We start from the raw sequence: 131644 nt of genomic DNA on the forward strand, positions 1-131644 counted from the left end.
CCAGCCTTACCAGTGGGTATCTCATGGAACGACATCCTATTCCTCTCAATGAGGTTTCTTAGGTCCTTATTTCAGTTCTTAACTTTCTTGATGATTGTCTGGTTTACCAGTGAGCTCGCAGTATTTACATCCACCGATGCCGTCGCCCTACCACTCTTACCTTATCCTCCCTTCTTGCAAATGAACCTGCCTTTGACTTACACTCACTTTTTTATTTTTTTTCAGCACTATTCTCTGCCCCACAGTGCTGCATGACCCTTGTTGGTTTAGGGCTTAATTTGATTATAATATAATATATAATTTATATTTGTACGAATAAGTCACCATGGGGCCTATGAAGATTTATGATAAAGGTTAACCAAAAAGAAAATTGGTTAGGAAGAATTTATTTGATATTGGAACAGATCAGCACTGGAACAACCTTTAGGAATGACATAAGTTTGAGTACTGAGGTTCCACTGTATATCGTGACTGAAAACTTCTTTAATTCTTTTACTCCTTTAAAATTTTAATGACAATTGTATTTAGTGAAACATAATAATACAAACAATTTTTTTTGTTTTCTAGATCAATATGTTGTGTTGGTAATGGTAGAATATTGTATTACACTGACTCATGTTTCTGTTACAGAAGTATTTTGTGGAAGATTACTGCCAGGTTGAATCTTCCTAGACATTATATCTCCAGTACATCAACAAACATCTGTTTTGTACAACAACTGATACTGCAGAAGTATTTTCTGGAACACTTCCAGGTTGTATCTTCCTAGACATTATATCTCCAGTACATCAACAAACATCTGTTTTGTACAACAACTGATACTGCAGAAGTATTTTCTGGAACACTTCCAGGTTGTATCTTCCTAGACATTATATCTCCAGTACATCAACAAACATCTGTTTTGTTGATACTGCAGAAGTATTTTCTGGAACACTTCCAGGTTGTATCTTCCTAGACATTATATCTCCAGTACATCAACAAACATCTGTTTTGTACAACAACTGATACTGCAGAAGTATTTTCTGGAACACTTCCAGGTTGTATCTTCCTAGACATTATATCTCCAGTACATCAACAAACATCTGTTTTGTACAACAACTGATACTGCAGAAGTATTTTCTGGAACACTTCCAGGTTGTATCTTCCTAGACATTATATCTCCAGTACATCAACAAACATCTGTTTTGTACAACAACTGATACTGCAGAAGTATTTTCTGGAACACTTCCAGGTTGTACCTAAATGGACACTATACCTTCAGTATTGCAAGAATAACAACACTTGTGATTCTGATCAGTTTTTAAATGGTCTGGTAATATTAATAAAAAAACATTTTTCATAAATAGAATTCTATCTAAAAATTGCATTGTAGTTCAAAGAAAAATACAAGTTAGTAATGCTGAAGTTAAGAATTTTCAGAAAATATGTGTTTAAACATAATTAAGAAATAATAATAATAATGTTTTTCAGTATATCTGAAAGTTCTAATATATACGTCAATCTTTTTACAAACAAAAAAATCATTGCAATCCTTTAAGTTCAAAAAAAATCTTAATTAGAGCTCATAAGTGGAAATAGTTTTGTAACCTGATAATATATTTATGAGGAAAACTGTTTCTTCAGTGGCTAAAATAGTTTAAAAGAGTAAATCTTGAAATATGCATTAGAGTATGTAAGAAAGATTAATGATACCACTGTTGTATAACTAAAATATTATAAAATGAAATTTCTTCTCTTGAAAAATATGGAAAAACATAAAGGAAATAAACCATATCAGTGTCCAGAGTGTCTGAAATGTTTTACTGAAAAAGGCAGTCTTGTGAAACATATGCGAGTACATACAGGAGATAAACCATTTCACTGTTCCGAGTGTCTGAAATGTTTTACTGAAAAAGGCAATCTTGTGAAACATATGCGAGTACACACAGGAGATAAACCATTTCATTGTTCAGAGTGTCTGAAATGTTTTACTCAAAAAGGCAGTCTTGTGAAACATATGCGAGTACATACAGGAGATAAACCATTTCAGTGTTCAGAGTGTCTGAAATGTTTTACTCAAAAAGGCAGTCTTGTGAAACATATGCGAGTACATACAGGAGATAAACCATTTCATTGTTCAGAGTGTCTGAAATGTTTTACTCAAAAAGGCAGTCTTGTGACACATATGCGAGTACATACGGGAGATAAACCATTTCACTGTTCCGAGTGTCTGAAATGTTTTACTGAAAAAGGCAGTCTTGTGACACATATGCGAGTACATACAGGTGATAAACCATTTCATTGTTCAGAGTGTCTGAAATGTTTTACTCAAAAAGGCAGTCTTGTGACACATATGCGAGTACATACAGGTGATAAACCATTTCAGTGTACAGAGTGTCTGAAATGTTTTACTGAAAAAGGCAGTCTTGTGAAACATATGCGAGTACACACAGGAGATAAACCATTTCAGTGTTCAGAGTGTCATCAATGTTTTACTGAAAAAGGCAATCTTGTGAAACATATGCGAGTACACACAAGAGATAAGCCATTTCAGTGTTCAGAGTGTCTGAAGTGTTTTACTGAAAAAGGCACTCTTGTGAAACATATGCAAATTAAAACCATTTCTCAGAGTGTCTGAAATGTTTTACTCAAAAAGGCAGTCTTGTGACACATATGCAAATACACACAGGAGAAAAACCATTTCAGATGTTCAGTGTTCAGAGTGTCTGAAATGTTTTACTCGAAAAGACAATCTTGTGACACATATGCAAATACACACAGGAAAAAAGCCATTTCAGTGTTCAGAGTGTCTGAAATGTTTTACTCAAAAAGGCAGTGACACATATGTGACACACATGCAAGTACACACAGGAGATAAACCATTTCAGTGTTCAGAGTGTCTGAAATGTTTTACTCGAAAAGGCAGTCTTGTGACACATGCGAGTACACACAGGAGATAAACCATTTCAGTGTTCAGAGTGTCTGAAATGTTTTAATCAAAAAGGCAGTCTTGTGAAACATATGTGAGTACATACAGGAGATAAAACATGTTAGTATTCAATGTGTCAGGATTATTTTAGTCATATACACATTCTAATATATACATTTTTTATTATTAACACAATGGCTGTTTCCCACCATGGTATGGTGGCCTGTAAAAGAAAAACCTTCATCATCATTCACTCCATCACTGTCTTGCCAGAGGTGTGCCAACACTAGAGTTGTAAAACTGCAACATTAACACCCTTCCTTCAGAGTGCATGTACTGTGCTTCCCATCTCCAGGATTCAAGTCTGGCCTTCTGGTTTCCCTGAATCCATTCATAAACCATACCACAGGCAGGGATAGAACCTATGATCAGAGAGTCATAAAATGCCAGACCAACGCACTAGCCACTGGGCCAGCTGGCTACAATAAGATTCGTCCAACTAGGCATTTTATACATCATAGGAAGGTTAGCATAGGCACCACTGTGACGACAAATGAAAGTTTTTGCAGACGAATCTCCCACCAACGTGGCTGTGACTAACTCTAGCTCAAAGCCATCATCATGACTCACAGTGGTGCCTATGCTAATCTTCCTATGGTGTTTAAATATACCTAGTTAGATGAATCTTATTATAGCCAGTTGGCCCAGTGGCTCGTGCATCGGTCTGGAGTTTTATGACTCTCTGATTGCGGGTTCTCTCCCTGCCCGTGGTATGGTTTGTTTGCAATCCTGCCATTACGATTTCATGAGTCATGATGACAGGTTTGCAGGGACTTGAGCTAGAGTTCATTGCAGCCATGCTGGTGGGAGATTTGTCTGTAAAAACTTATATTTGTCGTCACAGTGGTTTCTGTGTTAACCTTCGTATGTCGTATAAACATACCTAGACGATTGAATCTTATTGTAGCTAGCTAGCCCGGTGGCTAGCATGTTGGTCTGGAGTTTTAAGGCCCTCTGATTACAGGTTCTAACCTCATCCCACCCCCTCCCTTTTGCCCTTCCTCTTTTTGGCCTTTGGGATTTCTCCCACAGGCGCGCTAGTTCCTACGTAGGGGAAAGGACACCGGGGTCCATCCCATTCCGTTGAGGTTCTTGGCAGTGGCGTAGTTTGCCATGGAATCTGGATTGCCTGGGGATGTCCCGATCCCTCTCCGGTATCCCGGAGTAGCTTTGGGTGTCTTTCGGGCGACGGGTGTATCTCTGGAAGCCACCTTTCGGATTCCGGGGGTGGTGGCCGAAGGAGGTATGCATTGTGGCGGATATCCGGCCGCCCTCTCTTTTGTCCACCGAGGTAGCTCGGCAGATGTGAGGTTGCTATCCCGGATTGCTGGTTTACTGGCATGAAGGGTAGGGTATGGCACGGGTTCCATGCTGCATCTGCGCTACTAGTGGTGTTGAGGTCCTCTTGGGCGCGGAGGGAGATTTCCAGCCCTTTCATTCCTCCTGGGAACTATTCCTCCCGCTCCCCCCTTTTTTTATTCTTTTTTTATTTTTATTTTCTTTTCTTCTTTCTTTTTTTTTCTTAAAAACAAAAAGCAAAGGAGTAACCTAACCATGGCAGCCTTAGTCCATGAACCCACTACCCCCGGGCCCCTTCTTGATACCGCACCCCATTCTGACCCTGCCTTGTGTTTAGACCACTCTTCGGACATTCCTGATGCCCCTGTACCTCTTGCTGGTGCTGTTTCCTCACCCTCTTCAGGTTCCGGGGCTTCGACTGACTCCTTCAATTTGTCTGAACTCCGCTCTCCTTTGACTATGCTTCCGGCTTCTCCCTCTACGGTATGGCAATTTTCGAATCGCCCGCCCATTTCACGCCGGACCAACTCCGGTCCTACTCCTAAACGCCAACATCAATCTCCTCATGATGCTCCTTCGTTACCTTCCCATTCTACTCGGAAAAGACCGACACATCAAGCACTCCCTCTCCACGCTCAGTTTCGGACCACACAATGGACTAAATTCTTTACTTTAAGACCGACTTCTTCTTCTGCCTACCTTTCTGACCATAGTATTGGCAAAGCGCTCCTGCGTCATGTTGGCAGAGATATTTCATTTCATGCTCTCAAGAGTGGTACGCGCATCATCACTGTCCAGAATGCTACCCAAGCTCATGATCTTTCTCTCCTTTCGAATATCGATACTACTCCTATCACTATTGAAAAACATCTTTCTCTCAATTCTTGTAGTGGTACTGTCATTCTGCCCCATACCATAGTCCAACAGAATTTCCAGTCATGTGGCAATGACATTTTTGAACAGCTGGAACTCCAGGATCTCCCAATCCTCAAAGTAGACACTTACGTCCTTCCTGCCCGGGGGCGGAGACGTTACCCTTGCAATGTGGCTCGTTTAACTTTTGACAGCCGAGAACTCCCGTCCTCTGTATATGTCGCGGGACATCGGTTACAAGTTCGAAAGGTGATACCTACACCACAACAATGTAGAAATTGCTGGCGTTTTGGTCACCCAGCGAAATATTGCAGATCTATGGCCGAATGCCCAGTCTGTGGTGCCAACGACCATTCTAATACATCATGTAGTCAACCTCCATCTTGCCTTAATTGTAATGAAGCTCACCCTTCGTACTCCCGCCGTTGCCAGGTCTATTTAAATGAACGTGAAATCCGTTGCCTCAAAGAGGCAGAAGGTCTCCCTTATGCTATGGCAGTTACTCATCTCCACCTCCAAGGGAGACTACCCCGTGTTTCTTATTCTCGTGTTTCCAAACATCCCCCCACTTCTGGGGTCCCAACTTCTGCAGCCTCCTCTGTTGTTACCCCTCCCATAGCCACTACGGCATCTAATCCTTTTGCTGTCCTTGGCTCTGACGTCCCGACTACAACTCAGTCTGTTCTCACATCTTCGCGTCCTTCCTCACAAGCCCCAGTATCGACAAGACCTCGTACGACACCTAATACCAATCGCCCCTCTACTCAGAAGTCCAAAAAATCCACATTGCTCAAATCTTCTTTGTCCCTTCCTTCCCTTCTTCCACCTCCACACTTTACCTTTCCAGTCTCTGTACCTAGTTCTTCCCCTCTCTCTGGCTCTATTACAAGTGTGGAGATTCACCCTCCTCCTCGTACTATGCCTTCCACCCCTGTCCCCTCCCAAGTTTCTCCCTCTTCTACCACCTCCCAGGTTTCTGCCTCTTCTGTCCCCCCCCACACTTCATCTCCAGTCCCTTACACTCTTCCCTCCCCCTCTACTTTGGTACAGTCCATTACTGTCCCAATCTTTACTCACCCTCCTCCTTCTATCTCCAATATGGTCTCCCATACATCTTTGAATTCAGAAACACTTGAAGCCATTTCAGAATATATTGCAGAGACTAAACCTTCAATGGACACTGATTCACTTCCTGTTCCTTCTCTTCCCTCTCCTCCATCTTCACAACCCCATTCTTCGCAACGCTCCGTTCCTTCGCTACTTGAACGTCTTCCAATGCCACCACACGTTGACTTTTCTAACCCCTCTAGTCCGTAGGTGCCTTTACCTACAGATTCCTGATATTTTCTTCATCGCCAATCATGGCCTATTTACAGTGGAATATCCGCGGCCTCAGGGGTAATCGGGGTGAGCTTCAGATGTTGCTTTCCAGGTTTTCCCCTGTTGGTGCTTGCTTACAAGAACCAAAATTACACTCGGCTGTTTTCCAACCTATCTCAGGCTATAATTTATTGTATTCTTCGGATCCTTTCTCAGATGGGACCTTTAATGAAAGTGCCCTTCTTCTACGCAATGATATTCCGTACTGTCAACTATTTGTCCATACCTCGCTGCATTACACTGCAGCCCGTATCCACTTGAATAAGTGGTTTACAATATGTTCTTTATATCTCTCTCCTTCTCGAGCATTTTCTATCCCAGACTTTGCCTTTCTTGTTTCATCCTTACCACCACCACTTCTGTTACTTGGTGATTTTAATGCCCACCATTTCCTCTGGGGGGGGGTCTCATTGTGACTCACGTGGCATTCAGTTGGAGGCTTTTCTCGCCTCTCACCCCCTCCATGTTTTAAATACAGGTACTCCCACTCATTTTGATCCTCGTACTCATACTCTCTCTTGCATCGATCTATCAGTCTGCTCTTCCTCCACTGCACTAGACTTCACCTGGTCTGTTCTACCAGACTTACATGACAGCGATCATTTTCCGATCATTCTTACTTCTCCTTCCTATTCACCACCTTTCCGTAGCCCTCGCTGGCAATTTGATCGGGCAAATTGGGATATTTACTCACACCTCACTGCTTTTAGTGAGGTTCCTTCTTCATCCTCCATTGATGAGCTCCTACACATCTTCTCGACGTCAGTTTATACCGCAGCTTCTCATTCTATACCCCAAACCTCAGGCAGGCATTCTCAGAAGTGCGTGCCTTGGTGGTCTCCTGCTTGTGCTCGTGCAGTACGTTTGAAACGTGCTGCATGGGGCAGGTACCGGTACAATAGAACCGCTGAGAGACTTCTCGATTTTAAGCAGAAGCGTGCGATCGCTCGCCGTGTCATCCGTGAAGCTAAACGCACTTGTTGGCGAGACTATGTTTCCACCATCACCTCTGCTTCTTCTATGAGTGCAGTCTGGAAAAAAGTGAGGAAATTGAGTGGTAAATATTCTCCTGACCCAGCTCCTGTTCTACGGGTCGCTGGTGTTGATGTAGCAAACCCTCTCGACGTTGCTATTGAACTTGGCACACATCTGGTCCGTATTTCCCGAGGGCTCCATCTATGTCCCTCGTTTATTTCCTCAAAGTCTGCCAGAGAGTTAGTACCCTTGGACTTTTCTTCTCTCAGAGAAGAACAGTATAATGTGCCTTTTACACTTCAAGAACTGGAGGCAATGCTCTCAGCTTGCCGATCATCGGCAGCTGGGCCTGACGACATTCATATTCGTATGTTACAACATTTACATTGGTCAGCCCTTGTAGTCCTCTTACACCTCTTCAATCTTATTTGGGCACAAGGAGTTCTTCCCCAGCTGTGGAAATCTGCCATTGTTTTCCCTTTCCGCAAACCGGGTACTACAGGACATGATGGAACGTCTCGTAAATCGACGTTTAATGTGGTATTTAGAGACACACAACAGTCTCTCCGCTAGTCAATATGGCTTTCGTAAGGGTCGTTCTACCAAAGACCCCTTACTACGCTTGGATACGTATGTTCGTAATGCCTTTGCGAATAATCACTCAGTTATTGCCATATTTTTTGACCTTGAGAAGGCATATGACACAACTTGGAGGTATAATATTTTGGCCCAGGCCCATTCCTTAGGCCTCCGAGGCAATCTACCATCCTTCCTAAAGAACTTTTTAACTGACAGACATTTCCGTGTTCGAGTCTATAATGTTCTTTCCCCGGACTTCGTCCAAGCTGAAGGTGTCCCTCAGGGATGTGTTCTAAGCACAACACTTTTCTCCTTGCTATAAATGATTTGGCCTCTGTTCTTCCACCCAATATTTGGTCATCACTCTATGTTGATGACTTCGCTATTGCTTGTGCAGGCGCTGACTGTCATCTTATTGCAGTTTCTCTCCAGCATGCGGTCGACCGTGTTTCCACTTGGGCCACCACGCATGGGTTTAAATTTTCAAGTACCAAAACTCACCAAATTACTTTCACTAGACGCTCTGTTATCTCCGATCATCCTTTGTATCTCTATGGCTCCCGTATCCCCGAACGTGATACAGTCAGGTTTCTAGGCCTCTTTGACCGTCGGTTATACTGGAAACCTCACATAACCTCTCTGAAGGCAACTTGTCACAGCCGGCTAAACCTTCTTAAAACCCTTGCTCATCTTTCCTGGGGAGCTGATCGTCGAACTCTGCTTCGCCTACATTCAGCCCTCGTTTTATCGAAACTCGATTATGGTGACCAGATTTATTCCGCGGCCTCTCCTGCTACTCTCTCTAGCCTTAACTCTATCCATCACCAAGGATTACGTTTGCGCCTTGGTGCTTTTCGCTCTTCCCCTGTTGAGAGCCTCTATGCAGAAGCGAATGTTCCATCCTTGTCTGATCGCCGTGATGCCCATTGCCTTCGCTACTAAGTACGCTCTCACGATCTACACAATCCTTCCATTTATAGAATGGTCACCGATATTAGTAGACATCCTTTATTCGTTCGCCACCCCTTTTTGCTCCATCCCTTTTCTCTTCGCCTACATTCACTCTTGTCTTCCCTTCAGTTACCACCTTTATATGTTCATGTAGCATCTCACTTTTCCCTACCCCCCTGGGAAGTTTCAGCTGTTTGGGTCTGTTCTTTCTTACTCCCTTGCTCGAAAGCTCAACTGCCTACGGTGGCTTCCCGCTCTCTTTTTCTTGATCACTTCCACTCCAATTCTCATGCCACCGCTGTGTACACAGATGGCTCTAAGTCTTCAGACGGCGTCGGATTCGCAGCAGTGTTTCCGGACAGCGTCGTGCGGGGACATTTACTATCTTCAGCTAGCATTTTTACTGCTGAACTGTATGCCATTCTTGCAGCACTTATTCGTATTGCATCTATGCCTGTGTCATCATTTGTAGTAGTCTCAGACTCCCTTAGTGCTCTACAGGCTATACGAAAATTTGATACATCTCATCCCCTAGTTCTCCGTATCCAACTTTGGCTATGCCGTATCTCTACCAAACATAAAGATATTGTTTATTGTTGGGTCCCTGGTCATGTCGACGTACAGGGCAATGAACAGGCAGACACTGCTGCGTGGTCAGCAGTACATGACCTACCAATTTCCTATCGAGGTGTTCCATTTCTGGACTATTTTGCTGCAATAGCTACCCACCTTCGCACCCGTTGGCAACAACGTTGGTCAACTCTGCTCGGTAACAAACTTCATTCTATTAAACCGAGCATAGGTTACTGGCCGTCTTCTTGTCATCAGTGCCGAGGATGGGAGACCACTCTCTCCCACCTTCGCATTGGTCACACTCGTCTTACTCATAGGTATCTCATGGAGAGGCACCCTGTTCCTCTCTGTGAGCAGTGTCAAGTTCCAGTATCGATTAGCCACTTTCTGTTAGACTGCCCTCTCTATCAATGAGCACACAGAATTTACCTCCAACGTCGTCTTCGTTCTACTACTCTCTCTTTACCTTCCCTTCTTGCTGATGGACCCTCCTTTAATCCTGACTCTCTCATTGACTTCATGACAACGACTGATTTACTCCACAAACTCTGATGATACTTTTGCACGCCCCTCAGCCCTTTCTAGTTCAGTCTCTTGCTGCCCTTTACCCTTTCACCATCCACTGCCCCGCTGTTATCCATAACCTATTACTCATCCATCTCCCTTTTGCCACCTGATGCCCTCACTTCCTTCCTGCCCTGCAGCGCTGTATAGTCCTTGTGGCTTAGCGCTTCTTTTTTTATTATAATAATAATAATAATCTAACCCCATCCATGGTATGGTCTGTTTGCAATCATGTCATTACAATTTCGTGAGTCCATTCATAAATATTACCTTGCTTACTCTCCACCAGCACATCACGTCCTACGAGAGAACCATTTATCTCCATTCACTCCTGTCTACCACACTCATGCATGCTTGCTGGAAGTCTAAGCCCCTTGCACACAAAATCTCCTTTACTCCTTCCCTCCAACTTTTCCTAGGCTGACCCCTACCCTGCCTTCCTTGTGGAGGTTCAATGATAACATAAGATAAACAATTTTATTATAAAAAATAGTGAATATTAAACACTTACACATGAAATCAATTCAACTTGAAGCAAAGAAATGAAAAATGAAATATATAAAAAATCAGTGACTCAAAGCTAATATGTACACAATATGTAGTTAAGAATGGTGCCATGTCAAAGATCTGGGCACATAGCTCTGAATTGTGGTTTGGAATGCTGAGCCATTGTTGATGACTTTGGTGGCAGGGGTCATAGGTGGCTGTGACTGTTGACACACTTGAGTAGACAGTGACCCCAACATAAGTAGAGATTCTGAGGAACAGAAGTACTGGGGTCCTCTGACCACCACAACACTTGTGAAGCAGTTGAAGTTATAACTGGAAGAAATCTGCTAGAATTGTGTGTAGCTGGTTGGGTGTTGGTTATGAGTGGAAGGAGCACCAGTGTAGGTAGAGATGTCTAACTGTCAGATCTTTTCAAGTTCTATGCTGCCTCTCTTATCTCGCCTCTGTTGAATGACCCAAGCCAACAATAAATGTTAAAATTAACAAATGCAAAGTTACACACCAATAGAGAAATCACTCACATGATAGATGTACAGCCTTTAAAAGAAATGGTGGGGATTAAATGATGTTACACTACATAAGCCTAAATCAGAACAGGAAGAATTTGCAGCATAAAAAGCTAAACAAGCATGAAGATCTTATTAAAACTAACTTAACCCATACAAATAATAATTTAAATATGAGTGGAACGAATACTTAGAGATATCATGGAAGCCACAAGTCTAGTGACTGACAACCGGTGAGAGAAACACTCGTCACCTACCACCGAGTGAAAAAGGTGGGTAGTGGGAATAATGTACCCCCATAACAACAAGCATACTGACCAACAAACTACCACCACCATTCATTCACACTACTCCCCTTACTATCCCATAAACTTTTCCCTCACTCTAACCCATACAAAGACTTACAGAATATAAGAGGAAAAGCTAGGAAAAATGTTTATAAAGAAAAATCATGTAATTTACCAATATTCTACTGACTGTCACAGCTTAACCAGTTAGAGAAATAATTGGATGAACCATTGATATACACTATATGAAACTTGAAAGCTTGGAGAGCCAATGTCCACCTCAAGAGGCGACTGTTGGTTACTTTCAAAGTCTCAGCGTATATAAAAGGTTTATGATCTGTTTCCAAAATGAATTCTTTAGCTAGTAGATAAAACATAAGTTTTGAGATACCCCACACAAGGGCCAGCATTACTTTTCAATGGTAGAGCATCTCTTTTCTGCAGGAAGAAGTTTCCAGCTCAGGAAGCATACAGGGAAGGGAGTACCTTCATGATGCATTAATAACACTGCTCCTACATTGGTATTGGAGGCATCAGTTCTCAAAGAAAATGGTTTACTGATAACTGGAATCTTAAGTATGGGAACTTTGGAAAAAAAAATGTTCTTTATTGAGTTAAAATTTTCCTGAGCTTCGTCAGGAAGCTCCAGATTTTACATGGTAGTCAGATAATATTCCTGTAAGGTCTGTAATATTGGGAATGAATTTTGCACAAAAATTCAAGGAGCTAAGAAAACTATGCATTAGTTTCTTGGCTCTGGGGAACTTAAAGTCTAACAAAGTTTTGATCTTACTAGAGTGAATGAAACATAGATATCTAATTTGATTAAAACCAAAGAGGCATGTCTTCAGCTTGGCAGTGAGGCCATGAGAGTATAACCTAAGTTAGACTAATGCTAATGTCTGGATATGCTTATCCCATGTGGATGTCATTATGTAGTTGTCAGAATTAACTGAAACATTAGGCAAATTACCCAAAACCTTTCTCATCAGTCTCATGAGGTAGCACAGGTTGTCACCAGACAAAAGAACATACAGCTCTATACTGCATCAGTTCTTCATGAATAGGAAAAGCAGTGAATGTGTTAAAGGAGGGATCCATTATGACTTGGTGATACGTTTGAGCAATATCAACTTCCATAAAGAAAGGTGCATTATAAAATTTATGAAGATCACTATAATGGGGCATAGGCTCAGCATCCCACCGAGTTATAGCATCAACTCCAGTGGTGTCATAAGGGAGGGTGGGGGGGGCCACCCTGGGTGACACCATTTACGGGGTGACACCATAGAGCTTCTAAAGAAGGTGACACTAATGGCCAAAACAGTGCTGCACCAACATAAGAGAAGAATCCTTCGTTTCTATATAGCCTGTTATATATTAATAAAGTAGAAATAAGCCTTTATAGGGAAAATAATTGATTTTGATGATGTGATAGATGATTTTGCAGGACTGAAGACAAGGAAATGTAAGATCAGATTCACTGAGATGTTACCTGTACTCAAGGTCAAATGTAAGATCAGATTCACTGAGATGTTACCTGTACTCAAGGTCAAATGTAAGATCAGATTCACTGAGATGTTACCTGTACTCAAGGTCAAATGTAAGATCAGATTCACTGAGATGTTACCAGTACTCAAGGTCAAATGTAAGATCAGATTCACTGAGATGTTACCTGTACTCAAGGTCAAATGTAAGATCAGATTCACTGAGATGTTACCAGTACTCAAGGCCAAATGTAAGATCAGATTCAATGAGATGTTACCTGTACTCAAGGTCAAATGTAAGATCAGATTCACTGAGATGTTACCAGTACTCAAGGTCAAATGTAAGATCAGATTCACTGAGATGTTACCTGTACTCAAGGTCAAATGTAAGATCAGATTCACTGAGATGTTACCAGTACTCAAGGTCAAATGTAAGATCAGATTCACTGAGATGTTACCTGTACTCAAGGTCAAATGTAAGATCAGATTCACTGAGATGTTACCAGTACTCAAGGCCAAATGTAAGATCAGATTCAATGAGATGTTACCTGTACTCAAGGTCAAATGTAAAACCAGATTCACTGAGATGTTACATGTACTCAAGGCCAAATGTAAGAACAGATTCACTGAGACTTTACCTGTACTCAAGGTCAAATGTAAGATCAGATTCACTGAGATGTTACCTGTACTCAAGGCCAAATGTAAGATCAGATTCACTGAGATGTTACCTGTACTCAAGGTCAAATGTAAGATCAGATTCACTGAGATGTTACCTGTACTCAAGGTCAAATGTAAGATCAGATTCACTGAGACTTTACCTGTACTCAAGGTCAAATGTAAGATCAGATTCACTGAGATGTTACCTGTACTCAAGGTCAAATGTAAGATCAGATTCACTGAGACTTTACCTGTACTCAAGGTCAAATGTAAGATCAGATTCACTGAGATGTTACCTGTACTCAAGGTCAAATGTAAGATCAGATTCACTGAGACTTTACCTGTACTCAAGGTCAAATGTAAGATCAGATTCACTGAGATGTTACCTGTACTCAAGGTCAAATGTAAGATCAGATTCACTGAGACTACCTGTACTCAAGGTCTACTCGGAACTAGTGTTTCTCTGATATTGCAATGTTTTTCTCTATTTTTCAATATTTTTTTTTGTTTTGGCATTGTTGAAGATGAATAAATGTGGGATGTGTTGGCTGTACTCAATGTGGTATTTAAGTGTATGTTTCCTCAATATTACTACCAATATTTATTTTATCATTAATAAAGTTGAGAAGTATTCTGTTCGGTTTATGGTCCTTAATGTTCTCATTGATAAATATTAGTCACTGATAATGCAGAAGTATGTAACTGGAGTTTACTCGCCCATCCCCCCAACCTTGGATTTCATGGAGTGACCACAAAAAATCATTTTTAAGCCAGACTACTGGTAAGCAATATACCAATACTGAAGTTTCAGTTATATTTAACTTTAATAATTTGTGTATCTCTCGGTCAACTGCATCATTAACGTGAACTGGAACTTGATATAGTTTCTGTTTTATTGGGTTGTCCATGATTAAGTCAATGCTATAAACTACCATGCCCCTCAAGGAAGGTTCCTTGATATTGGTGAGGGGCTCTTGATTAGGGAATTGGATCTGTGCTCCAGTTCCCCGAATTAAGCCTGAATGCCTTCCACATCCCCCCCCCAGGCGCTGTATAATCCTCCGGGTTTAGCGCTTCCCCTTGATTATAATAATAATAATATAAACTACCATGGAGGTGACACCTGGAATATCGGTAAAGATATCAGAAAATTTGCCGACACATTTCAGTAGCTCACTTTTCTTATGATCATGTAAAGACTCATTGATATTTATGTCCATAGTAACAGAAGGACATTGTCCTCATCGCCTCCGAGCAGTGTGGACGAGCTGCGCAGACGCTCCTGTTTGAGTTTGTTTTTGCGCAGTTTACCTGATTGAGCTGCCCCTAGCGTTGGTTGGTGGAAACTTTATTTTCTCCAGCATGGCACTGAATAGCAGAAGAAGAATCAACAATGTCTGCATTGAGATGACCCGTCGTGCTGTCACGGGATCCAACATGGATTTATTATTACCAGCGATCATTCGCGATACCTATGGTATAGCAAATGAGGAGATAAGTGGTGTCGCACTCAATGGGACGACAAGAATCTTCGTTAAAATGACGTCTGCACGAGTCTACAAGGCGGTGGTCGACAAGTATCAGGAGACCATCATACCGGTTAATACAGCTGTGTCGGTGAGACTCCATGATGTATCTCGACATTACACTTGGGTGAAAATAAGGAATGTGCCTTTTGAGGCGACTGATTTTGATATTACCAGTGAACTGCGTACTTATGGGACGGTTCACGTAGCCACAGCAGGGAGATGAGCAACTGGACCGTATGCAGGTGCGCTGGAAGGTACATATACTGTTAAAATGACTCTTCGACACCCTATTCCTTCATGTGTTGTGTTGAAGGAATTACGGACTCAAGTCTATGTAACGTATGCGGGGCAACAACGTACGTGTCGGCTATGTGGGTCATATGACCACATCGCGTCGCAGTGTGGGAAACGAAGTGGGTACCCAGCACAACAGCAATGGCAACAGCAGCCAGTGGGCGAGGTAGGCGATGAGCGAGAACAGTCTCTGGCTACACCGCCCCAACAACGGTTGTCATGGAGTGAGGAGGTGGACAAAGAAAAGGAGCTCGAATCACCAGTTGTAACACTACAAGGAGAATCTCAGTCATTGGACATACATAAGGTTTTTGAGGAGAGACTTCCTAATATGGGTGAAGAAGTGGCGGCGTCTTTGGTAAAGGTGTTGGATGACTTGTTAGAGGAATCGGTCCTAGATCAGGTGGAAGACCCAGGCTTAGTTCTGGGGACGGCTGTGAATGAAGGTATGGCAGGAGATGACGGTTTGTCGACGAGAGAGTCTAAAGGATTGAAGGCGCATGCAGTAGAGGTGGAGGTGCATCAGGACGGTGCTTCAGATGTCAAAATGCAGGTGGAGGGCGGGACACGAAAGAGGACTGCAGCATCATCGGATTCTGATGATGTGCTCACTCCTGCCCAACACCCTGGGAAAAAGTCTTGGGTGGAGGTACAGCAGAGAGGGAATGGTGAACCCAAGGATCAAGGGATTGCAAAGGTGATTCCCAATAAAGGGGGGAGGGACAGAGGTGCTGCAAAACGAACTGGGGTAAAGTCAATGCCGGGGACAAAAGGAAAACCCATTTGTTGAATTCAAGTGTTTTACTATAAATATTAACGGGTTGAGAGCTGAGAGGTAGGTTAAGTGATTTAATGAGTATTTGGTGCGACTTGGTGTGGATGTGGTATTCTTACAGGAACATAATTTTAGGCCTGGTTATGAGTTGGATATGAGTGGTTATAATGTGTACATGGAACATGCGACACGTTTGAAAGGTGGGGCTGCCATTTTGGTAAAGGAAACTAGCCCGTTTATAATAAGGTGTAGTGAAGGGGGGGAGGGGAGGGTAATTTAGAGTGGATGGAACCTGGGGTAGGGTTCCCATCAGTTTAGTATGTGTATATGGCCCGGCTGAGGGTGACGTGAATATTAAAACTAAATTTGTTCAGGACGTACTGGTCTATTTTTTACGTGGTTTACCAAATGTTGCAATAATAGGCGGAGATTGGAATTGCGTGATACGTCGTAAAGATGTGGAGCCTAGAGGTGTGGGGTGTTGTTTGGGTTTATTGGGGGATATATTGACTGGGGTGGGGTTAAAGGATGTGTGTGGGGGGGAGGGATGGTAGAGCATACCTTCATTAAACGAGGTTATGCGGCGGGTTGGACCGAATGTACATGCCTTGTGCGGTTACTGTGCGGAGAGTGAATGTGATAGATGTGGTTTTTTCGGATCATAGAGGAGTTGTAATAGATGTGGATATTGAGGGTGTGCCTCGGAGGGGCCCATCATTTTGGAAATTGAATGTAAAGTTATTAAAGGAAGAGGATAGTCTTTTGTCTTTTGGACATATGTGGGATCGTTTAGTGGTAGAAGCACCAGGGGATGTTGCCATGGTTAATTGGTGGGAAACGATAGCTAAAAAACGTATTAAGGAATATTATATTAATCGAGGGACGAGATATAATCAGTTACAATACGGTTTTCAAAAATATTTAGAGGGGCAGTTGCGCGAATGTTGTGCACAAATTAATGCTAATTATCCTGTTATTGAAATTGAAAGTTTGAAGGAAAATATCCAGAATTTACAAAATGAGAGGTTTGATGGGGAAAGGCTTAAGGGCCGGATTGAGGAGTTTTTGTGGGGAGATCGGCTGTCGGCGTGTGTGTTGCGGAGTCAACACACACGCCGCAAGGCAATGGAGTTAATGGGGTTGAATGTTCAGGTAGGTATGCAAGGGTATAAAGTGGACCAGGTGTTGACGACGACTGAGGCTATGAGTGGGTATATTGATGCTTGGGTTAAGTTGAAAACGCAAAGTGTGGGAATAAGCGAAATAGCATTACAGTCAATTGGAAGGTTTGTGCAGTGTGAGTTGACAGAGCATGATTGATTCGTTTTGGAAGGGGCGATAACGGAGTGTGAGACATGGGAAGCTTTATCCGGAGCGCAAATAGGTAAGGCACCAGGAATTGATGGGTTGCCCAGTGACTTTTATCTTCAGAATTGGAGCGTTTTAAAAGGGTTTTTGGTAAGATTATTTAATATCCCTAAGCGGGATCGGGTTTTAGGGGCACAGCAATGGATGGCTGTGGTCGTTCTAGTGCCTAAAGGTGAGCCATTAACAGTCAAAGACTATCGTGCTATTTCGCTATTGTGTGGTGATTATAAGATTTTTGCAAGAATTTTAGCTAACAGTGGGCTTTTTCAAGTCACATGGTATTTTATAGCGGGAAGATCTATGTATGATGGGCATGGGTTGATTAGAAGTTTTATTGAAGAAAGAGTAAAATTGGGAGGGGGGAGGGTGTTGGCTATAGATTGGGAGGCGGCATATGATAGTGTAGAAAGGGAAGCATTATGGAAGATTATGAGATGGCAGGGGTTTGGAGAGGAAATTATATCATGGGCCAAATTAATGTATCAAGATGCATCCTTGCGGGTGCAGGTAAATGGAAGGTTAGGAGAACAAATTCAGATGAGAAGGGGTCTACGTCAAGGTTGGCCCCTTTCACAAATATTTTTTGCGTGTTTACAGGATCCCTTTTATAGAGGAATTAGGGTCTTATTGGCAGCAAATGGGGTTTGTGACGAAAGGGGTGGGGGGGCTGGCATTGTTGTATATGTTGATGACACAACGATTTTAGTAAGTGGTAACAGGGATTTGCCTCGGGTGGAAAAGTTAGTAAACGTTTTTGAAAAGGCTTCTGGTATGTCAATTAATAAGGAGAAAACGAAGTATATGGATCTTGGGGATGGGTTAAGTGAGGAATGTGAAGTAGTTGAAAGGTGGAAAAAGATGGACCAATTACTGATATGTGGGATCGTTTATGTAAGTGATATCAAGTTAGCACAACAAATAAATTCAGTGCGTATTGTAGATGGTGTACTGAAGCGCCTCAGTGGTTTACGAGCTGCACACTTAACTTTGCATCAGAGAGTAATTACAACGAATGTCCTATTATATAGTAAACTTTGGCATGTAGCAGCAATATATCCGATACTTCGTAGTGAGATACAAAGGTTACAAAAGCGCGTTTTTAGATTCATTTTTTTTTATATTTTATTTATAACATACATTAACAAAAGCATACAGCATGAGAGCATCGACAGACAATATAAATTCATCAATTTCTATACACTGCAATATGCAGTAATATGTCATGCAGCTGATAGGTGAATACTGCCATATACATAATTCATTACTACAAAATATAACTATTCAAGTAATACAAAATAAAGAATCCTCTTACTCCTTCCCGACTGCTAATTTCAATATCCACAGACAATAATTACATGCCGCAAAAATGCAAGCAGTATAACCCCCCCCTATTTACCCCAGCTCACCAAAATGTAAACATTTCACCGTTGTTTATTTAACTTATAAACTAACCATACTAAATTAAACTTAAGAACATATTATATTGAAAACAATAACAACTCTACAGTAGTGAAAACGCCAGCTGCTGTCCTAATATTATTTATATATACATATGTATATATATATATATATATATATATATATATATATATATATATATATATATATATATATATATATATATATATATATATATATATATATATATACATTAGAAACTGAATTAGTTTACAATGGGAGTCAAATCCTATCTTTATTGCTGTCCCATGCAGCATTCTCAGACTTCTACTTTTATACGCTACTACGATAGCCTTCAGCAGAAGGCATTAATTAACAATATTAAATAACTACTAAGAACGCATGAACTCAGCACTCCCATGCACATCCCAATTACACACAATCGTTCTCTCTTGCACTTATCACTCACCCACGCACATGCACACCAAACTAACATCTTTAGTTTGGCAAGCCAGTTTGGTACCCCCCCCCCTTTTTTTTATCGAATGCTTTAAACAACAATCTAAACCCACTTCCCCCCCCCTCACAACTCTAGCAACTCCCCAACAGTTATGGACCTGTAACCCTCAGTGAAAGCTCCCTCCCATCTCCTCCCATAAATTTCCCGATTCCTATTCATTGTCCTACAAAAAATCCTCGCTAAAACTCGTTTCCTCGTCTCCCCATTATCCACCCCTCTCATTCCCCACGATATGTACACGAAATCCACCACGATATAAGCTACTCCCCGTGCCACATTCTCCCCCACCCCCCCGATATCAAGACTCAGCGCTTTCAACACTGACACCCAAGTTCCTCCTATCCTCCTGACCACTTTCCCCAGCCATTCCCTCACACTCCCCAAATAATCGCAAAAATATACCACGTGATAGGCTGTTTCCAACTCCCCACATAACCCACACCAACCCTCATCTACCACACGTCTGTTTCTGAGGACTGATCCAGTAGGCAGAATCCTGTGTAAAAATTTAAACATGATCTCTTGCACCCTGGGCCCTAGCTTTAGTTTACCGAACAGACTCCATATAGCGCCCCATGCATACATCGGGAACAGCCCCTCAACTGGGGCCGTCTCCTCTACCCTCAATATTCGATATAAATCCCTCACCTTTAATTTGTCTGGGTCACGTGCCCACAAAAGTGCCCTCAACAAAATCTCACACTCCCTCCATTCCCCACCCACATACATTCCCCTCAAAATATCATGTAACCTTTGCATGCATGTCCCCCTCTGTCCCCCTAATCTTTTCCACTCCCACCTGACGAAAATGCATTTCACCCTCCTTCCCAGGTCCAACAAACCTAAACCTCCCTTCCTCACCGGCAAAGTCATCACCTCCCTCTTCATCCATTCACATCCTGAGCCCCATAAGAACCTAAAAACACTTCTAAGGATACGAGTAATCTCAACCCTCAGCAATGGAAAAACTGCTGCTACATACCATACCTTACTGTACAGCAATACGTTAATAACAATCGCCCGTTGCAACAATGTCAAGTGATAAGGCCGTAACATCCCCAACCGATGTTCCACGCGTTCCACCATTCTCAACGAATTCGCCTCCCTAGCCTCCCGTATGGTCGCTCTATACGAAATGCCACATATTAATAACTGCCCTTCCTGCCTTCTCACCACATCACAGTCCCAATCAACTCTGTCTCTCCACTCCCCTAGCCCCATGATCTTTGTTTTCTCAACGTTTACCGTCATGCCTGTCGCCCCTCCAAACATGCCAACCACCCCTCCCAACTCTCTCAATCTTGTTCCCTTCTGGACTAGGAGTGTCGTGTCATCCATGTAACCTACCACATGATGCCTAATCAAGTCCTCCCTCGACCCCTCCCCACCACACACACTGGTCTCAACCAACCTATAAAATGGATCTTGCACACATGCAAATAATAACTGTGATAGCGGGCAACCCTGCCTCAAGCCCCTATCCATGTTCACCACACCTCCCACACGTCCATTGATCTGAATTCTCGCTTTTGCCCCTTTATACAACGTTTCAACCCACCCCACAATCTCATCCCCAAAACCTTGTTTGCTAAGGATCTGTCTTAAACCCTCCCTTTCCACCTGATCATAAGCACCCTGCCAATCAATCGCCACCATACCCCCTCCTTCCTGCGTCCCCTCAAAACTCTCAACAAACCCCTTTAGAATTCCGTGCCCCATGACCATCGACCGTCCTGGCAACCCTAGTTGACCTTTTGAAACTACACGTCCCACTACACATTTTAACCTATTCCCCAAAATCTTCGCGAACAATTTATAGTCCGCACACATGAGAGTAATCGCCCTGTAATCCTTAAGTGTACTCTGCCCCTTACCCTTGGGCACAAGCACTACGACCCCTGTACTTTGCTTCTCGCCCAATTCTCCCCCGTCTTTCATTCTATTGAACAGCGTTACTAAAAAACCCCTTAACAGATCCCAATGTTTTAAGTAAAATTCACTTGGTAGTCCATCAATACCTGGTGCTTTGCCTCTGCACATGTCTACAAGCGCTCTCCATATCTCCCCCTCTTCAATCTCACCACCCAAAGCTTCCCTGTCCTTTCTCCCCAGAGCTACGGGCTCTACAGCACACACCCCATCAAGATCCTCCCTATTAACTCCTTTACTTTTCCAATAATGCCCATACCACGCATCTGTGAACATACTCATCACCTCCATTGTTTTTAACACCTGCCCCTCCCTAAACCCTTTCACCTCAGTGTGCACTTCCAAATCTGCTATTGTGGTCGCTGTCCTCCTCTGCTGTTGTCTCCTCAACACACATGCCGATGGCTTGTCCCCCCAAAGCACTTCCTCCACACCCGCCTGCACCCGCACCGCCTGAAATCTCTCCTCCTGCACCTCTCTTATCCTGCTCTTCAGATCATCTATTGCCTCTGTTTGGAATACCCCTCCCACTACTCCTTGCTCATAATAGTATCCTATTCTACTTTCCAAATAATTTGTTAATCCATACTTCAGTCGATTTATACGCTTCCCCTCACCCACGTAAAACCTACGAATCCTCTCCTTGGCCACACTGTCCCACCAATGTACAACATTATCAACCCTTTTTGCCTCCTCACTTAGCTTCCTCCACAGCGAAGCAAACCCCTCCTCCACTTCCTCATCCTCAAGGAGTCGCGTGTTTAATTTCCAGTAGCTTTCAAACCGTTTCACTAACGAGTCCCATGCTACCCCCACCACCACTGCCCTGTGATCTGAATAAATTGCTTCTATAGTGTTAAAAGACTCCACTGAAACCCCTTGCGTTATATAGATCCTATCCAGTCTAGCTGCGTATTCCCTCCTTACATACATATGTTGCACTTCACCTATTCCACCCCAAAATGCATCTCGTACCCCAATATCTCTACACAGGTCTCGCAACATGTTTGAAAAATATCCCACCCCCGCTGGCATCACATCAAATCTCCGTATTATACAATTCCAATCTCCCCCAATCAATGCAACCCTGGGCAGCACCCTCAAGAAATACACCAGATCATCCTTTACAAATGCCGATTTTACCCTCGCATCGTTCTCCGCCGGAGCATACACTCCAACAAAGGACACGCGTTCACGCATCCACCACCCGTCCACTCTCATTATTCTTCCCTCACCCCCCCCTCAAACCTTTGCAAAACAAACGGGCTTGCCTCACGAATTAAAACACCTACTCCGCCTTTTAAACGTGTCGTTGGAGTTACAAAAGCCCTATATCCATCCACCTCCAGCAATTTTCCTATTTTCAAGTTATGCTCTTGTATAAAGGCAACATCTACCTTGTAACGATACAGCAGTCCTCGCAACCATACACACTTACCACTCTTACATAAACCATTAACATTAATTGTCATACACCTTAGGCCTGCTTACGTTTTCCACCTACTTTTCCCCACCACATTTTTCCACTGTCCAGTAGCCTCATACACACCGTCCTTGGCACTCACCCCATCCCCTCCACTCCTAACCCCTTGCTGGCATTTCTTTTTCTCTGTGCCTCTACATACACCTTCAATCCCCGCCTTTTTCCCTGGTCTTTGTGCTGGAGTGAGGACGTCATCCGAGTCAGACGTGACAGCTGCCCGCTTCCTCGACACTTCCTCTTCCGCCATGCTAGTCTCCTGACCTTCCTCATTGTGCACCTCCACCTCTATCACCTCATTCCCCTTCTCCCTACTTGGCCAAGCCGACATTACATTCCTTTCTTCAGACCCGCATGCTTCCCCTTGTCCCTGTACCTGGTCTCCCGTCGTCACCTCTGTCAAGGCTTCCTCCGATTTAGGGAACATCTCCTGCAAAACTGTCTCAAGCACTACGTCAATTTCTACGTCATTCGGTACGTCCTTGTCCGCCTCGTGCATCACATCCTCTGCAGACGCACTCAATTGCTGCACTGCACCCTCATGCTCCACCTCACGTTGCATTTCCTCCACTTCCTCACTCCACAACCGACAACGCCTACATCCATCCTGGCTGTTCTGATCTGTCACTGTAGGTCCTCGCCTCGTAATGTCACTCCTTGGTATTCCCTGGCCAGTCCTCCGCCGCACACATTCAGCCGCTATGTGATCATAACCATCACACAGTCTACAAGTTCTACGTTGGCCAGCGTAAGTTACGAGTATTTGTGTCCTAAATTCCTCTAAGAACACATACGAAGGTATAGGTTGCCTCAGAGTCATCTTTAGGCTAAAACTACCTTCTGGATAACCCACATAAGCCCCTGCCGTCCACTTGCCTTGTTGAGCTACGTGTACAGTTCCAAACTTCCCGAACACACTACGTAGGTCAGCTTCATTTGCCTCGAAAGGCACATTACGTAACTTTACATACGTAAATTGACTCGAAACATCGACCATCTTTACCAGGATGCCCTCGTTAACCTCGATAGCAACATCCTGATATTGAGCAAGTAGATCCTCATACACGTGTGATGACAGCAGTTTCACGAACATTCGGTAGTTTCCATTTAAGGCTACACCGTAAAGGTCGCAATCCTCAATCCCATATGTCTCTCGAATAATCAGAGGCAACAACGTCAACGCCGAATCTTGATTAATTGTACCTCTCAGTAATTCTATGCCGACAGTGTTAATTCTGCGTCGCACCCCAACCACCATTGTGACAGCCTGGCTAGCACTTGCGCCTGTCAGAGAGGAGTAGCAAACGTCCACCCTCACCGGCAGCTGGGCGAGGAATGTTTTAGATTCATTTGGGGTACTGGAAGCGAATGGTTAGGTAGAGCGGTTGTCACACTCCCGGTTGGCCGAGGAGGGCTGGGTCTTATAGCTGTTGAAAAGAGGATTATGAGTGTGTATTTGAAACGTAGTTATAAGCGGGAGGGGGGGGCGAGGGAAGGCGGACTTCATAAGATACGTCAGGATATGCAACGGTGGTGGGTGGGTAGGGAGTTCATAATAGGTGAGGCAATGTTACGGGTCATCATAAACATGAGCGATCCTTCACATATTAAATTGGGAAACCTTGATGGGGTGGAAGGTAAGGCAGTGGTAGCAGTGGTAGAAGGGGTTTATCCGATGTATGATTGGCATAATATCTGGGGGCGTTTGAACAAATTACGTTTAAAACCTAAAGTACGAGAAGTTATGTATAGATTTTTACATGGGATCTTACCGTCTGGAATGGTTTTATTCCATAAGAGAATAAGGGAGGATGGGATATGCAAGGCTTGTGGTGGATTGGAGACTGTTTTCCATATGGTGTATTTCTGCGAATGTATTGAACTAATAAGGGTTTGGTTGGGTAAGGTAATAAGGTTAGTGGGAGGGGGGGGGGTTTGCAGGTGTTGAGGGTTTTAAGCTTAGACATAGGTGGGGTGAATCAAATGGTAGAGAATGCGGTAGGGTATATAATTACGGATTATATTTATATGTCTTGGGCTATGAGAGGAGCGAACATGTGTGAAAGAATTAATGCATTAACAGCAACTTTTTATAGGACAAAGTGTAGTAATAAGGAGGTGTATGGGGGGAGATGGGAGAGGGATTTAAGTGAGGGTTATAGGAATTTCACTTTACGGGATTTACGGGAGTTGAAAGGCAGGTAAGGGGGATGAAATGGGCTGGTTTCCTAGAATGGGCGGTAGCATGATGAGTTTGATGAATGTTATATGAGGTATGTCCGGGGTGCAATTTTAACATTATTTGTTCCGAGTGTTTCAAGTACAATACAGTTATATTTAGAATTGTCGACTTATAACTATGTATGTGTATGTGTGTATGTGTGTATGTATATGCATGTGTATGTGTGTGTATGTATGTATATGTGTGTATGTGTATGTATGTATATATATGTATGTGTGTATGTATGTACATATGTATATATATATGTATATATAAATGTATATATGTATATATATGTATGTATATATGTATGTATATGTGTATGTATGTTTACTTTCTTGTATATACCATTAATGGTTTTTCTCATGAACATTTTCAATGATATTCAATACATATTTTCTATGCGTATTTATGATTTTGATACAATGTGTAAATGTCAAAATGGCTTTTTATGTTTCAGTTTAATTTACAATGTATTTTTGTAAGCACAATTGATTTAGTGCCAATAGAAGCATAGTGTGTTTTGATATATTTAAGTATTGTTTTTCTTTTTAATTTGTCTAGATGGTGGCAATACTATGTATGTAGTTTAAGATTTTTACGAACCTTGAAGTTGTAAGAATGGATGAAGTTATTCGTGGTTGAGTTGACGTAATATTATAACTGACGTTGGAAGTGATTGTGTTCAATGTGACAATATACTTTATATAATTATTTATATGTATGTACCTGAATGGTAAATTGAAGTCTGATTTTTAAAGGTGAAGAGTGCGTTTTCCTTTTTTATTGTTCTTTTTTTCTTAATGGTAATACATTCTGTATCATGTACACCAACAAATATGGTTAGGGGTATATGGTAAAATTTTCGTGTTGATTAGACATTTATAATACAGATGGAATACTAGGCTTAGGTTAGGGTAAATTTATGTTAATTGTGGAATGTTCTTTGATTCAAACTGCTCTTTATTATGCAAATTGGGTAGAATGTTTCTACGTATGGCATTATTGAAAAATGTTGAGCTAAATCTAATTGTAGGTACGATGTGTAATGTACATGTGCACACCTGGGCGAGCAGCTGCGCGGACCGTGCAGTTCTCATGGACCTGTATGGTCGGTGTAGGTTTCGCTTGGATGTGTTCTTAACATCATTGGTTAATTATCCTATATTTCTTTCCGTGCTCTGAGCAGAAGGAATTTAGTCTGTAACGAAATAATGAAAGTATACTTGTATTTTATTATTCTAGTGTAAATTAAGAGCAAGGATGATTAATTTGAGGAAGAGTTAATATAGGTTTGCATGTTTTTAAGAAAGTTAACTTATCCACATGTAGCTAGTATAGGACAGTTTTAAGCTTCGGTATCTGATTTTATATGTAGGTTATATAGTGGTCATATTTATTACATTGTTATTTTATTTGTTACTGTTTCAATATATAATGTAACGTTTTTTCAGTTATTGATCATATATTGTCATCTTTATGGTTTTTCCTTTTGTCTATTGTCTATTTGTTGGTTTTAAATAAAATATAAAAAAAAAAGTAACAGAGGGTTCATGAGTCACCACATCATGTAGTTCCTTGCCGCAAAATGCCCTTCTCACACTATACCACTCACTTATTTATCCATACCTCACCTATGCTATTTGTGCTTGGGGATCAACTGCAGCAACACACCTAAAGCCAATAATAACCCAACAAAAAGCTGCAGTAAGAATAATCACTAAATCCCATCCCTGGCAACACACCCCCCCCCACTCTTCATAGACCTAAATTTACTCCCAGTTCAGTACATCCACACTTACTATTGTGCAATCTACATCTACAGGGCCTTAAACTCTAATATTAACCTTGACCTAAAACGCTTTCTTGATAGTTGTGACAGAACCCACAGGCATAACACCAGACACAAACATCTCTACGACATTCCCCATGTCCGACTAAACCTTTACAAAAATTCAATGTATGTCAAAGGCCCTAAAATCTGGAATACCCTACCTGAGAACTCTAGAACTGCAGACACATTCATCACCTTCAAAACTACCATTAGAAAACATCTTATCTCCCTGATACACCCCATCAACTAACTAGCACCAACTAAACGTTGAACCATTACATTCACACTTGAACACCCAGGTGTTCTTGTGCCATCCCTGCACCAACTAAACGTTGAACCATTACATTCACACTTGAACACCCAGGTGTTCTTGTGCCATCCCTGCACCAACTAAACGTTGAACCATTACATTCACACTTGAACACCCAGGTGTTCTTGTGCCATCCCTGCAGCAACTAAACGTTGCACCATTACATTCACACTTGAACACCCAGGTGTTCTTGTGCCATCCCTGCACCAACTAAACGTTGCACCATTACATTCACACTTGAACACCCAGGTGTTCTTGTGCCATCCCTGCACCAACTAAACGTTGAACCATTACATTCACACTTGAACACCCAGGTGTTCTTGTGCCATCCCTGCACCAACTAAACGTTGCACCATTACATTCACACTTGAACACCCAGGTGTTCTTGTGCCATCCCTGCAGCAACTAAACGTTGCACCATTACATTCACACTTGAACACCCAGGTGTTCTTGTGCCATCCCTGCACCAACTAAACGTTGAACCATTACATTCACACTTGAACACCCAGGTGTTCTTGTGCCATCCCTGCACCAACTAAACGTTGAACCATTACATTCACACTTGAACACCCAGGTGTTCTTGTGCCATCCCTGCACCAACTAAACGTTGAACCATTACATTCACACTTGAACACCCAGGTGTTCTTGTGCCATCCCTGCAGCAACTAAACGTTGAACCATTACATTCACACTTGAACACCCAGGTGTTCTTGTGCCATCCGTGCACCAAGTAAACGTTGCACCATTACATTCACACTTGAACACCCAGGTGTTCTTGTGCCATCCCTGCACCAACTAAACGTTGAACCATTACATTCACACTTGAACACCCAGGTGTTCTTGTGCCATCCCTGCAGCAACTAAACGTTGCACCATTACATTCACACTTGAACACCCAGGTGTTCTTGTGCCATCCCAGCAGCAACTAAACGTTGCACCATTACATTCACACTTGAACACCCAGGTGTTCTTGTGCCATCCCTGCACCAACTAAACGTTGAACCATTACATTCACACTTGAACACCCAGGTGTTCTTGTGCCATCCCTGCACCAACTAAACGTTGCACCATTACATTCACACTTGAACACCCAGGTGTTCTTGTGCCATCCCTGCACCAACTAAACGTTGAACCATTACACAAAAGTTAAAAAACAAGCTAAGTGAATACAAATTTAAATATTATCTATAAAACTGTGTACACAGAAACAACACAACTTTGTTATTCGTAATTGTTTGTGGCATATATACAAACTTTTACCATCATCCATCAGATGATACATTACTAATTTGACACAGGAGTGTCTCACCACTCCAAAAAAAAAAAAAACACACAAATTACTGTACATGTAAGTTTGTTAAGAACCACGAAATCGTTCATCTGATATATTATGATCTAAGCCAGAAAGTTAAATTAACCCTGAACACCATTTTACCTGACATATCTTGATTTCCTCATAATAACGCCACACACCGGGAGCTTTCCTATCTTATAGAACATACTTTTAACACACACACTACATTCACACACATTCACCTCCATACCCAAAGCAATTCACACGTGCACACAGTTTTACTTGTTCCATTCCTACAACAGCAACCGGAATCAGACTAGTTACCACCCAACCATAATCCGTTACACTACATACCATCCACCCTTGTCATTCGCTAAAACCATTCCCATACACTCCACCACCACTGAAAACTCTTGAAAACCCGACTACCAAAGAAAACCAGTCCCCTATATGGTTATCACTGTACCAATTGCTGTAGACTGACTGTAATCTCTCTATAGTTCTCTGGAAAACAAGCTCCCCACTGACTCCCATAAATTAGTTTGTTCCTACGAGCAGTCCTGTATATACGCGCTGCAATTGCCTTAATTCGAACCCTACCCCCAGCATCTCTCATTCCCCAGGAAATATACAGAAAATCCACTACCACATACATAATCGCCCTTTTTACCTCCCGTGATACCCCTTTTACCTCTAATGTTAAAGCTCGCAGGGTCTCTACATGACCCCCGCCTAGCAGACAAAAAACCCTCGCCCACCACATCCGTACCTCCCTCAATTCTTCACAAAAATAAACCGCATGAAATGCCGTTTCCAGCTCACCACACTGACTGCAGGACGGTTCCCTCACCAAACCCATTAAACTCAAAACTGCTTTTGAAGCTAGGATCCCCATCATGAATCTGTATACCAACTCACGTACCCTAGGCATTAACCTGAGCCTCCTGAAGTCTTCCCATATCGTCCCCCAATCATACAATGGATAGACCGATACACCCTGCAGGATTTCCGTCCTCCCACTCAATGATACCAAACGCCCCACTTTAAGTCGCTCAACATCTTTAACCAATAACAAAACCCTCAGCATATCCTCACATTCAATTAACTCTTTACCTCCCCACCATCTCCGCACATCCCCCATCACCTTCCCCACTCTTACCCCTCTTTCCCCTCCAGCCCTAACGAATGACTGTTTTACATAATATATTACTTTCACCCTCAGCCCCAGTGCTAAAAGACCCACTCCCCCTCTGCGCACATTCGACATCACCACTTCCTTGCTCAGCCATGCCCTCCCAAAACCCCAAACATAATGTATAGCTCGTCTCTGTATTTCTTGTACGTCCTGTGTTCTCAAAGGATACACTTCCGCTCTACCCCAAACCTTACTGTAAACCAGCGAATTAACTATTACCGCCCTCTGCTGTAATGAGACATCTCCCGCCCGTAAACCCCTTAATCTACTCACTACTTTCTCCACTACCCTCTCTGAATTTACCTGCCTAGCCTCCTGTGCATTCGCCATGTATAAAACTCCACAAATCTTCAAATTATCCACCACTGCCCACCCAAACTCCAACCCCAAGCCCACCCCTCCCCCACCCAAGCACCCACCTCCAGTAAACACGATTTCACCCTATTTACTCTCATTCCCGACACCTCCCCAAAAATCCCCAACACCCTCCCCACCATATGCAATTCCTCCACCCCTTCTATCAGGATAGTGGTATCATCCACATACCCCACAATGCCTGAGCGCCCTTCCCTCTCCCCATTTAAAGCTCCCACCCCTTCAACGAGCCCATAGAACGGATGTTGCATGCACGCAAACAGAATTTGTGAAAGAGGGCACCCCTGCCGTAATCACCTCTCCATTTTAACCGGCCTTCCCAATCTGCCATTAACTTGGACCCGTACCATAGCCGCTAAGTATAGCATATCAACCCACCTCGCCACTCCCAGTCCAAACCCCAGATGCAACAAACAAGCCCTCAAAAATTTTCTATTCACAAAGTCATATGCATTCTCCCAATCTATACCCAAAAGTCCTCCCCCCTCGCAACCCTCCAAAAAGTCCCTTATGTGCCCATGCCCAACTCTCATACTTCGTCCCGGTATACCCATCTGTTCCCTATGTACAACCTCACCAATTACCTTCTTCATCCTATTACCTAATATCTATGCAAAAATCTTGTAGTCAGAACACATTAGTGAGATAGCTCTATACGCACTTAAAACACTCCCCACTTGCTTTTTCCGAACCAACACCACCACTCCAATACTTGCCCTCCCGCAGCATACAATTCATGACCTCCACCAGACAAGTCTTAATATGCTCCCAATGAACTCTGTAAAAATCATTTGAAATCCCATTGATTCCCGGTGCTTTTCCAGTACTCATGTTAAACACTGCCTCCTCAACTTCCCCCACACATTAAAAATCAGGAACGTGACGGTAAGCTGTCCAATATACAAAAACAGTTAGAAACAGAAATACAAATAGCTAGAGCTTCATTTAAGATGGTTATTAATAGAATATTCAAGAGGTTGCTAGTAAAATTGCAGTAAATCAACCATTCAAATCATTATGAAGCTGTGTGTAGTCTGTGGTCAGTCAAACAAACGGGCTTCCACATGGATAAATTGTCATTTTTGTGGAAATTGGTGTCACGCCCCTTGTGCAGATATCCAAGAACTAGCTACAAGCAGTATTAAAACAGAGAAGTGTTTTTGGGTACGCCCAAATGAGGAAAATCTGTGGACTAAAATCACAAGGGTATTAAAAGAGGACAACATCAAAGCTGCTTTCATAGAAAACCTGGAAGCTTTCTACAACAGATGGGAACATAAAAAGTCTGGGCTGAATGGTACTGCCCTTGATACTGGCCATGTATTCACAAACTGTAAGGCTGGAGGTGATGTCCTGGTAGTCAGTAAATGTGGGGCTGATAGTGCTGTCCTGGGAGACAGTAATGGTGAAGCGGGAGGTGCTGTCCTGGGAGACAGAAATGGTGAAGCTGGAGATACTGTCCTAGGAGACAGTAATGGTGAAGCTGGAGATACTGTCCTGGGAGACAGTAATGGTGAAGCTGGAGGTGCTGTCCTGGGAGACAGTAATGGTGAAGCTGGAGAATTTGTCCAGGTAGTCGGGAATTATACGCAGGAAGGAATACATATAAATGACCTCATAGGGGACAGGAGCCATAGTAGGGAAACAAGTGTAGTCAAAGATAAGATAAAACCAATATTGCAAACTAGAAATACCGCAGGAAATAGCAAACAAGAGGACTCCAATAGCAATACTGAGGATAAATTACCAAAAACAACTGGTGGGAGCTCCATTGTTGGTGCTAGGGATGATAGAAGTAAGACAGGGAAACATGCACCAACAGGGAATACAGTCACAGAAACCCAAGGCAAGCGGAAACCAAGCCTGTGCACATACTATGCACTTGGTATCTGCTGGCATGGGAAATCTGGAAAAACAGATGGGACATGCAACTATGACCACCCTAGAAAATGCCATGCCCATATGACAACAGGAAAATGCAAACTCCCTTCCTGTAAGCTTTTTCACCCTGAAATGTGTACCTCTTCAGTACAGGAAAGACTGTGCTATAACTTAAATTGCCAAGAATACCATCTAAAGGGGACAAAAAGATACAAAACATCCAGGCCATGGGAAAACCTGGGTAGCCACAGCCACTCAAGAGGGAGAGGTTTTTTAGTGCCAGGAAGGAAAAAAAACTGGCAGGAAATGGCAGAAATCGTACACCAAATCCAGTCATTCCTGGAGTGGAACCACAGTCGATGGCCTCCACTCCAAACCAACAGATACAGATACTAATGCCGGAAAAAAAATCCCCCCCAGTACCAACAATACCACCAGTCCGATAACATTCTTCTTTGCAAATATACAGGGTCTAAAGCCAGCAACAAACAACAAAATACCTTTCATCCGTGGACTGCTTGCAGAGGCAAAGGCAATGTTCGCGGCTTTCACTGAGACCCACATAAAGGATCACTTGGACAACGAAATATGGATCCCAGGTTACAACCTATACAGATGTGACAGAGTGAACAGGCAAAAGGGGGGGGGGTTGGCCTGTACATTGCAGAGTCACTTGTTTGCACAGAACTGCTTAATGCCTCAAATGATGTAGTGGAAGTTTTAGCAGTAAAGGTCGAGAACCAAAACCTAGTCATTGTGGTAGTCTACAAGCCTCCGGATGCAACATCCCAGAAATTCCAGGAACAGCTGTTAAAAATTGACCACTGTCTGGAAAATCTTCCAGCTCCTGCACCCAACATCTTGCTCCTGGGGGATTTCAACTTAAGGCACCTAAAATGGAGGAATATAGCAAATAATATTGTTGCAGTAATAACACCAGGAGGCAGCTCTGATGAAAACTCACACTCACACGAGCTTTTAAATCTCTGCACAAAATTCAATTTAAACCAGCAAATAATAGAGCCTACTAGACTGGAGAATACACTAGACCTCATCTTCACTAACAATGATGATCTGATAAGAAATGTCACCATATCAAAAACAATATACTCAGATCACAACATAATTGAGGTTCAGACATGTATGCGTGGAGCTCCAGACCGACAAAATGAGACTAGTCACGAGGGAGCATTCACCAAATTCAACTTCAATAACAAAAACATAAAGTGGGACCAAGTAAACCAAGTCCTAACCGATATAAGCTGGGAAGATACACTAAGCAACACAGACCCCAACTTATGCCTAGAACAGATTAACTCGGTGGCACTCGATGTATGCACAAGGCTTATTCCTCTAAGAAAAAGGAGGAGTAGATGTAAAATAGAAAGAGACAGGCGCTCCCTTTACAGGCGACGGAAAAGAATAACAGAGCGGCTAAAAGAGGTCAATATATCTGAAATGCGTAGGGAGACACTGGTCAGAGAAATAGCAAGCATCGAACTTAAGCTAAAAGAATCCTTTAGGAGTCAGGAATCGCGGGAAGAACTAAAAGCCATAAATGAAATCGAAAGAAACCCAAAGTATTTCTTCTCCTATGCCAAATCAAAATCGAGAACAACGTCCAGTATTGGGCCCCTACTTAAACAAGATGGGTCCTACACAGATGACAGCAAGGAAATGAGTGAGCTACTCAAGTCCCAATAAGACTCAGTTTTTAGCAAGCCGCTAACCAGACTGAGAGTCGAAGATCAAAATGAATTTTTTATGAGAGAGCCACAAAATTTGATTAACACAAGCCTATCCGATGTTATCCTGACGCCAAATGACTTCGAACAGGCGATAAATGACATGCCCATGCACTCTGCCCCAGGGCCAGACTCATGGAACTCTGTGTTCATCAAGAACTGCAAGAAGCCCCTATCACGAGCCTTTTCCATCCTATGGAGAGGGAGCATGGACATGGGGGTCGTCCCTCAGTTACTAAAAACAACAGACATAGCCCCACTCCACAAAGGGGGCAGTAAAGCAATAGCAAAGAACTACAGACCAATAGCACTAACATCCCATATCATAAAAATCTTTGAAAGGGTCCTAAGAAGCAAGATCACCACCCATCTAGAAACCCATCAGTTACACAACCCAGGGCAACATGGGTTTAGAACAGGTCGCTCCTGTCTGTCTCAACTATTGGATCACTACGACAAGGTCCTAAATGCACTAGAAGACAAAAAGAATGCAGATGTAATATATACAGACTTTGCAAAAGCCTTCGACAAGTGTGACCATGGCGTAATAGCGCACAAAATGCGTGCTAAAGGAATAACAGGAAAAGTCGGTCGATGGATCTATAATTTCCTCACTAACAGAACACAGAGAGTAGTCGTCAACAGAGTAAAGTCCGAGGCAGCTACGGTGAAAAGCTCTGTTCCACAAGGCACAGTACTAGCTCCCATCTTGTTCCTCATCCTCATATCCGACATAGACAAGGATGTCAGCCACAGCACCGTGTCTTCCTTTGCAGATGACACCCGAATCTGCATGACAGTGTCTTCCATTGCAGACACTGCAAGGCTCCAGGCGGACATCAACCAAATCTTTCAGTGGGCTGCGGAAAACAATATGAAGTTCAACGATGAGAAATTTCAATTACTCAGATATGGTAAACATGAGGAAATTAAATCTTCATCAGAGTACAAAACAAATTCTGGCCACAAAATAGAGCGAAACACCAACGTCAAAGACCTGGGAGTGATTATGTCGGAGGATCTCACCTTCAAGGACCATAACATTGTATCAATCGCATCTGCTAGAAAAATGACAGGATGGATAATGAGAACCTTCAAAACTAGGGAGGCCAAGCCCATGATGACACTCTTCAGATCACTTGTTCTATCTAGGCTGGAATATTGCTGCACTCTAACAGCACCTTTCAAGGCAGGTGAAATTGCCGACCTAGAAAATGTACAGAGAACTTTCACGGCGCGCATAACGGAGATAAAACACCTCAATTACTGGGAGCGCTTGAGGTTTCTAAACCTGTATTCCCTGGAATGCAGGAGGGAGAGATACATGATTATATACACCTGGAAAATCCTAGAGGGACTAGTACCGAACTTGCACACGAAAATCACTCACTACGAAAGCAAAAGACTTGGCAGACGATGCAACATCCCCCCAATGAAAAGCAGGGGTGTCACTAGCACGTTAAGAGACCATACAATAAGTGTCAAGGGCCCAAGACTGTTCAACTGCCTCCCAGCACACATAAGGGGGATTACCAACAGACCCCTGGCAGTCTTCAAGCTGGCACTGGACAAGCACCTAAAGTCAGTTCCTGATCAGCCGGGCTGTGGCTCGTACGTTGATTTGCGTGCAGCCAGCAGCAACAGCCTGGTTGATCAGGGGCTGATCCACCAGGAGGCCTGGTCACAGACCGGGCCGCGGGGGCGTTGACCCCCGAAACTCTCTCCAGGTAAACTCCAGGTAAACACTAATCGCTCCTCCCATCTCCATCCCCTCCACTTCTTTCTGCCCTAACCCACACCCCCCCTCCAACACTTCCTCAAAAGCGTCGCCCTCCCCCCCCTTTCTCCATTTCTCTCGAAACCAGAAATCAGTATAATTACTCATGCCTTCTGTAGTAGTAAGCACCTGTCCCTTATGATATCCACCCATATCCTCGCTCACCTCTAATTGCAAAATAGTTGACTCCTTCTGCCTTACCCTAAAACGTCTTAAAACACTTCTCGAAGGTTTATCCCCCCACAATACAGCCTCCAATCCTGCCCTCACACGCACGGCATCAAATCTGTCATTGTGTATCTCCGCCAGTCTACCTCTAAGTTGCTCCACGGTCCATGCTGCTTCCCCACTTCCTCCTCATAACACTCGTTCAGCTGACATTCCAAATAATTCTGTAACCCATACCTCCACCTGGCCTCTTCCCGTCCCCTATTTTTAAAGAATCCAGCAATACCCGGCTTAGCTCGCTTCTCCCACCATTCCAAGACACACGACCCCACATCCCTTGATCCCCAAAAAGAGTGCCACCAATCCCCAAAAGCCTCACTCACCCCCTCCCCCTTCACAAGTCTCGCATTTAATTTCCAATAACCAGTGTGTATCCTAACCATACCCTCCCAATCAAGATCCGCAATAACCGCCCTGTGGTTCAAAAACCCCACATCGAAGGTCCTAACTCCCAGAACTCGTATTGCCTCCGTAGCATAGAGCCTATCCAGTCGTGCAGCATAACCCCTTCGTACAAATGTATACTCAATCCTCCAACCACCCCTCCCCACTACATCTAAAACTCCCACATCCCCCAACACATTGTGTAAAAACCCCAACACACACCCCGCCCCCCTCGGTTCCACATCACTCTGTCGTATGACACAATTCCAGTCTCCTCCTATCACAGTAACTAAAGGCAATCCCCTCAAATAAAAAAGCAAAACATCCCTCACGAAAGTTACCTTAACTGCTGCATTTCCATCCGCCGGCATGTATACTCCTATAAAACAAACCCTTGCCTCACCCCACTCTCCCTCTACCCGCACCACCCTTCCACCCCCACCCTCCTCCCACCCCAACACATGCAAGGGACTGGTTTCCTTCACAGCCACAGCAACCCCCCCTTTTAACCTCACCGATCCACTCACATATAACTTATAACCCTTCAAGTGCAACTCACATCCAAACTTGTAATTATGCTCCTGTATGAAACATATATCCACATCAAATCTCCTTAAAAACCATTCCATCCACACTCTCTTAATCTCAGCTCTCAGGCCGTTAACATTTATGGTGACCACCTTGAATTATTACAATAAAGGCGGCTTTCCCCGCCGCTTTTGAAGGTTGCTCGAAAGACGTGGTTGTTGACTATAGCCACGTTTGTCACTTGGTCTATCCAGACCTCCGTTTCCCCCCTTTTCCTTCGACCCTTGCAGCACCACAGAACCGGTGCCACCAATCCCCGGTAGCTCTAGCCCGGTCTTCCAAGGTTTCTTTCCAGATCTCTGCCCTGGCGTTAAGACATCTTCCATATCAGACATCCCAGCTGCTCGCTTACGTGTGCCACCTCCACACGTTGCCTCAGCATCCATGTCCTCCTGGTGCACCTCAACTTCCACCGTGTGCTGCTTACTCTCGTTGCACAAGGTGTTCTCACACTTTTGTGCAGCTGCTACCCCCTCCCATACCCTCCCGTCCTTCTCCCCTTCCTGACTGTCTTCCACCTCCCCCAAGAAGTCTTTCAAGACCTCGTCCAACAGACCATCCTGTTGTAAGTCACTTCTGTCAACAGTCTCATCCGTAGATGGTCGCTCAGACACAGGTCCCACAGGTAACGTGGCGCACGCTCCCATCTCCGACTCTGCTCTGTCTACTTCTTCACTCCAACTTCCAGACGCCTGTCTTGCAGCTTCACCTGTCTCAGGTGCCAAGGAGAGCAGCTGTCGTTCCACAGTTGTTGGCACCTGTTCTCTCCGTCCCTGCCTTTGATGACATTGGGCCGCCATATGGTCATAAGACCCGCACAACCTACATGTCCGACGCTGTCCTGCATAATATACATAAACCTGTGTTCTGAACTCTTCCATCAGAACATACGATGGTATAGGTTGTCTCATTGTCATCTTCAATGTGAAAGACCCCTCTGGCAGCCCCATGTAAGGCCCATCCTTCCACTCTTCCAACTGTGCCGAATGGATCTTGCCATACCTACGGAATACCTCCACAACATCATATTCCAAGGCCTCAAAGGGGACATTTCTCACCTTTACCCACGTTACATAGCTTGATACGTCATGTAGGCAGACCTCCACTGCAGAATTAACGGTCATCCTCTTTTCTTGAAACGCGTCGACTGTGCTGGCGTAAAACCCAGCACTCTTGAACTTGATGAAGATCCTGTACACTCCATTCACTGCTACACCATACAACTCTTCGCTCGGTATGCCATACACATCGCGGATGATACTTGGCAGAAGCACCTGCATTGTAGAACTACTCAGGGCACCACGTACCAGCACCACACAGACAGTATTCACCCTGCGTCCATGTCTGTCCGCCATTTTGATTGCTCAAAACAGGTAAACTGCACAGAAAATCAACTGAATCGGGAGCGCCTGCGCAGCACGTCCACTCGGCCCGGAAGCGAAGAGGACAATGATTCAGTACTTGTAACCAAGCCTAAGCCTGGCCACTACAACATCAGTCAGTACTTGTAACCAAGCCTAAGCCTGGCCACTACAACATCAGTCAGTACTTGTAACCAAGCCTAAGCCTGGCCACTACAACATCAGTCAGTACTTGTAACCAAGCCTAAGCCTGGCCACTACAACATCAGTCAGTACTTGTAACCAAGCCTAAGCCTGGCCACTACAACATCAGTCAGTCTGTTCACATTGCAAGTTGCACCATAAACATACTTATCTACGTTCATGTTATCATAGTGGGTTATAGATCTACTCAGGCTTCCAAGCGCATTCCTATAACAATCATTTTCATTATTTACTTCTCTCCTAATGTTATTCCCAATGCTAGACACAGATATACGAAAGTTATATTCTACATTCTCCTTCTGGGTACTCTTCTTGGCTAACATATCAACTTTATCATGAAGGAGTAATCCAATGTGTGATGGGATCCATAGTAATTGTACATTAATTCTTTTGTCCCTGATTTGTGAGTATCTATACCTGGCTTCTCCAATGAGCATGTTGTTGGAGTCATTATATGAGTTAAGAACATTCAGTGATGACATAGAATCAGTAATGATGATAGAATCAAGCTCGGTGTCATAGGTTAGCTTCAGCGCCATTAGGATTGCAAACAATTCAGTTTGCATTGTAGACGCCCAGTTGTTAATTCTTATGCCTAGTTCAACAAGTTTATTATCGTTCTTAGCTAGGGAGGTGGCAACAAGAGCAGATGCAGCCCTGCCAGAAGACTGTTTAGATCCATCTGTGTATATTACTTATGATAACATATTACTACCAGCTAGGCCAGAAATTTCTTCTTGAGCAGTTGCTCTAACAAGAGATTTAAGGGAGGGATTACTAGCAATGAGCTTCTTGGGAGGGACTTGTAGGTATGTGATATTAAATGAACACATCTTCCATGGAGGGGTGAAATGCTCTTGTTGCCTACAGTGATACACTTCATGCAGGTTTTAAAACTTATTGCAATTGCACGTTTTCACAATCCATTTAGATCTGTGTGTATTTACTTCTAGACACTTAGTAAGATTCATTGTGACAGTCTGGCTCATTTCTTAACATTCTAATACCGAGTACAGTGTTAATCTCAACAATTCTATCACTGATACTAGAAATACCAAGCTCCTTCCTCATATTAAGAACCTTTGTTGATTTGGGGCAACCAAGAATAATTCTGAGATCTTCATTTTGCATTAACTCCAAGGGTCGGAGAGAACTTTCTGTAGCTAATATCAACATGGGAGCAGCATAATCAGTTAAGGACCTAACATAGGCTATGTACATCATTCTCACGATTCTCACATTACCACCATAGTTGGGATTGTAGCCAGCAACAGCTTTGAGAGCATTTAGCCTAGCTTTACATTTCTTGTTTAGTTGTGGTATAGTGGATTAGTTAAAGGGTACATCTACACCAAGATATCTGTAAGTTTTAACGTAGCTAATGATTTCACCCTGCAAATAGATGGGTGGGGGATGTCGTTTGCTTGTTAATATCTTTGTTTTAGAGGAAGATATTATGAGGCCTAGTCGCTTACAAATTGCTTGAACTTCATTAAGAATGGTACTCATCTTCTTATGCCCTGTTGTATGTATCATGATATCATCAGCATAGCTTATAGCTATATGTTTAGGTGAGGCAGGCAGAGCATTGAGGAGAGCATTAATCAGAATATTAAATAGCATGGGACTGAGAACTCCTCCCTGCGGTGTACCTAGGGACATTTCTTTAGACTCATTTCTAAACCCTTGGTAGAGGACAGAGGAAACTCTGTTTGACAGGTATCCTATTATCCAGCAGAGTAAGCTACCACCAATATTCATTTTGGCTAGTTCATGTAGTATAACGGTTCTGTTCGCGATATCAAATGCAGATTTTAGATCAAGAAAAGTGGTAAAACTAGTTGAGGTGTGTGCAGTGAGAAAGGTGGAAATACAGTTCTGCACACTTTTACCTTTCATGAACCCATAGAGGTAGGGGGAAAGTTGATGTCTGATTCTGTAGTACAGTCTGTTAAGCATCATTCTTTCAAAAGTTTTACAAAGACAACTAGTTAAGGAGATCGGCCTAAATGTATCAGGCTGTTGGGGCTTAGGGATAGGCACAATGAGACTATTGGTCCAGGAAGTAGGAAGAACGCCCTCAATGTAACTGAGATTATACAATCTCAGTTACATTGAGGGCATTCTTCCTACTTCTTGGACCAATAGTCTCACGTATTTTGTCCTGCCACTCTCAAGAGTGGGAATCCTGCTGACGTCAGTTAATGTTCCCAGACGGTTCATGATTGTCTACCAGACTACGTATAAGTTCCTCACACTCTCATATGATGCCAGATCGTCAATTATTATATTAGAAAGGATAATACAAGGAATAGTCCACAAAAAGCAGAAAACATTCTTAAAATATTTACGGGATGTGAGCAGTGATGTTGGTAGCGGCGGTGTCACCATACATGATATAACTGACTGTAATTCCTTATAGGAACGTCGTAAACATTGATTCTTGTACCACTGTGTTGCCAGTTTTCTTTTTTTTTGTACACCTGTTAACCCTTTTAGGGCCTAGTTCCTAGGCCTTTCGTGTATTCTTATGCTCTTGTGCTGCCATCCACAGGATGGTTATGGGGTGAACAATAAACTAGCCACTTCGGTGGCAAAATCTAAATCTAAGAACACCTCCAATTCACCGACATGCGCAGCAATAACTGAACTACAAGCCGACACCACCAAGATTCTACACACCTTCGTCCAACAACAACTTCACTCCTGGATGGAGCTCCCTCCAAGGTGATGTACTGCTGCATGGTGTATGCACACTTTGCAAATGCAACAAACCCCGGCACTTTCAACACCACCATGAACGAACTATTCCATCTGAACAACATACCTGCCTTCAGTTTCCCGGACTCCACTCCTTCAGCAGACATCCTAAGATCCTTCCCAACGTCGTGAACTTTATTGCACCTGCAGACCTGTCTCCTGTCCAAGCAACTGTTCCTGAATCTTCTGCAACCAAATCCACCGCCGATAACATTGTTTATTCTGCCTCAACCACCACCTCCCACATCTCCCAGTCGGTTGATACACCACCAATACACCTATCCACTGTGCCTGCCGACCCACCATCACCTGCCAGCGCCATTGAAGACTCACCCACCGAAACCATCTCCGAAGAAGACACTTTTATTGACTCCAATACACTCTCATGGAAAAACCTTTCCGTCTACACTTCTCCAACTATGGCTGACACCATCACCTGCACTGAGCTCTACAAAGTCCTTGGGACTGGTACTGTCAAATTTTCTTGTGAGTCACCTCTTCACTTCACACTTATCCAAGTTCTGGAATTCCTCAAGCCTCCATGTTTCACTTTTGGAAACAAGACAAAACTTTACCACCTCCCTAGCAGCAGCTTCAAAAAAATTGAAAATGGTTCTTCTGCAAACCTACCTCCTTAATTTTATCAATAACACCACCAGTGAGCTCCCCTCTTATGTTCCTACCTGTCTGCCCAGTCCTGCGACCTAGCTTGCTGCCAGCCTCTCAAGTTTCAACACCTCCAACCACCACAAGACTGTTGCAACAAAGCCTGTTACTCCTGCTTTCTTCAATCTGTCCCACGACAGATTGTTTGCAGTCCTAACGGCGCTAAACCTAGCTTATGACACTCAGCTTGACTCTATCATTATCACTGATTCTATGTCATTAGTGAATGTTCTTAACTCATATAATGACTCCAACAACATGCTCATTGGAGAAGCCAGGTATAGATATTAAAAAATCCGGGAAAAAGAAATTAATGTACAATTGCTATGGATCCCAACACACATTGGATTACTCCTTCATGATAAAGTTGACATGTTAGCCAAGAAGAGTACCCAGAAGGAGAATGCAGAATATAACTTTGGTATAACTGTGTCTAGCATTAGGAATAATATTAGGAGAGAAGTAAATAATGAAAATGATTGTTATAGGAATGCAGTTAGAAGCCTGAGTAGATCTATAACCCACTATGATAACATGAATGTAGATAAGTATGTTTATGGAGCAACTTGCAATGTGAACACTGACTGATGTTGTAGTGGCCAGGCTTAGGCTTGGTTGCAAGTACTGACTGATGTTGTAGTGGCCAGGCTTAGGCTTGGTTGCAAGTACTGACTGATGCTGTAGTGGCCAGACTTAGTCTTGGTTACAAGTACTGACTGATGTTGTAGTGGCCAGACTTAGGCTTGGTTACAAGTACTGACTGATGTTGTAGTGGCCAGGCTTAGGCTTGGTTACAAGTACTGACTGATGTTGTAGTGGCCAGACTTAGTCTTGGTTACAAGTACTGACTGATGTTGTAGTGGCCAGGCTTAGGCTTGGTTACAAGTACTTCTGGCAGTTTGGGAGACACACAGATGATGATCAAACTAAATGCAAATTATGTGATCAGTCATATGGTCACTGTCTTGAACACTATGTGCTTAATTGTCCACTTATTGAGGAATACAGAGATAGAGAGTATAATAGCCTATGTGACATGTCAAGATATCTTATTAATGAAAATAAGATACCAGATATACTAAGCAATTTTCATAAATTTGCTTGTAACAGATAATTGAGCTATAGATATGTAGATATAAATCCATATGTATTCCTGTTAACCCTTCGGAGCTTAGTTCCTAGGCCTTTTGTGTATCCATATGCTCTTGCGCTACCGTTCACAGGATAGATATGGGGTGCACAATAAACTAGCCACATCAGTGGCAAAATCTAATCTGGGGTTAAGCCCTGGCACTTTCTCTTCCACTGTGGACACTCCTTTCCAACGGTATTCTTCTCCTGTCTTGTCTTCGCAGCTCGCCCAACATGGGGGTCTTACCTAAACTTTCTTGATCTTGATCTTAGATTACGGTTAATGTTGAAGTCTCCAGCTAGCAGAAGGAGGTGCTTGTTCATTTGGTTATTTGTTATTAGTGTCTTTAGTTTATTGCTAAAATTTGGAATGTTTGTATGAGGTATCTGGTACATGGCACTGTGAAAAGCTCTATTCCCATCCTTTCCTCATCCTCACATATGACAGACAGGGAAGCCACGGCACCGTGTCTTCCTCTGCAGATGACACCTGAATTTGCATGACAGTGTTCTCTAGTGAAGACACTGCAAGACCACAGGCAGACATCAACCAAATCTTTAAATGCCCACAAAAAACAATATGAACTTCAATAATAAGAAATTTCAACTACTCTGATATCGTAAACGTGAGGAAATTAAAACTTCTTATATCGAAGTGTAAAACAAATTCCAACAACACAACAGAGTGAAAAAAACTAATGTAAAAGATCTGTGAGTGATAATGTCAGAGGATCTCACCTTCAAAGACCACAACATTGTATCAAACACATCTGCTAGAAAAATGACAGGATGAATAATGAGAACCTTCAAAACTAGAGATGCCAAGCCCATGACTATACTCTTCAAATTCCTAGTTCTAAAACTAAATTGTTATATCTGTGACCATAAGTTTTAAAGAGGTGGAACGGTAAGCCAGCAGAAGGCCTTGGTCAGATTACCAAAAGCTCCAATGGAGGGCCGTCATCTGACTAACACCCATGTCAGGAAATACTTGTTCTGTTTCCTGACGAACCTTACCTAACCTAACCTATCTAGGCTGGAATATTGCTGCACACTAACACCACCTTTCAAGACAGGTGAAAATGCTGACCTAGAAAATGCAGAGAACATTCATGGCAAACATAACTGTGATAAAACACCTCAGTTACTGGGAACACTTGAAGTTCCTCCTCAACTTGTACTCCCTAGAACAAAGGAGGGAGAGATACATAATTATTTACACTTGGAAAATTCTAGAGGAATTAGTAAGAAACTTGCACACGAAAATCACTCCCTATGAAAGCAAAAGACTCGGCGCCACTAACATGATAAGAGACAACACAATAAGTGTCTGGGACCCAAGACTGTTCAACTGCCTCCCAGAATACATAAAAGGGATTACCAATATATCTCAGGCTGTCTTCAAGAAGGAGCTGGACAGGAACCTAAAGGCAGTACCTGACCAGCCGGGCTGCGGTTCGTACTTCGGGTTGTGTGCAGTCAACAGTAACAGCCTGGTTGATCAGGCCCTGATCCACCATGAGGCCTGGTCACAGATCGGGCCGCGGGGGCGTTGACCCCCGAAACCCTCTCCAGGTATATTCCAGGTAATTGTTATAAGAGTAATAAGGTTTTTACATTAAAATTTGGAAAAACATATTGTCCATATTGGTCAGTACAGCAGCAAGTGGTGTTACAACATGATAGTTCATTACAGTAGTAGATAGAAATATCTCCCCCAGTTTGTTTTGTTCTAGAGTTGTAGACTGTTGTGTATCCTGGGAGTGAGTACTATTGTTTCTTGTTTAAGACAGGTTACAGTCAGAATAATACAGGAGAAGGTTGTGTTTAAGGAATCAAGGAGTACCAGGAGGTCATCACAGTATTTACTTAGTAATATTATAATTCAAAATTGTAATATTTTTAACATTACTTAGGACAGTGTTGGCTTGTGTTTCCGTGCAGTAAAGTCGTAGTTTAAAGGTTCAGTTAAAGGCAAAGAACAATAAAGGCTCTCCTCCTTAAATCAATAAATTACTAATTAAGTCATTGTTTAAGGGCAGTATTAGATGACGGTATTAAGTTTTCGGCTTCTCTTCTGGTTGAATTATTAACTCTGATAAAAATTATTAAACAAAAGAAAATGGTAATAAAGTCTGGGTTTAAAGGTTCAAATATATGGTTTATGGTAACAAAGCAGCTTTTCAAAGGCTTTAATATGAGCAGATTCTAATAATATAAGGGTTTAACTGTTGAAAATATAAATTATGGTAAATGTCTTTAAGTTCCTCTTATTTTGAAGCTTTATCTTGAATACAAAAGGCGAGAAAAAAGGAAACCGGTAATAAGGTATCGTTTTATTGGTTTACATCAGGATAGACAGTAATAAACTGTCAAATTCAGAATATACATGCAAGTAAACCACAATAATATCTGGGTTTAAGGGTTGAAATAAAGAGTTGACGGTAATCAACTCTCGGTTCCTCTATTCCCTCAACCTCTCAGTCCAACAATAACAAAGTGAACTAAGTATGGTGTCGTTAAGGTAAGATTTCTGCCTCATTTTTACCCTTATTTTCTCTCTCTTTGACCACCTTCATTCCCTCTAGTGGTGGGTAGTGATGCCCGTGATAGTCTCTTGCTCCCAGGAGACGGAGGCGTCCTCCTCTGCCTCGCATCAACCTGATTTAACCCCAGAATGTTCCATTATGATTATGTAACCCAGGGTAGTGTTACCAACCAGGATAACCCAGGGTAGTGTTATCCAACCAGGATAACCCAGGGTAGTGTTATCCACCCAGGATAACCCAGGGTAGTGTTATCCAACCAGGATAACCCAGGGTAGTGTTATCCAACCAGGATAACCCAGGGTAGTGTTATCCACCCAGGATAACCCAGGGTAGTGTTATCCAACCAGGATAACCCAGGGTAGTGTTAGCCACTCAGGATAACCCAGGGTAGAGTTATCCACCCAGGATAACCCAGGGTAGTGTTATCCACCCAGGATAACCCAGGGTAGTGTTAACCCAGGATAACCCAGGGTAGTGTTATCCACCCAGGATAACCCAGGGTAGAGTTATCCACCCTGGATAACCCAGGGTAGTGTTATCCAACCAGGATAACCCAGGGTAGTGTTATCCACCCAGGATAACCCAGGGTAGTGTTATCCAACCAGGATAACCCAGGGTAGTGTTATCCACCAAGGATAACCCAGGGTAGTGTTATCCACCCAGGATAACCCAGGGTAGTGTTATCCAACCAGGATAACCCAGGGTAGTGTTATCCACCCATGATAACCCAGGGTAGTGTTATCCACCCAGGATAACCCAGGGTAGTATTATCCACCCAGGATAACCCAGGGTAGTGTTATCCACCCAGGATAACCCAGGGTAGTGTTACCCACCCAGGATAACCCAGGGTAGTGTTATCCACCCAGGATAACCCAGGGTAGTGTTATCCACCCAGGATAACCCAGGGTAGTGTTATCAGCACAGGATAACCCAGGGTAGTGTTATCCACCCAGGATAACCCAGGGTAGTGTTATCAGCACAGGATAACCCAGGGTAGTGTTATCCACCCAGGATAACCCAGGGTAGTGTTATCCACCCAGGATAACCCAGGGTAGTGTTATCCACCCAGGATAACCCAGGGTAGCATTATCCAACCAGGATAACCCAGTGTAGTGTTATCCACCCAGGATAACCCAGGGTAGTGTTATCAGCACAGGATAACCCAGGGTAGTGTTATCCACCCAGGATAACCCAGGGTAGTGTTATCAGCACAGGATAACCCATGGTAGTGTTATCCAACCAGGATAACCCAGGGTAGTGTTATCCAACCAGGATAACCCAGGGTAGTGTTATCCACCCAGGATAACCCAGGGTAGTGTTATCCACCCAGGATAACCCAGTTTAGTGTTATCCACCCAGGATAACCCAGGGTAGTGTTATCCACCCAGGATAACCCAGGGTAGTGTTATCAGCACAGGATAACCCAGGGTAGTGTTATCCACCCAGGATAACCCAGGGTAGTGTTATCAGCACAGGATAACCCAGGGTAGTGTTATCCACCCAGGATAACCCAGGGTAGTGTTATCCACCCAGGATAACCCAGGGTAGTGTTATCCACCCAGGATAACCCAGGGTAGTGTTATCCAACCAGGATAACCCAGGGTAGTGTTATCCACCCAGGATAACCCAGGGTAGTGTTATCAGCACAGGATAACCCAGGGTAGTGTTATCCACCCAGGATAACCCAGGGTAGTGTTATCAGCACAGGATAACCCAGGGTAGTGTTATCCAACCAGGATAACCCAGGGTAGTGTTATCCAACCAGGATAACCCAGGGTAGCGTTATCCAACCAGGATAATCCAGGGTAGTGTTATCCAACCAGGATAACCCAGGGTAGTGTTATCCACCCAGGATAACCCAGGGTAGTGTTATCCAACCAGGATAACCAGGATAGTGTTATCCAACCAGGATAACCCAGGGTAGTGTTATCCAACCAGGATAACCCAGGGTAGTGTTATCCACCCAGGATAACCCAGGGTAGTGTTATCAGCACAGGATAACCCAGGGTAGTGTTATCAGCACAGGATAACCCAGGGTAGTGTTATCCACCCAGGATAACCAAGGGTAGTGTTATCAGCACAGGAAAACCCAGGGTAGTGTTATCCACCCAGGATAACCCAGGGTAGTGTTATCAGCACAGAATAACCCAGGGTAGTGTTATCAGCACAGGATAACCCAGGGTAGTGTTATCCACCCAGGATAACCCACGGTAGTGTTATCCACCCAGGATAACCCAGGGTGGTGTTATCCACCCAGGATAACCCAGGGTTGTATTATCCACCCAGGATAACCCAGGATAGTGTTATCCACCCAGGATAACCCAGTGTAGTGTTATCCACCCAGGATAACCCAGGGTAGTGTTATCCACCCAGGATAACCCAGGGTAGTGTTATCAGCCCAGGATAACCCAGGGTAGTGTTTTCCACCCAGGATAACCCAGGGTAGTGTTATCCACCCAGGATAACCCAGGGTAGTGTTATCGAACCAGGATAACCCAGGGTTGTGTTATCCACCCTGGATAACCCAGGGTAGTGTTATCCCCGCAGGATAATCCAGGGTAGTGTTATCCACCCAGGATAACCCAGGGTAGTGTTATCCACCCATGATAACCCAGGGAAGTGTTATCCACCCTGGATAACCCAGGGTAGTGTTATCCACCCAGGATAACCCATGGTAGTGTTATCCACCCAGGATAACCCAGGGTAGTTATCCACCCAGGATAACCCAGGGTACTGTTATCCACACAGGATAACCCAGGGTAGTGTTATCCACCCAGGATAACCCAGAGTAGTGTTATCCACCAAGGATAACCCAGGGTAGTGTTATCCACACAGGATAACCCAGGGTAGTGTTATCAACCCAGGATAACCCAGGGTAGTTATCAACCCAGGATAACCCAGGGTACTGTTATCCACACAGGATAACCCAGGGTAGTGTTATCCTCCCAGGATAACCCAGGGTAGTTATCCACCCAGGATAACCCAGGGTAGTGTTATACACACAGGATAACCCAGGGTAGTGTTATCTACACAGTACAACCCAGGGTAGTGTTATCAACCCAGGACAACTCAGGGTAGTGTTATCCACCCAGGATAACCCAGGGTAGTGTTATCAGGACAGGATAACCCAGGGTAGTGTTATCCACCCAGGGTAACCCAAAGTAGTGTTATCCACCAAGGATAACCCAGGGTATTGTTATCCACCCAGGATAACCCAGGGTAGTGTTATCCACACAGTATAACCCAGGTTAGTGTTATCAACCCAGGATAACCCAGAGTAGTGTTATCCACCAAGGATAACCCAGGGTAGTGTTATCCACACAGGATAACCCAGGGTAGTGTTATCAACCCAGGATAACCCAGGGTAGTGTTATCAGCAGAGGATAACCCAGGCTATTGTTATCAGCACAGGACAATCCAGTGTAGTGTTATCCACCCAGGATAACCCAGGGTAGTGTTTTCCACACAGGATAACCCAGGGTAGTGTTATCCACCCAGGATAACCCAGGGTAGTGTTATCCACACAGGATAACCCAGGGTAGTGTTATCCACCCAGGATAACCCAGGGTAGTGTTATCAACCCAGGGTAACCCAGGGTAGTGTTATCAGCACAGGATAACCCAGGGTAGTGTTATCAACCCAGGATAACCCAGGGTAGTGTTATCCACCCTGGATAACCCAGGGTAGTGTTATCAGCACAGGATAACCCAGGGTAGTGTTATCAACCCAGGATAACCCAGGGTAGTGTTATCAACCCAGGATAACCCAGGGTAGTGTTATCAACCCAGGATAACCCAGGGTAGTGTTATCCACCCTGGATAACCCAGGGTAGTGTTATCAGCACAGGATAACCCAGGGTAGTGTTATCCACCCAGGATAACCCATGGTAGTGTTATCCAACCAGGATAACCCAGGGTAGTGTTATCCAACCAGGATAACCCAGGGTAGTGTTATCCACCCAGGATAACGCAGGATAGTGTTATCCAACCAGGATAACCCTGGGTAGTGTTATCCACCCAGGATAACCCAGGGTAGTGTTATCCAACCAGGATAACCCTGGGTAGTGTTATCCAACCAGGATAACCCAGGGTAATGTTATCCACCCAGGATAACCCAGGGTAGTGTTATCCAACCAGGATAACCCAGGGTAGTGTTATCCACCCAGGATGACCCAGGGTAGTGTTGTCCACCAGGATAACCCAGGGTAGTGTTATCCACCCAGGATAACCCAGGGTAGTGTTATCCACCCAGGATAACCCAGGGTAGTGTTTTCCACCCAGGATAACCCATGGCAGTGTTATCCACCCAGGATAAGGCAGGGTAGTGTTATCCACCCAGGATAACCCAGGGTAGTGTTATCCAACCAGGATAACCCAGGGTAGTGCTATCCAACCAGGAAAACCCAGGGTTGTGTTATCCACCCTGGATAACCCAGGGTAGTGTTATCCACCCAGGAGAACCCAGGGTAGTGTTATCAGCGCAGGATAACCCAGTGTAGTGTTATCCACCAGGATAACCCAGGGTAGTGTTTTCCACCCAGGATAACCCAGGGTAGTGTTATCCACCCAGGATAACCCAGGGTAGTGTTATCCAACCAGGATAACCCAGGATAGTGTTATCCACCCAGGATAACCCAGGGTAGTGTTATCCACCCAGGATAACCCAGGATAGTGTTATCCATAAGGATAACCCAGGGTAGTGTTATCCACCCAGGATAACCCAGGGTAGTGTTATCCACCCAGGATAACCCAGGGTAGTGTTATCCACCCATGATAACCAAGGGTTGTGTTATCCACCCAGGATAACCCAGGGTAGTGTTATCAGCACAGGATAACCCAGGGTAGTGTTATCAGCACAGGATAACCCAGGGTAGTGTTATCCACCAGGATAACCCAGGGTATTGTTATCTACCCACGATAACCCAGGGTAGTGTTATCCACCCAGGATAACCCAGGGTAGTGTTATCCAACCAGGATAACCTAGGGTAGTGTTATCCACCCAAGATAACCCAGGGTTAGTGTTATCCACACAGGATAACCCAGGGTTGTGTTATCCACCCAGGATAACCCAGGGTAGTGTTATCCAACCAGGTTAACCCAGGGTTAGTGTTATTAACACAGGATAACCCAGGGTTAGTGTTATTAACACAGGATAACCCAGGGTAGTGTTATCCACACAGGATAACCCAGGGTAGTGTTATCCACTCAGGATAACCCAGGGTAGTGTTATCCACCCAGGATAACCCAGGGTTAGTGTTATCCACCATGATAACCCAGGGTAGCGTTGTCCACCCAGGATAACCCAGGGTAGTGTTATCCACCCAGGATAACCCAGGGTAGTGTTATCCACCCAGGATAACCCAGGGTAGTGTTATCCACCCAGGATAACCCAGGGTAGTGTTATCAGCACAGGATAACCCAGGGCAGTGTTATCAGCACAGGATAACCCAGGGTAGTGTTATCCACCCAGGATAACCCAGGGTAGTGTTATCCACCCAGGATAACCCAGGGTAGTGTTATCCACCCAGGATAACCCAGGGTAGTGTTATCCACACAGGATAACCCAGGGTAGTGTTATCCACCCAGGATAACCCAGGGTAGTGTTATCCACCCAGGATAACCCAGGGTAGTGTTATCCACCCAGGATAACCCAGGGTAGTGTTATCAACCCAGGATAACCCAGGGTAGTGTTATCAACCCAGGATAACCCAGGGTAGTGTTATCAACCCAGGATAACCCAGGGTAGTGTTATCCACCCAGGATAACCCAGGGTAGTGTTATCCACCCAGGATAAGCCAGGGTAGTGTTATCAGCACAGGATAACCCAGGGTAGTGTTATCCACCCAGGATAACCCATGATAGTGTTATCCAACCAGGATAACCCAGGGTAGTGCTATCCAACCAGGATAACCCAGGGTAGTGTTATCCACCCAGGATAACCCAGAATAGTGTTATCCAACCAGGATAACCCTGGGTAGTGTTATCCACCCAGGATAACCCAGGGTAGTGTTATCCATCCAGGATAACCCTGGGTAGTGTTATCCATCCAGGATAACCCAGGGTAGTGTTATCCACCCAGGATAACCCAGGGTAGTGTTATCCAACCAGGATAACCCAGGGTAGTGTTATCCACCCAGGATAACCCAGGGTAGTGTTAGCCACCCAGGATAACCCAGGGTAGTGTTATCTGCCCAGGATAATGGAGGGTAGTGTTATCCACCCAGGATAACCCAGTTTAGTGTTATCCACCCAGGATAACCCAGGGTAGTGTTATCCACCCAGGATAACCCAGGGTACTGTTATATACCCAGGATAACACAGGGTAGTGTTATCCACCCAGCATAACCCAGGGTAGTGTTATCCACCCAGGATAACCCAGGGTAGTGTTATCCACCCACGATAACCCAGGGTAGTGTTATCCACCCAGGATAACCCAGGGTAGTGTTATCCAACCAGGATAACCCAGGGTAGTGTTATCCACCCAGGATAACCCAGGGTAGTGTTATCCACACAGGATAACCCAGGGTAGTGTTATCCACACAGGATAACCCAGGGTAGTGTTATCCACCCAGGATAACCCAGGGTAGTGTTATCCACCCAGGATAACCCAGGGTTAGTGTTATCCAACAGGATAACCCAGGGTAGTGTTATCCACCCATGATAACCCAGGGTAGTGTTATCCACCCAGGATAACCCAGGGTAGTGTTATCTACCCAGGATAACCCAGGGTAGTGTTATCCACCCAGGATAACCCAGGGTAGTGTTATCCACCCAGAATAACCCAGGGTAGTGTTATCCACCCAGCATAACGCAGGATAGTGTTATCCACCCAGGATAACCCAGGGTAGTGTTATCCAACCAGGATAACCCAGGGTAGTGTTATCCAACCAGGATAACCCAGGGTAGTGTTATCCACCCAGCATAACCCAGGGTAGTGTTATCCACCCAGGATAACCCAGGGTATTGTTATCCAACCAGGATAACCCAGGGTAGTGTTATCCACCCTGGATAACCCAGGATAGTGTTATCCACCCAGGATAACCCTGGGTAGTGTTATCCAAACAGGATAACCCAGGGTAGTGTTATCCACCCAGGATAACCCAAGGTAGTGTTATCCACCCAGGATAACCCAGGGTAGTGTTATCCAACCAGGATAACCCAAGGTAGTGTTATCAACCCAGGATAACCCAGGGTAGTGTTATCCACCCAGGATAACCCTGGGTAGTGTTATCCACCCAGGATAACCCTGGGCTGTGTTATCCACCCAGGATAACCCAGGGTAGTGTTATCCACCCATGATAACACAGGGTAGTGTTATCCACCCAGGATAACCCAGGGTAGTGTTGTCCACGTAGGATAACCCAGGGTATTGTTATCCACCCATGGTAGTGTTATCGACCCATGATAACACAGGGTAGTGTTATCCACCCAGGATAACCCAGGGTAGTGTTAGCCACCCAGGATAACCCAGAGTAGTGTTATCCAACCAGGATAACCCAGGGTAGTGTTATCCACCCAGGATAACCCAGGGTAGTATTACCCACCCAGGATAACCCAGGGTTGTGTTATCCACCCAGGATAACCCAGGGTAGTGTTATCCACCCAGGATAACCCAGGGAAGTGTTATCCACCCAGGATAACCCAGGGTAGTGTTATCCACCCAGGATAACCCAGGGTAGTGTTATCCACCCAGCATAATGCAGGGTAGTGTTATCCACCCAGGATAACCCAGGGTAGTGTTATCCAACCAGGATAACCCAGGGTATTGTTATCCAACCAGGATAACCCAGGATAGTGTTATCCACCCAGTATAACCCAGGGTAGTGTTATCCACCCAGGATAACCCAGGGTATTGTTATCCAACCAGGATAACCCACGGTAGTGTTATCCACCCTGGATAACCCAGGATAGTGTTATCCACCCAGGATAACCTAGTATTAGTGTTATCCACACAGGATAACCCAGGGAAGTGTTATCCACCCAGATTAACCCAGGGTAGTGTTATCCACCCAGGATAACCCAGGGTAGTGTTATCCAAACTGGATAACCCAGGGTAGTGTTATCCACCCAGGATAACCCAGGGTAGTGTTATCCACCCAGGATAACCCAGGGTAGTGTTATCCAACCAGGATAACCCAAGGTAGTGTTATCAACCCAGTATAACCCAGGGTGGTGTTATCCACCCAGGATAACCCAGGGTAGTGTTATCCACCCAGGATAACCCAGGGCTGTGTTATCCACCCAGGATAACCCAGGGTAGTGTTATCCACCCAGGATAACCCAGGGTAGTGTTATCCACCCATGATAACCCAGGGTAGTGTTATCCAACCATGATAACCCAGGGTAGTGTTATCCACCCATGGTAATGTTATCCACCGAGGATAACCCAGGGTAGTGTTATCCACCCAGAATAACCCAGGGTACTGTTATCCAACCAGGATAACCCAGGGTTGTGTTATCCACCCAGGATAACCCAGGGTAGTGTTATCCAACAAGGATAACCCAGGGTAGTGTTACCCACCCAGGATAACCCAGGGTAGTGTTATCCACCCAGGATAACCCAGGGTAGTGTTATCAGCACAGGATAACCCAGGGTAGTGTTATCCACCCAGGATAACCCAGGGTAGTGTTATCCACCCAGGATAACCCAGGGTAGTGTTATCCACCCAGGATAACCCAGGGTAGTGTTATCCACCCAGGATAACCCAGGGTAGTGTTATCCACCCAGGATAACCCAGGGTAGTGTTATCCACCCAGGATAACCCAGGGTAGTGTTATCAGCACAGGATAACCCAGGGTAGTGTTATCCACCCAGGATAACCCAGGGTAGTGTTATCCACCCAGGATAACCCAGGGTAGTGTTATCAGCACAGGATAACCCAGGGTAGTGTTATCAACCCAGGATAACCCAGGGTAGTGTTATCAACCCAGGATAACCCAGGGTAGTGTTATCAACCCAGGATAACCCAGGGTAGTGTTATCCACCCAGGATAACCCAGGGTAGTGTTATCAGCACAGGATAACCCAGGGTAGTGTTATCCACCCAGGATAACCCAGGGTAGTGTTATCCACCCAGGATAACCCAGGGTAGTGTTATCCAACCAGGATAACCCAGGGTAGTGTTATCCACCCAGGATAACCCAGGGTAGTGTTATCCAACCAGGATAACCCAGGGTAGTGTTATCCACCCAGGATAACCCAGGGTAGTGTTATCCAACCAGGATAACCCAGGGTAGTGTTATCCAACCAGGATAACCCAGGGTAGTGTTATCCACCCAGGATAACCCAGGGTAGTGTTATCCAACCAGGATAACCCAGGGTAGTGTTATCCACCCAGGATAACCCAGGGTAGTGTTATCCACCAGGATAACCCAGGGTAGTGTTATCCACCCAGGATAACCCAGGGTAGTGTTATCCACCCAGGATAACCCAGGGTAGTGTTATCCACCCAGGATAACCCATGGTAGTGTTATCCACCCAGGATAACCCAGGGTAGTGTTATCCACCCAGGATAACCCAGGGTAGTGTTATCCAACCAGGATAACCCAGGGTAGTGTTATCCAACCAGGATAACCCAGGGTAGTGTTATCCACCCAGGATAACCCAGGGTAGTGTTATCCACCCAGGATAACCCAGGGTAGTGTTATCCAACCAGGATAACCCAGGGTAGTGTTATCCACCCAGGATAACCCAGGGTAGTGTTATCCACCCAGGATAACCCAGGGTAGTGTTATCCAACCAGGATAACCCAGGGTAGTGTTATCCACCAGGATAACCCAGGGTAGTGTTTTCCACCCAGGATAACCCAGGGTAGTGTTATCCACCCAGGATAACCCAGGGTAGTGTTATCCACCCAGGATAACCCAGGATAGTGTTATCCACCCAGGATAACCCAGGGTAGTGTTATCCACCCAGGATAACCCAGGGTAGTGTTATCCACCCAGGATAACCCAGGGTAGTGTTATCCACCCAGGATAACCCAGGGTAGTGTTATCCACCCAGGATAACCCAGGGTAGTGTTATCCACCCAGGATAACCCAGGGTAGTGTTATCCACCCAGGATAACCCAGGGTAGTGTTATCAGCACAGGATAACCCAGGGTAGTGTTATCAGCACAGGATAACCCAGGGTAGTGTTATCCACCCAGGATAACCCAGGGTAGTGTTATCCACCCAGGATAACCCAGGGTAGTGTTATCCACCCAGGATAACCCAGGGTAGTGTTATCCAACCAGGATAACCCAGGGTAGTGTTATCCACCCAGGATAACCCAGGGTAGTGTTATCCACCCAGGATAACCCAGGGTAGTGTTATCCACCCAGGATAACCCAGGGTAGTGTTATCCAACCAGGTTAACCCAGGGTTAGTGTTATTAACACAGGATAACCCAGGGTAGTGTTATCCCCACAGGATAACCCAGGGTAGTGTTATCCACTCAGGATAACCCAGGGTAGTGTTATCCACCCAGGATAACCCAGGGTTAGTGTTATCCACCATGATAACCCAGGGTATCGTTGTCCACCCAGGATAATCCAGGGTTGTGTTATCCACCCAGGATAACCCAGGGTAGTGTTATCCACCCAGGATAACCCAGGGTAGTGTTATCCACCCAGGATAACCCAGGGTAGTGTTATCAGCACAGGATAAACCAGGGTATTGTTATCAGCACAGGACAATCCAGGGTACTGTTATCCTCCCAGGATAACCCAGGGTAGTGTTATCCACACAGGATAACCCAGGGTAGTGTTATCCACCCAGGATAACCCAGGGTAGTGTTATCCACACAGGATAACCCAGGGTAGTGTTATCCACCGAGGATAACCCAGGGTAGTGTTATCAACCCAGGGGTAACCCAGGGTAGTGTTATCAGCACAGGATAACCCAGGGTAGTGTTATCAACCCAGGATAACCCAGGGTAGTGTTATCAACCCAGGATAACCCATGGTAGTGTTATCCACCCTGGATAACCCAGGGTAGTGTTATCAGCACAGGATAACCCAGGGTAGTGTTATCCACCCAGGATAACCCATGGTAGTGTTATCCAACCAGGATAACCCAGGGTAGTGTTATCCAACCAGGATAACCCAGGGTAGTGTTATCCACCCAGGATAACCCAGAATAGTGTTATCCATCCAGGATAACCCTGGGTAGTGTTATCCACCCAGGATAACCCAGGGTAGTGTTATCCATCCAGGATAACCCTGGGTAGTGTTATCCATCCAGGATAACCCAGGGTAGTGTTATCCACCCAGGATAACCCAGGGTAGTGTTATCCAACCAGGATAACCCAGGGTAGTGTTATCCACCCAGGATAACCCAGGGTAGTGTTGTCCACCAGGATAACCCAGGGTAGTGTTATCTACCCAGGATAACCCAGGGTAGTGTTAACCACCCAGGATAACCCAGGTTAGTGTTTTCCACCCAGGATAACCCAGGGTAGTGTTATCCACCCAGGATAAGGCAGGGTAGTGTTATCCACCCAGGATAACACAGGGTAGTGTTATCCAACCAGGATAACCCAGGGTAGTGCTATCCAACCAGGATAACCCAGGGTTGCGTTATCCACCCTGTATAACCCAGGGTAGTGTTATCTACCCAGGAGAACCCAGGGTAGTGTTATCAGCGAAGGATAACCCAGTATAGTGTTATCAACCAGGATAACCCAGGGTAGTGTTTTCCACCCAGGATAACCCAGGGTAGTGTTATCCACCCAGGATAACCCAGGGTAGTGTTATCCAACCAGGATAACCCAGGATAGTGTTATCCACCAGGATAACCCAGGGTAGTGTTATCCACCCAGGATAACCCAGGGTAGTGTTATCCACCCAGGATAACCCAGGGTAGTGTTATCCACCCATGATAACCAAGGGTAGTGTTATCCACCCAGGATAACCCAGGGTAGTGTTATCAGCACAGGAAAACCCAGGGTAGTGTTATCAGCACAGGATAACCCAGGGTAGTGTTATCCACCAGGATAACCCAGGGTATTGTTATCCACCCACGATAACCCAGGGTAGTGTTATCCACCCAGGATAACCCAGGGTAGTGTTATCCAACCAGGATAACCTAGGGTAGTGTTATCCACCCAGGATAACCCAGGGTTAGTGTTATCCACACAGGATAACCCAGGGTAGTGTTATCCACACAGGATAACCCAGGGTAGTGTTATCCACTCAGGATAACCCAGGGTAGTGTTATCCACCCAGGATAACCCAGGGTTAGTGTTATCCAACAGGATAAACCAGGGTAGTGTTATCCACCCAGGATAACCCAGGGTAGTGTTATCCACCCAGGATAACCCAGGGTAGTGTTATCTACCCAGGATAACCCAGGGTAGTGTTATCCACCCAGGATAACCCAGGGTAGTGTTATCCACCCAGAATAACCCAGGGAAGTGTTATCCACCCAGCATAACGCAGGGTAGTGTTATCCACCCAGGATAACCCAGGGTAGTGTTATCCAACCAGGATAACCCAGGGTATTGTTATCCAACCAGGATAACCCAGGGTAGTGTTATCCACCCAGCATAACCCAGGGTAGTGTTATCCACCCAGGATAACCCAGGGTATTGTTATCCAACCAGGATAACCCAGGGTAGTGTTATCCACCCTGGATAACCCAGGATAGTGTTATCCACCCAGGATAACCCAGGGTAGTGTTATCCAAACAGGATAACCCAGGGTAGTGTTATCCACCCAGGATAACCCAAGGTAGTGTTATCCTCCCAGGATAACCCAGGGTAGTGTTATCCAACCAGGATAACCCAAGGTAGTGTTATCAACCCAGGATAACCCAGGGTAGTGTTATCCACCCAGGATAACCCTGGGTAGTGTTATCCACCCAGGATAACCCTGGGCTGTGTTATCCACCCAGGATAACCCAGGGTAGTGTTATCCACCCAGGATAACCCAGGGTAGTGTTATCCACCCATGATAACCCAGCGTAGTGTTATCCAACCATGATAACCCAGGGTAGTGTTATCCACCCATGGTAGTGTTATCCACCGAGGATAACCCAGGGTAGTGTTATCCACCCAGAATAACCCAGGGTAGTGTTAGCCACCCTGGATAACCCAGAGTAGTGTTATCCAACCAGGATAACCCAGGGTAGTGTTATCCACCCAGGATAACCCAGGGTAGTGTTACCCACCCAGGATAACCCAGGGTTGTGTTATCCACCCAGGATAACCCAGGGTAGTGTTATCCACCCAGGATAACCCAGGGTAGTGTTATCCACCCAGGATAACCCAGGGTAGTGTTACCCACACAGGATAACCCAGGGTAGTGTTATCCACCCAGCATAACGCAGGGTAGTGTTATCCACCCAGGATAACCCAGGGTAGTGTTATCCAACCAGGATAACCCAGGGTATTGTTATCCAACCAGGATAACCCAGGGTAGTGTTATCCACCCAGTATAACCCAGGGTAGTGTTATCCACCCAGGATAACCCAGGGTATTGTTATCCAACCAGGATAACCCAGGGTAGTGTTATCCACCCTGGATAACCCAGGATAGTGTTATCCACCCAGGATAACCTAGTATTAGTGTTATCCACACAGGATAACCCAGGGTAGTGTTATCCACCCAGATTAACCCAGGGTAGTGTTATCCACCCATCATAACCCAGGGTAGTGTTATCCAAACAGGATAACCCAGGGTAGTGTTATCCACCCAGGATAACCCAGGGTAGTGTTATCCACCCAGGATAACCCAGGGTAGTGTTATCCAACCAGGATAACCCAAGGTAGTGTTATCAACCCAGTATAACCCAGGGTAGTGTTATCCACCCAGGATAACCCAGGGTAGTGTTATCCACCCAGGATAACCCAGGGCTGTGTTATCCACCCAGGATAACCCAGGGTAGTGTTATCCACCCAGGATAACCCAGGGTAGTGTTATCCACCCATGATAACCCAGGGTAGTGTTATCCAACCATGATAACCCAGCGTAGTGTTATCCACCCATGGTAGTGTTATCCACCGAGGATAACCCAGGGTAGTGTTATCCACCCAGAATAACCCAGGGTAGTGTTAGCCACCCAGGATAACCCAGGGTAGTGTTATCCAACCAGGATAACCCAGGGTAGTGTTATCCACCCAGGATAACCCAGGGTAGTGTTACCCACCCAGGATAACCCAGGGTTGTGTTATCCAACCAGGATAACCCAGGGTAGTGTTATCCACCCAGGATAATCCAGGGTAGTGCTATTCACCCAGGATAAGCCAGGGTAGTGTTATCCACCCAGGATAACCCAGGGTAGTGTTATCCACCCAGGATAACCCAGGGTAGTGTTACCTACCCAGGATAACCCAGGGTAGTGTTATCAAACCAGGATAACAAAGGGTAGTGTTATCCACCCAGGATAACCCAGGGTAGTGTTATCCACCCAGGATAACCCAGGGTAGTGTTATCCACCCAGGATAACCCAGGGTAGTGTTATCCACCCATGATAACCCAGGGTAGTGTTATCCAACCATGATAACCCAGGGTAGTGTTATCCACCCATGGTAGTGTTATCCACCGAGGATAACCCAGGGTAGTGTTATCCACCCAGAATAACCCAGGGTAGTGTTAGCCACCCAGGATAACCCAGAGTAGTGTTATCCAACCAGGATAACCCAGGGTAGTGTTATCCACCCAGGATAACCCAGGGTAGTGTTACCCACCCAGGATAACCCAGGGTTGTGTTATCCACCCAGGATAACCCAGGGTAGTGTTATCCACCCAGGATAACCCAGGGTAGTGTTATCCACCCAGGATAACCCAGGGTAGTGTTATCCACCCAGGATAACCCAGGGTAGTGTTATCCACCCAGCATAACGCAGGGTAGTGATATCCACCTAGGATTACCCAGGGTAGTGTTATCCAACCAGGATAACCCAGGGTATTATCCAACCAGGATAACGCATTGTAGTGTTATCCACCCAGTATAACCCAGGGTAGTGTTATCCACCCAGGATAACCCAGGGTATTGTTATCCAACCAGGATAACCCAGGGTAGTGTTATCCACCCTGGATAACCCAGGATAGTGTTATCCACCCAGGATAACCTAGTATTAGTGTTATCCACACAGGATAACCCAGGGTAGTGTTATCTACCCAGATTAACCCAGGGTAGTGTTATCCACCCAGGATAACCCAGGGTAGTGTTATCCAAACAGGATAACCCAGGGTAGTGTTATCCACCCAGGATAACCCAGGGTAGTGTTATCCACCCAGGATAACCCAGGGTAGTGTTATCCAACCAGGATAACCCAAGGTAGTGTTATCAACCCAGGATAACCCAGGGTATTGTTATCCACCCAGGATAACCCAGGGTAGTGTTATCCACCCAGGATAACCCAGGGCTGTGTTATCCACCCATGATAACCCAGGGTAGTGTTATCCACCCAGGATAACCCAGGGTAGTGTTATCCACCCATGATAACCCAGGGTAGTGTTATCCAACTATGATAACCCAGGGTAGTGTTATCCACCCATGGTAGTGTTATCCACCGAGGATAACCCAGGGTAGTGTTATCCACCCAGAATAACCCAGGGTAGTGTTAGCCACCCAGGATAACCCAGGGTAGTGTTATCCAACCAGGATAACCCAGGGTAGTGTTATCCACCCAGGATAACCCAGGGTAGTGTTACCCACCCAGGATAACCCAGGGTTGTGTTATCCAACCAGGATAACCCAGGGTAGTGTTATCCACCCAGGATAATCCAGGGTAGTGTTATCCACCCAGGATAACCCAGGGTAGTGCTATTCACCCAGGATAACCCAGGGTAGTGTTATCCACCCAGGATAACCCAGGGTAGTGTTATCGAACCAGGATAACCCAGGGTAGTGTTATCCACCCAGGATAACCCAGGGTAGTGTTATCGAACCAGGATAACCCAAGGGTAGTATTATCCACCCAGGATAACCCAGGGTAGTGTTACCTACCCAGGATAACCCAGGGTAGTGTTATCAAACCAGGATAACCCAGGGTAGTGTTATCCACCCAGGATAACCCAGGGTAGTGTTATCCACCCAGGATAACTCAGCATATTGTTATCCACCCAGGGTAGTGTTATCCACCCAGGATAACCCAGGGTAGTTTTATCCACCCAGGATAACCCAGGATAGTGTTGTCCACCGTGGCTAACCCAGGATAGTGTTATCAACCCAGGATAAAACAGGATAGTGCTATCCATCCTGGCTAACCCAGGATAGCATTATTCACCGAGGATAACCCTGGGTCATCTTATTCACCCTGGGTAACCTAGGATAGTTTTATCCACCCCTGGCTAACCCAGGATAGTGTTATCCACAGAGGCTATCCCAGGATAGTGTTATCCACAGAGGATAACCCAGGATAGTGGCTTTCACTCAGGCTAACCCTGGATTGTGTTATCCACCCAGCATAACCCACAGTAGTGTTATCCACCCTGGATAACCCTTGGTAGTGTTATCCACCTAGTATAATCTATGGTAGTGAGTGTTATCCACCAAGGGTAACCCAGGGCAGTGTTATCCACCCTGGATAACCCAGGGTAGCATTATCCACCCATTATAACCTTGGGTAGTGAGTGTTAGCCACCCAGGATAACCAAGTATAGTATTATCCACCCTGGATACCCAGGGTAGTGTTATCCACCTTGGATACCCTAAGTTAGCAAGAGTTATCCACCCAGTATAACCCAGGGTAGTGTTAGCCACCCTGGATAACCTAGGGTAGTGAGTGTTATCCAGACAGGTTAACCCAGGATAGTGTTATCTACCCTGGATAACCCAAGATACTGTTATCCACCCAAGATATCCTATGGTATACGTTTAATATACCTTTGAAGAATTTCGAGAGTATATTCACTCTCTGAGCCCGGCCATGGGCCAGGCTCGTTTGATGCTTGCCTGGTCAACCAGGCTGTTGCTGCTGAAGGCCCACTGCCCCACATACCCATCACAGCCTGGTTGTTCTGGCACCTGGTGAAGATACTTGTCTTGTTTCCTCTTGAAGGCTTCAACACTTGTCCCAGCAGTTTGTGATATCTTCTGGTAAGATGTTGAAAAGTCTGGGACCCCGGATGTTGATACAGTGTTCCTTTATTGTCCCTACCACACCCCTGCTCCTCCCTGGGTTTATTTTACACTTCCTCCCATATCTCTCACTCTGGTATGTTGTTATTGCAGTGTGCAGATTTGGGACCAAGTCCTCGACTACAATCCAGGTATATACGTATTATCATGCACCTCTCTCTCCTCCACTCCAATTAGTACATGTTCAAAAATTGCAGGCATTCCCAGTAGTTTAGGTGCTTTACTGGCTCATTGTGAGCCGTAAACGATCTCTGTATTTGTTCCAGCTCAGATATATCTACTGCCCTGAACGGGGCCGTCAGCACTGAGCAATATTCTAAGTGAGGGAGCACTAGCAATTTGAAGAGTGTCACCATCGGCATTATTTCCCTTGTTTTGAAAGTTCTTAATACCCACCCAGTCATTTTTCTGGCTGTCGTGATCTTTGTCTTGTTATGGTCTTTAAAAGAAAGTTCGGCTGACAAAATTATGGAATCAATAATTGCCGAGGCAGTTCGTAGCCACCTTGAAAAGCATAAATTAATTAACGAATCTCAGCATGGTTTTACAAAGGGGCGTTCCTGCCTTACGAATTTATTAACTTTTTTCACTAAGGTATTTGAGGAGGTAGATCATGGTAATGAATATGATATTGTGTATATGGACTTCAGTAAGGCTTTTGACAGGGCCCCACATCAGAGACTATTGAGGAAAATTAAGGCACATGGAATAGGAGGAGAAATTTTTTCCTGGATAGAGGCATGGTTGACAAATAGGCAGCAGAGAGTTTGCATAAATGGGGAAAAATCAGAGTGGGGAAGCATCACGAGCGGTATTCCACAGGGGTCAGTGTTGGGCCCCCTGCTGTTCACAGTATACATAAACGACATAGATGAGGGCATAATGAGCGACATCAGCAAGTTTGCCGATGACACCAAAATAGGCCGTCGAATTCATTCTGACGAGGACATTAGAGCACTCCAGGAAGATTTGAGTAGACTGATCCAGTGGTTGGAGAGGTGGCAGATGCAGTTTAATATAGACAAATGCAAAGTTCTAAATGTTGGACAGGACAATAACCATGCCACATATAAACTAAATAATATTACGGATTGCGAAAAAGATTTAGGAGTTCTGGTTAGCAGTAATCTGAAACCAAGACAACAGTGCATAAGTGTTTGCAATAAAGCTAATAGAATCCTTGGCTTCATATCAAGAAGCATAAATAATAGGTGTCCTCAGGTTGTTCTTCAACTCTTACATGCTAGAACTTTAATTTGTGTCATCAATCCTATACGATACATCCCTCTAGCGCCTGGAACCAATCTTGGGCGGAAAACATTATATACTGAGTCAAAAAAGGAGAATTAGTGTGCACTACCTAGCAGAGTTTACTGCCAGAGGGGAATCATAGGCCTGTGTCCCATGTGAAAAAATAATAATAATTGAACTTTGTGTCAGAGGAAAGAAAGTCTCCCTGAAAACATTGAGTATACATGGTGTATGGTGTATACTACAGTGGCTCCCTAGTATATTGATGATAAAGGCTAAAGTGTCATTTGAAAACAGGTGAATTTGTAAATGAAGTGATAAGCCTATAGAGGCAGGTGCCAGAAGTCGCCAGAAACTTACCACAGGTCAGCTGTTTTTAATAATCTTCCTGGCTTGCTAGTGTACTCGCATATAATCTAGTGATACCAGTGAATAGCAGAATACAGTGTTGTAGTAGCAACTAACCAGTATTATAATGGTACTTAGTGGAGTGGAGTGACTTTCATTAGTTTCTTTTTTCTTGAAATACCAGACATATACTGTGATTTTCATATAACCTGTAGTTACCAGCGGTCGCAATATACACAACGAGAAGCAATTATTACTACAGAAAAAGCGTCCTTCCTTCAAAATTTACACCAGTCAACTATAGTGATAATATAGCATTTATTGTGGTGGAGACGGAAAAAAAAAATAGAGAAGCTAGATACAGCGATTGATAAACAAGGGAGGAGGTCGACCGTTCGTCATTGTAGGAGCTGCCAGCAGTCACCGGCTCTTCAACACGCAAGTTATACTTTTGTATCAATCAAATCACATATTACTCGGGTAGATAATTTCCAGTAGATCCTTCATGTGTTAGCTCAAATCACCGACAAGTATGTTTTAAATAAGTGACCCACTGATCAGATCAGATAGACTGGTCCGAACCCTTGACTGGTCCGAACCCTTGACTGGTCCGAACCCTTGACTGGTCCGAACCCTGGACTGGTTTCAAACGGTTTCGTTGTGCACTACCTAGCAGGTTATTAATAGAATATTCAAGAGGTTGCTAGTAGAATTGCAGTAAATCAGTCATTCAAATCATTATGAAGCTGTGTGTAGTCTGTGGTCAGTCAAACAAACGGGCTTCCACATGCATAAATTGTCATTTTTGTGGAAATTGGTGTCACGCCCCTTGTGCAGATATCCAAGAACTAGCTACAAGCAGTATTAAAACAGGGAAGTGTTTTTGGGTATGCCCAAATGAGATAAATCTGTGGACTAAAATCACAAGGGTATTAAAAGAGGTCAACATCAAAGCTGCTTTCATAGAAAACCTGGAAGCTTTCTACAACAGATGGGAACATAAAAAGTCTGGGCTGAATGGTACTGCCCTTGATACTGGCCATGTAGTCAGAAACTGTAAGGCTGGAGATGATGTCCTGGTAGTCAGTAAATGGAGGGCTGACAGTGCTGTCCTGGGAGACAGTAATGGTGAAGCTGGAGGTGCTGTCCTGGGAGACAGTAATGGTGAAGCTGGAGGTGCTGTCCTGGGAGACAGTAATGGTGAAGCTGGAGATGCTGTCCTGGGAGACAGTAATGGGGAAGCTGGAGATGCTGTCCTGGGAGACAGTAATGGTGAAGCTGGAGATTTTGTCCAGGTAGTCGGGAATTATACGCAGGAAGGAATACATATAAATGACCTCATAGGGGACAGGAGCCATAGTAGGGAAACAAGTGTAGTCAAAGATAAGATAAAACCAATATTGCAAACTAGAAATACTGCAGGAAATAGCAAACAAGAGGACTCCACTAGCAATAGTGAGGATATATTACCAAAAACAACTGGTGGGAGCTCCATTGTTGGTGCTAGGGAGGATAGAAGTAAGACAGGGAAACATGCACCAACAGGGAATACAGTCACAGAAACCCAAGGCAAACGGAAACCAACCCTGTGCACATACTATGCACTCGGTATCTGCTGGCATGGGAAATCTGGAAAAACAGATGGGACGTGCAACTATGACCACCCTAGGAAATGCCATGCCCATATGACAACAGGAAAATGCAAACTCCCTTCCTGTAAGCTTTTTCACCCTGAACTGTGTACCTCTTCAGTACAGGAAAGACTGTGCTATAACTTAAATTGCCAGCCATACCATCTAAAGGGGACTAAAAGATACAAAACATCCAGGCCATGGGAAAACCTGGGTAGCCACAGCCACTCAAGAGGGAGAGGTTTTTTAGTGCTAGGAAGGAAAAAAAACTGGCAGGAAATGGCAGAAATCGTACACCAAATCCAGTCATTCCTGGAGTGGAACCACAGTCGATGGCCTCCACTCCAAACCAACAGATACAGATACTAATGCCGGAAAAAAAATCCCCCCCCCAGTACCAACAATACCACCAGTCCGATAACATTCTTCTTTGCAAATATACAGGGTCTAAAGCCAGCAACAAACAACAAAATACCTTTCATCCGTGGACTGCTTGCAGAGGCAAAGGCAATGTTCGCGGCTTTCACTGAGACCCACATAAAGGATCACTTGGACAACGAAATATGGATCCCAGGTTATAACCTATACAGATGTGACAGAGTGAACAGGCAAAAGGGGGGGGGGGTTGGCCTGTACATTGCAGAATCACTTGTTTGCACAGAACTGCTAAATTCCTAAAATGATGTAGTGGAAGTTTTAGCAGTAAAGGTCGAGAACCAAAACCTAGTCATTGTGGTAGTCTACAAGCCTCCGGATGCAACATCCCAGCAATTCCAGGAACAGCTGTTAAAAATTGACCACTGTCTGGAAAACCTTCCAGCTCCTGCACCCAACATCTTGCTCCTGGGGGATTTCAACTTAAGGCACCTAAAATGGAGGAATATAGCAAATAATATTGTTGCAGTAATAACACCAGCAGGCAGCTCTGATGAAAACTCACACTCATGCGAGCTTTTAAATCTCTGCACAAAATTCAATTTAAACCAGCAAATAATAGAGCCTACTAGACTGGAGAATACACTAGACCTCATCTTCACTAACAATGATGATCTGATAAGAAATGTCACCATATCAAAAACAATATACTCAGATCACAACATAATTGAGGTTCAGTCATGTATGCGCGAAGCCCCAGACCGACATAATGAGATTAGTCACGAGGGAGCATTCACCAAATTCAACTTCAATAACAAAAACATAAAGTGGGACCAAGTAAACCAAGTCCTAACCGATATAAGCTGGGAAGATATACTAAGCAACACAGACCCCAACTTATGCCTAGAACAGATTAACTCGGTGGCACTCGATGTATGCACAAGGCTTATTCCTCTAAGAAAAGGAGGAGTAGATGTAAAACAGAAAGAGACAGGCGCTCCCTTTACAGGCGACGGAAAAGAATAACAGAGCGGCTAAAAGAGGTCAATATATCTGAAATGCATAGGGAGACACTGGTCAGAGAAATAGCAAGCATCGAACTTAAGGTAAAAGAATCCTTTAGGAGTCAGGAATCGCGGGAAGAACTAAAAGCCATAAATGAAATCGAAAGAAACCCAAAGTATTTCTTCTCCTATGCCAAATCAAAATCGAGAACAACGTCCAGTATTGGGCCCCTACTTAAACAAGATGGGTCCTACACAGATGACAGCAAGGAAATGAGTGAGCTACTCAAGTCCCAATATGACTCAGTTTTTAGCAAGCCGCTAACCAGACTGAGAGTCGAAGATCAAAATGAATTTTTTATGAGAGAGCCACAAAATTTGATTAACACAAGCCTATCCGATGTTATTCTGACGCAAAATGACTTCGAACAGGTGATAAATGACATGCCCATGCACTCTGCCCCAGGGCCAGACTCATGGAACTCTGTGTTCATCAAGAACTGCAAGAAGCCCCTATCACGAGCCTTTTCCATCCTATGGAGAGGGAGCATGGACACGGGGGTCGTCCCACAGTTACTAAAAACAACAGACATAGCCCCACTCCACAAAGGGGGCAGTAAAGCAACAGCAAAGAACTACAGACCAATAGCACTAACATCCCATATCATAAAAATCTTTGAAAGGGTCCTAAGAAGCAAGATCACCACCCATCTAGAAACCCATCAGTTACACAACCCAGGGCAACATGGGTTTAGAACAGGTCGCTCCTGTCTGTCTCAACTATTGGATCACTACGACAAGGTCCTAAATGCACTAGAAGACAAAAAGAATGCAGATGTAATATATACAGACTTTGCAAAAGCCTTCGACAAGTGTGACCATGGCGTAATAGCACACAAAATGCGTGCTAAAGGAATAACAGGAAAAGTCGGTCGATGGATCTATAATTTCCTCACTAACAGAACACAGAGAGTAGTCGTCAACAGAGTAAAGTCCGAGGCAGCTACGGTGAAAAGCTCTGTTCCACAAGGCACAGTACTCGCTCCCATCTTGTTCCTCATCCTTATATCCGACATAGACAAGGATGTCAGCCACAGCACCGTGTCTTCCTTTGCAGATGACACCCGAATCTGCATGACAGTGTCTTCCATTGCAGACACTGCAAAGCTCCAGGCGGACATCAACCAAATCTTTCAGTGGGCTGCAGAAAACAATATGAAGTTCAACGATGAGAAATTTCAATTACTCAGATATGGTAAACATGAGGAAATTAAATCTTCATCGGAGTACAAAACAAATTCTGGCCACAAAATAGAGCGAAACACCAACGTCAAAGACCTGGGAGTGATCATGTCGGAGGATCTCACCTTCAAGGACCATAACATTGTATCAATCGCATCTGCTAGAAAAATGACAGGATGGATAATGAGAACCTTCAAAACTAGGGAGGCCAAGCCCACGATGACACTCTTCAGGTCACTTGTTCTATCTAGGCTGGAATATTGCTGCACACTAACAGCACCTTTCAAGGCAGGTGAAATTGCCGACCTAGAAAATGTACAGAGAACTTTCACGGCGCGCATAACGGAGATAAAACACCTCAATTATTGGGAGCACTTGAGGTTCCTAAACCTGTATTCCCTGGAACGCAGGAGGGAGAGATACATGATTATATACACCTGGAAAATCCTAGAGGGACTAGTACCGAACTTGCACACGAAAATCACTAACTACGAAAGCAAAAGACTTGGCAGACGATGCACCATCCCCCCAATGAAAAGCAGGGGTGTCACTAGCACGTTAAGAGACCATACAATAAGTGTCAGGGGCCCGAGACTGTTCAACTGCCTCCCAGCACACATAAGGGGGATTACCAACAGACCCCTGGCAGTCTTCAAGCTGGCACTGGACAAGCACCTAAAGTCAGTTCCGGATCAGCTGGGCTGTGGCTCGTACGTTGGTTTGCGTGCAGCCAGCAGCAACAGCCTGGTTGATCAGGCTCTGATCCACCAGGAGGCCTGGTCACAGACCGGGCCGCGGGGGCATTGACCCCCGGAACTCTCTCCAGGTAAACTCCAGGTATACATCCTTGGTTAGGCCTCATTTAGATTATGCTGCACAGTTTTGGTCACCGTATTACAGAATGGATATAAATGCTCTGGAAAATGTACAAAGGAGGATGACAAAGTTGATCCCATGTATCAGAAACCTTCCCTATGAGGATAGACTAAGGGCCCTGAATCTTCACTCTCTAGAAAGACGTAGAATTAGGGGGGATATGATTGAGGTGTATAAATGGAAGACAGGAATAAATAAAGCGGATGTAAATAGTGTGCTGAAAATATCTAGCCTAGACAGGACTCGCAGCAATGGTTTTAAGTTAGAAAAATTCAGATTCAGGAATGATATAGGAAAGTACTGGTTTGGTAATAGAGTTGTGGATGAGTGGAACAACTCCCAAGTACAGTCATAAAGGCCAGAACATTGTGTAGCTTTAAAAATAGGTTGGATAAATACATGAGTGGGTGTGGGTGGGTGTGAGTTGGACCTGATTAGCTTGTGCTACCTGTGACCTGACCTGACTAGGTTGGGTGCATTGGCTTAAGCCGGTAGGAGACTTGGACCTGCCTCGCATGGGCCAGTAGGCCTTCTGCAGTGTTCCTTCGTTCTTATGTTATGTTCTTAGTTATTCCCTAGGTCTTTCACGTGTTCCTTATGTTCTATTTGGTGACCATCTTGAGTTTTGTATATAGTGCTCCTTTTGAGTTCTTCATTCTTTCCATACCTAAGCAGCTGGAACTTATCACCAATGAAGGCATGTTGATTTCCACTGCCCACTGGAAAACCCTGTTTATGTCTTCCTGTACTTTTTCAGTGTCCTCTACCGTACTGACTTTCATGCTTATTTTAGTGTCATCTGCAAATGATGATACAAAAGTGTGCCGGGTGTTTTTGTCTATGCCTGCTATGAGAATGAGGAACAGCAGAGAAGCCAGGACAGTGCCTTGGGGCAATGAGCTTTTGACCTTGCTGATGCTGGATCTTGCCCTGTTCACTACTACTTTTTGTGTTCTGTGTGTTAGGAAACCGAAAATCTATCTGCCTACCTTCCCCGTAATGCCCATGGCCTTCATTTTGTGCACTATAACTCCATGATCGCATTTGTCAAATGCCTTTGCAAAATCTGTGTAAATTACATCTGCGTTTTGGTCGTCTTCCAGTGCCTCCGTAATTCTGTCATAACGGTTCAGCAGCTGTGACAGACATGATTGTCCTGCTCTAAAACCATGCTGGTTCGGATTATGTTGGTTGTGCTGCTCCATGAAATTTGTAACCTGCCTTCTCATCACTCTTTCAAAGATTTTTATGATGTGAGAGGTTAGGGATACTGGTCTGTAATTTTTAGCTAGTGCTCTACTACCTCCCTTGTGCAAAGGAGCTATGTCTGCACTCTGAAGCCTCCAGTATTTCACCTAGATCTAAGCTCTTTCTCCTAAGAATACTGAGGGCTAGTGCTAGTGGTACTTTGCACTTCTTTATAAATAGAGCATTCCATGAATCTGGTCCAGATGCTGAGTGGGCATGTTTTCTATTTCTTTTTCGAAATCTATGTGATTTGTACTAATGTCAGTTAGTTGGTCTACGTGGCCTTCTGGAGTGAACAATATTTCTGCATTTTCTACCTTGCTGTCATTTAACGGGTTGCTAAACACCGACTCGTACTGATCTTTTAAGATTTCACTCATTTCCTGTTCGTTGTCTGTATACAAGTCTGCTCTCAGTAGTGGTCCAATTCTACAGGTAGTTCTTAGCTTGGATTTTGCATACGAATAGAAATATTTTGTTTTTTTGCCATGTCCTGTATGGCCTTTTGTTCCCTTTATACTTCTTCTGTGAGGTATGACATCCTAAGTTTTTGCCCTAATTCAGTGATCTCTCTGCTAGGTCTATCTTTTCTCAGTTGTAGCATATTTGTGTTTTTAAGCAGTTCAGTAACCCATTGTCTTCTTCTGTACCATCTCCTATGCTCTCTCTCTCTATATCTGATCTTCTTCTGGGTTTCCTCAATGGTACATGTTTCATACATACTTTGTATGCTTCTGTATTCAGCTTCTCTAGGCTCTGGTGGGGATTTACGTCACTCATGTCTGATTCCCAGGGTATGTCTGATAGCTCTTGGTTTATTTTTTCCCAGTTAATTCTATGGTTGTTAAAAGTAAACTTACTGAACATCCCGTCTCTAACTTTAGTGATGCAGTTTCCTATCCCTGAGTTAATACTAGTTTGAACCTCTATGATGTTATGATCAGAGTAAATAATTTTAGAAACTGTTATGTCTCTGATCAGTTCCTCGTTGTTTGTGAATATCAAATCCAGGATATTTTCATTTCTAGTGGGATCAATTGCCTGTTGGTTTAAAGAGTACTTTTCACAAAACCTCATTATTTCCCTGGTATGTACCTGTTGAGCCAGGGTGCTTCCCAGGGATACAGTAAGGCCCCGCTTTATGGCGTTTCGCCTTACGGCATTCTGCTAATATGGCGATGTCAAATTATGACCAAAATTTGCTATATGGCAAGCAGTCTTTCAAATACGGCGCCCCCACCCAGTTTGTTTACATTTTCCGTGACCACATCTATTATGTCAGGAAACTTTCCAAACTTTCAAGTGTTTTAAAGTTACTGTATATTTTATATGTACTCTGATAATTATACTTATGTGTACCTGTACCTAAATATACTTACACACTGTGCTGGTGTGCAGGTACGCATTAAAATCGCTAAGTCTCTCTCTACTCATGACACCAATACTACGTAATAATAATCACTCTTGGGCACACTAAATGACTTATTTTACATCAATATAGGCATTTTTATTAATCCATCTGTGATATTTTCCTCAAAATTATATATGAAACCCATTACATAGCATATAAACATGATACATACACTCAGAATAAAAATTGATGTAAATATGAGATTTGTTTACAAAGCAGCTGTGTAGGTAGTGTCGTAAGAATTACGTTTTCTCTAGTCAAACCCTGGGGGATAACTGTAAAAAAATATTCTTTTCGTATGCCTTTACTCTATGTATAGCAATTCACGACCCTTGTGGGTTTAGTGCTTTTTATAATAAATAATAATTATTATTATTTTTATTAATAATAATAATATTATTATTATTAATGTTAATACTAATAATATTATTATTATTATTATTAATATTATTATCTTCGTTCACTCTAAAAATGGTGTATTGCTGTTTGTTTATTCTGAACTAACTTGTACAACTTGTACACAATGTAAGAGTATTTGTATTGTGAGGTAATTATTATTAAAATAAAAAAAATATTGAGGTAAATGTTTTACAAACTCTTACAAATGGACGTGAATGAACTAAAAGTAGACATATATTAATACGCATTTATTTCGCCTAACCAAGTGATCGTCCACTACCTGTTCAGTTTGTGTTCTTACATTGTCTCAACTCTGTATCTCGTTCTCTCTCTCGTTTACTCTCTCGTTAACTAGTTGGCTCTCATTGACGATGGCGTCTAAGGTTAGCTGTAATAAAAAGAGAAGTCGTAAGCCTCTTGCTTTAAGTGCCAAGTTAGAGGATGATGGTGTGCCATTCTGATTTTATTCAACAAACACCCTGCCACTCACCTCTCACACATTAATATTACTATTTTAAGGTAAGTAATAAGTGTACTCTGTGTGTATCTTACCTTTTATTGTGTTTTTAATGCCTATTTCTATTCCTAACTTAATATAAGTTAGTGTAAACTTGTTGTCTGGCATTTATTGCATATTTTATATGCTCTGATAATAATACTTGTGGAGCCGGGTGGAGGGACAACATTACGTTTTCTCTGTTCAGCCATCAGAGAAAACGTGTATGAATCTGCGTTTGGCCCAGCCACTCCCTCACTCCGCTTTTGTTTACAATTTTCGGCATGAATTATTCATTACTTCTACCTTCGTTTATGATGGCATCTAAAGGTAGTTGTTAGAAATGATTAAATTCAGTGAACAAGGCATGTCGATGTTAATAATATGGCTCTTGGCCACAGTGTAGGTAGCTGGTAGGTGTAGCCCAGGCTACACCTACCGGCTGCCTACACTGACTTTATACAAATAAATACTACTCACCTCTCTTCCTATATTAAGACTACACATATTTTAAGGTAAATAATGAGTGTACTGTATGTGCATTTTACCTCTCTGGGATGTTTTAAATATCGCATATTAAGTATGAGACGGGGAGCCATTGCTACCTACACCAGGACTACCTGCACCTGACTTTCTACAAATAAGTACTACTCACCTCTCTCCCTACATTAAGATTACAAATACTTTAAGATAAGTAATGAATTTACTGTGACTGTATTTTACTTTGTGTGTTTTTAATGCCTAGCTCTGTTACTAACTTTATATAATTTAGTGTAAACTTGTTGTCTGGCATTTATATGCATTTATAAATGGAAAAAATGGAGTTCTGCCTTCTGGCGATGTCTGCTTTCCGGCGACAGCCTGGAACCTAACCCGCCGTATAAGTGGGGCCCTACCGTATTTCTGTTATAACATTATGTTGCGCCATCTTCCATTTTACATGAGTTAGATTAAAATCTCCAAGGAGTAAAATATTTGGTGTAGGATTTTCTAGCCTATCCAGATAGCTATCTATCTTACTCAACTGATCTGTGAATTCCTCAGCAGTTGCCGATGGTGGTGTGTATACTAGGATAATTACCAAATTCCTATTTTCAACTTTAATGCCTAGAATTTCTACTACATCATTCGTAGAATTAAGCATTTCTGTGCAACAGAAAGTATCCTTTACATACATTCCTACTCCTCCCTGTGACCTACTGATTCTATCACATCTATACATGTTGTAGTTTTCTATCTTTATCTCTCCGTCCAAAACATTCCTTGTATGTGTTTCTGTAAATGCTCCGAATATGGCATTCGCTCCTGTTAGGAGCCCACTGACATAACTAACTTTGTCATTTTTACTTAATTTCAAACACTGTATATTAGCAAATATGAAGCAGGAATTACCAAGTTGGATGTTTTGTCTCACTTTGTGTTTCATTATTACCACTGGTGGTGTACTACCTGGTATGTCCCCTGGTGCACACGCCCCTGGTTTCTCCAGTACTGGCTTTGCGCTTGTTTGCTTATTTTGCCTTGACAGGCTGATGCCTGGTTTGTTACGCCCCATTTTACTGCCCACCTGTCCTCTCTGTACCATTCCCCCTGTTTGTCTCTTCCTTTGTGTTGATCTTTTATCTTTTTGTCTAAAAAAGAACGCTGTTCAATTTCCCTTTCTCTGCTAACTCTGTAGTGCCACGTTCCTTTTACATGATGGTCTGGGCAGCTCAGGTCATAACATTCTCTGGACTGCATTGAAGCTTTACACATTACTGAATGGAAGCACCTGCACTCTTTGTTGAAACGACACTTTTCCTTCCTCAACATGTTCGCACATTTTCTGGTGTGTTTATTCCAACAATCTCTGCCATATAGGCATATACCTTTAGCATAATAACTGCAAATGTTCTGACTACCTATGTTTATTGATTCTGTGTCGTTTCTAGGTTCTTCCACCTGATCTGAGTTCTCTTGATCACATTCTTCTAGGCTAATTTCTTCCCTTTGCTCGTTTTTGTTTGTTCCTGTTATAGTTTTCTCATCCTCCCTTCCCCTTTCCGCTATGTTATGTATCCCAGTTTCCTTATTTTCCGACTTGCTCTGTATGACGTTTTATTCTCTTACTTTCACTCCTTGGTTTTCACCTCTATTTGCATTTTCCTCCTTTTCTTTTTCCTTTTCCCCTGTTTTCCACTCTTTGTATAACTCTGGCAAGCTCCTTAAAAGCTTCCTTACACTTTCTAGGTTTTCACTTTCAGTACCTCTCTTATGCTTAACCAGCTGTCCCTTTCACTGGGGCAAATCCAGAAATGACTTTCTTGTTTTTGGTCATTTATCATGGTTGCATGAAGCTTTGTACATGATATATGTGATGTTTTACCGCATATTTCACAATCCATGCCCCTAATGTTTCTCCCAAAGATTTTTTCACAAATACAAGAGCCTTTATTCCTGGCCATGATTACTTTTAAACAGGTGTATGTGGTGGATGGTGTATTTATTATGTGCAGCTGGTGGTGGGGTGGCTGGTAGGTGGGGTGGGTTTGGTGGTGGGTATCCTTGGGTCTGTGGAAAGAAGGTGAGGGTACAAGGAGGGGGGCCGAGGGGTGTGATTGTTTGAAGGGTGGTGTAGGATCCGGGGAATGGAGTGGGGGCACGAGGCGGGGACTTGGAGGTGGGGTGCGGGTGGCACTTGCGCACTTGTTCTCATATAATTATACCATATTTATTTATTTACTTATTTATTTATTAATTTGAACATGATACAGAGAAGTACAAAGGAATACAGTAGTTAAAGTGTAACATACCAAAGCCCCTTGTATGCAGAGCATTATCGGCAGGCTTAAAGTTAACTTATGATTAACTAGCAATGATATATTCAGTGATAAAACATTATTGTAAACAGATAACAATTAAGCACAAATGAGTATTACAAAGACAGGTCATATGGTCATTTACTGTGTTGCTGTGCATTCAGTAGAATGGAGTATTCTGTTAGGTAATGTAATTAAAAAATAACAAAGTTTGATTGGGTCACAGGTTAAACATTTATTAGATACAATTATAAGAAACATTTATGAAATACAATTTATGAGATACAATTTATGAGATACAATCCATACCATGGGCGAGATTGAACCTGCGGTCAGAGAGTTCAATCCCACCCGTGGTATGTTTTGTTTGCAATCATGTCATTACGATTTCATGCGTTATAACATACAATTATTCAGCATTTATTTAGTTGTGGGTGAGTAAGTGATTTTTGAAAAGAGACTTGAATTTATAAACAGTGTTTCTTTTATACACACAGGTAATGAATTCCAGATTTTAGGGCCTTTTATGTGCATTGAGTTTTTGCATAGTGTGAGATGGACACAAGGAACATCAAAGAGTGATCTGTGCCTTGTATTATGGTCATGAGTACTGTTGAGGTTGGTAAAGAGACGTTTGAGGGGAGAGTTTATATCTGAGTTAAGTGTTCTATATATGTAGTAGGTGCAGTAATAAGTATGGACATTTTGTATGGTGAGTTGGTTTAGAGTTTTGAATATTGGTGGAGTGTACTGCCTGTAGTGGGAATTTGTTATCATTCTGACTGCAGCCTTTTGTTGGGTAATTAGTGGTCTGAGATGGTTTATTGTTGTTGAGCCCCATGCACAAATTCCATAGGTGAGACAGGGGTAAATAAGTGAGTGATATAGGGCCAGGAGGGCTGACTGTGGAACATAGTACCGTATCTTCGATAGTATGCCTACGGTCTTGGAATTTTTTTGGGAAATTTGTTGTATATGTTTGAAATTTGAGTCTATTATCAAGGTGAATTCCTAAGAATTTTTCCTCTGTGAGCTTTGTGATACATGATCCGTTGATCATTATGTTAAGAGGGGCATCTGTAGCTCTGTTACCAAACTGAAGGAAGTAGGTTTTGTCAATGTTTAGAGTAAGTTTGTTAGTTCTCATCCAGGTAGATATTTTCTCTAATTCAGTAATCACAGTATTGGCTATCATGACTGGGCTCAGGTGAGAGAAGACGTATGTAGTGTCATCTGAAAATAGTGTGGGTTTGAGTAGTTGCGATGCATTTGGTAGGTCATTTATATATATGAGAAAGAGTAGAGGGCCAAGGACACTTCCGTATGGGACACCAACTGTAATTGGCTGTGCAGAAGAGTTTGCCCCATTTGTGTACACATATTGGCTTCTGTTGCTGAGGTATGACTTTAGGTGGTTGAGGGAGTGCACTCTTATACCATAGTGCGACAATTTTATATGGAGCAAGTCATGGTCAACTGTATCAAAAGATTTACGTAAGTCAATTAAGATCCCCAGTGGGACTTCTTTTTTCTCTTTTGCAGTGTATATATGTTCTAGCATGTGTATAATAGCATCATTAGTATTTTTATAGGCCTGAACCCAAATTGACAGGGGTTGAGTATGTTGTGGGAGATGAGGTAGGAATAGATTTGCTTATGAATTAATTTTTCAAAGATTTTAGAGAGAGGGTGTAAGTTGGATATTGGCCTATAGTTATTCAAGTCTGTTTTGTCTCCTCCTTTATGGATCAGGGTGACCCTTGCTATTTTGAGAACTGTAGGGAAGGTAGAGGATTCAATGGGTTTGTTAAAGAGTGTTGCAATGCTTGGTGATACAGGTCCTCCATCACAAATCTGGCATCATTGGGATCTGTAGTGTGCCGGATTACTGAGTTTGCTGAATTACAGAGTGGTTAGGTTAGAATACACTTAATAAAATTAACAAACTTGACTTACATAGTTCATTGAATATCGGCAAAAATCGAACATCTCCGCTACTTTGAGCTCATTTTCAAGGTACTTTTCATTATGAAAGCAGTCAAAATCATGTCTATCTCTGTTATATATCTTCCATTCTATCAAATGAGTCCAAAAAATGAGAATACAACCATAAAAACCTTACGAAATTATACTGCAAAGAGGCGGCAAATGGCTAAGAAGTGAACTCCCTTATTTATCGTCCGTCTTTTTTATTTTTGTTGTATGTTAAGAAGCATCTTTCCATCATACATTGCCCAAGTTTCAATGAGATAGCCCAACAAACAACCGAGAAAAAAAAATATTTACCAAAAATCACATATGGCAAGCTTAAGCCAGGTACTGGAAATAAGTTACTTTGACTTTTCTGGGTTATCCTAATTTTCTATACATTCACTGCTATGTATGATAATCTATGTAACTGTATTTGTGTATATCTGAATAAACTTACTTACTTCTAGTCTGTCAACTGAGTACAAGAAACCGTCCATTCACTTATTTCAACTACCCAATAAAGTGGTCAGAAATTAGCAATTTGGCCGATTTCACACAAATTTCAACTGATGCCAATTTCAAAATAGGATCCAGAATAAACAATGTAGACATTCCTGGCTCTAAAATAACATTTTCTCTGTTCATTAGTCATGGCTACAGGCCCCTCTTATATTACTCTTGCTTTTCATTTGGAATTTTTATTCACAAAAAAAAAAAAATAAAAGATTTACTGTTATGCAAACTACTGCATTATTGTAATAATTGTATAATGTCAATCCATTCTTGACTCCATAGTGGAATTTAGACTGGCAGGCAGACAGGTATTGGACAGTGACATCATTTGTTTACTCTTGAGCTTCGCTAAAGAAAAGAACACTTTCACTACTGTCAGCGCAATTTCAAGGTACATACTTTTCGTCATGAAAGCAATCAAAATCATATCTATTTCTGTAATATATCTTTCATTCTGTCAAATGAGACCGAGAAAAATGAGAATATAACCATAACAACCATACAAAAATATACCGCTAAGCGGCCGCTAATGGCTGAGAAGTGAACTCCGCTATATATGGTCTGATTTCTTTCATTTTTGGTGTACATGAAGAAGTATCTTTCCATCATACATTGCCCAAGTTTGAATAAGATAACCCAACAAACAAGTGAGAAAATAATAATAATAATAATAATAATAATAATAATAATAATAATAATAATATCTTTATTTGCTACACGTACATGTACAAGGTATACAGGCCTAGCTGACATCAGTGACATACTACTGTATAGAAAGGCACTTGTTATGCTGAGTATTTCAAGAAAATTAGGTCAGTGTCCCAGGATAATGCTGAGTATTTCAAGAAAATTAGGTCAGTGTCACAGGATAACATCCACACTAGTCGACTAACACCCAGGTACCCATTTACTGCTGGGTGAACATAGACAACAGGTGTAAAGAAACATGCCTAATGTTTCTACCCTGGCTGGGAATCGCATTTTTACCAAAAATCATATGTGGCTAATCCAAGCCAGGTACTAAAAATAAGCCACATTGACTTTTTTGGGGTTATCCTAGGTTCTCTACACATATGCTGCTATGTGTGATAATCTATAGAGAGAAAAATAACTTCATTGTTTCATATTTATGGTGGAGTATGAGTGTATATCATAGCCCTGTGCTATACTCTTTTTTCTCTAATATAAGCCACCAAGACAAGGATAGGAGAATGGTATTTGTTTACCATATCCTCTTCATAACTCTGTCGAACTGCTCAGTGTTATGCCAAATATTATTTATTCTGGAGTATTTAACATGTTTCTTATGTCATCTTAGATCAATTGTGATAGGCAAATAAGCTATAGTGTTGATATTAGCGTAATAATAAAGCATATTCTCCTGCTTCATGAGACTGAGTTAATGACAGCCGACAGTGGCTTCATAGCCACCTTATCTTTAATGGATAATGTACTGTGTAGGGGCTTTACATAATGAGAAGCATTTCTTTTATTCATTGGAACCATGGCTAGGGCTAAAAGTAAGCAGGTTAAAACAATAAATGGAGAAAAAGAATTTGGAATGACTTTTGCAGCAAGTAGCGCCACCAAACAGTACCAGCAGGTTGGTGTGGCCACCCTGGAAATTTGAAATTATGCTAGCCAAAATTAGTGCCGAATAACTGATTGTCGGATTTGTGATGGCGGACCTGTAGTACAGCTTACGCACCAGGGTTATTGACGTACTAGTACGCCTAAATTCTAGTGCCCTCAAATCTAGTGAGAGAAATCTGGTAGGCCTACATATGAAAGAATGGGTCTATGGGGTCAGTGTGCACAGTATAAAAAGGAGTCCTGCAGCACACAGTGCATAATGAGAAATAAAAAACTTTGACTCTGTTTTTGGTTTAAACAGCGACTTTACAGTGTATTTTCGTATGGTATTTATTGTTGTATTCTAGTTTTCCTGGTCTCAGTTTATAGAATGGAAGACATATTACAGAAATTGAGATGATTTTTATTGGTTTCATAATGATAAGTATGTACCTTGAAATTGAGCTCAAAGTAGCAGAAATGTTCGATTTTTGCCAAAGTTCAAAAGTAAGCAAATGATGCTATGCGTCCAATACACATCAACTGGTGAGTCTAATATTCTTTCACAAGTGCACTGATATTATTTATACCATTTCTACACTAATGCAGTAGTCTGCATAACAGTAAATCTTCTATTTTTTGTGAGAATAAAAATTCAAAGTGGAAAGCAAAAGAAATGTAAGAGGAGCCTGGGGACGTGACTAACAAACAGAGAAATTGTTATTTTAGTGCCAGGAATGTTTGTCTTGTTTATTCTGGACCCCATTTGGAAATTGGCATCTTTTAAATTTGTGTGAAATTGGCAAAATTGCTAATTTCTGCCAACTTTATTGGATAGTTGAAATCGGTAAATAAGTGGATTCATGTACTCATTCGATAGAAACAATGGAGATCTAGCGAAATACTTATGATTTTTGTCGACTTGTACACAGGAATTGATCGAAAATAAGGCTCAAAGTGGGCGAAATTGCCAATGCGTAAATATAGTTGAGATTGCTGACTTCGTGAGAGCATAATTCAGTAAGTTTTCCATCAAATTTCAAACTTTTGGTGTCATTATGATCGGGAAAAGATTATCTATCTTTGCAAAAGAAAAATAATTTTTTTTTTCCAAAAAATTTTCGACCCTGTAGAAGACCTCTCGACCCTGAAAGGGTTAATCACGAAACTCTGGGGTCCACTGTACATGTATAATAATAATATATAATAATTATTATAATGGCTTCAAAAGGCAGTCACTAGATGGCAGTGAATACCACAGCAATGTGGGAGCGGTTTTGGTCGCCTCCACTTGTCACATGATACAATTTATTCATTCTAGAGTATATCAAGTTTCTATGTTATTTATATTGTTTATTATGGCATATTAGATGAATTGTGATAGATAAATGAGCTGTAGAGTTGATATTAGTGAAATATTCAAGGAGTATTTTGTCGTCGGCTGCCAACGCCGCCACATATGTAATGACATTTTATTCATTCTAGAGTATATATCAGGTTTCTATTTATTAATATTGTTTATTATGTCATAACAGATGAATTGTGATAGATAAATAAGCTGTAAAGATGATATTAGCGAAATATTGAAGTATCTTGTTGTGTTTCCTGAGAGCCAGAACGAATTAATTCCATTTCAGTTAATTTCAATGAGGAAAACTGACTCCACAAACGAGCAAATTGAGATGCGAGCAAAATCATGGAACGGATTAAATTCATAAGTAGAGGTTCCTCTGTACTTTTCAGAAACTGGCTACTTTCTTTCTGACAGACTTAAAGAGTACAAAAGTGGCGTTAGACTTGCCAACACGAAATAATGACATTCATCCTGTTGACTGGTCCTCTTTCAAAACTATCTAGCCTTATATATATTTTTTTGTTGTTGTTGAAGCATCACTTATACAAAACTTTCCTCATGTGAATCTTAGTCATGGCTTTTTCACTGTAGATGCCTTCATTTCTCATTACATTGTTAAATGATCCAAAATTCATAACACTCATGACTTGACCTGATCCTTACCTCTTCTCCATTCCTATATTTTCTTTGCCTTTTCTTCTACCTAGGTATCTAGCCTTTATATGATTATAGAGTACAAATAGGCCCATATTGGGAAGCACATTAATTTTGATAATGTGATAGATGATTGTGCAGGATTGAAGGCAAGGAAATATAAGATCAAATTCATTGAGATGTTACCTGTACTCAAGGTGAAATTAGAACTAGTGTTTCTCTGATATTGCAATGTTTTTCTTTACTTTTCATGTTTTTTTTTCTTTTGCATTGTTCAAGATGAATAAATGTAGATTTTATTGGCTGTTCTTAAAGTGGTATTTGAGTTTGTTTCCTCAATATGACAATGTTTTTTTTATTTTATCATTAATAAAGTTGAGAAGTATTCTCCTGTTTGGTTTATGGCCCATAAACATTCTCATTGCTAAACATTAGTCACTGGGCATTCAGTAGCGATGTAATGAGTTTACTCCCCCATCCCCCCACCCATGCCTACTACCCATCTTAACTCTACAACACTCCTACAATGCCTACTGCCCTTCTTAACTCTACAACACTCCTACAATGCCTACTGCCCTTCTTAACTCTTCAACACTCCTACAATGCCTACTACCCGTCTTAACTCTACAACACTCCTACAATGCCTACTACCCTTCTTAACTCTACAACACTCCTACAATGCCTACTGCCCTTCTTAACTCTACAACACTCCTACAATGCCTACTACCCTTCTTAACTCTACAACACTCCTACAATGCCTACTACCCTTCTTAACTCTACAACACTCCTACAATGCCTACTACCCTTCTTAACTCTACAACACTCCTACAATGCCTACTACTCTACCCTTCTTAACTCTTCAACACTCCTACAATGCCTACTACCCTTCTTAACTCTACAACACTCCTACAATGCCTACTACCCTTCTTAACTCTACAACACTCCTACAATGCCTACTACCCTTCTTAACTCTACAACACTCCTACAATGCCTACTACCCTTCTTAACTCTACAACACTCCTACAATGCCTACTACCCTTCTTAACTCTACAACACTCCTACAATGCCTACTACCCTTCTTAACTCTACAACACTCCTACAATGCCTACTACCCTTCTTAACTCTACAACACTCCTAAACAATGCCTACTACCCTTCTTAACTCTACAACACTCCTACAATGCCTACTACCCTTCCTACTCCTACAATGCCTACTACCCCTTCTTAACTCTACAATGCCTACACTAACTCTACAATGCCTACTACCCGTCTTAACTCTACAACACTCCCTACTACCCGTCTTAACTCTACAACACTCCTACAATGCCTACTACCCGTCTTAACTCTACAACACTCCTACAATGCCTACTACCCGTCTTAACTCTACAACACTCCTACAATGCCTACTACCCTTCTTAACTCTACAACACTCCTACAATGCCTACTACCCTTCTTAACTCTACAACACTCCTACAATGCCTACTACCCGTCTTAACTCTACAACACTCCTACAATGCCTACTACCCGTCTTAACTCTACAACACTGCTACAACAGTCCCTACTACCCGTCTTAACTCTACAACACTGCTACAACTGTCCCTACTACCCGTCTTAACTCTACAACACTGCTACAATGCCTACTACCCGTCTTAACTCTACAACACTCCTACAATGCCTACTTCCCTTCTTAACTCTACAACACTCCTACAATGCCTACTACCCTTCTTAACTCTACAACACTCCTACAATGCCTACTTCCCTTCTTAACTCTTCAACACTCCTACAATGCCTACTACCCTTCTTAACTCTACAACCTTCTGCCTAACCCTCTTAACAACACTCCTACAATGCCTACTACCCTTCTTAACTCTACAACACTCCTACAATGCCTACTACCCTTCTTAACTCTACAACACTCCTACAATGCCTACTCCCTTCTAACCCTTCTTAACTCTTACAACACTCCTACAATGCCTACTACCCTTCCCTTCTTAACTCTTACAACACTGCCTACAACTCTGCCTAACTCTACTGCCCTACCCTTCTTAACTCTACAACACTCCTACAATGCCTACTACCCGTCTTAACTCTACAACACTCCTACAATGCCTACTACCCTTCTTAACTCTACAACACTCCTACAATGCCTACTACCCTTCTTAACTCTACAACACTCCTACAATGCCTACTACCCTTCTTAACTCTACAACACTCCTACAATGCCTACTACCCTTCTTAACTCTACAACACTCCTACAATGCCTACTACCCTTCTTAACTCTACAACACTCCTACAATGCCTACTACCCTTCTTAACTCTACAACACTCCTACAATGCCTACTACCCTTCTTAACTCCAACACTCCTACTACTACCCTTCTTAACTCTACAACACTCTACAACTACTACCCTTCTTAACAACACTCCTACAATGCCTACTACCCTTCTTAACTCTACAACACTCCTACAATGCCTACTACCCCTTAACTCTACAACACTCTACAACTACTACCCTTCTTAACAACACTCCTACAATGCCTACTACCCTTCTTAACTCTACAACACTCCTACAATGCCTACTACCCTTCTTAACTCTACAACACTCCTACAATGCCTACTACCCTTCTTAACTCTACAACACTCCTACAATGCCTACTACCCTTCTTAACTCTACAACACTCCTACAATGCCTACTACCCTTCTTAACTCTACAACACTCCTACAATGCCTACTACCCTTCTTAACTCTACAACACTCCTACAATGCCACTGCCTACTACCCTTCTTAACTCTTCAACACTCCTACAATGCCTACTACCCTTCTTAACTCTACAACACTCCTACAATGCCTACTACCCTTCTTAACTCTACAACACTCCTACAATGCCTACTACCCGTCTTAACTCTACAACACTCCTACAATGCCTACTACCCGTCTTAACTCTACAACACTAACTCTACAACATGCCTACTACCCTTCTTAACTCTACAACACTCCTACAATGCCTACTTCCCTTCTTAACTCTTCAACACTCCTACAATGCCTACTACCCTTCTTAACTCTACACTACAATGCCTACTACCCTTCTTAACTCTACAACACTCCTACAATGCCTACTACCCTTCTTAACTCTACAACACTCCTACAATGCCTACTACCCTTCTTAACTCTACAACACTCCTACAATGCCTACTACCCTTCTTAACTCTACAACACTCCTACAATGCCTACTACCCTTCTTAACTCTACAACACTCCTACAATGCCTACTACCCTTCTTAACTCTACAACACTCCTACAATGCCTACTACCCTTCTTAACTCTACAACACTCCTACAATGCCTACTACCCGTCTTAACTCTACAACACTCCTACAACACTCCCTACTACCCGTCTTAACTCTACAACACTCCTACAACACTCCCTACTACCCGTCTTAACTCTACAACACTCCCTACTACCTGTCTTAACTCTACAACACTCCTACAATGCCTACTACCCGTCTTAACTCTACAACACTCCTACAATGCCTACTACCCGTCTTAACTCTACAACACTCCTACAATGCCTACTACCCGTCTTAACTCTACAACACCCTTAACTCTACAACACTCTACAACATTCCTACAACACTGCCTACTGCCCTTCTTAACTCTACAACACTCCTACAATGCCTACTACCCTTCTTAACTCTACAACACTCCTACAATGCCTACTACCCTTCTTAACTCTACAACACTGTCTACTACCCTTCTTAACTCTACAACACTCCTACAATGCCTACTACCCTTCTTAACTCTACAACACTCCTACAATGCCTACTACCCTTCTTAACTCTACAACACTCCTACAATGCCTACTACCCTTCTTAACTCTACAACACTCCTACAATGCCTACTACCCTTCTTAACTCTACAACACTCCTACAATGCCTACTACCCTTCTTAACTCTTCAACACTCCTACAATGCCTACTACCCTTCTTAACTCTTCAACACTCCTACAATGCCTACTACCCTTCTTAACTCTACAACACTCCTACAATGCCTACTACCCTTCTTAACTCTTCAACACTCCTACAATGCCTACTACCCTTCTTAACTCTTCAACACTCCTACAATGCCTACTACCCTTCTTAACTCTTCAACACTCCTACAATGCCTACTACCCTTCTTAACTCTTCAACACTCCTACAATGCCTACTACCCTTCTTAACTCTTCAACACTCCTACAATGCCTACTACCCTTCTTAACTCTACAACACTCCTACAATGCCTACTACCCTTCTTAACTCTACAACACTCCTACAATGCCTACTTCCCTTCTTAACTCTACAACACTCCTACAATGCCTACTACCCTTCTTAACTCTACAACACTCCTACAATGCCTACTACCCTTCTTAACTCTACAACACTCCTACAATGCCTACTACCCTTCTTAACTCTACAACACTCCTACAATGCCTACTACCCGTCTTAACTCTACAACACTCCTACAATGCCTACTACCCTTCTTAACTCTACAACACTCCTACAACAATGCCTACTACCCTTCTTAACTCTACAACACTCCTACAATGCCTACTACCCTTCTTAACTCTACAACACTCCTACAATGCCTACTTCCCTTCTTAACTCTACAACACTCCTACAATGCCTACTACCCTTTTTAACTCTACAACACTCCTACAATGCCTACTTCCCTTCTTAACTCTACAACACTCCTACAATGCCTACTACCCCTTCTACTACTCCTACAATGCCTACTACCCGTCTTAACTCTACAACACTCCTACAATGCCTACTATCCTTCTTAACTCTACAACACTCCTACAATGCCTACTATCCTTCTTAACTCTACAACACTCCTACAATGCCTACTATCCTTCTTAACTCTACAACACTCCTACAATGCCTACTATCCTTCTTAACTCTACAACACTCCTACAATGCCTACTATCCTTCTTAACTCTACAACACTCCTACAATGCCTACTACCCGTCTTAACTCTACAACACTCCTACAATGCCTACTACCCGTCTTAACTCTACAACACTCCTACAATGCCTACTACCCGTCTTAACTCTACAACACTCCTACAATGCCTACTGCCTACTACCCTTCTTAACTCTACAACACTCCTACAATGCCTACTACCCTTCTTAACTCTACAACACTCCTACTGCCTAACTTCTTACAACACTCTACAACACTCCTACAATGCCTACTACCCGTCTTAACTCTACAACACTCCTACAATGCCTACTACCCTTCTTAACTCTACAACACTCCTACAATGCCTACTACCCTTCTTAACTCTTCAACACTCCTACAATGCCTACTACCCGTCTTAACAACACTCCTACAATGCCTACTACCCTTCTTAACTCTACCCTTCAACACTCCTACAATGCCTACTACCCTTCTTAACTCTTCAACACTCCTACAATGCCTACTACCCTTCTTACAACACTCCTACAATGCCTACTACCCTTCTTAACTCTACAACACTCCTACAATGCCTACTCCCCTTCTTAACTCTACAACACTCCTACAATGCCTACTACCCTTCTTAACTCTTCAACACTCCTACAATGCCTACTACCCTTCTTAACTCTTCAACACTCCTACAATGCCTACTACCCTTCTTAACTCTTCAACACTCCTACAATGCCTACTACCCTTCTTAACTCTTCAACACTGCCTACTGCCCTTCTTAACTCTACAACACTGCCTACTGCCCTTCTTAACTCTACAACACTCCTACAATGCCTACTACCCTTCTTAACTCTTCAACACTCCTACAATGCCTACTACCCTTCTTAACTCTACAACACTCCTACAATGCCTACTACCCTTCTTAACTCTTCAACACTCCTACAATGCCTACTACCCTTCTTAACTCTACAACACTCCTACAATGCCTACTACCCTTCTTAACTCTACAACACTCCTACAATGCCTAATACCCTTCTTAACTCTACAACACTCCTACAATGCCTACTACCCTTCTTAACTCTACAACACCTACAATGCCTACCCTTCTTAACTCTACAACACTCCTACATTGCCTACTACCCTTCTTAACTCTACAACACTCCTACAATGCCTACTACCCTCTTAACTCAACACTCCTACTGCCTACTACTTCTTACAACACTCCTACACTGCCTACTTCCCTTCTTAACTCTACAACACTCCTACAATGCCTACTTCCCTTCTTAACTCTTCAACACTCCTACAGTGCCTACTACCCTTCTTAACTCTACAACACTCCTACAATGCCTACTTCCCTTCTTAACTCTACAACACTCCTACAATGCCTACTACCCTTCTTAACTCTTCAACACTCCTACAATGCCTACTTCCCTTCTTAACTCTACAACACTCCTACAATGCCTACTACCCTTCTTAACTCTTCAACACTCCTACAATGCCTACTACCCTTCTTAACTCTACAACACTCCTACAATGCCTACTTCCCTTCTTAACTCTACAACACTCCTACAATGCCTACTTCCCTTCTTAACTCTTCAACACTCCTACAATGCCTACTACCCTTCTTAACTCTACAACACTCCTACAATGCCTACTACCCTTCTTAACTCTACAACACTCCTACAATGCCTACTACCCTTCTTAACTCTACAACACTCCTACAATGCCTACTACCCTTCTTAACCCTTCTTAACTCTACATGCCTACACCCTTCTTAACTCTACAACACTCCTACAATGCCTACTACCCTTCTTAACTCTACAACACTCCTACAATGCCTACTACCCTTCTTAACTCTACAACACTCCTACAATGCCTACTACCCTTCTTAACTCTACAACACTCCTACAATGCCTACTACCCTTCTTAACTCTACAACACTCCTACAATGCCTACTACCCTTCTTAACTCTACAACACTCCTACAATGCCTACTACCCTTCTTAACTCTTCAACACTCCTACAATGCCTACTACCCTTCTTAACTCTACAACACTCCTACAATGCCTACTACCCTTCTTAACTCTACAACACTCCTACAATGCCTACTACCCTTCTTAACTCTACAACACTCCTACAATGCCTACTACCCTTCTTAACTCTTCAACACTCCTACAATGCCTACTACCCTTCTTAACTCTACAACACTCCTACAATGCCTACTACCCTTCTTAACTCTACAACACTCCTACAATGCCTACTACCCTTCTTAACTCTTCAACACTCCTACAATGCCTACTACCCTTCTTAACTCTACAACACTCCTACAATGCCTACTACCCTTCTTAACTCTACAACACTCCTACAATGCCTACTACCCTTCTTAACTCTACAACACTCCTACAATGCCTACTACCCGTCTTAACTCTACAACACTCCTACAATGCCTACTATCCTTCTTAACTCTACAACACTCCTACAATGCCTACTATCCTTCTTAACTCTACCTACTATCCTTCTTAACTCTACAACACTCCTACAATGCCTACTACCCTTCTTAACTCTACAACACTCCTACAATGCCTACTGCCCTTCTTAACTCTACAACACTCCTACAATGCCTACTACCCATCTTAACTCTACAACACTCCTACAATGCCTACTGCAGTTCTTAACTCTACAACACTCCTACAATTACTCTACAACACTCCTCAATGCCTACTACCCTTCTTAACTCTTCAACACTCCTACAATGCCTACTACCCTTCTTAACTCTACAACACTCCTACAATGCCTACTACCCTTCTTAACTCTACAACACTCCTACAATGCCTACTACCCTTCTTAACTCTACAACACTCCTACAATGCCTACTACCCTTCTTAACTCTACAACACTCCTCTTAACCCTTCTTAACTCTCTCCTACAATGCCTACTTCTTTTCTTAACTCTTCAACACTCCTACAATGCCTACTACCCGTCTTAACTCTACAACACTCCTACAATGCCTACTACCCGTCTTAACTCTACAACACTCCTACAATGCCTACTACCCGTCTTAACTCTACAACACTCCTACAATGCCTACTACCCGTCTTAACTCTACAACACTCCTACAATGCCTACTACCCGTCTTAACTCTACAACACTCCTACAATGCCTACTACCCTTCTTAACTCTACAACACTCCTACAATGCCTACTAACCTTCTTAACTCTTCAACACTCCTACAATGCCTACTACCCTTCTTAACTCTACAACACTCCTACAATGCCTACTACCCGTCTTAACTCTACAACACTCCTACAATGCCTACTACCCTTCTTAACTCTACAACACTCCTACAATGCCTACTATCCTTCTTAACTCTACAGCACTCCTACAATGCCTACTACCCTTCTTAACCCTCTTAACAACACTCCTACAATGCCTACTACCCTTCTTAACTCTTCAACACTTAACTACCCTTCTCTATGCCTACAACACTCCTACAATGCCTACTACCCTTCTTAACTCTACAACACTCCTACAATGCCTACTACCCTTCTTAACTCTACAACACTCCTACAATGCCTACTACCCTTCTTAACTCTTCAACACTCCTACAATGCCTACTACCCTTCTTAACTCTACAACACTCCTACAATGCCTACTACCCCTACTCTACAACACTCCTACAATGCCTACTACCCTTCTTAACTCTACAACACTCCTACAATGCCTACTACCCTTCTTAACTCTACAACACTCCTACAATGCCTACTACCCTTCTTAACTCTACAACACTCCTACAATGCCTACTACCCGTCTTAACTCTACAACACTCCTACAATGCCTACTACCCTTCTTAACTCTACAACACTGTCTACTACCCGTCTTAACTCTACAACACTCCTACAATGCCTACTACCCTTCTTAACTCTACAACACTCCTACAATGCCTACTACCCTTCTTAACTCTACAACACTCCTACAATGCCTACTACCCTTCTTAACTCTACTACCCGTCTTAACTCTACAACACTCCTACAATGCCTACTACCCTTCTTAACTCTACAACACTCCTACAATGCCTACTTCCCTTCTTAACTCTACAACACTCCTACAATGCCTACTACCCCTTAACTCTACAACACTCTACAATGCCTACTCTAACTCTACAACACTCCTACAATGCCTACTACCCTTCTTAACTCTACAACACTCCTACAATGCCTACTACCCTTCTTAACTCTACAACACTCCTACAATGCCTACTACCCTTCTTAACTCTACAACACTCCTACAATGCCTACTACCCTTCTTAACTCTACAACACTCCTACAATGCCTACTACCCTTCTTAACTCTACAACACTCCTACAATGCCTACTACCCTTCTTAACTCTACAACACTCCTACAATGCCTACTACCCTTCTTAACTCTACAACACTCCTACAATGCCTACTGCCCTTCTTAACTCTACAACACTCCTACAATGCCTACTACCCTTCTTAACTCTACAACACTCCTACAATGCCTACTACCCTTCTTAACTCTACAACACTCCTACAATGCCTACTACCCTTCTTAACTCTACAACACTGCCTACTACCCTTCTTAACTCTACAACACTCCTACAATGCCTACTACCCTTCTTAACTCTACAACACTCCTACAATGCCTACTACCCTTCTTAACTCTTCAACACTCCTACAATGCCTACTACCCTTCTTAACTCTTCAACACTCCTACAATGCCTACTACCCTTCTTAACTCTACAACACTCCTACAATGCCTACTACCCTTCTTAACTCTACAACACTCCTACAATGCCTACTACCCTTCTTAACTCTACAACACTCCTACAATGCCTACTACCCTTCTTAACTCTACAACACTCCTACAATGCCTACTACCCTTCTTAACTCTACAACACTCCTACAATGCCTACTACCCTTCTTAACTCTACAACACTCCTACAATGCCTACTACCCTTCTTAACTCTACAACACTCCTACAATGCCTACTACCCTTCTTAACTCTACAACACTCCTACAATGCCTACTACCCTTCTTAACTCTACAACACTGTCTACTACCCGTCTTAACTCTACAACACTCCTACAATGCCTACTACCCTTCTTAACTCTACAACACTGTCTACTACCCACTCCTACAACACTGCCTACTACCCTTCTTAACTCTACAACACTCCTACAATGCCTACTACCCTTCTTAACTCTACAACACTCCTACAATGCCTACTACCCTTCTTAACTCTACAACACTCCTACAATGCCTACTTCCCTTCTTAACTCTACAACACTCCTACAATGCCTACTACCCGTCTTAACTCTACAACACTCCTACAATGCCTACTGCCCTTCTTAACTCTACAACACTCCTACAATGCCTACTACCCTTCTTAACTCTACAACACTCCTACAATGCCTACTGCCCTTCTTAACTCTACAACACTCCTACAATGCCTACTACCCGTCTTAACTCTACAACACTCCTACAATGCCTACTACCCTTCTTAACTCTACAACACTCCTACAATGCCTACTACCCTTCTTAACTCTACAACACTCCTACAATGCCTACTACCCTTCTTAACTCTACAACACTCCTACAATGCCTACTACCCTTCTTAACTCTACAACACTCCTACAATGCCTACTACCCTACTTAACTCTACAACACTCCTACAATGCCTACTACCCGTCTTAACTCTACAACACTCCTACCCTTCTTAACTCTACAACACTCCTACAAAAGTCATTCAGTAAGTCAGTCAAATCATTTAATCAGTCAAGTCTTTCAGCAAGTCAGTCAAGTCATTCAGTAAGTCAGTCAAGTCACTCAGTAAGTCAGTCAAGTCATTCAGTAAGTCAGTCAAGTCATTCAGTCAGTCTAGTCATTCAGTCAGTCAAGTCACTCAGTAAGACAGTCAAGTCATTCAGTAACTCAGTCAAGTCATTCAGTAAGTCAGTCATTCATTCAGTCACACAAACTCATGTTAACATCTTTTTCCGTGTACAAAGTAACATTTAACTTATAGCTATAGTATATATCTTGTTTAATTTTTTTTTATTAACACATTGGTCGATTCCCACCAAGGCAGGGTGGCCCGAAAAAGAAAAACTTTCACCATCATTCACTCCATCACTGTCTTGCCAGAAGGGTGCTTTACACTACAGTTTTAAAACTGCAACATTAACACCCCTCCTTCAGAGTGCAGGCACTGTACTTCCCATCTCCAGGACTCAAGTCCGGCCTGCTGGTTTCCCTGAATCCCTTCATAAATGTTACTTTGCTCACACTCCAACAGCACGTCAAGTATTAAAAACCATTTGTCTCCATTCACTCCTATCAAAAATGCTCAGGCATGCTTGCTGGAAGTCCAAGCCCCTCACACACAAAACCTCCTTTACCCCCTCCCTCAAACCTTTCCTAGGCCGACTCCTACCCCGCCTTCCTTCCACTACAGACTGTTACACTCTTGAAGTCTTTCTGTTTCCTTCCATTCTCTCTACATGTCCGAACCACCTCAACAACCCTTCCTCAGCCCTATGGACAACAGTTTTGGCAATTCTGCACCTCCTAACTTCCAAACTACAAGTTCTCTGCATTATATTCACACCACACATTGCCCTCAGACATGACATCTCCACTGCCTCCAGCCTTCTCCTCGCTCCAATATTCGTCACACATGCCTCACACCCATATAAGAGCATTGGTAAAACTACTCTCATACACTCTCTTCTTTGCTTCCAAGGACAAAGTTCTTTGTCTCCACAGACTCCTAAGTGCACCACTCACCCCTTTTCCCTCATCAATTCTATGATTCTCCTCATCTTTCACAGACCCATCTGCTGACATGTCCACTCCCAAATATCTGAATACATTCACCTCCTCCATACTCTCTCCCTCCAATCTGATATCCAATCTTTCACCACCTAACCTTTTCATTAACCTCATAACCTTACTCTTTCCTGTGTTAACTTTTAATTTTCTTCTTTTACATATCCTACCAAATTCATTCACCATCCTCTGCAACTTCTCTTCAGAATCTCCCAAGAGCAAAGTGTCGTCAGCAAAAAGCAACTGTGACAACTCCCACTTAATGTTTGATTCTTTAACTTTTAACTCCACACCTCATGTGAAGACCCTCGCATTTACTTCTCTTACAAACCCATCTATAAATATATTGAACAACCACGGTGACATCACACATCCTTGTCTAAGGCCTACTTTTACTGTGAAATAATCTCTTTCCTACATGTTTTAGCTTGAGCCACACTATCCTCGTAAAATTTTTAAAATGCTTTCAGTGACGTACCTCCTATACCATACACCTGCCACATCTGCCATATTGCCCCCCTATCCACCCTGTTATATGCCTTTTCCAAATCCATAAATGCCACAAAAACCTCTTCAGCCTTATCTAAATGCTGTTCACTTGTATGTTTCACTGTAAACACTTGGTCTACACACCCCCTACTTTTTCTAAATCCTCCTTGTTCATCTGCTATCCTTTTCTCCGTCTTACTCTTAATTCTTTCAATAATAACTCTACCATACACTTTACCAGGTATACTCAACAGACTTATCTCCCTTTAATTTTTGCACTCTCTTTTGTCCCCTTTGCCTTTATACAAATGAACTATGCACGCTCTCTGCCAATCCCTAGGTACCTTACCCTCTTCCATACATTTATTAAATAATAGCATCAACAACTCCAAAACTATATCCCCACTTGCTTTTAACATTTCTATCTTTATCCCATCAATCCCGGCTGCCTTACCCCCTTTCATTTTGCCTACTGCCTCACGAACTTCCCCCACACTCACAACTGGCTCTTCCTCACTCCTACAAGATGTTATTCCTCCTTGCCCTATACACGAGATCACAGGTTCCCTATCTTCATCAACATTTAACAATTCCTCAAAATTTTCCCTCCATCTTCCCAATACCTCTAACTCTCCATTTAATAACTCTCCTCTCCTATTTTTAACTGACAAGTCAATTTGTTCTCTAGGCTTCCTTAACTTGTTAATCTCACTCCTAAACTTTTTCTTATTTTCAACAAAATTTGTTGATAACATCTCACCCACTCTCTCATTTACTCTCTTTTCACATTGCTTCACCACTCTCTGTCCCCTCAAGGAAGGTTCCTTGATGTTGGTGTGGGGCTCTTGATTTAGGGAATTGGATCTGTGCTCCAGTTCCCCAAATTAAGCCTGAATGCCTTCCACATCCCCCCCCCAGGTGCTGTATAATCCTCCGGGTTTAGCGCTTCCCCCTTGATTATAATAATTATAATAATTCACCACTCTCTTAACTTCTCTTTTTCTCCATACACTCATCCCTCCTTGCATCACTTCTACTTTGTAAAAACTTCTCATATGCTAACTTTTTCTCCCTTACTACTCTCTTTACATCATCATTCCACCAATCACTCTTCTTCCCTCCTGCACCCACTTTCCTGTAACCACAAACTTCTGCTGAACACTCTAACATTACATTTTTAAACCTACCCCATACATCTTCAACCCCATTGCCTATGCTTTCACTAGCCCATCTATCCTCCAATAGCTGTTTATATCTTACCCTAACTGCCTCCTATTTCAGTTTATAAACCTTCACCTCTCTCTTACCTGATGCTTCTATTCTCCTTGTATCCCCTATGCCTTTTACTCTCAGTGTAGCTACAACTAAAAAGTGATCTGATATATCTGTGGCCCCTCTATAAACATATACATCCTGAAGTCTACTCAACAGTCTTTTATCTACTAATACATAATCCAACAAACTTCTGTCATTTTGCCCTACATCATATCTTGTATACTTATCCTCTTTTTCTTAAAAAATGTATTACCTATAACTAAACCCCTTTCTATACAAAGTTCAATCAAAGGGCTCCCATTATCATTTACACCTGCCACCCTAAACTTACCTACCACACACTCTCTAAAAGTTTCTCCTACTTTAGCATTTAGGTCCCCTACCTCAATTACTCATTTGGTTCAAAGGTTCCTATTCATTCACTTAACATCTGCCAAAATATCTCTCTCTCCTCTACACTCCTCTCTTCTCCAGGTGCATACACGTTTATTATGACCCACTTTTCGCATCCAACCTTTATTTTAATCCACTTAATCCTTGAATTTACACATTCATATTCTCTCTTCTCCTTCCATAATTGATCCTTCAACATCATGGCTACCCCTTCCATAGCTCTAACTCTCTCAGATACTCCTGATTTAATCCCATTTATTTCTCCCCACTGAAACTCCTCTACACCCTTCAGCTTCGTTTTGCTTAGGGCCAGGACATTCAACTTCTTTTCATTCATAACATCAGCAATCATCTCTTTCTTGTTATCCGCACTACATCCATGCACATTCAAGCATCCCAGTTTTATAAAGTTTTTCTTCTTCTCTTTTTTAGTAAATGTCTACAGGAGAAGGAGTTACTAGCCCATTGCTCCCGGCATTTTAGTTGCCTTATACGACACTCATGGCTTATGGAGGAATGATTCTTTTCCACTTCCCCATGGACAATAGAAGAAATAAAGAAGAACAAGAGCTATTTAGGAAAAAAGAAGAAAAACCTAGATATATGTATATGCATGCCTGTAAAGTGTGACCTATGTGTAAGTATAAGTAGCAAGATATCCCTGTTATCCATGGTGTTTATGAGACAGAAAAAGACACCAGCAATCCTACCATCATTTAAAACAGTTACAGTTTTTTTTATACTTTTTTCTTTTCTATTTTTTTCTTTTTCTAATAACATTTGTGGCCTTTGAGACCAGTATAATGTATATTGTATAAGTGTACACTCATTGTATTCTACACAATAACTGCACTAATTTGTTTATCATTATATTGCTTACAAAACTTGTTTACAAGTTTATTGTAAACAAAATGATGAAAATATTAGTGCGGTTATTGTGTTGAATACAACGGTACCATATGGTACAATGGTGCCATAGGGTGCAATGGTACCATATGGTACAATGGAACCATATGATACAATGGTACCATATGATACAATGGTACCATATGGTACAATGGCACATGGTACAATGGTACCATATGATACAATGGTACCATATGGTACAATGGCACTATTTGGTGCAATGGTACCATATACAATGGTACCATATGGTACAATGGCACCATATGATTCATTGGTACCATGTGGTACAATGGCACATGGTACAATGGTACCATATGATACAATGGTACCATATGGTACAATGGCACCATTTGGTACAATGGTACCATATACAATGGTACCATATGGTACAATGGTACCATATGGTACAATGGTACCATATGGTACAATGGCACCATATGGTACAATATGGTACAATGGCACCACATACAATGGTACCATATGGTACAATGACACATGATACAATGGTACCATATGATACAAAGGTACCATATTGTACAATGGCACCATTTGGTACAATGGTACCTTACAGTACCATATGGTGCAATGGTACCTTATGGTACCATATGGTGTAATGGTACCATATGGTGCAATGGTACCATTTGGTACATTGTACCAAACAGTACAATGATACCATATGGTTCATTGTGCTGTATGGTACTGTTGTATCCAACACAATAAACACACTAATATTTTCATTATTTTGTTTACAATAATTGTTTACAACAAAAATATGCAAAAATGTTGTATATTAGTAATATTCTATTATATATTTACAAGTGTACAGGAACTCCACATGTTCCTTGAGGTGGATGACAAAGCTCTTTGTCTCCTGGGAAACTGTGGAGTCAGTAGCTAGCTTGTGTCACCACTCACTCAGTCTTGGCTGGTGTCTCATGCCACCAACACCTATTGACCATATGGTACATGGTGTCATGTGTTACAAGGTACCATATGGTACATTGTACCATGTGGTATAGGGTACCATGCAGTACAGGATAACAAATGGTGCAGGGTACCATAGGGTACAGGGTACCATATGGTACAGGGTACCATATGGTACAGAGTACCATATGGCACAGGGTACCATATGGTACAGGGTACCATACAGTACAGGACAACATATGGTACAGATACAGGGATAACTATGGAAATAAGTCACCCTGACTTTTTTGGGTTATCCTAGGACTTCATATGTATGCTGCTATGTATGATAATCTATGTATGTAATTGTATTTCTGTACACCTGAATAAACTTACTCAAGTGCAGGTGGCATCATAAGTAAGTTTATTTAGGTATACACAAATAAAGTTACATAGAATATCATACATAGCAGCACGCCGCGGGGGCGTTGACCCCCGAAACTCTCTCCAGGTAATATGTTTGGAGAACCTAGGATAACCCCAAAAAAGTCAGACAGACCTATTTCCATTAGGGTCCCTGTGCCCTGTACCATATGGTACAATGTACTATATGGTACAATGTACTATATGGTAAATTGTACCATATGGTACCATTGTGTGACATGGCACCATTGTACCATGTGGTACCATTGTACCATATGACACAATGGTACCATATGGTTCAAAACCATAGAATTCGTCTTCAGCTCCACTTCCATTAGTCTTAAAACTGTAAGTTGTGAAGAAGAGAGTCAGAATTCACCCAGAGAATGAGTGGGGAGTGAGAGATTCCTTGCCGGCAGACACCATGAACAAAGCTACTTTGCCGGCATTCCCACAATGCCATGCGGGCGTCCAGATTTTTTCTATAGTTTGAACACTGACCACCCAGACCCATTCTCTCACATGTAGGCCTACCAGCCTTCTTACGCTAAATTTGATGCCGCTAGAATTTTGGCGTAGATCTACGGTTTGGACCCTGAACATAAAGCTGTAGATCTACGGGATGGACCCTTAAAGGGTTAATTCTTTCAATAATAACTCTACCATACACTTTACCAGGTATACTCAAGAGACTTATCCCCCTATAATTTTTGCAGTCTCTTTTGTCCCCTTTGCCTTTATACAAAGGAACTATGCGTGCTCTCTGCCAATCCCTAGGTACCTAACCCTCTTCCATGCATTTATTAAATAATAGCATCAACCACTCCAAAACTATATCCCCACCTGCTTTTAACATTTCTGTCTTTATCCCATCAATCCCAACTGCCTTACCCCTTTTCATTTTACCTACTGCCTTGCAACCTTCCCCCACACTCACAACTGGCTCTTCCTCACTCCTAAAAGATGTTATTCCTCCTTGCCCTATACACGAAATCACATCTTCCCTATCTTCAACATTTAACAATTCCTCAAAATATTCCCTCCATCTTCCCAATACTTCTAACTCTCCATTTAGCAACTCTCCTCTCCTATCTCTAACCGACAAATCCATTTTTCTAGGCTTCCTTAACTTGTTAATCTCACTCTAAAACTTTTTCTTATTTTCAACAAAATTTGTTGATAACATCTCACCCACTCTCTCATTTGCTCTCTTTTTACATTGCTTCACCACTCTCTTAACCTCTCTCTTTTTCTCCATATACTCTTCCCTCCTTGCATCACTTCTACTTTGTAAAAACTTCTCATATGCTAACTTTTTCTCCCTTACTACTCTCTTTACATCATCATTCAACCAATCGCTCCTCTTCCCTCCTGCACCCACTTTCCTGTAACCACAAACTTCTGCTGAACACTAAAACCACATTTTTGAACCTACCCCATACATCTTAGACCCCATTGCCTATGCTCTCATTAGCCCACCTATCCTCCAATAGTTGTTTATATCTTACCCTAACTGCCTCCTCTTTTAGTTTATAAACCTTCACCTCTCTCTTCCTTGATGCTTCTATTCTCCTTGTATCCCATCTACCTTTTACTCTCAGTGTGGCTACAACTGAAAAAGTTATCTGATATATCTGTGGCCCCTCAGTAAACATGTACATCCTGAAGTCTACTCAACAGTCTTTTATCTACCAATACATAATCCAACAAACTACTGTCATTTTGCCCTACATCATATCTTGTATACTTATTTATCCTCATTTTCTTAAAATATGTATTACCTCTAAACCCCTTTCTATACAAAGTTAAATCAAATGGCTCCCATTATCATTTACACCTGGCACCCCAAACTTACCACACCCTCTCTAAAAGTTTCTCCTACTTTAGCATTCAGGTCCCCTACCACAATTACTCTCTCACTTGGTTCAAAGGTTCCTATACATTCACTTAATCACAAAATCTCTCTCTCTCCTCTTCACTCCTCTCTTCTCCATGTGCATACACACTTATCATGACCCACTTTTCGCATCCAACCTTAATTTTAATCAACATAATCCTTGAATTTACACATTCATATTCTCTCTTCTCCTTCCATAACTGATTCTTCAACATTATTGCTACCCCTTCCTTAGCTCTGACTCTCTCCAGATTTAATCCCATTTATTTCTCCCCACTGAAACTCCTCTACCCCCTTCACTGGTGAACAGAACCATCGACGTAAATAATTTGTGAAAGATTGTTCTGTATTGATAACTTAGTCACACAGAACAATCTTTCACAAATTATTTACGTCGATGGTTCTGTTCACCAGTCCACTGGTGCAGCTGGTAGTGCTGCTGTTGTCACACAGAGTGATGGCTCTCATAAAGAAATTGGAGCACGCATCAATAACTGGGCCTCTACCCTTCAAACAGAACTGTTTGCCATACTTCTTGCACTCAAATGTGTCCATGTATCTAAGGTTGACACTTTAATTGTAACTGATTCTCTGTCATCCATAAATGCTCTCAACTCATTAAGTATAAATTGTGGCATGCTTGTGTCAGAAGCCAGACATAGATATGGTAAGATTGTGGACAGTGGAGTCAGAGTGCACATGCTGTGGATTCCATCTCACATTGGTCTTCAGATGCATGATAGAACTGATAAATTGGCTAAGCTGTATGCTTTCAAAGAGGGAGTAGATTACAATCTTGGCTTGTCAGGTAGTAGTTCGAGAACAATAATACGAAAAGAACTTCAGCTGAATTTTATGGACTTAAGGCTCAGGGAGATTGACACCAGTGAGTCCATCTATCATCATTCTATCATGCAGGAGGAGCCACATGTCTATGGTGCATCCAACAAAATAAGCAGACTCTTGGATGTCACTACCGCCCGGCTCCGGCTGGGTTACAAGTATCTGTGGCAGGTTAAATCACCACCACCAGATGTAGACCAAACGAAATGTAAACTTTGCCAGATGGACTATTGTCACACATTGCGTCATTATGTACTGGAGTGTGATAAAATTAATGAATTTAGAAACAACTCACTCAGAAGTGTTCAAGAAATGGTTAAGTATTTTATCCACAGTGGTATATTGCAGACCATTCTGGAGAAATACCCTGACTTTGCTAGCTGTAAATAAAGCATTACCACATGTGTGCATGTGTGTGTGTGTGTGTGTGTGTGTGTGTGTGTGTGTGTGGGTGTGTGTGAGGGTGTGTGTGTGTGTGTGTGTGTGTGTGTGTGTGTGTGTGTGTGTGTGTGTGTGTGTGTGTGTGTGCGTGCGTGTGTGTGTGTGTGTGTGAGGGTGTGTGTGCGGGTGTGTGTGAGGGTGTGTGTGTGTGTGTGTGTGCGTGTGTGTGTGTGTGTGTGTGCGTGTGTGGGTGTGTGTGTGCATGTGTGGGTGTGTGTGTGCGTGTGTGGGTGTGTGTGTGTGTGTGTGGGTGTGTGTGTGTGGGTGTGTGTGAGGGTGTGTGTGTGGGTGTGTGTGAGGGTCTGTGTGTGTGGGTGTTGGTGTGTGGGTGTGTGTGTGTGGGTGTGCGTCCTTGTGTGTATGCATATATTTGTACGCTCGTGTGCACATGTCCGTGCGTGCGCCCTCGTGTGTGTATGTGCGCACGCGCACTAGTGTGGGTGTATGATCCACTTAATATTTGTATTTATAACTCATTACAATTGTGACCAGGTGTGGACGTATCAGTGGTTCATTACTTTGTAATTTGTTCATGACTGTAACCATGTATAGGAGTGAAGCTGATTCATTACCTCTGTAACTTGCCATGATTAGTGACCAGATCTACCTGGAGTTCATTACCTTTGTAACTAGTTCAGCTATCATAACTTTGGGGTCCAGTCACTGGACCCATTATGTACCTTTGTAATCTTTTGACTACCGCCCACAGGATGGGTATGGGGTGCATAAAGATATTAAACTAAAGTGTGTACTCACCTATTTGTGGTTGCAGGGGTCGAGTCCTAGCTCCTGGCCCCGCCTCTTCACCAGTTGCTACTAGGCCCTCTCTCTCCCCGCTCCATGAGCTTTATCAAACCTCGTCTTAAAACTGTGTATGGTTCCTGCCTCCACTATGTCCTTTTCTAGGCTATTCCACTGCCTTACAACTCTATGACTGAAGAAATACTTCCTACTATCTCTCTGACTCATTTGTGTCTTCAACTTCCAATTGTGGCCTCTTGTTTCTGTGTCCCCTCCCTGGAACATCCTGTCTTTGTCCACCTTGTCTATTCCACGCAGTATTTTATATGTCGTTATCATGTCTCCCCTGACCCTCCTGTCCTCCAGTGTGGTCAGGCCGATTTCCCTTAATCTTTCCTCATAGGACATTCCCCTTAGCTCTGGAACTAACCTTGTCGCAAACCTTTGTACTTTCTCTAGTTTCTTGACGTGCTTTATCAAGTGCGCGTTCCAAACAGGTGCTGCATACTCCAGTATGGGCCTGACATACACGGTGTACAGTGTCTTGAATGATTCCTTACTAAGGTATCGGAATGCTGTTCTCAGGTTTGCCAGGCGCCCATATGCTGCAGCAGTTATCTGATTGATGTGTGCTTCCGTAGACATGCTCGGTGTTATACTCACCCCAAGATCTTTCTCCTTGAGTGAGGTTTGCAGTCTTTGGCCACCTAGCCTATACTCTGTCTGTGGTCTTCTGTGCCCCTCCCCCATCTTCATGACTTTGCATTTGGCAGGATTAAATTCGAGAAGCCATTTGCTGGACCAGGTGTCCAGTCTGTCCAGGTCTCTTTGAAGTCCTGCCTGGTCCTCATGTGTGTGTGTGTGTGTGTGTGTGTGTGTGTGTGTGTGGTGTGTGTGACTCAACAATCAATATTTGCACCAATAACTCATTACAGTTGTGACCGGGTGTGGAAGTGTGAATTGCTCATTACTCTATAATTTGTTCATGATTGTAGCCAAAGTATAAACGTAAGTAACCATTCTACAGAATTCATTACCTTTGTAACTTGTGAGCTCATTACCTTTGTACCTAGTTCAGCTATCAAAACTTTGGGGGCCCAGTCCCTGGACCCATTACGTACCTCTGTAATCTGTAAATACCTTTGTAACTTGTCATGATTGTGACCAGACTTTCCTGGAGTTCATTACCTTTGTAAATTGTGAGTTCATTACCTTTGTAAATTGTGAGTTCATTACCTTTGTAAATTGTGAGTTCATTGCCTCTGTAACTTGCTCAGCTATCAAAACTTTGGAGTCCAGTCCCTGGACCAATTATGTACCTCTGTAATCTTTTGACTACCGCCCACAGGATGGGTATGGGGTGCATAATAAACATATTAAACTAACTAACCCCTTCAGCTTTGTTTCACTTATGGCCAGGACATCCAACTTCTTTTCATTCATAACATCAGCAATCATCTGTTTCTTGTCATCCGCACTAAATCCACGCACATTCAAGCATCCCAGTTTTATAAAGTTTTACTTCTTCTCCTTTTTCGTAAATGTCTACAGGAGAAGGGGTTACTAGCCCATTGCTCCCGGCATTTTAGTCGCCTCATACGACACGCATGGCTTATGGAGGAAAGATTCTTTTCCACTTCCCCATGGACAATAGAAGAAATAAAGAAGAACAAGAGCTATTTAGAAAAAGGAGAAAAACCTAAATGTATGTATATATATATGCATGTGTGTCTGTGAAGTGTGACCAAAGTGTAAGTAGGAGTAACAAGATATCCCTGTTATCTAGCGTGTTTATGAGACAGAAAAATAAACCAGCAATCCTACCATCATGTAAAAGAGTTACAGGTTTCTGTTTCACAGTCATCTGGCAGGACGGTAGTACTTCCCTGGGTGGTTGCTGTCTACCAGCCTTCTACCTTATAATAATGATAGAGCTTCATTTCCCTAAATTAATAATAATAATAATAATAATGCATAATAGTACGTAATAATTAAGATTGCTTCTGTTAGTTGGCACAGCTGGTAAGCAGTAAACTTGTTTACATCCTGTGGGGGGCAGTTCTCTCGTGTTTGTTTGCATTTTTTTACAGTCATTTGGCCAAATTTCTTTCTTCTAACCATGGGTTCTAGTGATCTACTGCAGTTAGCCTCAAAAATATTCCATTTTCTCTTACAGTAAGAACATGGGAGGATACTATAGTCAAATTGGGACAGAAATGGCAGACGCTTCTGTTGCTGCTGCTGCCTCTGCCACCATATTATGGCCTATTTTATTCATTCTAGAGTATATATCATGTTTCTGTGTTAATTATATTGTTTATTATGTCATATTAGATGAATTGTGATAGATAAATAAGCCATACAGTTGATAATAGCGTCATATTCCAGTATTTTTCCTCATCTCTCCAGAGTGCAGGAACAAATTAATGGTTTTTCAGTTAATTTAAATGAGGAAAATTAATTTAATATACGAGTGAACTGAGTTACGAGCTAGCTCCTAGAATTAATTAAACTCGTAAGTCAAGGTTCCACTGTACATGTACATGGTATACAGGCCTAGCTGACATCAGTGACATACTACTATATAGAAAGCCCCTTGTTACGCAGAACATATCTCGCAAATTATGTCAATTTTTTCCCAGGATTCAACCCGCACCAGTCAACTAACACCCAGGTACCCATTTATTTATTTATTTATTTATTTATTTATTTAAGCATACATACAGAGGTACAAAAAATACAGGTAAGAGCAGCATGCCAAAGCCACTTATATGCATAGCATTACGGGCTGGCTTAAAATTAACTTAAGATTAACTAAGCAATGATGAAATCAGTGATAAAACATTATTGTAAACAGATAACTATAAAATACAAATGAGTATTACAAAGACAGGTCATATGGTTGCTTGCATTGTTGTACATTCAGTAGAATGGAGTATTCTGTTAGGTAGTGTATTTAAAAAAAAATAATAAAGTTAGATTGGGTCCTAGGTTTAACATTTGTGTGATATAATTGTGAGTAACATGTAGGATATACAATTTATAAGGTTCAGTTATTCAGTATTTATTTGGTTTTGAGTGAGTAAGTGATCTTTGAGAAGAGACTTGAATTTATAAACAGGTAGTGTTTCTTTTATATTTACAGGTAATGAATTCCAGATTTTAGGGCCTTTTATGTTCATTGAGTTTTTGCATAGCGTGAGATGGACACGAGGAACATCAAAGAGTGATCTGTGCCTTGTGTTATGGTCATGTGTTCTGTTGAGGCTGGCAAGGAGATGTTTGAGGGGAGGGTTAATATCAGAATTAAGTGTTCTATGTATGTAATAGGTGCAGTAATAAGTATGGATGTTTGTATGGTGACTAGGTTGAGTGTTTTGAATATTGGTAGAGTGTGTTGCCTGTAGTGAGAATTTGTTATCATTCTAACTGCAGCCTTTTGTTGGGTAATTAGTGGTCTGAGATGGTTAGTTGTTGTTGAGCCCCATGCACAAATTCCATAGGTGAGATAGGGGTAAATAAGAGAGTGATAAAGGGCCAGGAGGGCTGACTGTGGAACATAGTACTGTATCTTCGATAGTATGCCTACAGTCTTGGAAATTTTCTTAGAAATTTGTTGTATATGTGTATGAAATTTGAGTCTATTATCGAGGTGGATTTCTAAGAATTTTCCCTCTGTTAGCTTTGTGATAGGTGATCCGTTTATTGTTATGTTAAGAGGTACATCTGTAGCTCTGTTACCAAACTGAATGAAGTAGGTTTTGTCAATGTTTAGTGTAAGTTTGTTAGTCCTCATCCAGGTAGATATTTTCTGTTATTCGGTGTTTACAGTATTGGCTAGCGTGACTGGGCTCGGGTGAGAGAAGATGTATGTAGTGTCATCTGCAAAAAGTGTGGGTTTGAGTAATTGCGAAGCATTTGGTAGGTCATTTATGTATAGGAGAAAGAGAAGAGGGCCAAGGACACTTCCCTGTGGGACACCAACTGTAATTGGTTGTGCGGAAGAGCTTGCCCCATTTGCGTACACATATTGGCTTCTGTTGCTGAGGTAAGACTTGAGGTAGTTGAGGGAGTGCCCTCTTATACCATAGTGTGACAATTTTACGTGGAGCAAGTCATGGTCAACTGTATCAAAAGCTTTACGTAAGTCAATGAAGATCCCCAGTGGGTCTTCTTTTTTCTCTATTGCAGTGTATATATGTTCTAGAATGTGTATAATAGCATCATTAGTATTTTTATTAGGCCTGAATCCAAATTGGCAGGGGTTGAAAATGTTTTGGGAGATGAGGTAGGAGTAGATTCGTTTATGAATTAATTTTTCGAAGATTTTTGAGAGAGGGTGTAAATTGGATATTGGCCTATAGTTATTCAACTCTGTTTGGTCTCCTCCTTTATGGATCGGGGTGACCCTTGCTATTTTGAGAACTGTAGGGAAGGTGGAGGATTCAATGGATTTGTTAAAGAGTGTTGCAATGATTGGTGATAGTACTTGTGATGCTTTTTTGTATGTAAAGGGTGGTAAGGTATTTAAATCTCCTGCCTTGTTTTTCAGTGCGTTGATAATAAGGGAGACTTCGTATGGGTTAGTCGGAGCTAGGAACAGTGTGTTCGGGTAGTTGCCAGTGAGGTAGTCATTTGGTGGGGTATCTGAGCTTGGGATTTTATTGGCAAGGTTTTGACCTATAGTGGAGAAGAAATCATTGAGTCTGTTTGTTGTTTCTGTTTGTGGGAGTTGGGGTTCATCTGATTTTGCTAATTTTATTTCGCTATGTCGTGATATCTTTTTTGTTCCCAGAATTTCTGATAGGGTCTTCCAGGCCTTTTTTATATCACCTCGTAAGTTGGATAATCTGTTCTCATAATACAATTTTTTTGCCCTTCTTATCAGGCTGGTTAGGATTGACGAGTAACGTTTTGTTTGGTCTCTGGTTATGTGACCCATTCTGTACTGCTTTCCATATTGGTGTTTTGTATTTATGGATTTGAGAATGCTGGGTGTTAGCCAGGGACTGTTCAGTCTCTTAGCTGTCATCTGTTTAGTTTTTTTAGGGCAGTGCTTGTTATAAAGGTATTGGGTCTTTTTTAGAAAATTATTAAAACATTCGTCAATATCTGTATAGATTTCTAGCTCAGTGTGCCAGTCAATGTTTGTTACTGCTGTTGTGAAGTTATTAATGGCTGCCTCATTGTGAAGTCTGAAGGTGACTTTAGTAGTGTCTTGGGGTATTTTACCAAGAGTTGTTATGAGGAAAGTAGGGTAGTGGTCTGTGGTATTATCTGTAATTATGCCTGATTTTAAAGGGGATATGGTGTTGGTCCAGATGTGGTCAAGTAGGGAAACACTAGTCTCTGTAACTCTTGTAGGTTTTGTTACTGTTGGTAGCAACATACAGTTACTCATTGTGTTTGTGAATTCAGTAACGTGTGGGTCCTGGTCTTGCAGGAGATTTATATTGAAGTCACCTGAGAGTAGTAAGTGATCTTTGTTCATGCGTGCATCAGTTATCATACTTCCTAGGTTTTGACTAAATTGGCTAATGTTTGATTGTGGAACTCTGTAGATGTTTATCACTGTGAGAGGTTTTTGTAGGTATTTGGATTTGAATTTAGTTATTATATATTCCCCATGTTCATCCCTTGTGCAAGTATTAGTGATACATTCTAGTTGGTCTGAGTAGTATATAGCTGTGCCACCCCCTGGCCTACAGTTGTGTATGGCTGTGTAACCAGGAATGGCATAGGCATCTGTAGTATCAGGCTTTAGCCAGGTTTCAGTGTAATGATGGACATATTGGCATGCAAGGAATTTAGTAATGCTAGGAGGTCATCATAATGCTTGCTTAAAGATCTGATATTGTAGTTAAAGATAGTTATGTTGTTGTTGGCTCTGAGAAGTGCCTTTGATTGTTCTGCTGTGTAGTAATTACAGTAACTGTTTGAATCATTTAAGTCATTAATTAAGAGGTTGGTATCAGGATCAATGCTTGTAATCATAAGATTTGTAGTGAATCTATAGTTAGAATTAAGTAAAAAATAAAGTAAATATTCTAAAGCTAAAAAAAAAAATAGCACCTGAATTATTTAACAAATGTAAAAATAATGAGCTAAGGTAGTTTTTTAAAATAAAGGAGACAATATAAAAGGGACTAAAATAATTTGTGGTGAACAAATAAAGTGATGATCAAATAATGGAGCTTGGGAATATGATAGTAGGTAGTACTTTAAAGGTAATTCTTTAAAGTTAGAATTATAATATAAAATTATAATATAAAAGGGACTAATATAAGTTGTGGCGAACAATAAAGTGGTAGTCAAATAATTGCACTAAGGTCTAATATAATGACTTTTGTGGAGTCTATGTTTTGAGCTAGAATGAGCTATAGTACAACTAGATTTAATCTAATAATATAACAATACAAATGAAAAATAGCACCAGTCTCTCACTAGTAATTGCAATATGGTCTAATATAATGACTTTGGTATTGACTATATTACAACTGAGTTTAATCTAATAATATAAAAAAGGCACAAGACTCAATTGTAATTGCACTAAGGTGTTATATAAGTTGTTTACAAGAATTAGAGTATAACTAGATTTAAATTGACAAGATAAAATATGCAAGTTAAGGTAGCAAAAGAATAAAAAAAAAGTAGAAAAAAAAAATGAGGTAGTTGGTACTAGTTAGCAAAAGATAGTTAAGGGCCTTGAACAATAATATAATTGAAATATACACTAATTGCACACACAATATAGTCACTAAGATATGAAAACAATCTTAGAGTAGGAATTATAATATAAACTTATAATATAAAAATACAAATTGAAATGGTACTTGCAATTGCACTAGAGTCTGGTATAGGTTGTTGACAAGATCAAGAGTATAACTAGATTTAAATTGACAAAATGTAATTCACAATTAAAGTACCAAAAGAATAATAGTAAAAAAATAACAAGGGTAATGTCTTGGTTATAATATGATAGTAAGATGGTAGACAGGTACACAGGTACACAGGTACAAAGGATAATATAAAGGTTGGAGTTGAATATACAAACTTGAAAATTTGGCAACAAAATGTTATGGGAAGTATAAAATAATGTTTAATGTACAAAAGTAAAATTGACTGGTAGTAAATATGGTGTTTAATAAAACTTTAGTAAGTAATAATGATTACAAAAAAGTGAAAAAGTAATGTTTATTTCATTCAATATTGCACTGGTAGTTATACTAGAGGTTATATGGCAGCACAAGGTAATTAAGAGTACTCTAAGATAGTAAATGTGGTATAAAACAGGTAAAGGTAATTAGACAAGTAATGGTTATTAAATGTCAAAAATGTTAAGAGTAAATTGAAATTATAGTAAAAATGATAATTATTAATTTTAGTAAGTAATATCAATTGATAGTAGTTAAAAAAATATGAGGTAGTAATATGGACAGAGAAAGTATCAATTGAGCTAATGTTTAAGCAAACAATAGTAAATAAGAAAATTACATAAGGTGACTTATGCTTACTAGTAAAATCACAAAATGAGGTAGTTGATTATTTAATTATTAAGAGATTGTACAATGAAATTTGAACTGATGAGTGAACATAGACCACCAGTGTAAGGAAACACGTCCAATGTTTCCACCTCTGCCAGGAATCAAACCCGGACCCTCACCAAGTTTGAGTTCTGAGGTTCCACTATATATCATGACTGAAAACTTCTTTACTTCTTTTACTCCTTTAAAATATTAGTGATAATTGTATTTAGTGAAACATATGATAATGCAAAAAAAAATTTGTTTCCTAGTTCAGTATGTTGGTTGGTAATGGTAGAATATTGTACTATACTGACTCATGTTTCTGTTACAGAAGTATTTTCGGGAAGACTACTACCAGGTTGTATCTTCCTAGACATTATATCTCCAGTACATCAACAAACATCTGTTTTGTACAACAACTGATACTGCAGAAGTATTTTCTGGAACACTACCAGGTTGTATCTTCCTAGACATTATATCTCCAGTACATCAACAAACATCTGTTTTGTACAACAACTGATACTGCAGAAGTATTTTCTGGAACACTACCAGGTTGTATCTTCCTAGACATTATATCTCCAGTACATCAACAAACATCTGTTTTGTACAACAACTGATACTGCAGAAGTATTTTCTGGAACACTACCAGGTTGTATCTTCCTAGACATTATATCTCCAGTACATCAACAAACATCTGTTTTGTACAACAACTGATACTGCAGAAGTATTTTCTGGAACACTACCAGGTTGTATCTTCCTAGACATTATATCTCCAGTACATCAACAAACATCTGTTTTGTACAACAACTGATACTGCAGAAGTATTTTCTGGAACACTACCATGTTGTATCTTCCTAGACATTATATCTCCAGTACGTCAACAAACATCTGTTTTGTACAACAACTGATACTGCAGAAGTATTTTCTGGAACACTACCATGTTGTATCTTCCTAGACATTATATCTCCAGTACGTCAACAAACATCTGTTTTGTACAACAACTGATACTGCAGAAGTATTTTCTGGAACACTACCAGGTTGTACCTAAATGGACACTATACCTTCAGTATTGCAAGAAGAGCAATACCTGTGATTCTGATGATTTTTAACTGTCCAAGTATTATTAATAAAAAAAATTGTTTTCATAAATAGATTCTATCTAAAAATTACATGGCAGTTCAAAGAAAAATAATAGTAATGCTGTAGTTAAGAATTTAAAAAATATATATGTTTGAACTTAAGAAAAAATAATAAAAAATATTCTTCAGTGTATCTACAGAGTTCTTATACATACAGTGGATCCCCGCATAACGATTACCTCCGAATGCGACCAATTATGTAAGTGTATTTATGTGAGTGCATTTGTACGTGTATGTTTGGGGGTCTGAAATGGACTAATCTACTTCACAATATTTCTTATGGGAACAAATTCGGTCAGTACTGGCACCTGAACATACTTCTGGAGTGAAAAAAATATCGTTAACCGGGGGTCCACTGTACTTAAATCTTTTTACTAACAATAAAATCATTGCAGTCCTTTACGTTAAAAAATTAAACTTAGAGAAATACTTTTGTAACCTGGTAATATATTCATAAGGAAAACTGAGTCTTCAGTGTCCAAAACAGTTTAAGAAAAAGTAAATCTTGAAATATGCATGAGAGTACATAAGAAAGATTAATGATACCACTGTTGAATAACTAAAATATTTTAAAATGAAATATCTTCTCTTGAAAAATATGAAAAAACATAAAGGAAATAAACAATATGAGTGTTTACAGTGTCTGAAATGTTTTAGTGTGAAAAGCCATCTTGTGAGACACATGCAAGTACACACAAGAGATAAAACATTTCAGTGTTCAGAGTGTCTGAAATGTTTTGCTCAAAAATGCAATCTTGTTCAACATATGCGAGTCCATACAGGAGAAAAACCATTTCATTGTTCAGAGTGTCTGAAATGTTTTAGTATGAAAAGCAGTCTTGTGACACATATGCGAGTCCATACAGGAGAAAAACCATTTCATTGTTCAGAGTGTCTGAAATGTTTTACTGAAAAAGGTAGTCTTCTGAAACATAAGCGAATACATAGAGGAGATAAACCATTTCAGTGTGCAGAATGTCTGAAATGTTTTAGTACAAAGGGCAATCTTTCACAACATATGCTAATGCATACAGGAGATAAACCATTTCAGTGTTCAGAGTGTCTGAAATGTTTTAGTCAGAGCGGCAGTCTTGTGAAACACAAGCGAGTACATACAGGAGATAAACCATTTCACTGTTCAGAGTGTCTGAAATGTTTTAGTCAAATAGGCGGTCTTGTGACACACAAGCGAATACATACAGGAGATAAACCATTTCAGTGTTCAGATTGTCTCAAATGTTTTAGCATAAAAAGCAGTCTTGTGGCACATATGCGAGTGCACACAGGAGCTAAACCATTTCAATGTTCAAAATGTCTCAAATGTTATAGTATAAAAAGCAGTCTTGTGACACATATGTTAATACACACAAGAGATAAACCAATTCAGTGTTCGCAGTGTCTGAAATGTTTTACTAAAAAATGCAGTCTTGTTGCACACAAGCGAGTACATACAGGAGATAAACCATTTAAGTGTTCAGAATGTCTGAAATGTTTTCGTCAAAAAGGACATCTTGTGACACATATGTTAATGCACACAGGAGAAAAAACATTTCAGTGTTCAGAGTGTCTGAAATATTTTAATACTAAAAACTGTCTTTTGAGGCATATGCTAATACACACAGGAGATAAACCATTTCAGTGTTCAGAGTGTCCGAAATGTTTTACTGAAAAAGGTAATCTTTTGACACATATGCGAGTACACACAGGAGATAAACCATTTCAATGTTCAGAGTGCCTGAAATGTTTTAGTCAAAAAGGCAATCTTGTGAAACACAAGCGAGTACATACAGGAGATAAACCATTTCAGTGTTCAGAGTGTCTGAAATGTTTTAGTCAAAAAGGCAGTCTTGTGACACACAAGCGAGTACATACAGGAGAGAAACCATTTCAGTGTTCAGAATGTCTGAAATGTTTTAATCGAAAAGGCAGTCTTGTGACACATATGCAAATACACACAGGAAAAAAATAACATTTCAGTGTTCAAAGTGTCTGAAATGTTTCACTGAAAAATGCAGTTTTGTGAAATCTATGTAAGTTCATACAGGAGATAAAACATGTTAGTGTTTAATGTATCAGGATTATTTTAGTTATAAACACAAGAGAATACAATGTAACCCTGAGTTTCAGCCATAATCCATTCCAGAATTTAGGCCTAAAGTTGAAACGGCCTGAAGTCAAAGCAATATTTCCCATAAGAAATAATGTAAATACTACAACTAATCCACTCCAGACCCACAAAAATATTCACAAAAAATACACTTTTCAACCCTATGACTGTTGCAACTCCAAATCCTGAAGTGTCTTCTGGTGTCAAAGAATATTAAAAAAAAAAAATTTCTTATGAAAATGTTAAGATTAATTTTTTGATTGTTTTAAGCCCCAAAAACGTTTTTGCAATTAATACTTACTGAGATATAGAGGAGTAAAGTTGGCAGAAAATAAGCCACGTATGTCAACAGTGGTGAATGCCACTCACAGGTAAACTTTGGTTTACCTGCATTCCAAGGTTTCTTGTTTTTTTTCACTATTTTATTTTTTCAGGTAACTTATGTGGCATGTAAGACTAAAGTATACATATATACACTCATTGTATACAACACAATAAGTGCGCAAATATAATTATCAATATATTTTTTACAAAACTTGTTTACACAAGCAATACAAAAAAATTTTTATTACTATTGTTTTGTAATATATATACAAATGTACAGTCACTGGACATGTTCCTAGAAGTTCTACAGCTTGTGGAACTCTTTGAAACATGGTTTCATACAGCTTGTGGAACTCTTTGAAACATGGTTTCATACAGCTTGTGGAACTCTTTGAAACATGGTTTCATACAGCTTGTGGAACTCTTTGAAACATGGTTTCATACAGCTTGTGGAACTCTTTGAAACATGGTTTCATACAGCTTGTGGAACTCTTTGAAACATGGTTTCATACAGCTTGTGGAACTCTTTGAAACATGGTTTCATACAGCTTGTGGAACTCTTTGAAACATGGTTTCATACAGCTTGTGGAACTCTTTGAAACATGGTTTCATACAGCTTGTGGAACTCTTTGAAACATGGTTTCATACAGCTTGTGGAACTCTTTGAAACATGGTTTCATACAGCTTGTGGAACTCTTTGAAACATGGTTTCATACAGCTTGTGGAACTCTTTGAAACATGGTTTCATACAGCTTGTGGAACTCTTTGAAACATGGTTTCATACACAATGGTGTTTGACATTCCTCACACATAAAACAAGTGTCTCTGCAATTTTTGTGGGAATTTTTTTTTTTTTTTTTTTTTTGTGCATGGACAAAACACCTCGTCTGAGAAGTTTTCTTCAAAGTAGTCACAGACAGTTGTGTTAGGTAGTTATCCTAGGTAAATGTGTCATCATTCCATCCTACCTACCTTTCTTTCTTAATTTCTTCATTCTTTCCTTCTTTCTGGTTTCTGTAACATATATACACATACATAGTCACTGGACACTTTCATACAACTCCTATTATCTTCAGGAAATTTGCCTTGTGTGTTTGTGTGTGTGTGTGTGTGTGTGTGTGTGTGTGTGTACTCACCTAATTGTACTCACCTAATTGTGGTTGCAGGGGTCGAGACTCATCTCCTGGCCCCGCCTTTTCACTGATCGCTACTAGGTCCTCTCTCTCTCTCTCTCTGCTTCCTGAGCTGTATCATACCTTTTCTTAAAACTATGTATAGTTCCTGCCTCAACTACTTCACTTGCTAGGCTATTCCACTTCCTGACAACTCTATGACTGAAGAAATACTTCCTAACGTCCCTGTGACTCGTCTGAGTCTTCAGCTTCCAGTTGTGATCCCTTGTCCCTGTGTCCCCTCTCTGGAACATCCTATCCCTGTCCACCTTGTCTATTCCCTGCAGTATCTTGTATGTCATTATCATGTCTCCCCTGACCCTTCTGTCCTCCAGTGTCGTCAGCCCAATTTTCCTTAACCTTTCCTCGTACGACATTCCCTTGAGCTCTGGGACTAGCCTTGTTGCAAACCTTTGTACTTTCTCTAACTTCTTGACGTGCTTGACCAGGTGTGGGTTCTAGACTGGTGCTGCATACTCCAGTATGGGCCTAACATACACAGTGTACAGTGTCTTGAACGATTCCTTATTAAGGTATCGGAACGCTATTCTCAGGTTTGCCAGGTGCTCGTATGCTGCAGCAGTTATTTGGTTGATGTGTGCCTCCGGTGATGTGCTCGGTGTTATGGTCACCCCAAGGTCTTTCTCCCTGAGTGAGGTCTGTAGTCTTTGTCCACCTAGCCTATACTCTGTCTGCGGTCTTCTTTGCCCCTCCCCAATCTTCATGACTTTGCATTTGGCTAGGTTGAATTCGAGAAGCCAGTTACTGGACCACATGTCCAGCCTGTCCAGGTCTCTTTGCAGTTCTGCCTCATCCTCATCCGATTTAATTCTTCTCATCAACTTCACATCATCTGCAAACAGGGACACTTCAGAGTCTATTCCTTCCATCATGTTGTTCACATATATCAAAAATAGCACTGGTCCTAGAACTGACCCCTGTGGGACCCCACTCGTAACAGGCGCCCACTGTGATACCTCTTCACGTTGTTGCCTCCCTGTCAGGTATTCCAAGATCCATTGCAATGCCTTCCCTTTTACATGTGCCTGATCCTCCAGCTTCTGCACTAATCTCTTGTGGGGAACTGTGTCAAAGGACTTCCTGCAGTCTAGGAAAACGCAATCTACCCACCCCTCTCTCTCGTGACTTCTGTTACCTTGTCCTAAAACTCCAGGAGGTTTGTGATACAAGATTTGCCTTCCGTGAACCCATGCTGGTTTTCATTTATAATCTTGTTCCTTTCCAGGTGTTCAACCACTCTCCTCCTGATAATCTTCTCCATGACTTTGCATGCAATACATGTCAGAGACAGGTCTGTAGTTTAGCGCCTCGTTTCTGTTTCCTTTCTTAAATATGGGGACTACATTAGCTGTCTTCCATTTCTCAGGTAGTTGCCCAGTTTCAAGGGATGTGTTGAAGATTGTGGTTAGAGGCATGCACAGCATCTCTGCTCCTTCTCTAAGGACCCATGGGGAGATGTTGTCCAGTCCCATCGCCTTTGAGGTGTCAAGGTCACTTAGGAGCTTCTTCACCTCCTCAGTTGTTCGTATGTCATCCAACACTTGTTGGTATATTCCCTCTTGATGTTCCCTTCTGTGCTGTCTTCCCACAGCCCTTCCTGTCTCTACTGTAAAAACTTCCTTAAATCTCCTGTTCAGCTCCTCACATACCTCCTGATCATTTCTTGTGAGTTCTCCACCTTCTGTCCTTAATCTGATCACCTGGTCTTTGACTGTTGTCTTCCTCCTGATGTGGCTATACAACAGTTTTGGGTCAGTCTTGATTCTCGATCCTCTTCAAGGGGGGCTCCTTGGCGTGGTGAAGAGGCTCTTGGTCTGAGGAATTAGACCTGTCGGTTTTTTTCCTCAGACCGAACCTAATTACCCCCCAATCTCCCCTCCCCTATCCCATCCTCCCCTTTTTCCTTTCCTCCTCCTCCTCCCCACCCCTCCCTTTTGCCCTTCCTCTTTTTGGCCTCTGGGATTTCTCCCACAGGCGCTAGTTCCTAGGTAGGGGAAAGGATACCTGGGTCCATCCCATTCCGTTGAGGTTCTTGGCGGTGGCGTAGTTTGCCGTGGAATCTGGATCGCCTGGGGATGTCCCGATCCCTCTCCAGTATCCCGGAGTAGCTTTGGGTGTCTTTCGGGCGACGGGTGTATCTCTGGAAGCCTCCTTTCGGATTCCGGGGGTGGTGGCTGAAGGAGGTATGCTTTGTGGCAGATATGCGGCCGCCCTCTCTTTTGTCCACCGAAGTAGCTCGGCAGATGTGAGGTTGCTATCCCGGATTTCTGGTTTACTGGCATGAAGGGTAGGGTATGGCACAGGTTCCATGCTGCATCTGCGCTACTAGCGGTGCTGAGGTCCTCTTGGTGCGGAGGGAGATTTCTGGCCCTTTCATTCCTCCTGGGAGCTATTCCTTCCCGCTCCCCCCTTTTTTTATTCTTTTTTTTATTTTTATTTTCTTTTCTTCTTTCTTTTTTTTTCTTAAAAACAAAAAGCAAAGGAGTAACCTAACCATGGAGAACCCAATCCATGAACCCACTACCCCCGGGCCCCTTCTTGATACCACACCCTATTCTGACCCTGGCTTGTTTTTAGACCACTCTTCGGAGACTCCTGATGCCCCTGTACCTCTTGCTGGTGCTGTTTCCTCACCTGCTTCAGGTACTGGGGCTTCGACAGACTCCTTTGATTTGTCTGAACTCCGCTCTCCTTTGACTATGCTTCCGGCCTCTCCCTATACGGTACGGCAATTTTCGAATCACCAGCCCATTTCACGACAGACCAACTCCGGTCCTACTCCTAAACGCCAACGTCAATCTCCTGATGATACTCCTTCGTTACCTTCCCATTCTACTCAGAAAAGACAGACACGTCATGCACTCCCTCTCCACGTTCAGTTTCAGACCACACAATGGACTAAATTCTTGACGACCAACTTCTTCTTCTGCCTACCTTTCTGACCATAGTATTGGCAAAGCGCTCCTGCATCATGTTGGTAGAGATATTTCATTTCATGCTCTCAAGAGCGGTATGTGCATCGTCACTGTCCAGAATGCTACCCAAGCTCATGATCTTTCTCTCCTTTCGCATATAGATACTACTCCTATCACTATTGAAAAACATCTTTCTCTCAATTCTTGTAGTGGTACTGTCATTCTGCCCCATACCATAGTCCAACAGAATTTCCAATCATGTGGCAATGACATTCTTGAACAGCTGGAACTCCAGGATCTCCCAATCCTCAAAGTAGACACTTATGTCCTTCCTGCCCTTGGGCGGAGACGTTACCCTTGCAATGTAGCTCGTTTAACTTTTGACAGCCGAGAACTCCCGTCCTCTGTATATGTCGTGGGACATCGATTACAAGTTCGAAAGGTGATACCTACACCGCAACAGTGTAGAAATTGCTGGTGTTTTGGTCACCCAGCGAAATATTGCAGATCTATGGCCGAATGCCCAGTCTGTGGTGCCGACGACCATTCTAATGCATCTTTCTTTGAGAATTATTAGCATTAATGACCTTTTCCTTTTGTTTAAAATATATTAGAAACAACCAACAACCTATTTAACTTATGTCATGAGTTTACGTTGTATTTCACAGAACACTTAATCAAAAGCTATATTTTAAGGGGTACGACACCAGAAAAGTTGCATTTCGATATTTGGTGCTTGATTTTTTAAGTAAGATGAATTAAACAAGTGCGACCGAAATGTCGCACAGTTGATACAATATTTTCATTTAAATTTTATAAATGACTTTTAACTGAAAAATGCAGTGATATGCATTTGTCACTGATTTTTTTTAGTTCTTCTAGTACAGATTCACAAGAAAATCCAGACACCTGAAAGTCTTTGATGATTTGTCTACACAGTTGATTAAGTACCGAACTGTTATACCACCTCAGTTTATCTCATAAAACCAACAAACTCAAACCAGTCAGTAACATACAGAGTTTAGGAGGAGTAGCGAGACTTGCTTGTAAGTTAAGACTTGTCTGGGATTGAGCCCGGGTTATTCTACTGTGAACTAAAGATGTTGCTACTCAGTTATGTATTACCAAATTTTAATGTTTTTCAGCTTTCATTACATCCTGAAGTTGTTGCTGTCTTTTTCTTACTATTATTAAAGCATCTACTGTATAGTTCAACATAAAATAGTTTGCAACTTTAGGTGCCACACGATATATTTCATTGCCAATATTTAGTAATATTATATATATATATATATATATATATATATATATATATATATATATATATATATATATATATATATATATATATATATATATATATATATTTTTTTTTAATAGCACACTGGCCGATTCCCACCAAGGCAGGGTGGCCCGAAAAAGAAAAACTTTTACCATAATTCACTCCATCACTGTCCTGCCAGAAGGGTGCTTTACACTACAGTTTTTAAACTGCAACATTAACACCCCTCCTTCAGAGTGCAGGCACTGTACTTCCCATCTCCAGGACTCCTAACTTCCAAACTACGAATTCTCTGCATTATATTCACACCACACATTGCCCTCAGACAAGACATCTCCACTGCCTCCAGCCTTCTCACTGCAACATTCATCATCCATGCTTTACACCCATATAAGAGTGTTGGTAAGACTATACTCTCATACATTCCCCTCTTTGCCTCCAAGGACAACGTTCTTTGTCTCCACAGACTCCTAAGTGCACCACTCACCCGTTTCCCCTCATCAATTCTGTTGGTAAGACTATACTCTCATACATTCCCCTCTTTGCCTCCAAGGGCAACGTTCTTTGTCTCCACAGACTCCTAAGTGCACCACTCACCCGTTTCCCCTCATCAATTCTATGATTCACCTCATCTTTCATACACCCATCCGCTGACACGTCCACTCCCAAATATCTGAATACATTCACCTCCTCCATGCTCTCTCCCTCCAATCTGATATCCAATCTTTCATCACCTAATCTTTTTATCCTCATAATCTTACTCTTTCCTGTATTCACTTTTAGTTTTCTTCTTTTACATACCCTACCAAATTCATCCACCAACCTCTGCAACTTTTCTTCAGAATCTCCCATGAGCACAGTGTCATCAGCAAAGAGCAACTGTGACAACTCCCACTTTATGTGTGATTCTTTATCTTTTAACTCCACGCCTCTTGCCAAGACCCTCGCATTTACTTCTCTTACAACCCTGTAAATATATTAAACACGGTGACATCACACATCCTTGTCTAAGGCCTACTTTTACTGGGATATAATCTCCCTCTTTCCTACATACCCTAACTTGGGCCTCACTATCCTCGTAAAACCTCTTCAATGCTTTCAGTAACCTACCTCCTACATCATACACTTGCAACATCTTCCACGTTGCCCCCCTATCCACCCTGTCATACGCCTTTCCAAATCCATAAATGCCACAAAGACCTCTTTAGCCTTATCTAAATAATGTTCACTTATATGTTTCACTGTAAACACCTGGTCCACACACCCCCTACCTTTCCTAAAGCCTCCTTGTTCATCTGCTATCCTATTCTCCGTCTTACTCTTAATTCTTTCAATAATAACTCTACCATACACTTTACCAGGTATACTCAACAGACTTATCCCCCAATAATTTTTGCACTCTCTTTTTTCCTCTTCGCCTTTATACAAAGGAACTATGCATGCTGTCTGCCAATCCCTAGGTACCTTACCTTCTTCCATACATTTATTAAATAATAGCCCCAACCACTCCCACCTGCTTTTAACATTTCTATCTTTATCCCATCAATCCCAGCTGCGTTACACCCTTTCATTTTTACCTACTGCCTCATAAACTTCCCCCACACTCACAACTGACTCTTCCTCACTCCTACAAGATGTTATTCCTCCTTGACCTATACATGAAATCACAGCTTCCCTATCTTCATCAACATTTAACAATTTCTCAAAATATTCCCTCCATCTCCCCAATACCTCTAACTCTCCATTTAATAACTCCTCTCCTATTTTTGACTGACAAATCCATTTGTTCTCTAGGCTTCCTCAACTTGTTAATCTCACTCCAAAACTTTTTCTTATTGTCAACAAAATTTGATGATAACATCTCACCCACTCTCTCATTTGCTCTCTTTTTACATTGCTTTACCACTCTCTTAACCTCTCTCTTTTTATCCATATACTCTTCCCTCCTTGCATCACTTCTACTTTGTAAAAACTTCTCATATGCTAACTTTTTCTCCCTTCCTACTCTTTACATCATCATTTCACCAATCGCTCTTCTTCCCTCCCACACCAACTTTCCTGTAACCACAAACTTCTGCTGAACACTCTAACACTATATTTTTAAACCTACCCCATACCTCTTCGACCCCATTGCCTATGCTCTCATTAGCCCATCTATCCTCCAATAGCTGTTTATATCTTACTCTAACTGCCTCCTCTTTTAGTTTATAAACCTTCACCTCTCTCTTCCCTGATGCTTCTATTTTCCTTGTATCCCATCTACCTTTTACTCTCAGTGTAGCTACAACTAAAAAGTAATATATCTGTGGCCCCTCTATAAACATGTACATCCTGAAGTCTACTCAACCGTCTTTTATCTACTAATACATAATCCAACCCTATATCATATCTTGTATAGTTATTTATCATATTTTTTTTAAAATATGTATTACCTATTACTAAATCCCTTTCTATACAAAGTTCAATCAAAGGGCTCCCATTATCATTTACACCTGGCACCCCAAACTTACCTACCATACCCTCTCCAAAAGTTTCCCCTACTTTAGCATTCAGGTCCCCTACCACAATTACTCTCTCACTTGGTTCAAAGGCTCCTATACAATCACTTAACATCTCTCAAAATTTCTCTCTCTCCTCTACATTCCTCTCTTCTCCAGGTGCATTCACGCTTATTATGACCCACTTTTCGCATCCAACCTTTACTTTAATCCACATAATCCTTGAATTTACACATTCATATTCACTTTTCTCCTTCCATAACTGATCCTTCAACATTATTGCTACCCATTCCTTAGCTCTAACTCTATCAGATACTCCAGATTTAGTGGCCACAGCCACTCAAGAGGGAGAGGTTTTTTAGTGCCAGGAAGGAAAAAAAACTGGCAGGAAATGGCAGAAATCGTACACCAAATCCAGTCATTCCTGGAGTGGAACCACAGTCGATGGCCTCCACTCCAAACCAACAGATACAGATACTAATGCCGGAAAAAAAATCCCCCCCCCAGTACCAACAATACCACCAGTCCGATAACATTCTTCTTTGCAAATATACAGGGTCTAAAGCCAGCAACAAACAACAAAATACCTTTCATCCGTGGACTGCTTGCAGAGGCAAAGGCAATGTTCGCGGCTTTCACTGAGACCCACATAAAGGATCACTTGGACAACGAAATATGGATCCCAGGTTACAACCTATACAGATGTGACAGAGTGAACAGGCAAAAGGGGGGGGTTGGCCTGTACATTGCAGAGTCACTTGTTTGCACAGAACTGCTTAATGCCTCAAATGACGTAGTGGAAGTTTTAGCAGTAAAGGTCGAGAACCAAAACCTAGTCATTGTGGTAGTCTACAAGCCTCCGGATGCAACATCCCAGCAATTCCAGGAACAGCTGTTAAAAATTGACCACTGTCTGGAAAATCTTCCAGCTCCTGCACCCAACATCTTGCTCCTGGGGGATTTCAACTTAAGGCACCTAAAATGGAGGAATATAGCAAATAATATTGTTGCAGTAATAACACCAGGAGGCAGCTCTGATGAAAACTCACACTCACACGAGCTTTTAAATCTCTGCACAAAATTCAATTTAAACCAGCAAATAATAGAGCCTACTAGACTGGAGAATACACTAGACCTCATCTTCACTAACAATGATGATCTGATAAGAAATGTCACCATATCAAAAACAATATACTCAGATCACAACATAATTGAGGTTCAGACATGTATGCGTGGAGCCCCAGACCGACAAAATGAGACTAGTCACGAGGGAGCATTCACCAAATTCAACTTCAATAACAAAAACATAAAGTGGGACCAAGTAAACCAAGTCCTAACCTATATAAGCTGGGAAGATATACTAAGCAACACAGACCCAAACTCATGCCTAGAACAGATTAACTCGGTGGCACTCGATGTATGCACAAGGCTTATTCCTCTAAGAAAAAGGAGGAGTAGATGTAAAATAGAAAGAGACAGGCGCTCCCTTTACAGGCGACGGAAAAGAATAACAGAGCGGCTAAAAGAGGTCAATATATCTGAAATGCGCAGGGAGACACTGGTCAGAGAAATAGCAAGCATCGAACTTAAGCTAAAAGAATCCTTTAGGAGTCAGGAATCGCGGGAAGAACTAAAAGCCATAAATGAAATCGAAAGAAACCCAAAGTATTTCTTCTCCTATGCCAAATCAAAATCGAGAACAACGTCCAGTATTGGGCCCCTACTTAAACAAGATGGGTCATACACAGATGACAGCAAGGAAATGAGTGAGCTACTCAAGTCCCAATATGACTCAGTTTTTAGCAAGCCGCTAACCAGACTGAGAGTCGAAGATCAAAATGAATTTTTTATGAGAGAGCCACAAAATTTGATTAACACAAGCCTATCCGATGTTATCCTGACGCCAAATGACTTCGAACAGGCGATAAATGACATGCCCATGCACTCTGCCCCAGGGCCAGACTCATGTAACTCTGTGTTCATCAAGAACTGCAAGAAGCCCCTATCACGAGCCTTTTCCATTCTATGGAGAGGGAGCATGGACACGGGGGTCGTCCCTCAGTTACTAAAAACAACAGACATAGCCCCACTCCACAAAGGGGGCAGTAAAGCAACAGCAAAGAACTACAGACCAATAGCACTAACATCCCATATCATAAAAATCTTTGAAAGGGTCCTAAGAAGCAAGATCACCACCCATCTAGAAACCCATCAGTTACACAACCCAGGGCAACATGGGTTTAGAACAGGTCGCTCCTGTCTGTCTCAACTACTGGATCACTACGACAAGGTCCTAAATGCACTAGAAGACAAAAAGAATGCAGATGTAATATATACAGACTTTGCAAAAGCCTTCGACAAGTGTGACCATGGCGTAATAGCGCACAAAATGCGCGCTAAAGGAATAACAGGAAAAGTCGGTCGATGGATCTATAATTTCCTCACTAACAGAACACAGAGAGTAGTCGTCAACAGAGTAAAGTCAGAGGCAGGTACGGTGAAAAGCTCTGTTCCACAAGGCACAGTACTAGCTCCCATCTTGTTCCTCATCCTCATATCCGACATAGACAAGGATGTCAGCCACAGCACCGTGTCTTCCTTTGCAGATGACACCCGAATCTGCATGACAGTGTCTTCCATTGCAGACACTGCAAGGCTCCAGGCGGACATCAACCAAATCTTTCAGTGGGCTGCAGAAAACAATATGAAGTTCAACGATGAGAAATTTCAATTACTCAGATATGGTAAACATGAGGAAATTAAATCTTCATCAGAGTACAAAACAAATTCTGGCCACAAAATAGAGCGAAACACCAACGTCAAAGACCTGGGAGTGATTATGTCGGAGGATCTCAACTTCAAGGACCATAACATTGTATCAATCGCATCTGCTAGAAAAATGACAGGATGGATAATGAGAACCTTCAAAACTAGGGAGGCCAAGCCCATGATGACACTCTTCAGGTCACTTGTTCTATCAAGGCTGGAATATTGCTGCACTCTAACAGCACCTTTCAAGGCAGGTGAAATTGCCGACCTAGAAAATGTACAGAGAACTTTCACGGCGCGCATAACGGAGATAAAACACCTCAATTACTGGGAGCGCTTGAGGTTTCTAAACCTGTATTCCCTGGAACGCAGGAGGGAGAGATACATGATTATATACACCTGGAAAATCCTAGAGGGACTAGTACCGAACTTGCACACGAAAATCACTCACTACGAAAGCAAAAGACTTGGCAGACGATGCACCATCCCCCCAATGAAAAGCAGGGGTGTCACTAGCACGTTAAGAGACCATACAATAAGTGTCAGGGGCCTGAGACTGTTCAACTGCCTCCCAGCACACATAAGGGGGATTACCAACAGACCCCTGGCAGTCTTCAAGCTGGCACTGGACAAGCACCTAAAGTCAGTTCCTGATCAGCCGGGCTGTGGCTCGTACGTTGGTTTGCGTGCAGCCAGCAGCAACAGCCTGGTTGATCAGGCGCTGATCCACAAGGAGGCCTGGTCACAGACCGGGCCGCGGGGGCGTTGACCCCCGAAACTCTCTCCAGGTAAACTCCAGGTATCCTCTTCAGCTTTGTTTTGCTTAGGGCCAGGACATCAAATTTCTTTTCATTCATAACATCAGCAATCATCTGTTTCTTTTCATCCACACTACATCCACGCACATTCAAGCATCCCAGTTTTTAAAATGGCCAATGACCTGACGGTGGCCGGACATTTTTCACATTGTAAAATCTTGAATAATGTTAAGGAAGCATATTTTTGGCCCACAATGTCCTCAGATATCACTACATACTGTAGGTCATATAAAGTTTGCCAACTGTCATCCTCCCGAGGCACCCAGTGAGTACCTATGACCAAAATGACGATCTTTACAGTACATTTTGAGAGTGTAGCTATTGACATCGTTGGTCCTTTATCACCACTTTCATCTGGAGAACACAGATATATTCTAACATTAGTAAATTATGCTTCAAGTTTCCCAGAAGCCTTTCCCATGAAATCCATAACTTCTACAGAGGTAGTTGAAGCCCATCTGTCCATCTTTACTAGGGTTGGCATCCCTAGAGAAATTTTGTCAGACAGTGGAATACAGTTCACCTCTGACCTTATCTCTACCAACTTCTGGGAGTGAAACCTCTCTTCAGTACACCATATCATCCTTGCAGTAACGGATGGATTAAGTGCCAGCACTCCTTTCTCAAGTCTATTTTAAAGAAACTGTGCTCCCTTAAACCTAAGGAGAGGCATTGTTACCTACCCTGTGCTTTGTTAGTCATTTATATGCAGGAGGGAACGCATATAAATGACCTCATGGGAGACAGGAGCTGTAGTGGGGAAACAAGTGTAGTCAAGGACAAGATAAAACCAATATTACAAACTAGCAATACCATAGGAAATAGCAAACAAAAGGACTCCACTAGCAATAGTGAGGATATATTACCAAAAACAACTGGTGAGAGCTCCATTGTTGGTGCTAGTGAGGATAGGAATAAGAGTGGAACCACAGTCGATGGCCTCCACTCCAAACCAAGAGATACAGATACTAATGCAGGAAAAAAAAAATCTCCCCCTAGTACCAACAATACCACCGGTCCAATAACATTCTTCTTTGCAAATATACAGAGTCTAAAGCCAGCAACGAACAAAATAATACCTTTCATCCGTGGACAGCTTGCCTAGGCAAACGCAATGTTATCGGCTTTCACAGAGACTCACATAAAGGATCACTTGGACAACGAAATATGGATCCCAGGTTACAACCTATACAGATGCGACAGAGTGAACAGGAAAAGGGGGGGTTGGCCTGAACATTGCAGAGTCATTTGTTTGCACAGAACTACTTAATGCCTCAAATGATGTAGTGGAAGTTTTAGCAGTAAAGATCGAGAACCAAAACCTAGTCATTGTGGTAGTCTACAAGTCTCCGGATGCAACGTCCCAGCAATTCCAGGAACAGCTGTTAAAAAATGACCACTGCCTGGTAAATCTGCCAGCTCCTGCCCCCAACATCTTGCTCCTGGGGGATTTCAACTTAAGGCACCTAAAATGGTGGAACATAGCAAATAATGTTGTTGCAGTAATAACACCAGGAGGCCGCTCTGATGAAAACTCACTCACACGAGCTTTTAAATCTCTGCACAAAATTCAATTTAAACTAGGAAATAATAGAGCCTACTAGACTGGAGAATACACTAGACCTCATCTTCACTAACAATGATGATCTGATACGAAATGTCACCATATCAAAAATAATATACTCAGATCATAACATAATCGAGGTTCAGACATGTATGAGCGGAGCCCCAGACCTACATAATGAGATTAGTCACGAGGGAGCATTCACCAAATTCAACTTCAATAACAAAAACATAAAGTGGGACCAAGTAAACCAAGTCCTAACTGATATAAGCTGGGAAGATAGACTAAGCAACACAGACCCCAACGTACGCCTGGAACAGATTAACTTGGTGGCACTCGATGTATGCACAAGGCTTATTCCTCTAAGAAATAGGAGGAGTATATGTAAAATAGAAAGAGACAGGCGCTCCCTTTACAGGTATTACAACCCAGGAATCCAAATGGCCTGTTATCCCGGGTGTAATGGGAACAAAATAAACACAGCAGAAAAAGTTTAGACATATTATCCTTCACCAATATAGAACAGCAATATGTACACTATGTACAGTGATAAGTACAGTGCACTCCACGGTAAGCAAGGCAGAAATAGAAGACACAAGATAGCAGACCGTGCTTCAACCAGCTCTAGAATGGGAATGACAAGGGCAGACAGGAGAGCGGTACCCACATAACCTCTGCACTTGCCAAAACCATCTTCTTATTGGCTAGAACCTGGTCACTAGTTGAACGACGGGGCCCCATCATCAACTCTTAGCAACCTGGTTCGCTGGTTGGGGGAGATAGCCTGTAAATGAGGGTGTGTACATGCGCCGAATAAAGGTTACATACTCTTTGCATGCCACACCCCCACCCCGAGAAGGCTCAGGATTAGGCTGCCACCTCCCAGTGGTAACCGTGCCGCCATGGCACAAAATAATAGGACCGCCTTTCCTCTCCACCATCCAACTCTTAGATAGAGCTCAGCTTTTCTCGTGACCAAAAGCCAAACTCTAAACTTAGAGTGAGACAGCAGTCAGACAGGCTAGCATAGGTCCAAGATACAGGCGGACGGTAGCCCGCATCCCCTCACTAAAAAAAAAACCCACACCAGGGGATAAAAAAAAAGAGCGTGAAAAGGGGTTACCACAAATAACATCCTAACCTAAATAAATAAAAATATTAGACTCTAGATAAAGAGTCTGCAGCCTTAGCGTCCAGCGCATGAGCCTTGTGTTGTGGTTCTTCATGGCTTGGAGATATACTAGAGGATTGTGATCACTGTAGATTGTGGCCACCTGCGATGTCTGGCCCACATAAACATCGAAATGCTCCAAAGCCAGTACCAGCGCGACGGCTTCTTTTTCAATGGTAGAGTAAGCCCTCTGATGTGGCTGGAACTTGGCTGAAAAGTATGCTACAGGCTGCAACTCCTCATTCTCGTTTTGTAATAGTACTGCCCCAACCCCAGACTCACAAGCATCAACCTGTAATGAAAAAGGTTTGGAGAAGTCTGGAGACAAGAGAATGGGTGCAGTACACAATAATCTTTTTGCTTTATTAAAAGCAGTGTTACAGTCTGAGGTCCAATTAAAGGGAACTTCGTGACTGGTAAGAGAGGTAAGAGGGGCTACAATATCTGAGAAATTCTTACAGAATCTTCTGTAAAATCCTATCATGCCTAGGAAACGTTGAAGAGATTTCCTATCATGAGGAACTGGGTAATCTTTAATAGCAAAAACTTTAGCAAGTTTAGGTGCAACTTTACCACTACCTACTTCATGGCCTAGAAAAGTGATAGTGGCCTGGCTAAAGGAAGATTTAGATAAATTAACTGTTAAATGGGAACTCTTTAAGGTCTCAAAAAGAGCCTTAAGTCTAAGTAGGTGTTGATCCCAAGTATCAGACACCACAACAATATCATCTAGGTATGCTGCCGTGCCTTCAAGTCCTTTAATAGCCTGATGGATAAGTTTCTGGAATGAAGAGGGGGAATTTTTCATTCCGAAGGGGGTAACTGTGTATTGATAATGACCTCCTTGAATTACGAAGGCAGAGATTTCCTTCACCTTATCCGTCAAAGGTACCTGATAGTAGCCTTTAAGGAGATCTAACTTGGACACAAAAGTAGCCTTACCCACAAAGTCAATTACGTCATCCAGACGAGGAAGAGGGTAAGCACCTGTAATGGTGACCTCGTTCACCTTACGGTAGTCTGTACACATACGAAACCCTCCATCAGCCTTCTTCACAAGGATGCACGGTTAAGCCCATGGACTAGATGACTCCTCCACTAAACCATGCTTTAACAAAAATTCTACTTCCTGCTGAAGTAACCTTTGCTTTTCAGGATTAGCTCTGTAGGGGGAGAGTTTAATTGGTTTAGAGTTTCCCACATCTACATCATGATAACCTAACGTACATTTTTTCGGCACATCCGAAAAAAATATTAGGATATGACTGTAGTAGCTCCGTTAAATTTATTGCTTGGGTTTTAGATAATCCCTCCATTAAAGGGCTAGGATCCTTGAGGAGGACAGAATTTGAAAGTTTAATATTAATTTCAGAGATAGAGTGCAAAGAATCAGAGTCGTCCTCAGAGGTAGAGGACAGAGTCATTACTGGGACTTTATCTGGTGTATGAAAAGACTTTAATTGATTGATGTGGTAAATTTTAGTTTTTGAGGTCTTATCAATGGGAGCTACCACATAATTTATATCAGATAATCTACTTACAATCTGCATAGGTCCCGTAAATCTAGCTTTCAAGGTGTGGTCAGGTATAGGTTCCTGCACCAACACCTTGTCTCCTGGATAGAAGGAGCGGAATTGTTCACTTCTGTCATACCTCTGTTTCATCTTACTTTGAGCTGTCTTTAGGTTAGCCTTGGCTAACTGACGTGCCACCTGCATCCTTGAAGACGGGTTGTAGAGTGTTGAGCTAACGTCTTCTCCCATCCATCCTTCTTTGAGCACCCGAAGAGGACCTCGTACATTGTGCCCAAAGATCAGCTCAAACGGACTATACCCTGTAGACTCTTGCACCGTCTCTCGTACTGAGAACAGCAACAAAGGTAGTGATTCATCCCAGTCTGTAGGAAAGTGCATGCAAAAAGTTCTCATCATTGTTTTTAATGTCTGATGGAATCTTTCCAAGGCGCCTTGGGACTGAGGATGATAGGCAGTGGATAAGTTGTGGATTATCCCTAACCTAGTTAATACTTCCCTAAATGCTTTGGCAGTGAAGTTAGTACCTTAACCACTTTGAATAGTTTTAGGAATGCCAAAACAAGAAATGAATTTTGTTAAAGCTTTGAGAATAGCTTTAGTATTAATACTACGCATGGGAATTGCTTCAGGATATCTGGTTACTTTATCCATAATCGTAAATAAATATTGATTTCCCGACTTTGACCTTGGTAGTGGACCTACACAATTTATAATTAAATCTGCAAAAGGTTCTCCATCAGCAGGTATAGGTTGGAGAGGTGCAGGTTTAATGGAATGTCCAGGTTTCCCTACTTGCTGACATTCTCGGCAACACCTAATATGATTCTTCACATCTTTCTTTAATTTTGGCCAATAAAATTCTTTTGTGATTCTGTACAAGGTTTTTGTAATTCCTAAGTGACCTCCTAATGACTTATTATGAGCTATATTTAATATTTGAGGTCTAAACTTGGTTGGAACCACTAACCTGTCATACAATTGCCGGCCCTCTATCTCCTTACCAGTCTCAGTGCAGATCAAATAATCTTTTTTAACTTCATACTTGACCGGATGACCCAAAGAGGATTTACCCATGGCTGCCTCAAAAGCGAATTTTAAAGAAGGGTCCTTTCGTTGTTCCTCCCGGAAGGACAGTCCCTCGGGCATGGAAACAGAGACATCTGGCAATCCTGCAACATGGGAATAGGAAGGCTTGATTGGGGTCTGTTCACTTGATTTATGAGGCTCCGGCCGGTGTGCCTCATAAAACAATGTGGCTATTCCGAGATCGGAGTCGTCCAAGGATAGGTCAACATTCTCTCCAGACAACCGTTGGGATGTTGCCCGAGTTATGGCCAACACCGGAGAAGAATTAATCATTATAGGTTCAGGACACGAACTAACAGTAGTAATGTTATTACCCAGTAATAACATGGCATCTTTCATGGGAAATCCTTTTGAGACACCTACAGTCAAGTACCCAGTGTAATATTTGCACTGTACATAAATTTTATGCAAAGGAAAGAATATATAGCTCCTCCAAATGCTTCCAATAAAACAGAGGAATTCAAGGAAGTGTTCTCTGAAAGGGGTAATATTCCTTCTCTTACAAGTGAGCAATATGCTCCAGTATCTCTAAAGGTCTTTACTTCAGTTTCTGAGTTTTCCTGAAGGTAAATAAGACTCGTGCAATAATAAGGGGCCATACCTTTTTCTACTTCTCTAGGGGATGTGCTACTAGGGATATTAGAGATTTTCCCAATGGGTTGGGGTTTATGGGGGCAGTTGGGACGGATGTGACCTACTTTGTTACAGAAGAAGACGACAGGCTTAAGATAAGAGAGAGAGAGAGATAAGATTTTGTTCGGATTTTTAACCCCGGAGGGTTAGCCACCCAGGATAACCCAAGAAAGTCAGTGCGTCATCGAGGACTGTCTAACTTATTTCCATTGGGGTCCTTAACCTTGTCCCCCAGGATGCGACCCACACCAGTCGACTAACACCCAGGTACCTATTTGCTGCTAGGTGAACAGGACAACAGGTGTAAGGAAACGTGTCGAATGTTTCTACCCGTCGGGAATCGAACCCGGGCCCTCCGTGTGTGAAGCGGGAGCTTTAGCCACCAGGCCACCGGGCCACACTTTACTCCCTTTACTCCCTGCTGATGTTGCAAATGGTGTCGTTCTGGCTGGTGTCTTTCTGGATTCTGTTGTCGAGATGCACCATGAGTAGTTTGCCTTTCCGCAGGTGGACCATAAGTTGAGAAGCGTGGCTCACCAGGTGACTTAGTTGGCTGACGTAGACGTTCTCCCTCCGGCTGGCACTTCATTCTCCAAGGTTGACGATCTCTGCTCATGCCAGGCTGTTGAAAAGAGAGACGGGACCGCTCGGACAAGGAGCGGTTAGTTTCGAAGGTATCAGCCAACCTGGCTGCCTCCAATGCAGTGGTTAAGTCACGATCCTGCAGAAAGACTCGAACCTCTGGTCCCACAGACTCCAGCTGGTTATCAATCAGAATAAGCTGTACCAGCTCCTCAAAGGTAGACACCACTTGCTTTATACCAGCTGGTAAAAGCTTTGGTTTGCTGTCTCACAAAATCCACTAGGGATTGACCAAGCTGCCGCCTGCTTAATTTAAAAAGCTTACGGTATTTGGCTGGTATACATGTATATGCTCCCAACACTGTGGTCTTCACTACTTGATAATCAGAAAATTCAGCGTCATTTAATACTGACGTAAATTCCTGTGCCTTACCCAATAATGCTGTATGAACCAACGATGCCCAATGCTGTTCCAGCCACCTCAAGGCTCGAGCCTGATTTTCGAAGCTTTCGAAAAATTGTTCTGGTTCGGCCTCATTGAAGCGGGGAACAAGCTGTACTGCTTTTTGTAATCTAAAATAATTTACAGAATGCGAAAACTGCCTCCTTTCTCTTTCCCTATCAAATTCTTCCCTTGCGAATGCTCTCTGTTCCCTAGTTTGCTCAAGATTGATTTTTGCCAGCTCAAGTGCCAACGACGCTGATTCACCCTGAGACAACCCCGCTGCACTATACTGACCATTTTGCTCTGTAGGTGTATCATCTTCCTCCTGCGAGAACACAGTAGTTTTTGCCCT

General features: G+C 42.3%; 2 protein-coding genes across 3 annotated transcripts in view; both read left to right on the top strand.

Annotated features, from left to right (window-relative positions):
- The window catches only part of LOC138851094 (zinc finger protein 84-like), a 250242-nt gene extending 247625 nt beyond the window's left edge, over positions 1 to 2617 (top strand). Inside the window, exon 3 of the mRNA XM_070079528.1 lies at positions 1812 to 2617. Coding sequence (XP_069935629.1) covers positions 1812 to 2617 — 806 coding nt within the window. The remainder of the gene's footprint in view (positions 1 to 1811) is intronic.
- A 42674-nt stretch (positions 2618 to 45291) lies between these two features.
- On the top strand, positions 45292 to 112479 carry LOC138851113 (zinc finger protein 84-like). 2 transcript variants are annotated; one of them, XM_070079649.1, is made up of 2 exons: positions 45292 to 45380; positions 109563 to 112479. In XM_070079649.1, exon 2 carries the CDS (start codon positions 110945 to 110947, stop codon positions 112337 to 112339), a length of 1395 nt encoding a protein of 464 aa, XP_069935750.1. In that variant the 5' UTR covers positions 45292 to 45380; positions 109563 to 110944; the 3' UTR covers positions 112340 to 112479. The 2 variants fall into 2 exon arrangements, with proteins under 2 accessions (XP_069935750.1, XP_069935751.1); XM_070079650.1 differs by having other exon boundaries at positions 45354 to 45380; positions 109663 to 112479.
- Positions 112480 to 131644: the final 19165 nt, after the last annotated feature.

Source organism: Cherax quadricarinatus, chromosome 100 (genome assembly GCF_038502225.1).
Source record: "Cherax quadricarinatus isolate ZL_2023a chromosome 100, ASM3850222v1, whole genome shotgun sequence".
Classification (NCBI taxonomy): Eukaryota; Metazoa; Arthropoda; class Malacostraca; order Decapoda; family Parastacidae; genus Cherax; species Cherax quadricarinatus.

Bases quoted from the DNA above. Each gene is read 5' to 3' on its own strand.
- LOC138851113 (XM_070079649.1), top strand. From the start codon at position 110,945: ATGAAATATCTTCTCTTGAAAAATATGAAAAAACATAAAGGAAATAAA.